The sequence below is a fragment of the Gasterosteus aculeatus genome, chromosome 2 (genome assembly GCF_964276395.1).
Source record: "Gasterosteus aculeatus chromosome 2, fGasAcu3.hap1.1, whole genome shotgun sequence".
Classification (NCBI taxonomy): Eukaryota; Metazoa; Chordata; class Actinopteri; order Perciformes; family Gasterosteidae; genus Gasterosteus; species Gasterosteus aculeatus.
Genome location: NC_135689.1, coordinates 20451260 through 20563564, shown reverse-complemented (window position 1 = coordinate 20563564; position 112305 = coordinate 20451260). Strand labels below are relative to the sequence as shown.

Sequence of the window (112305 nt, the reverse complement as noted above, 5' to 3'; positions counted from 1 at the left end):
ATATAAATAATGTTGCCACATTATTTAAATATACAAATAGATTTCTAATTTTGGAATCTGTATGTTTCTCCATTTATGACAGGAAATGCCTGTCCATGATGTCTGTATAGGATTATTAGGAACCGTTTAGGTAACAAAACCATGTAATTAGGTTCCGAATTTTTTATAAAATATTTGCACCATTTCTATGGAAAAGATTAGAAATTATTTAAAAACTTAAAAGCGTCATATGCATGAACCTTTCATTTTGCACATTTTTACTAGCTGTGTATCTATGGTGTGTCTCATTTCTCCTACTTTAATCAGGTCTCAAAATTTAGATCTCAACAAAATTACCTGACCAAAGGAGGGTAATCATGAAGATCCGATTTGAAGTAAAGTAAAGAAAACCCTTATAATTATCGACTTGACTTTATTCAAGTAATGCTACAATGTCCACAGATTGCAGTAATTAACTTCAAATGACACATAATACTGTATTACTACTAGACTAGTACTATACAGTAAGTATGGTATAGTAACTGCTTAGGCAACTGAGCCTTGATAATTTATTTGTTATGTTTTAAATGTATTAATGTCTGTGTGCTCTGCCTTTTTGAACTCATATCGGCCATATAATAAACAATGAACAAGACTACCTTTACATTCATAGAAATTTACTCAATAATGGAAAGAATACTGTGTATTGTGACTTGAAAGCACCAATTTGGGCTCTTCAATACTAGTTTATAAAACATTTGTTTTAGATGAGATGCTATTCAATAATAAATGTCTCATTTTGATTTGAAAGTCAAGATCTGTCATTTTCAGTATCAAAAACCTCAAATGGTAAGAGGAAGCATTAACAGCAGCCAGCGGGGGGAAGCCCGTTAACATGCTGGATGACATTCTAACGGCTGTAAACAGCTTGCTCTGAGGTTACTTTTTTGTGTTGTCAAAGGTCATCTCAGCTGAACACAACAGAGGAGCAGCGGAAGCCTGAGTCCTTTCAAACCCCAATTCTTTGTTATTATTAAGCTTGTCAGGCAACCTGTTTTGAAGGGACATACTCAGATGGTCTGTGTACTTTTTGCACCTGTTTTTTGAGTAAGACGTTTTGCAAATATGGCTACGGATTAAATTAAATTAAATAATGCATGTAAGATGCGGGTTAGAAACATAATGTGATGAAGGTTTGAGCTCTCCCAGTTCCTCACCCGGTATTTTCCGACTGCTTTGACTTTTCAAAGCAAAAGTTTAAATATGCAAAACTTATGATTGAACTAAATTCTTCCCTTTGAACACGAAATGAATCACATGCTTCGTTCTCAGAATGCCCACACTTCACATTTGCACAAGGTTGACGCATATTACAAAGCTTACATATAACTGAAGTATTGCATCGTGTGTTAGATGTCATTTTTTAATTTATCTGACAGTGATAATTAGGTCCCCTTCTCTCAAGTATGTGCTCAAGTCCTTTACATCACGTCCGATTTACCTTCACATAAAAAAATGTTGGATCTACTTACCTACATTATTTCAACCAGTTGCACACAACTGTGTTGTTTAGCTATAAAAGTAATGTAGTATTATTGTAAAAAACACATATTTAGTTAATCTCACTTAATCATTTTACTTTAGACTTGATATTGATTTTTTGTATGTATAACCATAATCACATTATGTTGGATTTACTGACACCACTTCACTTAATATAATTGAGTTCAGTTTACTCAACACAGATGGAAATTATTGATGTGTAAGGTTTGTGTTAGTGCAACACCTTAGATGTTCTGATAAATTAATCAAATACATACAATTAGCTAAAATTCACTTAAACATTTATTATAGACAAGTCTGGAAGCATTAGTTGGACTATTATAAATTATGTCACATGTGTATACTTTTGTATAATATGTATGTGTATCCACACACACACACAGATTCGCAAAAAACGGAAGAAAAAAAAATCTATGAATATCTATGTATGATAGTTTTATTGTATAATCTAATTGTACTGTTTTAACCCCACATGTGAATCAAGTAACAACATTCAAAATAGCGATAAAATGTTATCTCTATCAAAGGCTACTTAAACACTACCAAAATCATCAAACATCTGATGCCCAAAACCGCTTCCTCCATTTCTCCCACTGCAACAAAATCAACATCCTCAAAATGGCAGAAAGTAACTGTATTAAGCAAACATCTGTAGTGTCTTTAGAGAATCACACTGGTTAAAGTGTTTTACTTGTCAAGAAATCTGGAAAAAAAGCCCAAGGATTTATATTAGCAACTACTTGCTTGTGACACAAAACTTTATTTTGTGTAGAAACAAGCTTCAAAAACTAATAATAAAGGAAACACAGGGATTGTGGTACTATAGGTGAACTCTGCATTTAGCTGCAACAGATTGAAAGCAAATCTCACAGGAAACTCGTTCGATGCTCAAGCAATGCTAGGGCGATTTGGAGGCGTTGAAGCAGGTTATCTTATTGTGAAGGCCAAAATTGGGGTCCCGGATATGTTCACAGTATTGAATGTGATTTTGGCGACCCTTTAACCAATGTTTAATCTCTGCAAAAAACAATATTTACAATGATTGAGATTGACGTCTGCGCGGATTAGGGTCAAGTTGAGTCAATTTTAGCTTTCCTAATTAAAACAGTATTTGGCTCAAAAGGTAAGGAGCTAATGCTTATTTTAACACCGTTAAATCACCTGAATTACTAGATTTTATCAATAGTTTTACTGGATAGTTAGCTAAAAATTGCCAGATTTAGGACTTGCACCTTTTCTGGCATGGTGCTGATGCCTTCTAACCCAAGTTTGAGAAACAATATCTTTCCGTGCATCAGGTGGCATTAGTCTGAATTCAATTCAATTCATTTTATTTTGCATAGCCCAAAATCGCAAATTACAAATTTGCCTCAGAGGGCTTTACAGTCTGTACACATACAACATCCTCTGCCCCGAAACCCTTCCAAGAGGGAAAGAAAAGGGAAGAAACCTTAGGGAGAACGTCAGACGAGGGATCCCACTCCCGGGATGGACAGACTACAATGGATGCCATGTGTACAGAATGAACAATGTATAATACATGCAATTCCTATGACAGAAATGATTCACGTAATTGTGAGTAGTAAGCCAGGCGCACAGCAGGACCACTGCAGGGGAAACCATCAGATTTCACTTTTCTTTTTGAAAATGTGTTAATTAGTATTTGTTTGTTTTACGCTGCAGGTCGATCAAACGGGTGTTCGTGTTATTTATGAGAGGCAGTATTGACATTTCTTTTACACAACAGTCTAGTTTTACACACTTTAACACACGTTTGCGTGTTTCTTGCATTTGCCGACGGTTTTCATTTAACCCGTTTTTGTGCGTACGCATGGGTCCGAGCTTGCGTGAAGGACCGCACATTTTTCCGTCAAGTTTGCTTTTTATAAATACCAATTATTGTGTAGAGAGCGGCGTACACCTTCTTTTGTGCGTACGCAACGTTTATAAATGAGGCCCCAGGTCCAGAGACTCATCAATGCAGGGCATGAGTATGAATCCTTCATAGTGACTCCATTCAATGTTCGGAAGTTGGTTTAGGTGGCACTTGATGGGCCACACGTCATGCGGGACAAGATGAGGCCCCACTTCAACCTCGCTACTGGCAAAACTTCCCTCTTGGCAAAACTCTTGCAGGAGCGGCCACAGCTGTTCCTGCTGCTGGTGGTTTTTGCCCCATCAGTTCCTGCTGCACACCTCTTTTACAGCCGCTAGCTCCCCCTCCTCCCTCTCCTGATACAACATAGGCCGGGTTGGGGTTGTGAGTGTCATGCTGGGGACAGATGCCAGAAAAGTACGCCGGAAAAGTGTAACAATGAGCTTGACAGAAGGGGATGGTTGCAGTCTTTACTACACTTGCTGATGGTGCAAGAAGTTCGTCGGGAGGCACCGTCGGGGTGAGTATGGCCGTCATGGGAGAGCCTCCCCATGAATCAAAGGCAGCTGCCTTCAAGATTTCTAAACCCAGGACACATGAATTCTAAACTGCTGCTATCAACACCGGGTGAAGTAATGAAGGAAAACGGACACTGCCGGACGGACCCTGCCGACACTGCCAACATGCCTTTGCCTTTTATAGCTGAACTGATGTGGGGACTACTATGTTCCAGTCCAGGGCCATATCACGCCTCACCAATGTTACTGTGGACCTGTCCACCAATGCGGAGCATGGCACGGTCTCTGTTACTGATACGCCCCAGCGCGACAATAGGTTCCAGGCATTCAGTGTTCTGTGTGTACTCTGATCAGGTGCCCAAGTGGTGTCATGGATTGGGTGTTTTCTGTAGCGACACAGCCTAGTCATGTGTGAACTATCGCAGGGTGAAAGATGTGTCACCATTCAATGCGTACCCAATACTTTGGGTGGAAGAACTCCTGGGCCGACTGGAAACTGCACATTTCTATACGACACTGGATTTGACCATGGGAAGATTCCTCTGTTGTAAGAGTCCGCGGACACTGGCCAGCTACTGCCGGTGGACGCCGCGGATCATTTCCTGTTAAAAGACAGTAAGTCCGTCTGTCCAATCAGAAGGGTCCGTCCTCTGCTAGATAGGCCCTATCCTTTCCGTAAGAAGTTCATGTCGTTGTGTTTTCCAATTTGCCGTTGTGTTTTCCTATTTGCTGTTGTTTTCCTACACTGTAACAAATTGCTGTAAATTTACGGTGCATTTCTAACGATATCTTACAGTATGTCATAATAACTAACATACAGTTAAATTTCCATCCCTTGCTTTTAAATTAACGACCAATGTCATGAATAAACAGTTAAACCTGTCAATTTACAATAATAGCAGACTACCTTAATTCAACTGCATGTTACATATATTTTATGAAGTGGTGGAAATACACATACAAGTGCAGTGAATCACAATCCATCTACATCTGTTGTAGGTTAATGTATGGAAGCCCACGTCAGCCACTGAAAAACAGGTCCTGTAAGTCATCATAATGAGATATGAGTATCTTATGAGATACGATGATGACTTTGACTTACAGGACTTTGCTATACATCCAAAACGCCCATGGTTTGACATAATTTATGTGGACTAATTGGAGGTTAGGTGTCTTGCTCAGGGACACTTCGACTTGGCACAGGGAGCAGCCAGGATTCGAACCGCCAACCTTATGCTGCACAGCACACCCTCCCTATCCCATGCGCCGCCTTCGCTTTCATTTCAGCAGCCGGAATGTAAAGATTATAAATATTTGTATTATTCAAAGTGTTCATTGCCTAAAAGTGATTTGAGTGTTAATCGTGACAGACTGCTCCTGAACGCGACAGACGCGTAATCTCAGTTCATCCAGAACACCTGTGCAGTTCAACATTGGAAGAGTTTCTCATTGCCTTGTCTCTCCAAGTAACGTTGGTAAGTGTTATTTGCCTAGCATGATTGACATTCTCTTTCATTCTCTTTCCTTACATCTTGTTGTCTTCCTCATCTTTGTACTTTTAATATTTTACCAATGACAGTGTTTCTAAATATTTTATTTTGGTTTGTTTTACAGAGGCACTGGATTAAGGACGCCAGCCGTTTGCTGTGGTCAATTGAAAGTGTTCCATAGCGTATTGTTGCAGTTGGTTTACCTTGTTCCCAATGATTTTATGATTTTTTTTTTATTATTGTATACATGCGGCATATTTTATGTTTTTTTATTGGTTACAAATGTCTAACATTTTTGTCTTAAAGGCATTTAATAAACTCCAAGCACTATGACAGAAATGAGTTTGGTTGTCTTTCTTTAATTTGTGGGGAATGAAATGCAAAAGTATACGGTTATAAGTAAACTGTAACGTTCTGGTATTTATAACACAAAAACAGTAATCGTATGGTAACAAACTGTAATCCAATGTACGACAACATACCGTATATTACGGTAGGGCACTGTAAATAAAACAGTAAGTTACTCGCGTCGACTGCCAGTAAATTCACAGTAAAAATGGTTCAGGTTTACGGTAACATACAGTAATCCATTTTACGGTAACATAGTGTAAAAACCATTTACGGTATTATACCGTAAAATAATGGCAAATTCCTGGCGTCCTTGCTGCCTGTAAAATACCGTTAATTTACGGTGACATTTTTTAGAGTTTTGCCGTTGTGATTTGCACTTCAGAGCCACCGTAGCTTTGTGTCCGTAATAATTACCTTATAACAGACAACAAAGAGTTACAAAGATGTTTTTCAAAGAATCATTATTGAATCTTGGTCATGAGTGTATTCTTAAATTATTTGCATGCTATAATCCTATACATGTTTGGAATTTGTATGTGAGTTGTCAAATTATTTTTTTAGACAATAATTTTGAGGTTTTTGAAATTTGGTTAGCGTAAAAACATAAACCTCCTGATAGTCAAGTGTAATTTAGTACAGTAGCCGAGTAATAATTGTTGGTTGATTCAGTGTTTACACACATTTACATTGTACCCTCTACAATACAACAGTACCAAACTGTAAAATCTCCAGAGACAGATATAAGAAATCCACTCAACCTTTATCATAAGCTCCTGGCTTGATCCAAGTCAACTCCTCCCATTCATTTAAAAGTGTGTAAATGAACCCAGGAACTCACGGCACCCGACCCCACGTCCCGAATGGGTTGCAACTTCTTTGTTTTTAATTAATTATTCACGATACATCTATAACATTTATGTTTTTCTTCCTAAAAAAGACTGCCCCTTTTTGTGGATTTTGCTTGCTCCCGTTGGAGTTGTTTTGAGTTTCTTTTTGTTCACCAGTAAAGAACTTCTTTTCAAGTTAAATTTGGTCTCCAGTGTAAAATCTCTGCGTTTGAGTCCTCATCCAGCCATAAAACCTCACATTAACTTAAATTTTTCAAATATTACATTTGAAGTTAGGAGCATTGCAAAAACTTACATTCCCCCATTTAACAGGAGGTTTCCCAAAATGAATTAGTGCGCAGGAAAATAAGAATATCCTACATGTAGAATAATGATGAAATGTGCAAATTACACAGCGCTTTCTTCTCTGCATAAATCACATTCTTATTCCTACAGTATAATTGCTTTCTGACATATCCTTTTGTTAATTAAATGAAATAAATGTTTTTTAAGTGCTAACGTACTGTTCAGTTCCCGCATTTAGGTTCTCTCAGACAAGAAAAAAACATTAAGCAATGATTGATGTAGATTTACTTTGTTCTAATTTCATTCATTAAAAGCTTTTTGTGACATGCATGAGTGCCACGATTTAGTTTACCTCTTTAACTCTTGGTTTCTTAAAACTGAACGATAAACAAGATGTGCAATCTACTCAAATTTATCTGCATAGAACATATTCTTATTTATTTTAACCATATTCCCATTCGTACTTTCTTATTCCAACATATCAATCGGTGATTAGTGTGAGTTTGCTTTGTTTTACAAATTTTGTCAAAACAGTGTTGCTGGTTAGTGGGTTGGTGATGGAGCTGAATCCAAATTGTGTGAGCAAGGAGTGTGCCGGACACATTTGTTCATTCCAGGAGCGGAGGAGTTGTGGCATTTGTCAGTGCTCAGCCTCCAGCAGAGCAGACAGCTGTTGATGCAAAAAAGCCTACCACACATAAGCACCAGCGACTAGCAGCAGTGCGGAGGGCAGTGATCCAGGCCATACTGTGAGGTTTTTCCATGTCATCACTACTGCCATATGTTCCCGAGGCCTATGTTACATCCGGCCCTGTGTGCTGCAGACACTGATCTAAGTACCCTGCGTGATGGCCATTAGAATACATGCAACACCACTGCAGCTGGCACGCAGCACAACATTCATTATCATCATCATAATCAGGACTGTGTGGGTATTGCTTGTTGACTATTCTATTTTTTGGGGGGCCTTAAATAGATTTATTGCCTTTTTTTTTGTAGAGCCCAAAATCACTAATTTGCCTCAGGGGGCTTTACCTTTATTTTTTCTTGAAATAAAATGCTTTTTTTTGTATAGCACCTTGATTTACTAAATTTAGACACCAAGGTAATTCAAATTGCTAAACATCTTTAGAAAATGTGTCAATACTGTCCAAATGTGGTGGGGCTCTGAGGGTGGGGAAGGTCTGCCCACATCCCCAGAAAGCTTCGGGCCGCCCCTGACCATCAAACGGGATTAAAATCACTGGCACCAGCAGCAGATGACTGGATGCTGCGTTTATTCCCGACGCCTGCACAGCTTCGAACAAAGCCGCCAGTGACACCGACGGAGCCGGCGTCTCCCCGCGGGCTCGTCCCTAACCTTCTCCCGCTTGGAGCCGCTGATGGGCTGCGGGACAGACGAGCACTGGACTCGGTGTCATCCCGCAGCCCGCTCGGGCTCTCTGGCCTCACTGCGTTGGCGGGCTAACAGAGTCCTCGTCTCGGCATGCTAAAGGATTCCACGAACAACAAACGCGAGGCTTCTCTCGGCTCCGGGGGAGCAATGAGAAAGGAAGAGCGACGGCGGATCGAAGACGAGCAGGAGATGCTTCACGCGGCGTCCGCTGCGGGGAAAGAGGAGATCGGTAATGCTACTCGAGGACAATACCACACGTAAACCATGTCTGAATGGTGAAGAAGCCCCAGTCTGCGCTACCACGAGCACGGGGATCTAATGGTTACCGGCACGAGCTTCTGGGGGGGTTGACATGACATGCACAAGAAAAAAGAGGAAACGCAATCGGGGGTTCTTTAACAGCTTTGTTATTTAGGGGGAGTCTGCAACAGGCTTCCCGAAGCACCTTTTGCAAAGATTTGCAGCCCCGATCCTGTTGCCAACACCCCTCAGGGGTTCCTGCCTTGCTTCTATAGATTCCTCCGTGGGAAGGACCGGGTGGATCGCTTGAGCCCACATTAAATGAGGACTGCAACAGACGGCCCGCCTGCCACAGTGTTGAGGACAAGCAGCCCACAGCCGGTAAGCAGCACATTATGACTACCATTTTGTCTCCCAGTCACTGGTCTGCACAATAGCCTGCCTGTGCATTCCTGCATGCCATTCGTTTGGGTGGAGTGCAGGTTGCAGCCTCCTGAAGGCCCTGCTGCCTTTTGTCTGCCTGCACAGGGTGACCATTCGGCACTACGCCGGGCCGTTCCTCATGTCTGATGCATACAGCAGGATAGAGTGGTCAGGGTGGCACATGAGAAATGCTGCAGGTCCCCCCAGCGATAGGGCCTCACTCAGCACTGGGACAACCAAGGGATTTAATAGCGTTTGTTGTGATGTGCCTCCTGGAGAACACAGCACAGCGCCACCTCCTGAAGGAATACCGTGTGTGTGTGTGTGTGTGTGTGTGTGTGTGTGTGTGTGTGTGTGTGTGTGTGTGTGTGTGTGTGTGTGTCGTTTTAAGCCACCCAAACATCTTAATGCAGGACCGCAGCAGCTACTGGCTCTCCAGTTCTCATCAGACCTGTAGGCTCTGTATCAGGAGGCCTGATGCTGGGTCCCGCTGTCAGAGACCAACTCTGTCTACATTTCATCCAGTGAGCTTTGTCGCCTCCTCCCACCGATAACAAGCCAGAGGTATTGCTGTTGCTACCCAGTTCCTGACAGTAACTCTGCCCTCTGCCGCCAACCAACTTCCAGCTTCGTAAAGCTCCTCCTTCAAGACACAAAGTCCCTCTCACAGTTCCTCTGTGCTCGCAGCCTGTGGAGCTTTGGGGACTGCAACCTGATTCAAACAGTAGTGTGTAGTGTAATTTATTAATTCACTTTGTCACTTTAAGTCACTTTGATCTGGATTTGTGAAACATCTTTGTTGTTCATTCCACTGGTTTCCCTTTGTACTCAGCTCGTCCTTTAATGATGCAAAGTCTAATATTTAGCTATTTTCAAATAAATTTTTCTCAGAGGCTCCACTAATCCTCAAGAAGAGCTGATCTAAAAACATTCTTTGATTTATACTGACATAATAATCAAAGGGGTTAATTAAGTTGTGTTTTTTGGCGTGACCTTAATATAATGTAAAAGGGAAACCCTGCATGCTATTCAATTAAATTCATTTTATATAGCCCCAAATCCCAAAGTGGCCGCAGAGCGCTTTTCGATCTGTACATATACGACATTCCGGATTCCACAGTTGATGGCGTAGCACCCACCCGTTTGTTCCCCTACAGGTCAACACTGTTGGCTTTGTCAGCACAAAGTTTATAGTGTCAGCACTGAAAGGACCATTACCTATGAGCTGCTGGCGCATGTTGAGAGCCATTGAGAAGCAATTAAAGGCTCAAAATCACAATGCACACTTAACCATGGCTTTAGTACCATGGCTTGATGTACACTTATGGCGCGTTTCCACCGAGCAGTACGGTACGGGTCGGGTCGGTACCCTTTTATTTGTGTCTCCACTGGCAAAAGTTGACAATGGTACCAAAAATCCGAACCGTACCGTACCACCTTTTGGGTACCCTTCCGTTGGGGTACCTGGCACAGTTGTTTGGTGCTAAAGGGTGGAGCTAGACTCACTGCAGAACGTTTATTGGTTGAAAGAGTGTCGTCACTTGCCGCAAGTGTGTTTTTCCTTGCAGCATGTAGCCTTTGCTCAAACAAAGATTGTCGTCTCCTTGTGACAAACAGCAGAACATATCGAGAAGCAAGAACAGGATCGGCTGTACGTCCTCCATTGTTGTTTGCGGTTAGCTTTCAGTTTCCGCGCGATCGAATGACGCCAATCTACTTTCTGTCATATACCACGCCTATCAAGTGACGTTACCACTACTTTCTGGAATACACCACGCCTATCAAGTGACGTTATCACTACTTTCTGGAATACACCACGCCTATCAAGTAAGGGTACTGTTGGCGGTGGAAACGCTCGCCAAATCATGGTTAACAGAGCCGACCCGTACCATACCGCTCGGCGGAAACGCGCCAAAAGTGTTCTTTATTTTCTTCACTGAAACCTTCTTATGCCACAATCTTACTGATGCACAACGTTGCGGGTCTGAAGTGCTGTAGTTGTACCCTCAGCTTTCTGAAAAGTAAGAGTGACGTGCTCAGAACTTAATGTGAAGGAATGCCTGTAGATGAATTCCTTCCATTTTACACTTTATAGTCGGCTCAAGTAGGAATCACAAGATTTTGTCATGTGTAGAACCATCACATTAAAACAGTTTCCTGTATAGGCTTGCTCTAAATCCGGCGCATACTGACTTGGCCCCTGAGACATTAACCCAGTGAAGAAGTGCCGCCCAATCGCGGTCCCTACTGCAGCTCTGTGTTTAGACTCCAAAGCCCCAGTGTAACCCTTTACTGCACAAAATCCAGCTTTAGTTGCTGGTTTGACAAACGTACGTAGGGTTTACTTACCAACCTCTGTTACAGTGCAGCACTGTAGACGTTTTGCTTCCTAACCTTTTCATGGTCTATGACCGTCCCTATCAAATTAAAAAGTAAAGGTCAGCCTTCTTTAACAAAATGCTTGTGGATCATCAAAGTGAGTCTTGAAAGTCGTTTTGCTGTTTGCCTAGTGAAGCTTAGAGATTTCACTCATGCAAATATCTGAGTAACATCAGACAACATTATCCCCAATACATTACAAACATGGTGGTCAGTTAGACCCGATCAAGTAATTCTTCACAATTGTCCTTTCACAGACTACCAGTATGTTGTAAAAGGTTTCCACATCTCTTACCTAAATATCATTATTTGGATTTTAATTTCTTAATCGTGTTTCTGTTGTTCTAGTCATGTGATGGTATACAACACTTTTCATAAAACAACTAAATTGCCCTGGAAGTATCACTGATTGGTAGAGATAGGAGTGTTCTCAGAACATTGGTGTTGTACTACCCAAATGATTGAGATTACTTTGCAGACATTAAACTGAGATCCATCCAAACTCCTAATTCTTTGTCTTCAATTGTTTTCAGGAGGTGAGAGAGCATCGTATATCTACGAAGGGACCCTTTTCGAAATGGGGCGATATGGATGGAGGTTTCCCTATTCCTTGTGAACTGCAGAAAGGAGGCAACCACGAGGACGGCGAAAGGACCAGCAGGCGGAGGAGGTGGTGGAGAAGTGGTGGCTTTGGTGTTTGACAAAAAGCTGATATGGGTGGGGGGGCATTCGAAATGGCTAATAGAAACGAGAGCGGCGACGGGCCAGCCGGACCCATAGCAGCGGTGGTGGCTACGGCAGGAGGTATGGCAGCGGAGAGCCCGTCTCCGGCTGTCTCTACCTATATCAAACTGGTGCTGCTGGGGCTGATCATCTGCATCAGCGTGGTGGGCAACCTGCTGGTGTCTCTGCTCGTACTGCGGGACCGGGCCCTGCACAAAGCACCTTACTACTTCCTGCTTGACCTGTGCCTGGCCGACACCATTCGCTCAGCCATCTGCTTCCCCTTTGTGCTGGTATCTATAAAGAATGGCTCTGCCTGGACCTACAGCGTGCTGAGCTGCAAAGTGGTGGCCTTCATGGCGGTGCTTTTCTGCTTCCATGCCGCCTTCGTGCTGTTCTGCATCAGTGTAACACGCTACATGGCCATTGCACACCACCGCTTTTACTCGAAGCGCATGACGTTCTGGACATGTGTAGCGGTGGTGTGCATGGTGTGGACCCTGTCGGTGGCAATGGCTTTCCCGCCGGTTTTCGATGTGGGCACCTACAAATTCATTCGCGAGGAGGACCAGTGTATTTTTGAGCATCGCTACTTCAAGGCTAACGATACCCTGGGCTTCATGCTAATGCTGGCTGTGCTCATTCTAGCCACACACGTTGTCTACATGAAGTTACTCCTTTTTGAGTACAAGCACCGTAAGATGAAGCCAGTCCAGATGGTGCCGGCCATCAGTCAGAACTGGACCTTCCACGGGCCGGGGGCTACGGGCCAAGCAGCAGCAAACTGGATTGCGGGCTTTGGCAGGGGCCCGATGCCCCCGACTCTGCTGGGAATACGGCAGAACTCGCACAACCAGAACCGTCGCCTGTTGGGCATGGAGGAGTTTAAAACGGAGAAGCAGCTTGGCAGGATGTTCTACGTGATCACCTTGCTGTTCCTGGTGCTCTGGTCTCCCTACATAGTGGCTTGCTATTGGAGGGTTTTTGTCAAGGCTTGCACAATACCTCACCGGTACCTTTCCACCACCGTGTGGATGAGTTTTGCCCAAGCCGGGGTCAACCCTATTGTCTGTTTCTTCCTTAACAAAGACTTGAAGAAAGGGCTCCTTTCACACCTACCAGCCTGCTGCAGGACTAAACCTAATTTGCCACGCGAGCCTTATTGTGTCATGTAAGCAGAGATGATGTTCAAAACACGGGCTATCAACTGATATTATGGGAGTTTCAGCCTCAGTAAATGTGACGTTTGATTTGACACAAGGTAATTTTAAGAAGCGGTGCAAACTAATGAGGGTCATGGTTAGAACACTGGAATGGTAAGCATGCATTTCCATCTACCAACCCATTTTCACTCCAAAAGCATACATAATAACTAGAGAAAAATACTTAAATTGCAACACATGCAAGTGATAATGCAGTAATTGTGGAAACCAAGCCAGACAAAGAACAAAATGACATGAAATGTTTCATAAAGAATGCCAAAATGGCCAATTACAAAAGTCTCTGATTGACACAAAGGATATTTGAGTTGGTTTGGTGACAAAGAGATTCCTAGCGACAAAGCAGCAACTGTATTCTACATTTCCCCGGTGTGCTGTATTAGTTAGCAAAGGCAGATGACGACAGGAGGACAGGAGGGGTTTGTTGTTTTCGCTCACTTGTGCAACAGAAAATACTACAAGGACTTAAGTTGAGGCTTGGAATACACCTTGATACAAAACCTTATTTCCTAATGCTGTGTTCACACCAAAAGCAGAGCGAATTATTCTATGCAAAGTCAACGCACAGAAGCGAATGGTTGCAGATTTTTCAACGGACTGCGTGGAGGATGCGAAAGTCAATCGCCGTTGAGATGCTCCGCTCGTCATCACCGCCGACCTGCTGCCAAAGCGTGAATACACTTTATGAAAGTGCCGCTCCCGGAGACAGACAGACTGGCTCTCCACAGCTGAGATTGAACGCCCTTAAGTTAGTTGGTGTTTGACATTTGTGTAATTTCCGCAACAACTACGGAGCAGAAATATTTTTTATTTCCATGGTGGATAGCGGAAATGATAACGGTCATTACAAGCTACGCCCCCCTTTTGGCAGCGAATGAAAGCAAATTAACTAGTCGGATGAGTAAAGCAAGGCGAAAATTTCCTTTGCTTTTGGTGTGAACGCATTAGAATGCGCACTGAGGAAAAGTCAGAAGTAACAGAAGTAACACTACTTAAAAAGTGAAAAGAGCTGCTGTGGATGAGTGAAGTGGGCAATGAGAACTGCAGCCAGCACCACTGGTTGAAGGACAGTTTCTTTCAACATTAGGTATTAAGAGATCTAATACCGATATACAACCAGAACACAGGCCAGACTGATATCGAACCTCACACAGAGTTTTGAAGATATGAGGATATCTACTGCTATATTTTAGCACAAACCTAAAAATTGATAGTTGTCTATCTCTAAGAGAAGAACCGTAGTTTGAATTGGAGTTCAGGTTAAAGAAAGTGACATGGCACAAGGATTGTAATTTGTCAGTGAATGTGTGAAAGCATGACGCAGTCCTTAAGCTTTATACAGAAATTGTGTTTGGAGGTTTGAGATACCTCTTTGTCTCACACTGACACACCCGACAACCGCTAATCTCGTTTTTATTTCCAGAATTATGGCCTTACTTCATAAAAACATCCAACCAATGCAACAAAGCGTAGACACACGTTTCTTCTGTATGCACTGAAGTCATCCAAGGAGAAACAGAGCACTGTGTACCCTAGTGACATTTGGAAGACGTGTTGGTCTTCCCATTCAAACCTGGAGTTACTGCGGTCATGGACAGATGATATTAAACAGGGATGGAGGCGAATATTCAAAGTAGTAGAAGTGGAGCCCGTTCTGGAGGGGTTTTTTTCTCCTCTTGGACATCAACCTGAGGGAGGAAGAAACGACTGGTCTTTCCATTTTCATTTCTGAGACTAAGCCAGAGAAGCGTGTGGATGATGCTGGACAGGCCTGACAGTGCTTTTTAGTTGCCTAAGCCAGATTCTCTTTTGTAAATGTACTGTGACCTCTGTAATATTTAGTGTGTATTATATTGACAGCGAACCAACTTTGAAATGCAACTGAAAAGGTTCCTGTGTGTGTGTGTGTGTGTGTGTGTGTGTGTTTCTATTGGCAGGTATGACTGTGAATATGAGCTAGATGGTGTACATGGATGATACAGGAACATGAGAGGGAATTACTTATTTAGAAACATTCATTCTGAAGATATAATTCCAGCAAATGTTTCCTCAGTATTTCTCATGTGGACACAAGGACCTGAATGTGTTTCCAAACCAATGAAGTTTACTCAAAGTCCCCTTTGTAAAACGTGTAATAGATTAATATTAATTGGATTGTTTTGTGCAAATTTAGGGATAATGGTGGTAAAAGAGCTTGCAATACAGTCAGGCCAAATATGATTGCATAGAATCTTTCTGAATGTTTCATGGGAGAGTTGATGAGACCTACTAGCTATAATTTTCATGACGATAAATAACCAAGAATTGTACATTTAAAACACTTTCTAATCAAATCACCACTGAACAGTATTTTTCTTTAAACGATGACAGCTAATTATTCTCTTTGGGTCTTCTTCATCAGTGACGCGAACACTGAAATCTGTGAACGCATTGACGCAGTCACATGATCAGGCATCTAAGAAGTAACCAACAATAGTGAGTAAATATCACAACGAATCCAAACCCAAATTCTAATCAACTGGTATTATCATTTAATCCTAACATTTGGCCTGGTCACTTCAGTAAGAAGAGCCGCTACACAAGCTAAAGTTCACCAATGTTAAATCTGGTAGGAAAGAATAGAATGTGGTGGGACTAGGCTAAAGCTGTAAATGTGCCAAAAAACAGACTGACAAGTGAATGTCCAAACCAGTTTTTGTTACTGTTCCAGAAAAAATAAATCTCAATAAGATGTCTCAGCAGCTTTAGACAGCATTTCTTTGGAAATGACTAAATAAAACAATGTGATAGAGAGAGTGGGCCAAGCTTACAAATGATCCGCAAAATGCTTCTTTTTTACTTTAAAGTAAAACACAAAATGTAGAAGGTTAACCTCATCTCAGCGCAACCTGAAGCCACTATCATACAGAAAAAAGCCAGAAGGTTTGACGTATGTGAAAGGAATTTCTGACCAGCCGATCATAGAGGCAAGTCAGACGCTGCGGTTTCAGTTTGTTCTGTATTATTAAAAAAGAAAAGTTGAGCTATTACGCATGTCTCTGGCGATTGTTATTATGAGTTTCAATGTTGATTTTGTAATGAAAATAAATTTCATTTGAAATGATCAGAACATTATCATTATTATATCAGGGAGATACCATGATTTGTGTGTGTGAGGGTATCGACTTTATCGGCTGCAGGATGATGATACGGGTATGGTAGGGAATGATGGGTCAACACCACTTTTACAACTTGGCAGGTTGACCCAAACTACAAAACCTAATTTATGTCTAAAAAACATCTGATTGCAGAAAGAGTTGAGTGCTTCTCCGGGGAACGTAGACAACACACCGTCCAGAGTATAGCAACTATTTCAAAAAAAGGTGTTCAGTACTTTAATTTACATTTCTGTCCTCAGTGCTTCCATTCCAACAGTCACCCCAAGTATTTACAGTGCATGCAGTAAATTCCCATTTCAACTGCTTTCTTAGTTCAGACATCAAATGGCATTTCAGTGAATTCATATTAACCGTTTCCCACTCATATTAGCTCTTACACTTTAAGCCTTTAAGCCGTACTAGTCCCGTATTTGTAGCAACAACTCCAAAGTACAATGCACTCTATTTCTACAAAATGGTTATCTACGTGATCAATGAAATCGCAAACCAAAATGCAAATAGGACTTAAACGACGATCTTTTACTAAACATTGACAAAAAAAAATAGTTGCCTCTAACCTCCATGATTAAACTGGCGGTGGTTATACTGTTATTAGGATTGTCAATAAGTGAATTGAAATTAAGAAACATTATGGCATAAATGTTTTATAATAGGTTATGGTAATTAAGAGATTATTAATATTTCTTTAAATGCTTATAACTGTGATTATACAGTATTCTAAGCAGATTACGAGGTTTGTTACGCGTTATAAGCATGGGCTTTATAGAAAGTCATTTAACCTCTGTAGTAATACGATTATCGACAAGTAGCTACCAAACTTCTAAATAATTCTCCGGGTGAACTTGTTTTGTGCTTTTATTGTGAAAGGTAAGAATGAAAGGGGTGGATCCGGTCTGTGATGCCTTTATTTGATTTGAAAGAAGTGAGACATTATTTTGTCTTGGTTTGTACTTTGGAGCCTTTGTGTTATTGCACTGTATGATATGTATATGTTAATTTCACACGTGATTGGTCCACGCTTTATTCAGGGTGCAAAAGTTGGGGAAAGAAAATAACATTTTTACACCCAGTAATAATGACATTCAGTGGCAAAGTATTCATTACAAAAACACTGGTTCATAAAAATGCCTCAAAATAGAGTTTGTTATTTGAACGAATCTTAGAGGGATTCCTTGACAACTCAAGTAACTCAGTCCGTAATCTCCACATATTCTATGAAAGCCCCTGCTGGTAAGAAGTGTGTAACTCTTATACGGAGATGTGGTATGGGCTTGGATTTAGAAGAGAACTGACTGAAGGACTTGTTTTGTAGATCAGTTCTGTACAGACTTCTTAGGACTAAAGTCAACACAAGTTGAAGTTCAGTTGAAAGTAACTCAACTTTCTGAATGAAGCAGCAGTCTGCACGTTCGAGCCTTATGACATCCTTCTGATGGAGAAGGAGCATTTCTTTATGCTCCCCTTTGGTCTCCATTTAACACCACTCACCAGTTTGGGAGCTAATGTGGAACATGTGACCTGAAATCTTGAATGACCCAATGGACTTACATGGATTCTAGAGCAGATAGAGTCTAAAGAGTGACGGAGAATCTAGATGATTGTAATGGAGAAAACGATGCATACATTTTCATATAAGTAAAGAAAAAGGAAGTACAAGAGATAGTGTCTTCTAATTAATTAGTCACATACTGAATTTATTTTGTTCAGTTTAATCCAGCATGAAGCTGTCCCATGAGATTATATGCGTTTCATCTTTCAATCGTTTGCTTCTTGGAGGAAGTGATAGAAGGCAGAAAGATGTGGGGAGTGTTAGAACTGCCGATCAGACGATATGAAGAAAGAGCAACGTGTCAAACACGCTCTGTGTACCGTGCAGGTCAAAGCCCCATCTACTGGTAAAAAGAGAGGAACATCCTCTGAAAGGGAACTAAGCCTTTTTCAATTGGAGGCGGAACAGCGACAGGCAGCTGTGGCTTTCAAATCAAAAGGGAAACATCAGAAATGACAAGAAATCAGTTAAAGGGGGATTTAATATGTAAAATACACGACCAATGCCAAATGATCAGATCTTTTTTTTTTTTGAACTGTCCATTTAAAAAGAAAATCTGAACCTAATAAAAACACAAGGAGAAGATATCAGGTATATTTAAAAGTTACATTTCTCAATGCTCTCGCTCCATATAAAGCCATGGTACAAATGTTTTCTTCAAGAGTAAAAATAAAACAATTAAACACAAAGCATCCGTTTATTTACATTATTTCTGTTCACCTATAAGAAGTGAACTACTAATAGCTACAGCATTTAAATAGGACTTTAAGACTCATCTAGTGACCCCAAAAAAGATACTTATCACTTACAGGAGTGACAGATCAGAACGCAAAAACCTCATTAGGATTGCTATCATTTCAGCACAGTCAATAACACATTTGCAAACTTTTCCCTGGTGGCAATGCGGACGGACTTACCTGCGGAGTTAGAAGACAATCAACCCCAAGAACAGAGGGAGTTGAACAGTGAAGCTGGGAAGTAGTTTAAAATAGCACGTGTGTGATGCAACGGGGATCTCATTTGCTCACGTGTTTATTTATCATGTCTAGTAGTTATGACACTCAAGAGTTAAAAACTGAGATGTGTGAGCACAAACAGAACCCCAAGACATGAAGAAGACCGGACGTTAACTCTAATGTTTCCCTTCATTTGCTCTTTAATGAGACTTCTTAAAGTGACCTGTTTGTTTTCTCACATCTCAGCTTCTACCCTTATTTTGGTAGAATATATTTATAGAGCATTGAAAAAGGGGACGGACTAATAGACTGTATGTTTGTATAGAAAGAGGTTATAAAATGGAGGAATCAGGCCCGCCAGTAATCCAGCCATGTGCATCCAAGAGGCTCCACATTCAAGTAATGTGGATTGTGGTTTTCATCTAAGAAGGGTTTCCCACGTTCACATTTAAAAAGCTGTTTTCAGCTTTGATTAAATCATAACAATAAAAAAAAAGTACAATCTGTACAATTGTGTCCATCCTGTGCCGGATGCCGGTGGTGCGTTCCCAGCAGGCCTTTGTCAGAACAGGTATTTCCGACACGAGTCCGATCCACACCGGCACTCCACTCGAATCCTCTTCTTCGGCGAGCCGGCGAGCCCCGCCACACTGAAACTGGAGTCCATTTTGGTGCTTTCTGTGTCCACCGGATCAACTGGAAACAAACACAAAGGTGCTTGATGCATGAAGCCTTCACCCCGTATGGATCCATGTGTTACGGTGTAGTCAGCGGATATCCAGGCTGAGACTTCCTGTTGCATGTGCTGCTCACTGGAGGTAAAGTTAAACCTCATAAGCCCCAGAGGCCCCTTTGAGCCCCGACAACTCTGCCACACACCACCTCGTAAGCCATACTCATCACGAACAAATAGAATAATGCTGCACATCCTTCATAAACATTACAGTCTTGGCTTCAATCAAAAAAGGACCGTTTAAAAATGCTCCAATAGAAATTATTTGAAGCAAATGTGTCCAGAAATTGTGCACAATTGTGTGTCAGAAGGGATGATTGCGAGGATTTGTTTACAATGCAAAAGGTAAATGTTGGATATTGTATCTTGGATGTTAAAACTGCTCAATCAATGTCACTTACTTTGCATCTTGTAGTCAAAGGTGAGCTCCTCTCCCGCCCGAATAGACCGCGTTGAAAATAAGGCAATTCTTGGTAGCCTCTCATCAATGTTGTCAATGAACACATTAAATACCTGCAGGTTGGGGTTACACTGCAAAAACAACACAACGTGCGTCAGGGGCTTTTCACACTACGCTTGGATCTGCTCATTAATAAGCAAACCGATACCTCCAATGTGAGGAAAGGAGGAGCCGTGCACACAAGGTCAAAGCGTTTGGTCCTTTACCCACGTGCCGCTGCAGGGATCCCTCTCCAAAAGCATTCATTCACATAAAAACAAACATCTAAAAGGGTTCTACGAGTTACTCGACTTTCTCTTATTCATAAGAGGCCTTGTTTTACAGTAGACTCACGCTGTGGTTCACAAAGTGGGAGATGTTGCCTTGGTGAGCTGCATCCACTGTGTACACGTCCTCCACATAGTCCAGGTCAAATAGGTAAGTGGAGCCCTGGCGGTCGTACACATGACCCCTCCGCTCGGCCTCATCTGTTGTGATGATCTGAAGGAAACAAAGAAGGACACGGATCAGAAGCCTCACTCGCTTAAGGATGCATCACTACAGTTACTTAAAAAAAGCACAATACACACTTCAGACATTCACTGAATCACTTGTTCTGACTGGATATTGTATCTATTATTGAGATGAGTAGCTGAAGTAGAGATCTGTGTGGATTGAGATTAGTGAATCAGGTTTTTTGTGGGTTTGGCAGGTAAACGGCAGCATTCTTGCTCAGTGGCAGCTAGATAAGGCCGCCAGGACCACATGCGCCAGTCAGTCGCTGCCATGTGGATGAAGGTAATGGACTGTTGGTGAGATAAACACCTGGTTGGTTTACACCCAACCTGTCAGTCCAGCTGCTTCCATCGTGGCATCCACCTTAAGAAGCTCAGTCCACCTTAAGAGAGCCAACGGTCTTCACTTTATAGTGCGGATTTTTCTAATTTAAGACAGTTGTCCGTGACTTTGTCTAACAAGCAGAACCTTTTCAGTTTTTTTTCACCTGATGACGGTTTACTGTAACCTTTTAGGTTCAGGCTTCAGTTGCACTTCGATCCACACTGTAATGTCACTTCTGGATGCAGATCAGTTCGATGAGGACGGTGAAAAGGACAGATTGGTGACTTCTGTGGGACCACAAGCGTCTATGGTAGTGAGCAGTCCGATTTTGTGTCCGACCTGTGTCCAACTAGCATGTTTGATGTGGTAAGTATTTAGACAGAGTCAAGGATGTTAACTACAAAGTTGTATTGTATCATCAATTGAACATAATATGGTGTACACTAAACATTTGGCCCTTTAGTTCATGTTGAGATGTCTGACCCAGCATGAACAAAATACAGTTTATAAGATGACAGGAACCAGTGGTGGTGAGGTTCATATGTTAAGATCTGCTAAACATGCAGATAAAGTGATCTGTGATCCCCGGAGCAAATCTGTAATATCAATAAGTGTAATTGCCTCGCAGATGACAACGAAGCGCTGAAGTGGTCAGTGGATGTACAGCTTTATGCGCACGTGTCAGTGCGTGTTTGTGTTCGGTGATGCAGAGAGCGGAGGAAGGCCGTGTAGAGACGAGAGAATGATAAGGAAGTTCATTCGCACTCACTCAAGCGTGACGTTTCTGACGTACAAGAACCACAACAAATCGTGGGAGTTTTGGCGTCGGTAGACAAGCCAGATTAACGTTTAGAAGCACTAACAAAGTGGAACTTTCATATTATGTCCCCTCTAATAAAAGAAAATCTACCTGTTCTATGGGAAAGGGAACCTGTGCTGTGATCTGGCCTTGTGGTCTTCTGACATCAGGACAGTTAAGTCGGTTTTGTAACCCGAGTTGTTTTTCTATGATGTGTGAGCTGCATTAAGCCAAGAGGGAAAGCTGGCGGACTGGGGTCTTACCTCTCCCACGTACTCCATGATGAACGTGTTCTTCTTGATGCGCTGCAGCGTGCGGACGCCCCACCCGCGGCCGTTCTCCGTCTTAAAGATGCACAGGTCGAACTGGATGCCCTTCTGCACCACTCTGTTAGGACAGTCGGGGAAGCAGCTGCACCGGGAGTTACACTCGTATATGGGCTGTCCCGCCCGGAGCCGGACCTGCCCCCTGTCGTTGTAGGCCATGCGGTGCAGGGAGGCCCCCGGGCAGCAGCCGTTGATTGGCTCCTCCAAACAGCTCTTACACTCGCAGCCCACAGCCATCTCGTCCAACACGATGCCCTGGCCTACTTTGTAGTTGTTGATGTAGGTGAAGTTCTTTGGGGGGCCCTCAAGGTCCACTTCGTTCGTGACAAAAATGCGCCCCGGGTGGTTGCGTGTCCGATTCAAATGCGCCTCCCAGCGCTGCAGACGCTTGCGGACTTTGGCTTTTTGGACGAGGAATGAGGAGACTTCCTTGTCCAGTTTTTTAGGGATGCCACATTTTTTGTGACGCCTCAGCTTCTGATCGAGGTCCAGGTGGAACTGCTTCATCAGTTTGGGGCATTTGAGGTTCCTCTTGGGTTCCCAGGTGTTGTCAGACTCTGGGAATCCCTCCCACTTTACCAGGTAGAACTCCTCCTCCTGAAACACATCACTTCCATTAAATAAGGCAAAGGTTAAGTTCATTCACTCTTCTTAGGTATCATGCATCCTTTGCTGTGATCGCAGGCAACTCACAGCCCTAAAACAGCACATCCTGTTAAAGATATGACCAGGACGATTCAAACTATTCCTACCAAACTAATTCTTTGGCTTTCACACAGAGAATTTCAAGCGTTCCCCTCTGATGTCGATGAATACGGGACCTACTCTACCGTCCTGAAGCGTGCCCGCTAAGTCGCCGTTCCGTGCTGCAGCGGTTTTATTCCCTGAGATCAAATATCGACACGTTTTTGAAAGAAAAGGGGAGATGAGATCACTAACCCTTTATGGTTGCAGACCTGGCGTTTCTAGTTGATCTCACTGATCATCTCAACCTCCTGAACAAGAGACTACAAGGCAAAGAGACGCTGGTACCAGCAGACTGCAGTTCTATTTGCAGTCTGCAAATAGAACTGATGTAAATTCAGTGATGATTCTGTGACGAATCAGCATCATCTTCTCTCCCTACCTGACTCCTACCGGAGCTCGTTTCCTCTGATGAGACGCCACGCAAAACAAATGGTGAGTCTGTTGGGCTCAACATACATCTGTGAGCAGGCATTCTGTGTGTGAACGCTCAACAAAAGCAGAATGACCGACATCATCTCCGTGACGTCCTTCACATCTCAACCACAGAACGTACCCCTGACCAGCGCAGCATCACTGCTCCCAATGAGCGTGGCATTCTTCCCATTACAGGGGAGTTAAAAATATCCATACAGTTTTCATTTGTCGATAAGCCCAATTACGTAATAAATTCAGAGTGGCCCAGTCCTTCAAATATTGTCCTGTAAGTTTGGACACTCCTGAACTAGACTGACAATGCAAAAGCAGAACGACACAAAGAAAAAAAGAAGAAATCAGCTTTAAAAAGGAACAGCTTCCCGTTTGTCTTCTTTGTCCTGTGTGTTTGAGAGAGAGAGAGCGAACGAAAGGAAAAGGAGGACTCTTAAAATCATGCTGCTCTATAACTTTCTGACCCGCAACACATCCTGGTAAGCTCATCCAGACAACTGGTAACCAGTGAAGGGAGCGGATAAAAGTGGGTGGATTTAGGTTGAAGCCCGGTCCAGCTGCTGCAATCTGGGTGAGCTGCAGAGGTCGGGTGGCGCTGGCAGGTAGACGTACGAGGGGCGAGTTACAATGGTCCAGGTGTGAGCCGACTTGGTCCTGGACCAGGACCTGCCCTTCCTTCTGAGTGACGAGGAGACGTATTCTCCTGGAGTTGTGCAGCACGTAGATTACAGAAACGTGTTGTTGCTGTAATGTTGGCAGCGAGGGAAAGTGGACAGAGTGACACACACCTTGGCAGACAGGTTGGCGTACGGACAAAGTGTCAAAGGTAACGGTCAGGTTGACATTCCGGTGGCGGGCGGCCATCCACTGAGCGATGTCAGGCAAACGGGGAGAGATTTGTGCTGCTAAATGTACAGTTTGCCAATTACGGGTGATTGCGATTGTGTTGTCGGCAGAATAGACAAGTCATTATTTCTGTTAATAAAGAATATGACATTTTGGTTTCCCAAGCAGTTTAATGAATGGGGTTAGGAATGTGTGCACAGCACACGAAGGAGAAAACAACAGTTGCATAAATAAGGAAAAATCTCCTGGAGCAGAGAGGTCACACGCTCTCGTTTACGGTGGTTATTACTTTAACACCGCACAGTGTATCCCGCGTAAAAAGCAGTTGCTGCACGATGGGACACTTGTTATAAAGCAGAAGCCAGAGGCGCGTCTGCACCTGGACAGGTGAGGCGAGGCAGCACGTCCCTGCTTTCACAGTTTACCTTCGTCCTCTTGTAGTCGCACAGGAACTCCACGTCGAATTCGTTGCCGTTGGCTCTCTTCACGCCGAGTTGTTGACAGTAGAGGCGCTCTGTGCGGCACAGGGCCTCCAGCTGATCCCAGGACATCTTCCAGGGAACGCTGCAATCTGACAGATCAACTCCGGTTAGCTACGCGGGAAACGCACCAGGGCGGTTTAACGTGGCTATTTACACTTCTCATTCCGACAACACAGCACACAGCCACGAGCGTCTCACCCCGATTGAATCCCATAACTTTTTAGTTTTAGAACCGTTCGAGGGTGATATCGACTTAACGGTCACATCCATTCACCTCACGGCAACGTCAGACGTTGATTACGGCGTCAAGTATCTACAAGTATCATCCAAACACTTCTACGTGGCGCGATGCAAGAGCAAAACGAACTATTGAAGTGATTAAGTAACGTTATTATTTCCAAAGCTATATTCAGAGTTCATGTGAATTCACAAGCGTACAAAGCCCCCACAGTTAAACTGCATGAACTTCGTTAATGCAGTCCAGGGTAAAAAGACGTGCCTACTTGGGGTTTACGCTCATACATGACTGAAAAACAAAAGTAGTAGTAATAAGTAGTAGTGGTAGTAAAAAGTAGTATACCGGAATATGAAAAAAACAATATGTATTAGTTCTCATGAGTTACCTTTCAAATTTTCCACCATGTTTTCCACCCAGCCGCCAAAATAAAAAATAAAAAAACCTCGGTGGGGGATCCAGCCACGTGGTGTACTGTAGCGGCTGCTGATTGGAGGAGCATCCAATCCCAGCCCTCTCATTGGTCACTTTCGTAGGAGGGCCGGAAAAAGAGAGCTCTTTCGGCGCTAACGTTAGTGCAATTCACAAAGAAATGACAACGTACTGCCTGCGGTTTTTTGTTGATAAGCTGCATATTATAAACACAGCTAAACAGCATAGTTAGCAGAACTAGCAGAATCACGGCCTCGTTCAAACCCTGCATCCGGTTCAACGAGTTCCCTTTAAATGCCACAATTGCGTCACTGAATAAAAACGTAGGTTTCGAACTACACCCACGCTGAGCCCGTTTCCCCTGAAGACGCTGGTTCATGTCGCAAACCAGTGAGTCCGTAAACTATCGAGACATTTCAAAAGTTATATGGCCACAGTGAAATGTATACATGTAATGTGACGTTATGCCATTTGTATTATTCCCTTACACAATGATGCAAATACCTGCTGGGAAAAAACAACATGTGACACTTTATACAGCTACGAAAACGTCTCACCCTAAACTGCATTTAACGTTACATTTGAACGTAGAGTACTTTTCTAGTTCAGTAGGGTCCAGCTGGCCCCTCAGCAGCACCTCACACTGCACAGACCTCCTGCAAGGGTCACATGACTCATTACTTTACTCTGGGCCTGTTCCCGGCCTGGCCAAGTTACCGCAGCACAACATTTTTCTTGACCACAAAGTGACGGTTCTAACGTCCCGTCTCAGTGTCCCCAACCCTGACACCTGGTTCAGTGGAGTGCAGCGGGCTCACGCTGAACAGCTCATCATTCTAAAAGATTCCTGTTGACGAAGTGTTCAATTTATCCTGTGGATCAGTGGGAGATGAGGTCTATATGATCAAGACCTCGCTGTGTCAGTATCTGAATGAAATCCTCTTTGTGGAACAGAGCTTTAAACTCAGGTTTCCTAGAAGTATTGACAGGTAGGTTGATAGCGCTGCAATCTGCCCCCTCACCACTGGATGCTACCAGACCCCACACACTAGTATTCCAACTGTATATGCAGCAGTAGTAGTAGTAGTAGTATGTAGCACTGGCCCATGGTATGTGCTGCAGAAATACAATGACTTAACTTTATTAAGTGTACTTGAGGTAGGTGATTATAATTGATAGAAAAGATAGAATACTCAGAGCTCACGTTTACATCCTTGCTGGCCCAGTTTGTAACTACACTGTTTGGTTACATTTACAGAAACACACAAAAAATAGCAGCAGAACAAACAGATTCTGTTGTAACAGATCAAGAATGACAGTTATGGACCCTTTAAAAATCAACACGGATACTAAACAGCTCTGTTGGCAGCTCGCATGGTGTCCCTTTGTCCTTCTTTCAGTCACACAGTATTTTTTTCTGCAGGTCTTTGATGTACATGAAGGTATGTGCTACGTTCTCACTTTGGATCCAGGTCTGAAGATGTCGCTTAAGTAACTTCATCTTCACAGCCACAGCAGGATACATGCGTGTAAAACACCCCAGTACAGACGCCGTCCCCCACCCGTCCCACAGCCCTTCCCACTTCAGCAGGTCCTCGTCCCGCCAGACAACATCCCCCTGGCACCCATTGAATTAGGAAGTACTTGGTGTCAGTCAGCCTTTCATTCTGCTCCAACAACGTCACTGGATTAAACGGTAGAAGAGCCAGCAGGCGAACACAACCCAGTGGCTGGCCCAGTTCAGTTCGGACCACCTCTGGATGGTGTGGATGGCCGCGTAACCCTGCAAAACAAGTGATGGACAAGCACAGGTTGATGGAAAATGGAAACCATTATACCTTCTCAGTCTTCTGTGCCAGTCTGTGGAATAGTGAGACTTAAAATCAAACTCTTGTGCGTATTGTGAATTCTTTGATAGTTAACATCATTTTTTCCTGGGAGTCAGTCAAGTTGCTCTCACCTCCTCTACTTCCTGTTCATCAACTCCAGGATCGAACATGGAGCCAAGGTAGGTGAGGTGGAAGATGGCCAGTAAGCTGAAGACCAGGTTCAGCAACATCACCCAATACTCCTACAGAGCAGAAGAAGAAGAATTAACTGAGAAACACTCACAAGCACTTCTTCATAGAGACTCATTATTTTAAACCCCACTGCAGAGGAACTGGACAGGTTTGCTGACTTTCAGTGGTTTAACCTTTGACCTTGCTCCTGTGATGCAGCGCGTCAAGCGTTCGACACGAAGAACTGCTACAACAGCATCAAACTCACAAACCTTAAGCAAACAGAAAACTCGTGCCATGACTTTGGATTTACCTCGTGTTAACTGTGCTGGATGCCGAGCCGTCAGCTCTGACAGATGGCCACAGTTACCATTGATCGAGTCTTTTTTCCTTATAGGGGTGCAGACTTTAAGACTCCCTCCACAAAATACTGTATGTCTGAGAGAAACTTTGTATCCATGTAGATATCCATAAAGGTGTGGATCCATATGGAAAGAAGTTTCACCTCACGCTTCCCTACAGTGGCATGTAAAGTTTAAATACAAAGATAGCCCGTCAGTAGGTATGCTTCTAGCAGAGCTGCATGGAGCTGAAGCTGTACCTTCTTGTGCTGATGGCTGCAATCAGCGGGGCAGGGCCTGGACAGGACACAGGCGCTGAAGATGGACGCAAGCTTCTTTCTCAGGACTGAGGATGAGAAAGAAATCAACCATGACCATTCGGGTGTCAGATACATACTGATTAATTTACGACCTTTCGTGGTTCAGCTTCCATTGTGAATACAAGCCCATGTGTTCTTCATACCATGTTCAACATATGTGATGAAGCCCAAAGAGAGCAGGACAGCTCCAAGGTGAAAGCTTAGACCCTGAAGAAAACAAACACGAGATTAAGTTAAAGCAGTGACAGTAAATCCTTCAATATCGAAAGAAGCAGTTTTCATATGCCCTACTGGGTCCAGTGATCACAGACAAGTACAGATGGTCTACGTGTGTGTTAGGAAACAGCAGTCTCTCACATGTCATGCGCCTCATGTGTTCCCATACTCAAATGAAAGCAGATGAGTTTCAAACGAATAAATTGCATCGTAGAAGGAGAGAAGTGTGCAGCGTTACTAACATGCAGCAGGGCGCTGGTTGTGTACGTCACCAGGATGGCTGGAAACGTCCCCAGTTTCATGGCGTTTTTAAAGGCATCTGATGAACATGAAACAGAACACAGTAAACACGACATGATACCTACATGCAGAACACGTTGTAAAGGATATTCAGTCCACTGTCATGACAAACAAAAAAAGAAAATAGACACTGAACATTTCATTTTGTCCAGCAAGAGCGAATATTTGGTACTATTCAGAAAAAAACTAGACAAAGAGAAGATTCCGCTCACAGTTACCAAACAGTCATGAAAAACATGAAGAATGAAATCAATGAATGGAGATGTTTCACAATGAAACTGAATATTTGAGAGGTGTAAGGTCACAAGTCAATTTAAGTCAAATCCTTTGCATTTGATTGGAACACTAAAAAGGGGGGCGGGCGTCTAGGTCAGTGGTTCTCAACCGAACCCACCATCACAACTTAATGACAACCCAAATCAAGGAATGTGTATTTAATCTAAAGATGGTGCAGTATGATCATACAAGCAAACACAAGAAAACAATATGAATCTAAACCAAAACAACGATGCTAGAGAAAGAAATATTCTATTTTACGTTGGATTAGCTGTATTTTAAAGCCACCCACCACTGGTCTAGAGCAGGAGTCGACCACCCCGGCCTGTGGGCATTTGGTACCGGGCCGCAATTTTTTTGTCATTTGACTTTTATTCTGAAAATTGTCTGTATTCTCTCAAAATTACGTGCACTCCCTCTTGACTTATTTCCCAAGCATTTTGGTATCACCTTATACAATTGGCCGATACTCGCTGCGGCCGGCAGAGAGCGCTAATCCAGTTCATCCGCATGTTGTGCGACATTTCTCTTGGAAGAATCAGACGTCAAGCCCAACTGATATCCAAACACACATGTTGTCTTGTCTCCATATTGCTCCGTTAGCTACCAGGGTCAACAAACACACACACTGACCGCTGAGTCTAGCCACTCATCTCTGATTGGATAAATCTCTGTAAATACGCCTCAGTGATGGATGAGTCTTTTTTTAAAGAGTCTCACAGAACAGAGAAATTCATACTTACATGTTTTCAGCCATCGGGACATGGGAATGTTCCAGGACGTCACCACCAGCACCATGGAGCGAGGCATTTCCACACTGAGGGGCTTCACCACGCTCATATCCCTGCAATATAATACATGGATACATTGTATGGGGGAATATGGTGTAGACATGTTGCGTGTCCTAGATTAGTCAAGAGAAGCACATTTCTATTTTCTATTTCTTCTTTTCTATTTCTATGAAAACAGAATCTAAAGCAGCATGCAGATGCTGTGCCGTCATTGTTATTTCAGTGGGTTGATGATACGCTGATTAAGATGGATGATGAGTGAACAATACTTCAGAGATCGGATGAGGTGTTTGTGGCAATGCAGTAAGCTTCGGCTTAACCGGCCAGGCACATTTTGTAGTACGCCTCCCCCCCCCCAGCTCAGACTCAGCTCAACTTACCATCTGATGTTGTCCTTTTCTGCAGTGAAGCCTGCACCAGCCAGCATGCTGGTACCTTCGCTGAGGTGACCCACAAAGTAGTTACTGAAGTGGAAGGACACTGCATTCTCATAAGCATGCAGCCACCTGTGCAGCACAACACACAAGACAAGAATTTTACATTAGACATCACTACGAGTTAGGCACGTTAACGGGGGTCCCTCACCCAAAAATCAAATATACATATTTGCTTCTTACAGTGGTTCCCAAAATTTCTGTCGGGGCCCCCCTCTGAGGACATTGTAAGACCTCTCTCCCTCTTTCCATCGCCCCCTTTCTCGCCCTCTCTCTGCCTCTTTGCCACGCTCATCCACTTGTGACCTGAGCGACCCCCAGTTTGGGAACTACTGCCTTAAAACGAAATACAAATAAACAGTGTCTAAAATACGCCTTACGTAGTTACGTTAATTAATTATTTATTTAGATATTATCATGGACTGCCTCTTTTCACCTACGTAATATTGTAAAAAATCAGGCACATCCTGTCTAAAAGTGATGCAGAGAAATTAGTTAATGCAGTAGTTCCTTCTAGACTAGAATACAGCAATTCTTTATTATCAGGCTGCTCTCTTAAGCCTCTCCAGTTGATCCAGAATGCTGCAGCACGAGTATTAACAAGAAATAAGAAAAGGGCCCATATTACTCCTGTATTCACTTCTCTGCACTGGCTCCCTGTTAACTCAAGAATAGAATTCAAGGTACTTCTCCTCACCTACAAGGCGCTATAATCAAAAAGGGATCTGAATCTGTTGAATCTGATTAATGATCACCTTATTAGCGATCAAAGTTAAAAAACTACATTTGTTCCCTTTTGTCTCTTCTGCTGATCCGATTTTGGACACTGATCCCCAATACAATCTGAACTTTGACGTTCAAAATCCGTTGCACCTCAAGTACAGATACAGCAGAGCCATGTCTGAAGAAGCTTGATGTGCATAATTTAAGTTCCAAACTTAGGCCACAAGTTGAAAACATCTCCATCCACTAATGAAGACAAAGATGCCGCAAAATGTATTAAATGGAGTTCATGTTGTCAATGAACCCGAGAGTGGATTACTGTAGCATCATACTGATATTAGAATCAAACAGATGACCGCGTGCTTTCTAGCAACATGACAAATAAGAAATTCTTATAGTCACGGCAGTAGGCTTTTGGGAGTCAGTGGGCAAAAAGGGAAGTTCTAGCCCTGAGAAGAAGCCTTACCTTTCTCAAAATGTATCTTGGAAGCAGGGAAAGAAAGACAAAGAGTATGTATTGAACAGCTGTGTTGTTGGAAAACATCCTCAGCTGAAGGAGGAAACCCATTTCAATGAAGATAGGCCTTACTTCTGTGTGACTGTGTTTCCGTGGATGGGGATTAACAAAGGGAAGAGGTAAGGAGCGATGCAGGTGGAGACCAGCAGACACATCTGACTCTTCAGCAGGCTGAAGGAGGAGCTACGCAGCCACGACCAGCTCTGAGGAACAAACCGCCTCATCACCACCACATTTACGATACGTGAACAAGAGCAACCCCAGTGAAGCTGGAAACATGAACTACTCACCAGCTTTGTGCCCTCAACAGCGTTACTATACGTGGAGAAGCTGATCCAAGGGCCGAAGACTACAGTGCCAACAAAGAGGACATAACCCAGGTACTCAGCTGGGGAGGGCAGCCGGCCCACTGCTCCTCTGTCCAGGTCAAAGGCCAGAGAGATGGCCTTCATGGCCACCACCATCTGAGAGCCTGACACACACACACACACACACACAGAATCCTGATGAATATTTATGTTGGAGACAAAAGTTTAGTGATCCAGTTTTCTTGTTTTTGGATCTCAAGCAGTGTTGTCATAGTACAGCAAAAGCAGAGCGTTCATCATTCACCATTTTGTTACATGATTTAGCGATAGATGGTGACGTCCAGGTTAATATTTTTGAGATCATTACTTTAAAAAGGGGCCCTTTGCTCGTCATGGTTTGGTTGGCTCAGGCTGTTGTAAATTGGGTTGCTACTGTGGAAGAAACATTTTAAAATCCAAGAATAATGACCTTGTTTTTTTTAAATGGCGAAGAAACCTGTCAAATAACCTTTCTTAAATATATTGCTGTGGACAATGTCTATTATATTCTTTCCAAGAACTGAACTGCTTCAGACAATAAACTTCTTTTTCACCAACAAAGTAGTAGCTCCTAGAATACTGCATTATTTACGGTAAGTAATAATAATAGTAAAACATTTCATTCACGCTACTCTCAAACTAAAGGATGGAACACTTACCTCTTATTTTATGCCAGGTCACCATATCAATCAAATGTAACTCTCTGAAATGAAGAGAAAGAAAACTCATTTTCCACAAACGTGTCGATTGGCAGGACAACACACACACAAAACCACTGAGTAACTACAAAAAGGGACGATGACGTTGCGGATTCCATTACAAAGTTCAAACAGAAGCAATGATGCAGACCAAAGACAGTTTATGACAGCTGCAGTTTGCAACACTACATCAGAGCTGCACAATGTTTTGACAATGCATGTAGTCACCACAATGGAGGTTCTTTACAGTGTTTTCTCACCCAACAAGAAGGTAGAGGAGGATGACAACTGAGAGGAAGAGGCCTCTGCTGGAGGAGTGTTGGCTGAGAAGCAACACAAGGTAACAGAGCGCACAGAGCAACAGCACCCACAGCATGTGCAGCTCAAAGAACAGGAAGAGGCAATAGATCCCAGACAAAGCCGACACGCTGTGCTTCAGAGTGGACACAACTCCTAAGGAACAGCAGCAGGAAGACATTCGGGAATTACCATCAAATCCAACATTCTTGTTTTCTTAACGATCAAATGGGCAGAATTTGTGTTGAAGTCTAGCAACTTCCAGGTGCAATAAACAAGTGTGACATGGTAAATCTACCGATTATGAATGAAAAGAAAAATATCACAGTACAATTTTGGATTGCCTGATAGGATAGCAGAAGGTCATCCAGGAGCATTATCTCATTGGGTCAATACTGATCATGTCAAAGCGTGCAGCTATGGGTGTGAATGGGATGCTCCTATGAAGGCTCACCCAGTCTGAAGCAGAGTCTGCAGATCAGGCAGAGCAGCAGCAGCCTCCAGACCTGCTGGAATCCCTGCTGGACTGTGCTGACACCACAGCTCTCCGCCAGCTGCTGCAACACCAGCAGCCTGCTGGACATGTCCATCCTGCAGCCCAACACGTACACAAACAACTGCCATCATCTGGTAAACAGCACGTATTACAACCTCCATCAGGTGGACTAACGTTGGGTTGGTTAAACACTAAAGCTCCACGGAGGGAGGACCTCGTTAGTTTATGCCATTATTAACAAGTCTCCTCCACGTAGCCCGGCTGTGCAGTCAAACTGCGCCACCTTTGTCCTGTAAAACGTCACCTTGTCCAGCGACACTAACGTTAGCTTCGTATGCTAGCTTCGCAAGCTAACGTTACTTCGCCGGGTAAAGTAACGCCTCGTAAGCTAACGTTGGCTATAACTCGTCTAACGTTAACTTTGTAAACGCAAGAACACAAGTTAACTTACACCACAGGAGCCAGATGCGTTCAGGAAGGAGGATGCTAACGTTTCTGTTCCCTGGTTGACTGATTGGTGGTTACGTTAACTTTAGATCGATAGTTCTGCTAAATAAATCAGCGCATTTCAGTATAATGCGGCTGGGCTGGAAAAAATTCCTCTTAGCCGAGGCTTCTTCTTCTTTCTTTTTGGGAAGCAACTTTCTGGTGCGCATTACCGCCACCGTCTGAAAGGAGTGTGGACAGAGATGATTGAAGTAGTTGTGGGTAGTAAGTAAGCCAGGTGTACGGCAGGACCACTGCAGGGACGACCACCATCAGGTAGAAGCACCATCAGATAGAACCACCATCCACAGAAGCCTGTGGGAAGGTAAACGACAAAGAATAAAACAGGTAATGATGAGAGTAATAGTAAATGTGATTAATATTTAAAATAATAATGATGATATCCGCAGCAGGTGTCAGCAGGGTCATGGCAGGAGGCAGGAACAGGGTTCAGATAGAACCATGATCCATGGAAACCTGTGAGGCAAGGAAGCACAAATACTCGGTGTAAGAAACAAAGTTCGCGATGCGCATTCATGTGAAATGGGAATATCAATAGTATTAGCAGCGGTACGTGTCCGCGGGCCAGGCATCAGTCAGGACGAGGGTCCAAACGGAACTACAATCTACGGAGACCTGCGAGGCGAGAAAGCACAAAAAACTCCGGGGAAGAAACTGAATTACTGATGTGCATTAATAAAACGTGGATTATTATAGAAGGAGAGAGTGAGAGTGAGAGAGGAGCGCGGTGTGTCCTAAGAAATCCCGTGATGAGTAACAAGATGCTCTTGCATTACGAAGAGCCTTCTTATATGTTTTAAGGCTGTCTTGCCAAAATAGCCTAGATCCTTCTGATTTGGTGGGACGCCATAACCGTTCAAGTTATCTTGAGACAGGACACTGAACTTAGAGCACAAGGAATGACTTCTTTTAAATGAGGCTACAGTGGTATCCGATAAGCATCGACTGTAGAAACCAGGTTCGTGCAGTAGATTTTTGTTAAATTGTACATTAGTTAGACAAAGCGAAGATAGCCTTCTGTGTTAATTTATGAAGAGGTAAAACGGCCCAGTGGGCGACAGCGTTGTGGACTAGCCACTCTGCAGTTTTGAGTTCCCTATTTTTTTCAACGGAGCTACGTAAAGTTTTCGATCATCCCGTTAAAGGGCAAGAGGCCATGAGTTGGCTATTTTCGTTAAGACGAGGGTCAGTAGCAGACTTTTCCATTGAATTCCGGATTTTGGCTGCAGAATGTGGATGGGATGAGCCAGCACTAATGACCTTGTTCGCCAGGAATCTGTCTGAGGAACTAAAGGACGAGCTGGCCTCTCGAGACGTCTCTACCTCTCTCGAGCAATTGATTGCTTTAGCTATCAGGATAGACAATCGTCTCCAGGAACGGAGGAGAGAACGAGCCGACCGGACCCGTAACACAGTTTCATCTGCAGGCCTCAGGTTTAGCGTCCCGGCGCCCACCAGCGTCCCCGCCTCCCCATCTTGGAGTCCTGTCAGGCCATCTGCCCTCCCACCTCCCTCTGAAGAACCCATACAGCTAGGTCGAGCTCGCCTAACCCCCTCAGAATGCCAGCAACGGAGGCAACTAAGACTCTGCCTATACTGTGGACTCGCGGGCCATTATGCTGCCCCCTCCCAGGCCCCACCAAAAGATCTAGCTCATCAGTGACGGAGAGCACCACCTCGTCGTCTCGCTCTCCCGTCCGGATGTCCTTTCCGGCTACGCTCAGGAGCAACACCCAGTCCTACCCCCTACACGTATTTATCGATTTGGGTTCAGATGACAATTTCATTGATGAGAACTTTTTCCCACAGACAAACATCCCTCTCTTAGAAATCCCCAAATCAGTCAACGCACTGAATGGCCGGTTAATTTCAAAGGTTACCCATCGCACTGTTCCCCTCTCTCACTATTTCTGGCAACCATGGTGAGACAATACAGTTGTATGTGATACCTTCCCCCCTGTCACCACCTGTCCTTGGCATACCCTGGCTTAAACTGCACAACCCCCTTCTCGACTGGAAAACATCATCCATTTCCAGCTGGAGTGTCTCGTGTCACGCTCACTGTCTCAGGTCCGCTGTCCCGGAACCCCATCAGGTTGCGTCTCCTCTGTCACCCCCAGATCTTTCCTCCGTGCCGTATCTGGATTTCCTGGTGTTCAATAAGGATTTAGCATGCACCGTACCCCCCCCACCGCCCGTATGACTGCGTCATCGATCTTCTCCCTGGAGCCCCTCTCCCCACCAGCAGGCTGTTCAACCTGTCCCGTCCGGAGAGAGTGGCCATGGAGACCTAGATCAACGAGAGTCTATTTTCTGGTTTGATCCGTCCCTCCTCATCACCTCTGGGAGTGGGCTTCTTTTTTGTAGAGAAGAAGGATGCTTCCTTACGCCTCTGTATAGACTACCAGGGCTTAAATCATATCACCGTAAAGAACAAGACTCCCCTGCCACTCATCGACCACTCTTTCAAGCGGTTATGTCACGCCCAGATATTTTCCAGGTTGGATCTCCGGAATGCCTACAGTATCACCTCGTCAGGATCCGAGAAGGAGATGGATGGACAACAGCATTCAACACACCCCTGGGTCAGTTCGAATACCTAGTCATGCCTTTTGGTCTCACCAATGCCCCCGCCGTTTTCCAGACCCTCACGAACGACCTCTTCCGGGATTTTTTGAACCGCTTTGTTTACATCTACTTAGATGACATCCTCATCTTTTCCCGGTCTCTCAAGGAGCATTGCCAGCATGTGAGGTTAGTTCTCCAGCGTCTGCTTCAGAATAGATTTTATGTTAAACCAGAGAAATGTGAGTTCCACGCCCCTTCCGTCAGCTTCCTTGGCTACATCATCGCTCAAGGCCAGCTGGAGCCAGACCCCGTCAAAATAAGAGCAGTCGCCGACTGGCCACCTCCCGACAACCGCAAGGAACTACAACGTTTCCTGGGCTTTGCCAATGTCTACTGCCGCTTCATCAGGGATTACAGTAAAGTAGCCGCCCCCCCTTACCAGTCTTACCTCCACCAAGATCACCTTCAAATGGACCCCTGAGTTCTCCAAGCTCAAGTCTCTGTTCACAAGTGCTCCCATGCTTAAGAATCCCGACTCTTCCTTCCAGTTTGTGGTGGAGGTTGACACCTCGGACACCGAAGTGGGAGTGGTGCTGTCGCAACGAGATCCCCACACTCAGAAGCTGCATCCTTGTGCCTTCTTTTCCCGTCGACTCAGTCCAGCTGAAAGAAATTATGACGTGGGTAACCGCCAGTTGCTGGCAGTGGTTCTGGCTCTTCAGGAGTGGAGGCACTGGCTTGAAGGCTCCCAGCAAGCGTTTCTTATATGGACGGATCACAAGAACCTTGCTTACTTCCGCTCTGCTTGCTGGCTCAATCCTCGTCAAGCCCACTGGTGTTCCTCAGCAGGTTCCATTACACCCTGTCCTATCGTCCCGGAAGCCGTAATTGGAAACCGGCCTCACTCTCACGCATCTACTCACCCTCGAGTCCCCTGGATACGGATCCCATTGTTCCCTCCAACTGTGTGGTGGGGGCAGCATCGTGGGAGATGGAGTCGGTGGTTAAGGAGACCCAGAAGGACGTTCCGGATCCTGCCGGTGGTCCTCCTGCTCGTTTGTTCGTCCCTCCTGCAGTCCGGTCATAGGTCCTTCAGTGGGGACATTCGTCTAAATTGACATGTCATCCGGTAGCCCACCGTACACTCATCTTTCTCCGCCATTGCTTCTGGTGGCCGGGAATGGCGAAGGATGTTCGTGAGTTTGTGGCTGCCTGCTCTGTCTGTGCCAGGAGCAAAGCTTCCCATCGGCCTCCTGCTGGTCTGCTGCGTCCTTTACCCATCCCTAGCCGTCCTTGGTCACATGTTGCCGTGAATTTCATCACCGGGTTATCCCCATCCGAAGGTAACACAGTCATACTCCCCACCATTGATCGTTTCACCAAGGCTTTGCATTATGTTCCCCTTCCCCACTTCAAACAGAGTCACGTAAGCTGGCGTCCCGTTATGTGGGGCCTTTTACCATTTCCAGAATAATTAACCCTTCCTCTGTCCGTCTAATCCTCCCTGATTCGATGAAGATACATCCCACGTTCCGTGTTTCCCTCCTTAAGCCTGTTTCCACCAGTGACCTCAGCTCTCCGCCCGTTCCCCCTCCACCCCCCCGGCTCGTCGATGATCACCCTGTTCCCAGGATACTGGACGTCAGGCCCCGAAGACGGGGTTTCCAGTACCTGGTTGATTGGGAGGGATACGCTCCTGGATCTCCCGCCGTTAGATCCTGGACCCGACGCTCCTCTGGGATTTCTATGAGGCTAACCCTGGCAGACCCGGGAGAACGCCAAGAGGCGTTCGTTGAGAGGGGGGGTACTGTGGTGATTATGATTTCTTGGCCTTCACTCATTTTGTATATTTTGATCCTGGGTGCTGGCTGGCGCTCCTGTGTTTTCAGGCTAGGCGGGACGGCCGAGAGGAGCACTCTCTCACTACCCTCACCTGTGGCCAATCACCAATCTGGCACGAGTTATAGCCTGCTGTCTCCTGGGCCTCCTTGTCGGATCATTATCTCCTGGCGACGCGACACGACTCGCCAGCACGCTTACGCAGCCTTCGCTCAGTATCCTGCACGGCCTTCCACCGTACCTGACCGCGGCCCACTGCCGCCTCCCTCTTCACGAGCCTCACAAAAAATAAATAGTTCTGACCTCAAAACTGTGTCTCCGGTTCTGCATTTGGATCCAGTCCTCATCAACCCTAACACACACCATGCATGGCATTATATCTGTACCCCATTTTGTATGCAGATTCAGCATAAGAACTGCAATCTTTTTCTATTGTTCATTCTTAGCAATTGCAGTACCCAAACAAGTAGGTGCAAACAAGTAGGTGCAAATAGAGATTCAATCAATCAACTTTATTCCAGACACAGAGGTCCATAGAGAATACATACACATAAAAAAAACAATAAAAAAAACAATACAAACAACATTTAAGAATGATTCACATCATGGACATAGTCATTCTACCCTGGTCTTACAATATATTGTTCACCCATCCCACTTCTTAGTGGTTCACTCCCATCAACTAAACAGTTCAGAATTCTGTCATACATTGCAAATAGTTCATTTTTGTAGCTTACACTCTTACAGCTGCTATCCACACACATAATTGCATCAACAGGTAACTCAATGTTTCTCAAGTGCACATCAGTCAGTAACTTGTAATATTGCAGATTATCTTCTGAGAGTTTAGTCCAGTCCAGCATCTCACCTTGTTTATGGCTGTCGCTACAAACAAGCTCAGGTAGACCCTTAATATTTATCAACATAGAGACGGGAATATGGTCTGCTATGGCCAGACCATATAGGATCTCAACCTCCTTTATACAACCATGTGCATCAGCTGTAGATATACAATGGTCCAACCAAGATGTAGTATGCCAAGCTTCACTCACATATGTAAAGCCCGCAGTAATTCCTTAGTGGACAAAATAACCTTATGGTGCATGCAGAATTGTGTCAAGTGTTGACCAAAAAGTGAGGTTGTATCTGATATATCTGCATTCAGATCTCCCAAGACAAAAATGGATGTATATTCACTTTCCCTTATATAAGACCCTATAGAAGCAAGTTTATTCAAATACTCATTCTCATTCTTGTGACATTCATATGGAGTCTATACATTTAATATTATAAAAACATTCTTATTATGGACCACCTTAATTCCTATGCACCAGTCCACATCTAACCTGATCACAGTGACCATAGGGTCAAGTTTCTTGTGCCAGAATATGGCAACACCTCCTGGGATCCTACCACGCAGAATTCTGGTGTTTAAGTCTGTCGTGGATTCTCCTGCCCCATGGAAATCATTATGTACAATGTTCAGGTTGTCCAGATCTTGAATCGCTAAAAGAGTCTCTTGCAGACACACCACATCAGCATTCTCAAAGAGCTTGTCAATAACAGTGCGTTGGGCTCTCGCTCCAGCATCCTGTCCATAATGCAGACCACGGGAGTGGTTGTCTTGTCTGTCTACTGTCGCGCACTAACCGCCAAGACAAATTCCTTGTATGTTTGACATTTTGGCCAATAAATGTTTCCTGATTCCTGATCCTGATTCCTGATTCCTGAATAAGACACAACTCTCATAGCAGTTTATCAATGTTTTAACAAGCATGTGACGCCCTTGGCTCAGGCGCCCTCATCTCTGTGTCAAGTGATGCTTTAACACATGCCCCAACCGCAGCCCCAGGCTTGCGATTCTCATAAAACGTCTTAAATAGGTCCCCTTTGGCCACAGCTCCGGCGCATACATTTCAGCTACTTCCTTGCATTCAGCAGTAACTTTGAAAGAGCTGTAGCGAGTATACTCAGTGCCAATCTTCTGAAAAGTCACATCTCTGGAAAGTTGTTCTTTTAAACGATTAACCAAGGTCTCTGAATCTAGGTCAGGAGCAAGCTTTGTCACAAACACGCTCACCCGCTTAGTTGTCACTGCATGTATGTTCTCCACGGCATCTGTTCCAATTATTCCGTAGGTCTTTTTTGCTCTCGGGGGATTCATAGTTCTGTACTGCAGCAGCAGATCCTTTTCCAGTCCGTTGCTTGCGCTTGCCATACTTTAATACACGACTCCATGCCGGGGACATTGCAACCTCAATCTCCCCGCCAGCTGTGTCCTCAGAGATGGGCAACGCCGAGGGTCCGGGTGCCGGTTCCTTGTGACTTGGTCCATGGAACTGGCCATAGTTGTGGCTGCATTCCCCTTGCTGGAACTGGGTAGCTCAATCACATTCAGTCGTTTGCTAATGTCTGTAGCTATACCACGAAGGTTCTCACATTCAGTCGACTGCTTACTCACAGTATTTTTCATGGAGGCCGACTCCACACTTATGCGATCAATCTTACTAACCAGACAAGAGACATCGAGGCTATTAAAAGTCACTGATGGTAAGTCATCCAGGTAATAGGACACAAAGCGAGGAGCATTCTCACCAACCTCATTCAGTAGTTTTAGACAACTCTTGACGTTGTTGACATCTTTCAGTTGTCCTTTGTGAGCTATACAACGCTGCCTTGTGCCAGGACACAGATCAAACAGGACCTTTTTTGGAGTTTTCAATCCACTCAGATCCAATTATACGTGTATGTATCTTAGAGAGGATTGGACAAGTGCTGCTAGGCGACAGTCCCTGTCACACACCAGTTATTTTTAATAATTGAAACTTAGTTTCAAGATGTTACTTCGCAGAAGAAACAAATTAGCACGCAGAAACTGTAGACAACACTAACTTAGCTTATGGAGCTACAAGATAAATAAGAAGTTGCAAATAATTCACGGAATTTACATTACATTACAGGTCATTTAGCCGACGCTTTTATCCAAAGCGACTTACATTACACTTTAAACCCATGGCTTTTTCACATTTTTGCCCGGGGAGCAATTAGGGGTTAGGTGTCTTGCTCAGGGACACAGCCTGGACTCGAACCAACAACCTTGTGCTTCCCAGCACATTTTACCCCAATTTATCCCGCTAACATAACGTTAACATAAGAAAACTAATAATTAATGGTTCAAGAACATGTTATGTCTTACAACAGGGGGGGTTACATTAATCATGTTTCACTTACACTAGAAGCGGCGCGTCGTCACTACCAGACACCATTGTTTGCTGACTTCGGACGCGTCGCTTCGCAAGTTGCGTTGCGATATCGCTGGAAGGCTCGTGGGGAGGAGAAGGGGGAGCTGCGCTCATGTGATTGGTTGAAAATTAGGGCGACATCTGATTGACTACAGATAGGTCCATGTTAAAAAAAAACACATTTGTAGATCTGTGACGTGAGACGAGTCTCAAAAAACCCCACACACAAAGGTGAAGCGATCCGCAAATAAATGCAGTGTGATCCGCAAATATGAAATGGCCTTTTATTAATGTGTGCATTGAATATATATTTGTAAATCATTTTGTGTGCATCTGTAAATCGAATATATTTGTGAATTGTTTAGTGCGCATTTGTGAATCTTCCGGTTTACATTTGCAATTATTGAGACTGATCCGACCCCACAGCAAAGTGCTGTCCCGTTCAAATGTATACAATTTAAAGCCATCGCAGACTGTCACACTGAGCCACTTACCAGGTGGTGTCAGTTAAGTCCCTGAGGGCTCAGGGTTTAGGGTGTACAGGGACTAGGATTAGGCCTCCTTCTCATTTACTCTTCTTCTTTACTGGTGGTTTAGTGGGTGGTGGAGAAGCTTAACGGAGCCTAACTGCCACCTGCTGGACTGAAGTGATTAGCAGCACGAGTACTGTCCACTGAGGGCATTGGTGAAATATCAGGCTGCAACTGTCCGTTTTGTGTATGTATAGGCAACATTTGGGGATCTCAGTGTACTTGGTGAATTTGCTTACTATTCGGCCTTATTTCACTGTGATTTTCACTCACAGAATAACATGTTAAGGAGCATGGCTTCCTTTGCATACTGATACTACACCAGAGTACTTTCAATGACAAAAGCGAGCGCTACGTTCCCCAACAAGCTCAAACCCTGTGGCTATGCTATTTCCCCACAGAAAAAAGGTTCTGCTCTCTGATTGGCGGATATCACGGCAGCAATGAATGACTATTGGGACTGGCTGATGTTTGGTTGAAGATGTCAAGTACAGTAACGTGCACAGTATCATTTAGTTGATTTAGCTCACCCTTGCTACATCGTTTAGTCTGTCGGTATTGTGCCTCTATGTGTCTCAGCTGGTTTGAGTGACTGGGTGTTGGATTGACCTCCATAGTCCGTCCTCCAGATGCCCAGCCGCCGTTGATATATTCTACCGTCTCCACCTCCATCAGCCCAGACCGAGCCGGGCGGGGCGGGCCCTGAGTGAGCTGCAGCCGGTTGCAGCTCTCCTGCGCTCCTGCAGGAGGCAGTGCAGCGGGGGCTCCTGTCCATGGTGCTGAAGATTCGGCTGGCTCTGTCCGGGGTGCTGAACATCTCGGGGCCGCTGGGTTCAGTGTGAGGCTGCTGTCCTCCCGATCGAGTCCCACCCGCAGCGTTTCGTTGATGAGCGGTGGTCGCAGTTCCCGTAGAACTGAAGATCTCTCCGTGCGGACATGTAGAAGCGGAGGGGGAGGGGAGCGCGAGGTAAGGCTTTATGTCTCCCTGACAAAGAGCGTGAAGCGCTTTCATTTGTCGGTATTTTCTGGGCCTTTGGGCCTCACTATGGATTCCACACCAGGCAGGGAGGACGTGATGAAGTGGTTTGAAGCCCCCCCGCCCCCCATCCCCCCGCTCCCCGTAAATTGCTTTCCGCTGTTTTTTCTTTCGCGGAGAATAATTTCTGCCCGCTCCGAATCTGCACGGTCGGGCTTTATAACAGATTATTGTCGGTGATGATGCCCGGGCCCTACAATGGCGCCCCGGTTTCGCCGTCAATCCAGTTAAAAGTGTATACCGCGGAACGCTGGCGGCCTTTGTGTGTTTGGTCGTGTTTGATCGTGTTTTGTAAGTGGGCGAGTTTAGGAGAGGAGCGAGGCCTCGTTCCGGTTCTCAGCCCGGCCTTCGTCTCTCATTGCACCGAAGCCCACTAAAGTTGGTGTTTGCATTTTGGATGGTGGGAGAAACGCTCCGCCAGTAGTAGCGGTCCATCACCATCGAAAGTGACGCCATGCTGAGTCCCAGTGCGCCGAAGCCTCCAGCAGGCGACCACTGCCGTCTGCTGTCAACACGCTGCACATTCCACGTCCTCTACATGGGATATTCCCAAGCTGTGTATATAATTCAGTATTTTACTAACTAGTATTTAATGTGTATATATATATATATATATATATATATATATATATATATATATATATATATATATATATATATATATATATATAAATATGTCAATCATTTTTATATATATATATATATATATATATAAAGATATGGGGAGAGAGATTTATTAAAAATTGTAGGATACTTTTCAACTTCTTAATTTGACCCAACACACTGCCAGTATCATATATCCTTTAGCTCTCTGTTATATGATGAAAACTTTTCTCCAATGAATACAATAATTGCTTTTCATCAATAGCTCACAGTAAAGGCGTCACTTCTGTGTTTCATCCAATAGAAAATGAGTTCAACGGTGAGATATATCTGAGCCAGTGGTGACCAGGGGAGAGCCAATCAACCAGCATCAAAGTAACTAGTAATCTATCTATCTCTGTATGTAGCATACTATCTATCCATCCATCCATTAATTGACCCCCCCCCCGTTTTCAGATGAGCCAAGATACTGCAGAGACACGAACGCGAACCCGCTCCAAAGGAAGCCGGGGTCAGTATAGACAAACACACACTACCACACAGGTGCAGGTGGTTCTGAACCAATGAAGACTGTTGGAAGGTTTGCTGTGTGTAAAATTAGTTTCAAGTTACAGTAATTACAGTAAAGTTAAGAACATTTGACTCCCAACATACTTAAATAATTAGTACACTTTAGTATCACAAAAGTTTCATTGGATTCACAACTCTAATTGCTAAAGTTAGTAATGCACACAAAACATTTCGTTCATGCTTTTTACTAGATTTTGTCTCAGTGATGATAAAACATGTTTTGCCGTTGGGTAAGCCGTACTAGTCCATTCATGTTTTATTCAGGCCGTCTTCTATACAGGTCTCTGTGTTCTCTGACAGCTTACTGTTATACACTAGCATGTCAGTGTTGTTCAACTGAACACCAGTGCATTTCACACTGTGATCCTTACATTCGGATTTCAACATGTTCACCGTACAATACCATAAAAAACATACACATTTTTTGCATATATTGGGCTACATTATAGGTAGGATTCACAAAAAGCCACTACAGAGCAAAAGCACCACTGTATTTTACTCTTCGACCTCTCACTTCAGTTTTATTTCTGTGTCCACTGGCTCTCCTGTCACTTTACACTTAGTGTCGTCAGACCTTGTGGGACAAGAGACGAAGCAGGAGTTAAAGTGAGTGATTATTTGCTTCACTTAACACTATCATGATGGATAAAGTGTGTTGTGTGGATGAAGTGTGATTATTTGTCTCGCTGTGGGTCAGTAGCAGCTGTCCCACCCCTGGATGCGACGGCAAAGGTCACGTGAGTGGAAGATACTCTCGACATAGAAGGTAAGAACCATACTGTATTCTATGAAGCTTCTTGCAACATACAAATGAAACAACACATTTTATACTTTGTTATCATCCTAAAACAAGTATACAATATTCATCTCACAATGTAAAGCAAGCTTTATGTTGTCATGTTGGCTGTTAGCATTTACATTAGATTCATGCTGTCCTCAGCATACTGGGATGTCCAATAGTGAAGAAAAGGAAACTGGAGGAGGCTGAAGCTGAGGAGAACCAGTCTGCTCCCAAGAGGAGGAACCAGCCGGCCACAGAAGCAGGAGATGAAGGCTTCAATGCTGACAGTGACGCCGCAGAAGAGGAGGAAGTACAGAAGGAGGAAGAAGACGACTACAATCTCAAAGAGAAGAAGAAAAACAAAACAAAGGGCAGCCCAGAGTCAACACAAAGTGAGTGAAACCTGAGCAGAGAAAACAGCTCATAATTAGTGGTAAGACAGCACTCACTGATCAAATTCATCTCAACTGTGACACAATTAATCAGAACCCAATAACTCACCAAAGGATCCTATAAAAACATTATAGAAACATCTGAATATTTTAGATCCATTTGGTTATCAGAACAATGTTGATGACATGACCATATCTGAGATGACCATACCCAAAGGCCGGGGCAGGAGACTCATTCCGTTACCTCATTTCTAGGCTGGCTGAGTCCAGAATAACCCTTTCAGTGTGAAGCTGTACTGTCACAATAGGTTTGCGCCTGAAAGCTAGCATCAGCATGCTAACATGCTAACAATGACAATTCTGACATGCTGAAAGAAGCCATGTTTGGCACAATGTTATAGTTTTGCCTGTCAGGACAAATACAAATGCAATAATGGTGCTAGATGAAAAATATCATCATTGGTCAACAACTGCATTGCTGCTTGTAAAAAAAAGAAACTAGGTTTATGACATGTGCTGTCATACATTGTAAGTCACTTTCAACCACCCTATTACACAGATTAGGCAGTTAGAGGCTTGTGTGCTTTTCATTGCAATAAAGTGCAGGGTAGAACAAACTAATATTTTGTTCATTGCTCATGTTGAGTTTAAAATGACTGAGCACTGACATCTTAAGTGCACACAGCTATAGGAAGATTTTGCAGATCTGCATGTTGCTGGGAGAATTGCCTAAACATGCTCACAATCCAGATGAAGGGAACTGATGGATCCGCCAAAATGTGATCATATAGGGAGGACTAAGACAGAGCCACAGTGACAGTAACATTCCTCTATACTTTGAATCCACAGCAGATGCTGTGGACTGCTCACTTGAGACAACAGAGGACATAGTGGGTCCTCCGGCTGAAGTTGGAGACAACGAAAGCTTCACTTTGGAGACCGAGAACGAAACAGTAACAGAGACAACTACCGAGGAAGTGAAGCCGGCGACAGACAGCGAGCAGCATCAGCAGAATGAAACAGAGGAGGAGCAGGAAGAGGAAGGCCAGCTGCTGATCAAGGACCAGTCATCAGAGCTACCTGAAGAAGCAAGAGGACTTGCAGGGACAAAAGAAGAGGAGGAAGAGGAAGTAGATGAAGAAAAGGAAGCGGTTGAGCAGCAGAAAAGGCAAGAGGGTATCGTACAAGAAAAAGTGACAGAAAGACATATGATGAGTCAGGAAAACTCTGATCACCAGTACTCCAGTGGGGATTATAACCACCAGGCCAAAGAATCAGCAAAGGACCAGAGTGTGAGGGAGGAACCGGAGGAGGACGAAAATGAGGACAAAGAGGACGAGGAGGAGGAGGAGGAGGAGGTGGGAGAGGAAGAGGAGAGGGAGGTCCACCAAGAGATTCACAGTCCTTCCACATTGAGTCCACAAACTCAGGGATCTGAGGCTGAGATGTCACTCAGGGAAGAAAAAATCTGCACTCCTATGATTGAGGAGGAGGACGATGAAGATGAAAGAGAGGAAGAGGAGGAGGAGGGGCTGGGGAAGGACGTAGAGGAGGTGGTGGAGGAGGAAGAGGAGGACCGAGACTCTAGCAAAGCCTCTCCGACAACAGTGGTTATAGAAGTCCGCTCAGAGGAGGAGGATGACCAGGACGATGAAGAGGAGGAAGAGGAAGAGGAAGAGGACGATGACGTGGACGAGGACGAGGACGAGGAGGAGGAGTATGAAGGAGAGGAGCAGGATCGTGTCTCAGAGGGCTCAGGAATCACAGACGACTCAGAGAACTGGGATATGACTCGAGGGAACCTGGGGCTGCTGGAGCAGGCCATCGCCCTGAAGGCGGAGGAGGTGAAGGGGGGGCAGGAGGCCGGGAGCTCCCCGGACTACCAACCATACAGCACTTCCAGCAAGGGCTCCGAGCCTGCTTCTCTAGCCCGCCGCACTGCTCACTACAGCAAAGGTACTTCCTGTTACTACTGCCAAACACTTGGATGGAACAGTGGATTCCCATGTTCGGTGAACACCATCCATTAAGTCTAATATTATATTCATAACCCAAATCCATTTAGTTTCCGTAGAATTGTTGTTGATTTGATTGGCATTCCCTTTATCAGCGGCTACCAGTCTTATCAGTCTTGCCACTATTGTTAGTACTTAGGTGTGGACTTAAGTATTAATCCCAAGTATCGATCCTTTGGATTGATAGTTCAGCTAGCTGAAAGGTACTGACCAAAGAAGAAGGTATCGTACAAGAAAGAAGTTTGTCAGAGCCAAATTGGGCCCCCAGGCTGGGGTAGATTTTGGCGAGGCAAAAACTGAGGGAGATTTGTGAAGCGGCCCCTTGACCTCTCACCTCCTAGTATGTAATAATCAAAAATAGAAATGGGTTCAATGGGTACCCAGGAGCCTCCCCTTCACAGACACGGACACTTTATAATATTCCCAATCTTTTTTAACTAAATAGCAAGAGTTTTTTGCATGCAATATAGAGTAAAACTAACACAAGGAATAGAATATTGACGGACAGGAATTAATTAACTTCGTATGAGTTACCTGAGACCTTATGGATCCAATTCCAATTCCATTCCTTTTGTTTTAAATAACCTATAATCATGAATTACAAATTGGCCTCAGAGGTCTAACAGTCTAAACACATGAGACATCCTCTGAAACCCTCACATCGGCACAGGGAGAACTTTCCCAAAAATGATAAAACCCTTCAACGGGGAGGAAAAAGAAGAAACATTAGAGAGAACTATTTGAAGAACGGGAGTGGAGGATCCCTCTCCCAGGACGGACAGAATTCATGTGTACAGAATGAACAACGTAAAAGATGTACAGTATAATAGATAGATAGAACCACAATCTTTGCAAAAGTGCGAGGCAAGAAAGCACTAAAACTCTGGGGAAGAAGATGAATTAGTGATGTAATGAGAATTCTTATAGAAGGGGAAAAAGAGGAGTTCAGTGTCATATGAAATCCTCCGGCAGTCTAGACCTATAGCAGCTCCACTAAAGGCTGGTTCAGACCAACCTGAGCCAGCCCTAACTATAAGCATTATCAAAGAGGAAAGCATTGAGCTTTATTGTAAATGAGCTGACTGTGTCTGCCCCCCGGACTGAAAGTGGAAGCTGGTTCCACTAAAGAGGAGCTTGATAACTGAAGGCTCTGACTCACATCCTTCTTTTTAAAACTCTAGGAACAACAAGTAACCCAGAATTTATGGAGCGCAGCTCTTTAGTAGGGCAGTATGGTATTATAAGCTCCTTGAAATAAGACGGGGTCTCACCTAAGTGCCTTGTAGGTGAGGAGAAGTACTTTAAAATTCTATCCTTGAATTAACAGAAATGAGCCTAATTGCATTCATGTGTGATGATGTCACTCCAAAAAGAGTTTTCACATAGGGAGACTGAGATTGTACCATAACGTCAATGTATAAAACTCCTTGGTGTGGCCTCTATGATAATCACAGTGCCATGAAACCCTACAACTACAAACCAGACCGAATGCTATCCGAGGATGTTTGACGTGTTTACTAGCTAAAAGCTAATTTTGCAGTATTGTAACACCATGGATTTTTATGTGGTGTTCCTTTAGTCTCAATGTGTTATTAAGAAATACTTTTTACAGATGGTCATGACGCCAGAATAGAAACTTAGGAGAAATAGAAGAGCATCCAGAGCATAGCTATCATATACTTTTATCATAATACCGTAAGCCCACAATACACATTTTCACAATTTATTTCAATAAATAAATGTGAATAATGACTAGATGAACTTTACACACAGTGCTGACCTTCATGTCAAATGAATCTTTAAAGATCGTGATGACACATAACATGTCTATAATAGGTTAACCTTTTCAGCCCCCATTAAAACCCATCTTGACCATCTGGGCTGATGAACACTCTGCTGCTGCTAGTTTGTTGCAGTGATAATAATTTGAGTTCTGTGTGTTCAGGCACACGCATAAATTTACCTTTAAATTTGCCCATGAAATACAGAGAATAGTAAAACAAAATGTCTCATGTTTGGTGAATTACTAATTCAAATGTATCCAGAAGCCTCTAAATGATGCACAAAAGGCATCGATAGAGATAGCAGCCAGTGTGACTCTAGGTCTCTATTATTTGGTAATAGGTCAGAACTAAATGTTGAGGTATATCCACCCATTGTTACTACTTATTCATTGCTGCCGCCATCTAAATCACACCATCCTCTATCCAGAGAAGAAGGAGGTGAAGTGTCCAACCCCAGGGTGTGACGGGACAGGTCATGTGACTGGGCTGTACCCTCACCATCGCAGTCTATCTGGATGTCCACACAAAGACCGAATCCCTCCGGAAAGTGAGTATGCGCCACCTCTCCCAACACGCAGACCACCCGTACAAATGTGATGCTCGGATGCATCTTGTGTCACTTTCAGGGATACAGCAAATGTTATTCAGCTCAAACACGGTCCTTAGATCTCTATTGAATGTGATATGACATAGCTAGTGTGTTCTCACCCTTACTACCAGCTTAGTAGTATCTCCACCACTACTACCTCCTTCACTTTTAGAAGAAATACTGTACTATTGCTAATACCTTTCTTAACACCGCTTTTTTTCTAATGCTTTTGTTACTACTGCTAACGTATGAAACCAAACAGACTGACCTGAGTGTGTGTCTGCTGTGTGTCGGTAGTCCTGGCCATGCATGAGAACGTCTTGAAGTGTCCGACTCCTGGGTGCACAGGCCAAGGCCATGTCAACAGTAACCGCAACACACACCGCAGGTTGAGAAAACACACAACGACAAGCATACACATACACAGAATACACATGACAGCATAATAACTGTGGCCATGGAAATGATGGCAGAGTTTTCTGTGTGTCAGGCAAAAACTAGTCACTTCAGAAAAAGTTAAAGTTAGTGTTTTTTAGTTTAAAGATAAATATTTTGATTCAGTTGTCCAAGTCAAAGTCATCAATGTTCCTATACGCAGTCTATGGTCTGGCAGAGGTTTAGTTTTTAATTATGGCCTAATGGTAGTTTTGAAGCCCTTTGGGGTCAAAGTGCAACTAAATATTGAGTGAATTCCAGACGAGAAGAAATCTTTCCTAATACTACTAACACATACTTACACTCTATTTAGAAGGCTTATTAATATTTCAAAAACCTGTCTGCACATTAAATGTCTACCTACTCATGACCCATTGCATATGTCCCCCGTCAGTCTGTCCGGCTGTCCCATCGCAGCAGCAACTAAGCTGAACAAGGGCCAAGACAAACAGGTTATTTTACAGGCTTCCCCCAGCGAACCCTCTTCCAACTCTGACAGAGTGCTCAGGTGATTGTCTTTCTTCAATTTAGTGTTTTAAAGCATGGATACATTTATTGTCAGAGAAACGCGATTTGGATCTCCGGTAACGTCTTTCTCACCGTCGCAGTAATGCTTAACTAAGGCCCTCTCCTCCAGGCCCATGTGTTTTGTGAAACAGCTGGAGATCCCTCAGTACGGCAGCTACAGGCCCAACACAGTGACCACCACGCCGAGAGCTAACCTAGCCAAGGAGCTGGAGAAATACTCCAAGGTGTCTTTTGACTATGCAAGCTTTGATGTCCAGGTGTTTGGAAAGCGTATGCTCATTCCAAAGACACCCAGCAGCGCTGAAACATCACCCAAAGCCTTCAAATGTAAGAGCCACACAAATCACCTCCATGCACCACCTCCAGGGTTCATTTCGGAATGCCACTAGTTTAACTTAAAAATGAAGCGTAACAATTGTGTTTTAATTGCACAGGAATTTGTTGAGGTTGTAAGAACAGAGCAGTCTGCTCTTGAATTTGTCTTTCGAACACATACTAAATAATGCTAAATGTTGTTACATTACTATGCTTTCAGGTTGATACGGTTAGCAGTATTTAAGCGTTGAATAATCTGACAATGCAATACACCAAAATCCATTTTTCTAATTGGATAATCCTAATCTTAAACTGAATCTCTTATTTTGATGATACTTGGTTCTTCAGACAGGAGGAGAGACAGTATCTTTCCACATTTCTCTGTCCTCCCTTATCTTCCTCTTTATTGTCTCAATGTATTCTTAAAAGTATTTATCCAGATGAATAAAAGTAGGAAACTGAATCATAGGAAATAGACAGTAAAGACGCATAAAAGGCAGATGCTATCGACGGGTATAGGCTATAGAGAGAATTTTGAGTTTAAGAAAATGATCCTATTGGATCTTAAACAGGTGTGTTGTGATTTCCAAAGGAACTTGTGGATATTCCTCAGTCACTGGCCACAAAACAATGCAGTGATTTTTAAAGTTAATTTTGAGTTACACATTGCTGTCATTTGAGGGCAAAAATGATGCTGTGTTTACAAATTAGTTTTTTACTTCTCCACCTACTTGGATATGTGTGTAAATTATCAACCCAGTCTCACAGCAAAACGTGTAACAGCTACGTTGTGGACCAACGTGGTATTGTCACGCTTTTTGGGGAGAAAGCGTGACAATACAACGTTTGATTTGAAACTAGGTCTCGTGACTTTCAACTTTCCTCAGCTCCAAAAAAAGAAAATGGCGGACTGGCGGTCTATTATCTGTGAAAAACACAATATTTTAAGAAAGCATAACCAGTATGCGTTATATTTTCATAATCTTCTATCAGAGAATGTAGAAGACCTTCCGTTTATTAGTTTCTAGTGACGTAGTACAAGGCAATGTCAATGAATAGGCCACAATAAAACGTAGTATTGTCACGATTTTGGGGAGAAAGCGTGAGAATACCACGTTCCACAACGTAGCTATTACACGTTTTGCTGTGAGACTGGGTTGAAATTATTGTGCATTTACACAATAATGCAAGACTCCTTTGCTGCCAGCTACCAGTCAATGAATGAAAACACATCCGGTATTACTGTAACTACCAACAGCAGCAGATCCGTCATGTTTAGCTATGGTGTTACTCTCCTGTGCTGGTTCCAACGTGTTCATTCTGCTCCTTCCCCACACAGCTAAATCATTCCCTAAGGCCTCCTCCCCCAGTCACAGTGTGTCAGGAGGCTTTTCTATGAGCGCCTCGTCCTCCAGTAGTTATGACTACAGCCAAGATGCTGAGGCAGCCCACATGGCAGCAACAGCCATCCTTAACCTGTCCACCCGCTGCTGGGAGAGACCAGAGACCATCAGCACCAAGCCCAGGGAACCGTGCTCCAAGGTACACTATGCAGCCCGGCTAAGCAGTGCAGGGCGCTCTAATGCTCCTGGCTATTTATTTGTACTGACGGCGAATCTGGACCCTCTAGGAGTCGGACATTGAAGTGGATGAAAACGGCACCTTGGACCTCAGCATGAAGAAGACCAAGAGGGAGGGCGCGCAACCTCCAGAGCCTTCGTCCTCCTCCTCGTCATCCTCTCAACACATCGGAGCCACCCTGTCTCAGAGCCACACTCAGCCTGAGTGGGAGGGGCCGCTGGACTTCACCAAGTCCAGTGGAGTCAAAGAGGAAGACCATGAAGAGGTACGCCCTTGCAGAAATCCTATCGTGAGAGAAGGAGTCCCCATACAAGAGGAGCGAATGACAATGTTTCCCTCCAATGTGACCCGTGTTTCACCTTTCTCCAGGTGGAATATACAGCTCCCTCATACACCTCCTCTGATGGTGAGGAAGGGGACCAGGAGAATCTGGAGGAAAGGAAGTACCCGGGTGAGGTCACCACCGGTAGCTTCAAGGTCAAGTTTCCGCCCAAAGAAAGCAAAAAGGAGATTCTTATGTAAGTCACAACTCTTACCACATGTCCCATCAACACATTGCATGCCACCGCTTAACAACAGGCGCGCTGGCAGTAAGTTCCTCCCGAAATGTTATAAAGTTTCAAGTGCTCGATCACCTGTATGACAAACAATTGCAGTTGACAGTTGCACAGCCAATTCACAGTAGTTTTTTTCCCCCACTCACATTCTAAGAAGACCCACCCTACTCTGCCTCGGATTGGCTATTCGATGCTGCCGCAGGCTGGTTGATGCAACTGCTTTGATGTAGGATTACAACATACTTATTTTGGGAGAGAAATGTTGCTTTGCACATTGCCAGTCAGTTGGATATTTGAATTTAAATGTGTTGAAGATCACAAAAATACCATCTCATAACAAAATGGTTGCTCACCACTGTAAGCTAAGTCACAGTTATGTGGGACAAGCATTCAACCACCACAATGATGTGATTGTCTGAGGGACCAGTTATTGTCACAATAGGTCCCAGAGACATGGGACACGGAGGACTCAAACGCAGATTTGCAGGTTTCCAAAACAAAAACCACTTGATTAAAGCAGTATATCAAAAATGCCAAGGGGCTAAAACAGGAACCAAGACAAACCAAAACACAGTCTGCAACACAACCCTAACATCCACAAAGACGAGATAATGAACCAACCAGGAGACAAGGGACACACGTGGTGGAGGTGCAGGTGATTGGACACAGCAGAAAACAATCAGGACACGGCAGACAAACACACTCACAGGGGAAAATACACCAGGGCAGGACGTTATTTATTGGTTTGTTTGATAAGGGACAGTGCACATTGCTGTAAATGTGTCAGAGTTAGCCAAAAGGCTATTTCTCATCAGTACTCCACAATGGCAGACTTACAAAATAAACCTGAAACAGAAGATAGAATTACATTTCAAATGTTAAACAATATTGACAACGGCTCTCCAACGGCCCTCCCACTGTGCTCAGCAGGGTCTTTGGATTGATGCCGCTCACAAGGGCCTTTCAGGCTGTGACAGCGACTCTCCCGCCATTCCTTCTGTATTATGGATATTTGGTTTTCCACCTTCAACATCTCCCCAGCGGGGTGCTACAGTGGTGTGGTGGGCCGCACTGGTCTTGGGTTTGGAACCACAGTGTGGAGTCTGCATGTTCTCCTTGTGTCTGGGTGGGTTCTCCCCGGGTGCTCTGGTTCATTGGTGAATCTAAAATTGCCCGTAGGTGTGTGGGTATGACAGTGAATGGTTGTGTGTCTCTGTCAGCCCTGCGATTGACTCACGACCAGTCCAAGGTCCGCCGTCTCTCCCCCGATGTTAGCTGGGATTGACTCCAAGATAAGCGGCATAGATGACTGACAACTCCCCAGCACAAATACCTTACACATCAATCAACATTATTAATTTAATATTTAACTCATAGATCAATTGTCAGCATACATTTTAAAGGGAAATGCTGCACTTTGAGAAAAGATATCTAGATGTTTTAAGCTTTAGTATACAATTTCATCAGGAACAAAATGGTGGAAAGACACAAATGGGATGATCCATCAAAAAGGGGTTGTTGTTGTTGAACAAAAACAGGTCCACAAATATAGTATAGTGGGGGTTTTCTGGCGTGTCAGTATAAGCATCCTCTTGAAAGGCAATGGACTGATGTGTGAGTATGTATCTTGGCCACAGATGTCCCACCCCAGGCTGTGATGGCAGTGGACACATTACTGGCAACTACGCATCACACCGAAGGTAAGATCTGCACTCTGACTTGGAAATGATCAGCAAAGTATGTTTGCTTTACAAATCTATGGTGTGATCACACGGATTTGGTGATTCTGATCAGAATCATTTTAGAAGGAAAAGGGGAGTGACTCCATCAAATCTCCCTGTGCTAAAAAAGCATGAAGCAGGGCTTCAGAGTCCTTCCCCAAATCTCTCAAAACAAATACTACTGCTAATCATTCAGTACAGACACTTTGTAACGAATGTACTAATGTAACACTATAGTCGCTGTAAGTGTTGGATCGAAATAGATCCCTCTTCTGCTCAAACAAGCCACAAGGAGGCCAAATGTGCAGCTGTGTTTAGTACAATATGTTGGAAGTTGGAAAGCTGGTGGATAAGAGCATAGACGTCTGCATGAGCCTGTAAAAGCCTCTCTCCGTAAGTCATGGCCTAAACAGAGGCTGGCAGGTAGCAGAGATATGTCTAAATATCACTTATGCCCGTCACATCTACTTGTATTTCATATCACCAATGAATCTGTCAAATTAATAATTATTGCACTTGCTCAGGCCCCAAAATTGTGCACGATATGTAGGCTGGGAGTCGAGAAGAGCTCCAGCATTGGCATTGTTTATTCAACCTCCACAAGGAATACACAAGGAACATTCATTCAAAATATATGTTTTCATTCAAAAAGAGCCAAAATATTTAATATTATTTGATGCGACTGGTGTTCAGATGACATGGGTCCAAGTGAAAAAAAAACAAAAACTGAAAGGAAGTTGATGATGTTTTGCCATTCAAATGTGGCATCTTCAGTGCTAATGAGAGGGCTAGTGTCCGCCTGGAGAAGGATCACGAGTTTAAGAAGCGTCTGACCTGCTGAAACGCAGTCATTGGAATTAAAGAGACCTTTTAAATCAGCAGCAAACATAAGCAGTGGATGGTTTCATTTCCACCTGATAACATTCTGCCTGGATGAAAGAGTCAGTCATCTATACACATGCACACGCAAGTTCATCGCTCACTATTTCTCCTATCCAACTACTCCACCACTGTAGAGATCAGTTAATAAAATAACTCCTGTCCTCCCTGTGTGTGTGCTGCCCAGTCCTGTCCTGGTTCTGTAGTCCAGTTCAGGTTCTGGCTCTTTCTTTCACTCATACTCAGACATCCTGTTCTCAGTCTGGTTTTCTGACACTCTCTCTCTAACCTATCTTCCAGTCTGTCAGGCTGTCCTCTTGCTGATAAATCACTTCGGACCCTCATGGCTGCCCACACAGCTGAACTAAAGTATGTCTGCTTTCTCCTGTCTCTCACCTCCAACATGTTAACTGAGCACTCAGTCTGCAGCTACAGCTCTATCCCTGCTCTCCTTTTAACACTAATATAAAATAGTCACAATCAATTATAATTTAGTTCAATATTGAAAAATCAAAACCCAAAACAATGAGCCCTAATGATTTAGTAAGAGAAGCTGGTCCTGCCTGCAGCTGGCTAATATTGAAAGCCTGTGGAGTGAAAGACCGTCTGTGTGTGTCTCAGGTGTCCTACTCCAGGTTGTGATGGATCAGGCCACATCACAGGAAACTACGCCTCACACAGAAGGTATAGTTCTCCTCCCCTTCTGTACTATCAGTCGCCGTGTGCAGATGGATAATGTGATCGGTCTTCTTTGTGTCTCCCTGCCAGTCTGTCCGGATGCCCTAGAGCCAAGAAAGGAGGGGTCAAATCAACCCCCACCAAGGACGACAAGGAAGACTCGGAGCTCTTGAGGTGGGCAACAAGGCACATCTAACGTTAGACTGTCACCGCACCACCACTGCAAGATGCTGTTCATGAAACTAAAGTGGATATTCATACACAAACAGGAATCCTAGTGTTATATGTGATACCCTCATCTTTTAGATCGCCATCTGGATTAAATGTTGACTCATACACAAGAAATACACCTAACAGGCAGGTTCTCATGACTTAAAGCCCCCTTCAGAATAAAGGCAGGTGACCATGCACTATTCTGAGCATTTTTATGGTCCGTTTTATGGTTTAAGTTCAATTACCTGTTCTCTTTTACTACTCCATAGGAAATGGAAACTAATAGATTAGCGCTAATGACAAAATAGGAAATGTTAGGTCATTCAAAAGTAAGTGAGAGTCAAAAAGACTTAACTTTAATTAACCGAGAAGTATAAACGTTTATTCATTTTCCATTTAAAATATACAATTTATTTTTATTTGTGTAATATATCTTACATATATTTGATGACATTGGTCTAATATTGAACCTTCTGGAACGTCCCAATTGACTCCAGCACTGTTTTAAGTTACAAATCTAAAACTAGATCATCACATTTGGACTGATTTGTCGGTCCTGTCCTCTTTACATCTCCACTTTCCATTGTTTCCATTGTTCATTGTTGTCTGCCTGTGTCCAGGTGTCCGGTTCCCGGCTGTGACAGTCTGGGCCACATCAGCGGGAAATACGCCACCCACCGCAGTGCCTACGGCTGCCCGCTGGCAGCCCGCCGGCAGAAGGAGGGTCTCCTGAACGGCACCCCCTTCTCCTGGAAGGCCTTCAAGACCGAGGGCCCAACTTGCCCGACGCCAGGCTGCGACGGCTCGGGCCACGCCAACGGCAGTTTCCTGACGCACCGCAGGTATCCTCATATATGAGGGTCTTAGCACACACAGAACAGTGTCATCCTGAATCTAGCTTAGTTTCATCTTAGTCGAATGCTCTTAATAGAATGTCATGGCTCTTGATCTGCTGCCCCTCTCAGTCTCTCAGGTTGTCCCAGAGCGACAGCCAACAAGAAGAGAGCCAAATTTCCTGGAGACGAGTACATCACTGCAAAGTTCAGAGCCAGCGATGGTAAGAGACATAACTTTCCACTCTGCCTAGTAGGTTGTCCCAGACGTCCCAAAAACGTGTAGTAACAAGACACGGAGACACAAAGACATAGACACAAAGACATAGTCACAAAGACAAGTCCCTTTGGTTTGTCGGGGAGAACGACAGGAAACATGAACAGACTCCGAGACAAACGTGTTGCCCAGTCTTAATGTCCGGTACACTTTGCATGCAGGACCTCTCTGGGTGTGCAAATACAAGTGATGCCTGTGATAAACATGTCTTACAACTGTCCTGATGCTCTGTTTACTAACTGTGTAGTTCTGGACAACGATGAGGACATCAAGCAGCTGAACAAGGAGATCAATGAGCTGAGCGAGTCCAACTCAGAGATGGAGGCGGACATGATGAATCTGCACACTCAGGTGAGCCAGCAGGAAGAGGATGAGACACCCAATAGCACATGAAGGAGACACTGCCATGTGATGAGTGCCTGTGGGCTTTTGGTTTGAGATTTATCAAAGACGATACTTCCTGTAGAGACGGATGGATGGTGCACAGACCGGCTTTGTTGATGCATTATTAGAGCTGGTATCTCTGTCTGCAGGTTTGTCACTAATACTAAAACTGAAAACCCTCTGCTGCCCAAAACCATGTTTTTGTTGTCAAGCTCTTTGCTTTGCTGCTGAGTTGAGTTCTGTGTGTGCCTCTGCTTCAGATCTCTTCGATGGAGAATAACCTGAAGAGCATGGAGGAGGAGAACAAACATATCGAGGAGAGGAATGAGGCCTTATTCCTGGAGCTATCCGGCCTGAGTCAGGCCTTGATCCGCAGCTTGACCAACATCCGCCTGCCCGCCCTGGTGAGAACATGCAATGTCTTTTGGTCTGGTTCAAAGAGGACCTTTGGGTCTCTCTCCCCACTGTGTATATATCATAGTCTATGCCCAGGTGGGCATGCATTCACTGATTAACCTGGAGGGATAGTAGCTGGTTAGAATGTAACAACAAGCATTACGTTACAGTTTCTCCCATTTTAGAATAGAAGTGTATGATATCAATACCATAAATATGAATAATACTCATTTTACTAACAGTAACAATTTACATATGGAAAAATACCTAAATTAGGCATTAAACAATATATAACCAATAATAATGCTGAAATATTGAGAGATAAGATTCTGTGAGTAAAAATGCAAGAACAGAATAATTAAATAAGCATATTAGTTTAAACAAACACTAACACATAAACAGTGTGAAAAACACTGCCTTTTAGTGGAGTATCCAAAAAGAGCATTTTATATATATATATATATATATATATATATATATATATATATATATATATATATATAATGCTCTTTTTTATTCTTTGGGTCTGTAATTGGTAGCAATGTACCATTACTCCTAAAAGACTTTCTGACCTCTGAACTTGTGTGTGTTCAGCAGGAGCCACCGTCAGAGCAGAACTTTGACAGCTATGTGGACACCCTGACTCACATGTTTACCAACAAAGACTGCTACCAGAACCCGGAGAACCGGGCTCTGCTCGAGTCCATCAACCAGGCGGTGAAGGGCATCGAGGTGTGACAGACAGGAGGAGGACAGGGGGCGGGGCATCACAGTGACTATACCAATCTTTCTTTCCAAACCCTTTAGATACTGTATGTAATTAATTATTCTCATTTGGAACTCTGTCATCTGTTCTTTGCATTAGTTTTCCATTTGCATGTTGCTTTATGATGGTATGAGCGTGAACAGTGTGGCGTGGCGGCACACTAAGATGAAATTGATCCTGCAAGCAAGGGCATCTCAAGGTATTCTGGCAGGCGAGCAGAACAAAGTCGGAGAGCAGTGTACAGCCTGAGCTGAGCAGATCCTCTTAGTTAGTGAACATCCCATCTCCAGTTAATAATGTTGATAGTATTCTATATGAGCATAGTGATGTTTCACCTCCAGGACTAGTTTGTAGATTCATTCTTACTATTGCTGTGTAACTATTTAATAACTTATTCATTCATGTCTGCTGTATTCTTTTTTTATGTATGCCTATTTATTACTCATTATATATTTATTTATTTTTTATTTCAAAATGCTACCAGAGGAGATTATAAATGGTAACCGAAAGAAGGAAATCATTTCCTCTGCATTGTTGAACAAAGAGGAAATATTTTAAGATATCAACTATAAATTGTTTTATATAACTTATTATTTATTTAAAATACTGGGATCTTTTTAAGTGCAAATATTTTGTAACTGAAAGTTTTTTAATCATTTTCTAAAGATTTCTTTTCTTTTTGGTGCTTCTGTTTATATCATTTCCCTTTTTATTTTCACAAACTATTTTGAGTACACTGCAATACACTGGGAATATTGAGCTCCACATATTTGGTATTTATTTGGTGATGAAGAACAAAGTGATGGTGAATATTTATTTTGTATTGTCTTTGTGTTAATGATGGCTGTGTATGGATTAGTATTTAAGTTGCTCTTGAAATAAAGGTAAACCCACAGTATGTGTGTAGTGGACTGATTACATTCATTTTTAGATTCAGTTCTGTTTTATACAGTAAACACTCACTAAAGTAGTTCAAGTGTAAGGTTTTAATATGAATACTAAGAAACCGGGGGAGCTACAGTATTTCCTGATGACTCACCACTTAAGATCATATCGGTGTTGGTGAAAGTTCTAGTTGGGAACGGAACCAGAACCCACTTCGAACAGGATTATCCTCCACTCATCACCAACGCTTCACACCGTTAAGAGTCTAAGCTACAATCTCCACTTACCGTTTGAAAAGGCTCAACACTCCAAAAGGTTATGTAAATTAGTCCAGAACATTTGTACGTACACTTTCTTCATCCATTCTAGACGCTAACAAAGAAAATCAGACACCGCTGTGTTATCCGTAGAATTTCTCAGACAAACCACCAAGCATATGGATCATAAATGCCCCGTTATAAACGAGATACGTGCACAAGCAATTCCAGCACCTTCCACGCAGGTTTTGGGGTTTAGGGGGTCCTGAGCCTCCAGCCCAGACTGTACAGATGTTTTGATACCAAATCCGTCCAGCTGTGCGGTGCTGTACCCGTGTGTGCTGTTCCAGTCTCCCGTTAGCATACATCCTTCAATTAGAAGTGTGTAAATCACCAATACTACAGAGTGTTACAGTGTACAGTATCAACACCAAGAGGGCAGAAAACCAACTCTGAGTCCATAGATCACAAAATACCATGCACGTGATTAAGCAAACAACACTTACACCCCCCCCAAAATGAAGATATACTCAATGTTTGGAAGATGATGCATCAATCATGCATCCTTCTACAAAATGACAAACTGCTTCCCTTTCAAATTGTGCATTAGGTGCCTTTAGCAGTACAAATGTCCATGGGAATCTGCCATGGTGTTACACAGCTACCTTTGATTTAGAGTCTGAGCTCATCAGAGGCTTCATAGAACCTGCAATGATCACTTTATTTGGTCATGGCAGCTTAAGGGAACCAAAAGTCAAAACAAAAAACAGTGGAACAACATCATTTACTCATTTTAATGGTTAAAAAAATACTTCTTTGGGCAAAGAGACAACAGTAGGTCCCAGTTTAGTGAGGAAACAAGGGACCTAAACAATGACACCCACCAAATGATGACTGGTGGAGCAAGATAAGATGAGGTAAATGTTTTTGAGGAAATAAAACAAAAAAGGCACAATTTACAATCAACCATGCCCTAAATTCACAATAATAATTATGATAATAATATTAATAACAATAATATACAAACAAAGTACAGCTAAAAAAAAAAATCAGAAAATTTGCACCAACAAAAATACAGACCACTTATATTATACAAGGCAAATCCTGCCTGTGGGGCTCCTTGCGTGTACCCTAAATCAGGTTTCTATACACCCCGGAGCCTTTCGGTCCTGCTGCTGATGCTCTACGGATAGCAGTTCTGAAGTTACAGGTCCTCCGACAAACTATCTCACCACCAGACATGACACGCACAGTTTGGAGGGCCCGATGCAATCGTCGTGGCAGAAGGCACCGCAGCCTTGGCACATGATCATGGCTTTGAGGCGGCACGAACACTTGAGCGCCACCTCATCCGCCGTACTGTCAGTAAAGGCCTGAATACTAAGGGTGGTCTGGCTGGAGGACAAGCAGGGGCGCAGCTGGAGCACACTGTCTGCCATGCTCCGGGAGAAACCGCCATTGTCCATCACTGACACATTGGCCGTGTAGCTTACTCCTCCAACACCACTGTGCTTGGGGAACTTTCCATATAGCTGGAAGGGAAGGGCGGAGGGGGAGGAGGAGGGAGAGCCGCAGGAGTAGGTAGCTTTGCCGTGTTCTTTCTTTGCCATCCTGGCTAAAGTCATCTCCATGTTGAGGAGTCCCTCCATCGCCCCTCCACTCAGGTAGCCGTCCACAGCGCCCCCCGGCTCCTTTTTAGTGACACTCATGGTTTTAATGGGGGCCGATTTGGCAAGAGCCTGGCAAGGGGGCCGTGCACCTACTTCATTTTTTACTGTGGGCGTAGGAGACAGCTGCAGCTGGTGTGATGGATGGGGCTGAATATGTGAGGGTCGCCAGTTGGTCTTAACAGTAGGCGCCACCTCTGTGGGACAGGGGTCTGCATGGGGAGGAAGGGGTCCATTAGGCATGGTTCGGTGGGCTGTCTGGGGCCTGTCTTCATCAACCCCCTTCGAGGGCTGATGACCATGTGAGTCTTTTATAACTGCAGACTCCAATGCGGTCTGAGAGCTAAGGTCAGACTTTCTTCTGGAGGATGAGGAGGGTGGCAGAGAGGTGATGACCGGGACAGCCCCGGGAGCCTGCTGAGACTGAGACTGATACTGCGGTGCAGCTGGGGCCTCCATCAAACAGGACACTGGGCATCCTGTGGGAAACTGGTTAGGTATCTGAGAGGCTGCGCCCTGTTCTGGGCCAGAAGACTGGGCTGAGACCTCTGGCCTGTTGCGAGGCCCTGGGGTCCGTGCCATTGGTGGTCTGGGTTGGGGTCCTGGCAATCGGCTGATCTCCAGCCTGTTGGCGGAGTGCGACGGTAGAACTTTCTCCAGGGACAGGCTGCCTTGTAGTAGCTGAGTGACCAAAGGGTTGTTGGCTTCTACACTGGATACTAGTCGAAGTGAGCTGGCCAGTCTCTTGGATGCCGTGGTAGCAGTTGGCTGAGTGACAGAGGCCTTTAAACATCCATGATACTCCTCTTCAGCAGGGCTCTCTCTGGAAGCTCCGCAATCTTCGCCTGGCTCCATCTTGACCACAACATTGGTGTCCCTCAGCCCCTGTGGGTGGGATGTGGGGAGAGACTGGTGGCCCTGGTAATGACCACTGTGCTGCGGGTTGTGCAGTCCATTGGGAAAGCAGGGCTGAATGACCGTCTGACCGTGACGGCTGGAAACGTAGGCCTGGATTACTGGATGCTGGTTCTGAGGAGGAGGGCTGCAGATGACCAGTGGGCCGTTTCTCTTAATGCTCACCTGGGGGCACCAATCTTGTTCAGGCTGCTGCTGCTGCCCCTCATCCTCCTGGATGTCATTCTCACAATCTGAAGCCGTTTCCGTGGAGTCACTATGTGTCCCAGCGTCGTTGTCTTTCTCGCCACCAGAGTCTGCATGTTGGGGAGAGGATGTCTCTGTTTGCAGTCTCTTTGCGGCTGAGTGAGAGATTACGTCCTGGGATTCCACGTGGTAGGAACCATGATGGATAACGCCCCCCAGCCCAGCCTCCCTCCCATGTACCTGCTCTTTGGAGTGACAGGAGCTTGCCAGTGTCTGAATCACATCCACACCCTGAGCCCCAAACCTAGGTAGAGAATCTGGGATGGAGGTTGGGGCCAGAGAGGGTTTTAAATAACCATGGGCAGTCATCTCTACAGGGGAGGCAGCAGACTCAGGCACCTCGGGCTTTGGAGAGGGTGAGTCAGCTGCCTGGTCTGTGAGCCCATTGGAGGAGCTCTGAACACCGGCTAACGTTGTTCCTACTTCCTCTAGAACCTCTGACCGCGCGGCGGCTTCCTCTTGAGGAGGGCTTGAGATCTGCGGCAGCTCCAAGGACATGGAGGTTGAGGTAGTGGAAAGGGAGGAGGATGGCTCAGGTGTCGGCTCTACGTTGAAAAGCTGTAGTTGTGTTCCAGACGAATTTGTGCCTGAAGACGATCCCTGCTCCTCCATGCCACCACTTCCCCTTCTTCCTCTTCCTCCTCCTCCCCCCCCTCCTCCTCCTGGCTCGATAGGTCCTGGATGCTCTCGCGCTCTTCGTCCATTGCTGCTATCCGATAACCCAGAAGCAGGCCGCAGCCGGACCCCGACCGTCCCTGCCCCGTCGCCAGAGGCTGCAACAGCAGCAGCGGCCTCGCGCTGGGCCCGGGCTTGCTGAGCCCGGGCTTTGATGTCCGCCAAGGTGCGCGCCCCCCCCGTCCCCGCCCGCCGCGAGCCCTCCCCCGGGGGCACGATTCGGGGACAGATCTGGTAGGTGGGGTGGCCTTTGACCCAGGGGGGTTTGATTCTGGACAGTTGAATCTGGGGCAGAGACACAATAACAGTGAGTTAAACTCTATCTGGACAACAACTCATTGCTGAACAAGAAGATTGTTTTTGTGCACAGTCTTACCCGGATAGGCGGCACCTTGGGCTCCTCTGTTGTCGGCTGCGGCTTCTCCGAGCGGACACTGTCAATTGTGGTACGAAAGGACTGACGGTCGTCAAGTCGCGGCCTTTTTTCGGGAAAGCTGGAGATGGCCTGAGTCTCATCTGGCCTTCTCTTCTGCTCCTTGAGCTGAGCATTGGGCACAGAGGTGGTGGCTGGGCTAGCGGAGGGGCTACTGTCGCGGCTGCTGGTGGTGGTACCTCCTGTAACGGAGGTGACCACAGAGGCTGTGTCATCCAGTGGATCGGCAACGACGGCGACACTGGAGGATGCGGAGGAGGATGAAGAAGAGTCCAGGCCTGCAGCAAAGACTCCCTGTCTATCAGAAGGTGAGGAGGGTGAGGAAACAGGCGAGGAGGCAGACGAAGAAGAAGATGACGAGGAGGAGGAAGAGGAAGAGGAGGAGGAGGAAGAAGATGGGGAGGAGGTGGACGCCAGTACGGGTAGAGTCTCCTCTGGTAGCAGGCGGGCTGCTGCTGCGGCTGCTTCTGCTTCAGGCTCCTCATTTGCGCTTGGGGACTCTGGGCTGGGAGTTGGAGTTGGAGTGGTAGTCGGAGTGGGAGTTGAAGCAGGAGTAGGAGTTGGTTCAGGAGTTGGTTCGGGGGTTGGTTCGGGGGTTGGTTCGGGAGTAGCAGTTGGAGTAAGAGTGTCAGTTGGAGTGGGAGTTGGAGTGGGAGTGGCAGTTGGAGTTGGTGCGGGAGTGGCAGTTGGAGTTGGTGCGGGAGTGGCAGTTGGAGTTGGTGCGGGAGTGGCATTTGGTGCTGGATGGGCAGTTGGGGCTGGCAATGTGATTGGCTCCGGGGTGGAAGAGGCCTTTAGCTCTATGGAGGGACTCTCAGTTGGGAGCTCCACACCACACTCAGCCTGCAGCACCACCTCCCCTTGAACAATCGTGTTGTCAGACATGGGAGAGCCAATAGAAACTGCCGGGCTGTCCAGTGCAGCACTGGCCTCAGCTGCTTCTGCAGACTGCAGGGCCGGAGGAGTGGGCTTGCAAAGGGTCCGACGGGCCCGCCGACGCAGGTCAGCTCTCGTGCGTCTCCTCATCCTGCCATCTCTCCTCCGTCGACCAACGCTGCGTCTCTTGGGCGCACCTGTTGCCACCGCAGCCACATCAGTGTCCAGCACACTGGCTGCAACTTCACTGGCTTCACTCATGGTGAGCTTTAGAGACTCTTCTTGTGTCAGACCAGACCTACAGGTACACAAACAACATTTTAGAAATGCATACATTTGTCTGCATAATGCAAAAACCCTGTAACCGAGTTATCTAAATGACATGGCAGCAAAGAAGATGGAAAAACAGACTGACATATGGGGGCAAAATGATTATCAATATCTCAGTGTTTCTAAATGATACCGTTGACCCATATCTGACAAATTAATATGGCTGTTGTATGAACAGTGGATATAAACTTGGATGAAATGGGTTGGCTCTTACTTTTGCCCATGGTACTCTTCAAAAAACTTTTCCTTCCACGCCTCTACCTTCTTCTCTTTCTCCATTTCCTGCCGGAAACGCACCTGCATCTCGTGGGTGAACTCACCTAAATGTGTCAAACACGTGAAGATTCAAATAAATAAGTGTATAACCTCAATAAGTCTTGGTAGAAACCTAACTTGGCCACCATTGCGCTATTAAAATAAGCAGCTCATATTCATTTGCAGTAATGTTCCAGGACAGTGCTAACAGAAGCAGTATAAAGACAGGATGTTCCCCAAATCAGATCCCTGACTCATTCACCAAGATCATGCAGCGGTGCTTGTTATTGTACACACTTACACGGTATGGCCTATTACTCATTCACAACACGGCTCTCTGCTTGCATTTGTGTATTTATTATTTTGTTGTCTCTATCCCACAATTAAATACCGGAACTTGTTCATGATTGGCTGATCACATACCCTCCGCCAGCCTCTCTTTCCAGCTCTGGGAGGCGTGGGTGAAGAACTCATTGTTGAGAGCTGAGCTGCTCAGTCTAGCCATACCATCTGGTCCAATCTGTAAGAGCACAATGTATCAACGGCAATAAACACCAGAGGAACCGGGTGGCCTGGAGCTCACATGCGTCTTATTGAGAAACACAATTCTAAAAAATAAAAAGGCTGGCGCAGTCCAACAGTAATAGTTGTTGCCTTGCCCAATACGTCACAGATTGCAGGTCACTATTCTGTCAACACAACAGACTAATGTGTGTTAATTACACGTCAAAGGCGTATATACAAGCAAGCTTTGTGTTTGAACTTTTTTCTCTTTTTATCAACAATTGCTACCTATTTAAGTTTTCAAAAACCCAATTGTTAATGAATCTTTGGAGGTAAGAAGCATATAGCAATGGCTATGATAATGAAAGTTGGGGATTAACTGAAAGGACAGAAAGAAAACATACCTGGCGGTCCACCTCTGGCAGCAGCTGCAGCAGCTGCTGCTGCGAGTGGGCGGGGAAGGCGGAGAAGGTCCGCACGTTGATGAGGGCTCTGATGTTGGTGTTGACAAGGATTGAGCCTGGTGTTTCAAAGTCTACGTCCACCCCGCCTCGATTCCTCTTCATGGGGCCTGACACAGGAAAAAAAACACATGATTAACTTAGCATCTCAGCCGGATGCTAAAGCTAAATGCAGGTCAATGCAGCAAAGCACAGAGGGACATGTTTCCATCCCATAATGGGCATCTCTACAGGGCTGTGCTCTTACTGCTGGTCGGATTTATCAATTATGATATTGAAGAGATATTGACGGTTGGGTCCATCCGCATTTTGAATGATTGCTTTCATTACACGTGTGTTGTCAATGCAGACGTTTTCATGACTAAATGATGCTTCTTACCTGAGGGGACATGCTCTCCATTCACTTTAAGAGGGGTGAGAACAACGCGAGGCATCATGACGGCTTTCTTCCTCTGCCTCCCTGACTGTAGCACAATGGACAGGGGGACAACGGAGACATTATGTTAAGCAGCACTGCCATCCTGTCCCGCTACAAATCAAGTCCAAACGCATTTGCATGACAGGGACACATGGCTGATATTGTCAGATTGGACCTCCTGCGGGGTGCTGACCTGTCTTGAGCGGCTCAGTCTGGTCTGAGTGTGTTGAGCGTGTTGGGTCTGCTGGGTGTCTGTGCGTCCTTGCTGTCCTGCTGCCCTGCTGAGGCGTGTCTGGGGCTGGTTGCTGGGAGCCGGCACTTCAGCGGAGCAGGATGCGCTTGACGAGCTCTCGTCCACCGAGGCTTCAGGTCAGAGAAAAACATCCACTCAGTCACAAATTATGACCTACATTGGCATTCAAATACTATTGGCATTGTAACTGATGGAATCATCAGGCTGATTTTATGCTATATACCTGTCCAAGTTCAAAAGCATTTTGAAATAGTGTTTTATTATAATGGCACCCCACCCTCCCCCCTCGAAGGGGAGGCATCTGGTGTTTGGTGTAAGTTTTACCGTCATTGTCTCCGCTGGCAGCAGCCGTGGTCTCCGTGGAGTCGCAGCTTTCCTGCTCAGGAGACTGTGTGGGGCCGGCAGAGGACCCGCCGCCTGCGGCCGCTGTGCTGCTGCTGGATGCCGGGGCTGCGGTGCTGCTGGCCGGCTCCGCTGCAGTGTCGGACTCGGATGTCGTCTTTGTCCATTGGAGGGCGTTCTTCTGCAGTGCGGGAACAACAACAGTCTTCTCTGCATGTGTGATACATATCAGACATTTTCCTTCAAACTGATTTTAGTGGCTGTGAATCAACTATACGAACCAATATGTGATGGAACAGATTGGACGTACTCTGTGGTGTATTTATGCCATTACGCCAAACAATGTAATCAGATTACCTGACTAGTCCTACAAAAACAGAGACTGTCTGTATCCTCTTCAGGAGTCTTAGGAACTAGAGCATTACATCAATGCGTCAGTCCGCTGGCGGACCAAAGATATCTCGCGTGGAATGGTGTACTATATGGAACTTTTTGAATCCATATAGCACTGCCACAACTGATGATGGTAATGCAACGTAAGCAAAAAGCATTCAGAGTGAAGACGATCACGTTTGTGTACCTTGAGAGTGAACAGGCTCATCCGCCCAGGCAGCTTGAAGAAGATGCTGTTCTTGACTCGGTCTCCCCTCACCTGGGAGTGCAGCATGGTGACCAGGCAGGCCAACGGTGCTGTGCCACTGCACACAGTTACAAGTCATGTGATCAGATGAATCAAAATGAATATCTGAAAACATTCTACTAGATCTACCTGGTTTTCATGCCTGGATTAAAATTAAGGTCGGTTGCCATAATCATTGAAAAATAATGTTTGGCGATTTGACAATACACTGCACAGGGATACAAACATCTTGTCAGAAATATTGCCACATTGTTTATTGTTTTGTTAGCCGTGAAATGGTGACTATGACATTCCCAGAATTAGCGATGAGCGCATTGTGTTTGCCTCCATCATGAAAGCGCACCGTGCCGAGAGCAAGCATAGGCCTCAGGGAAAAAGAGAGAGCATGACCAATGGAGAACGTTCTTTGTAACACATGTAATAAAACCTCTCAGAGCCTCCAACCTACCTCCTGTTTTGGCCAGCAGCAGCACAGGTGCATGTGGGAGGCAATAAGAAACAGCAATTAGAACCACACATTCAGTTGATACGCGATTATGACATCAGTACAACGGCCGCTGAAAAGACTGGACAAATAAATGATGAATGGACTTTTGTTGTACTTCTCTTTTCTAGTCTCCTGACCACTCAAAGCACTTTAAGACTTCACGTCATCATTGATGACCTCAGTGCCACCTGCCCATCAGTAACTAGCATTCACACACTGTAGTTACAGCTGCAGGAGCAACTTGGGGTCAAGTGTTTTGCCCAAGGACACGTCAACAATGGACACTAGTGGAGCCAGGAATCAAACCGCAAATCCTCTTCTTTAAGGACGGCCCTGCTCTCCACTAGGTCATAGCCGCCCTGTGGTTACAAAAGATAATCAATGATATTCTTTATGATACCTTTTTAAATTTGATATTCAATCAAACGTAATGATCCACTCTGGACTGGGATGGACCCAAGCCTCACTGTCACTGTGACGGGCTTAGAGTTCTAACCTTGCGCTACACCGTGGCCATAAAAGACTCCTTATTAGTTTACAGCAGTATGGATCTTAAGGTACATTAACATTACTACGATGATTATGTGTGCGTTTGTATCTGACCGCATTTCCTTGAGGCCCTTGGTCTGGATGACATGGAGGATCTGCTTCGGAGTCATGGGTGCATCCGAGAAGTTCTCCAAAACCTGGAACACAAAGAAAAAGATAATCAGCAAGAAGCAGCGTTTAGTGGAATGATATACAAACCGCTTTACAACCTGATCAGATTAAAGTAGTATTTGAAAAAGTTAAAAATGTATAAACATTTAAACAAAAGAATCAAAAGGTGTTCTTAAGTGAGGAGCTGTAAAGGAAACTGTTCATAACCCCTATAAGATTATAGAGATTACATTTTTATTAGTACATGAACATTAAGGGACTAAAGATAAATACACTTCATTTGCCTGAACTCCTGTTTTCAGCCCATTGCATGAGTGAAAAAAGGTAAATCAGGAGAAAATCAAGTCATGTCCCGTTTAAAAAAGGAACCGAGTGTAGGATTTAGGGTCGTCGTGCTGTGAGGTTGAAGACTACAACCAACTGAACATCCCCTTGCTCACTGTTACTTTTCCAAGCACGTCTGAGAGCGCAAGTGGCCTTTGTGTGACGCCACCACGTGAAAACCCCTCTCTTGGGTTTCTGTTCTGTGCTGCTGCAGACAGTTGACAGGACCAGCTTCCTGTGAAGGTCTGAAGTGCTTCTTCTAAGCTCATGAAAGCAAAAGGATTGTACACGAGTGAAAAAGTACTTATGAATATTATATACATCATATTATGACATGCCTACTTAATCATAGCTTATAGCGCATTGCTCTTGATCTGTTTGAGGGTTTGTTTTTTAAACTTTATTAAGTGAAGCTTAATTAACATTACTATGGAATGAAATAGGATGCAATCTGCAATGTAGAAGATTATATTCAAAAAGAGTCTTGGTATCGGTATGAATATGTCAAGATATCAGTTACTGAAACAGAAAAATGGACAGGACGTCGCCTCAGAAGTGATTCCTACCAACGACGTCAGAAATTCTTCTCCACATCAACTTTTCCTACACCCGCTATCTGATGGAACAGCAATGTGCTTTCACCTGATGCTGCAAAGAGATATGTTAATCTGTGCTGCTCATGGATCCATAATGGTCTGTTACTGCGTCATTCTCCAGGCTTCTGACGACTCAAAGCGCTTCAACACAGACGTCATCATTCAAACGGTTGACATTTCATGTAGAGAGGTTAAGAGGAGAGCAAACGTATTTTCTTGAATATGCATTATTGAGGGTAAAAACTGTTGGAGTCCCTCGATCAAAAAAGACTTAATGGTTAGTGCAAGCCCCCAAAACAGATCATCTGTATGCCGTTAACTGAAAGTGTTTTCATACATTTACCACAGCAGAGTGAAATCCGGTTAGATAAGAGGGCAAACACAATACCATTACCTAAAATTAAATAAATAATAACAGCTCCATGTCTCAGTTGATCACATTTAAACGTTGCTGTAATCAGAGAGACTGTAAGGTTCATTGTGACACTAGTAACCCACCTATCCATCTTCCACCGTGGCCACACAGAACACCGACTGACTACTGTATACATACTCTTATTGGTAACAAAAAATACAAATAGATTCAATAGACGCTTGAATGTTGAAGTGTTCTGGTTTATGTTGGAAAAACTCTACAAGTTTGAAAGATTTGCAAATCTGAACATAAAACTGCATAACGCACACAAAACGTGTATGGTGCGTTTGATTGTCATTACGCTCTACTAGTTGGACTGCATGTAGATAGTAGGCACCCAGGGATCGGCTTGGCCCAGGACAATTAATTAAAAAAAGAAATAGAAACCAGCAGTGGCTTTCTGTCCCCTGTGGCATAATGCTAAAGGCTGCAGCCACCGTGCTGTCAGACAATGAGACTACCGGGGCTGCGCAGCTTCGTATTGGACTCTCAACACAGTTAAGCCATAAGGTCGAAACTGAACTCTGTTTAAAATGCATTTCACTTGGAGGATGCAGGAGTTGTGTCTTTTGTACCACAATATTTGTATTTTAATATGAGTCTTTGTTCTTTTGTTTCTGGTGACCGTAGTGCAGTGTTTACATCCACCAGCATTAAATTGAGATGTGAACGGATGTGAACATGGACCATGTACTTAATCCGGTCAGTATAACACAGGGATGGGCTTTAAAAACAACAAACTACTCATTTAAATTAGTTTCCTACACACAGGAGTGAATGGAAGACGTTTGATTCTATGCAGGAACCTTTTGAGTGTTACAGCCAGGAGACAGAGTGGGGTTCTCTTCTCCACCAGCTGTAGGAGCAGAAAGGGCCTCTCCGCCCAAAACAGAGCCAGGTAGCTAACGCAGTGCACCCAGTACTCGGACATCGGCGAATTAAACCGAACCAGCATGTCACACGAGCTCAGATGGAACGGTACTAATCCAAGAAGCTCCTTCAGCCAATTGCCCCCAAATCATTTACGTTAAGTAGAATAGATTTACGTTGGGGAAATAATTCCACCGGTTTTCTAGTGGTTAGCGTTCGGCTTTAACTGTTCATGTGACAGCATAAATGTCCTTAATACCCGACTGCTTTCTTGCTGATCCTTCGCAGAAGCTTCGTCGCTTTAACGTTATCTGACGTTGATGTGGCTTCTGATATTCCCCTGCAGCATTCCGTGCTCATCTGTATTCACAATACAGCCGAGTTGGCTAACGTTAGCCGTTAGCTTCGCTAACGTTAGCGTGCTTTATGGTCAGCAGACTCATCTCCGTTATCTCTAATGAAGACTATTGAACAACGTTAGATGTCCCAGCCATGTTAGTTTAACAATGTCAGGTTTTATTGACGGGCTGGTTCACAATAAGTACATAGAATGGTCGCGGATCTCTATTTGTTCAGATGATAACTAGCGGAGGGTTAGCTAGCCTGCTGCCTAGCAAACAAAGAGCACAGAACAGGAGAGGTGGATGTTAGCGTGCTACCCAGCGTTAGCATGTTGCGTTACGTAGCTCCTCAGGACAGCAGCCACACAGACTTGCAGCACACTTAAAATGTACCCCCAAGTGCCTTCAATCTAAACATAGCCTTCGTTCTGGATGGGCTAGCACTGCTAATAGCGAACCGATCCGATTTCACAGCACATCCTAAGCGGTGGTCGAGAGAAGAATGAACACAACAACACACATGGATCCATCACTTCACATCAATTTATACACAATTTACATGCATCTAGTCAAACAGACGGTTTACCATGCGAGCTGCCTCAGCCCAGGTCCGCTCCTTCTTTCTCTTTTGTTTGTCCTTCATTTCCTCTGCGCTGGTGTCTGCGGCTATCCTGCTGTGTTTCTACAAAGCAATGCGATGGCGGTTTAGCTGCTTAGCAAAATGGCTAACTAATGCTACGTTCTAGGTTAACTGCGAAGAGCCAGAACAAGGCGATCTTTTTTTCCTCGGGACGATGCGATGTTGTCTGCTAGTTGTGCTCTGATAATTATCGCAGTGCCTCGTCTAAACTGGCTCAACACACATCGTCTCTCTCTCTCTCTCTCTAGCACAGGAGCAGTGTGAGTGCAGGGCTGGTGCTGCTGCAGGACAAGCCTCTTTGGAATGCAACAACCAGGTCAAAGGTCAAACACTCCGCAGGAATGCAACAAAACAACGTCCAGCCCTCAGCATGCAAATAGTACATTTGAACAGATGCTGCATACTCGTCATCATATTGTATTGTTTCAGATTGAGCCCACCATTATCCAGCACGCACATATTATATATTAGCCACATGCTGTATAAAAATAGAGTGCATCTGTTCGAGCCCCAAAATGTCGTTTGATTCATAATAACAAAACTAATACACCGGGAAGCCACAACAATTATATATTTTTAGTCAAGAAAACAAAGAATTTTTAATTGTTTTATTACTTTCAAACAATATTTAATCTAAACTAAGATGAATGTGATAACTGGTGGAAAAATTACCTTTGTAGTTAGATACAATTAAGTCTTAGATTAGGTTAGGGTTATGCCATTTCATTGCACATAGGAAAGAGCCTTTCACTTAGCTGAACACCATTAGCCAGTTAGTTGGTTGGAAACACAGAGTCATTGACAGAAATTTGACAACATGATGTGGGCTTTTGGAAATTGAGATGGAATCGGCCCACTGGTCCAAACATGTTTAAATGTATATAGAACCCATCCAGACCTTGATGTGTCCAATACCCAACACAATCAAACAAACGGCTATGGATGATGATTGATTCCAAAGTCAATTTAGAATGTTATAATAGAAAATCTATTTACATTACCTTGGACAGACCCCACCATCATTTTACTTTACTTTTGTGTCCTTTATTCTCTTATGTTAGTTTTTTTTTATGAATCACTTTTCTCTCTTGATACTGATAAAGGCTGTGTACAGTCAATAATTTAGGTTTAATGTAGTTTTTATATATATCATGGCCTTTGTGTTTGCTTAATACCTCATGAATATATACGTTATTATATATATAAAATAACGTATATATTGAATTATGTGCACCTTTCAAAGACAGACCAAATCTTTTAGTTTTCACAGCTAACAGTATTATGCAGGGAGATGCTACAGAACTACTGCTCAATGAAGGACGTGTCAATACTGCATAAACCTGCAAAGGATGTCAAGGGTCTTCGGACTCAATTTCTTCATAAATCATAGAATATCTAACATCGTTTCATTTGGCTTTTACATTTGGAGGTTTATTTTGGTATGTTTCTTTATACTTCTTCTGTTAGATACTATGGTGTGCGTGTGCGCGCGTGCGGAGTGATGGATCGGGTGTGACGTCACTCTCCCAGAATGCATGGCTTCCAACGCGGCGCCCAGCAGTCCAGGCCCGAACTCTTAACAAACATCGTTTAAACTTGTTCTAAAATGTCCACATCGAGCGGGGACGGAGGCTGGAGGGGGAGCTGGGCTGAGGTTCCGTCGGTAAGTCGCGTTGTGTCCGTGTCTGTTGCGCTGAGCGAAGTTTTACCCCGCTCGGTAACATCTACCGGAGTTAGCTCCCGTAAGAACAACTCCGAAACAACTTGGTGAGCCGCTCACCTTTTGTTTTTTACCCCGCACGCTGCTTCAGCGAGCCCGTTACACTCCACTCACAGGCACGCTGGCGCTGCTGCGTGGCTTCTGTCCACGTTAAACTCGCGCCTTATATGTTCCCATCCGAGCGTTAGACCTGCTTTGCCTCCGCTGCCGAGTTTAGTGAGCCGAGCCGGGCTAGCAGTGAAATGTAGCCCTGTCCGGTAATGACCCCGTCCCACCACTCCAAGGCTGCCTGCCAACGCTGCATCATTCCCGGGGAGCTCCTATCAGCCCGCCTGGGCGCGTTTCCGCTCTTTACTCTTCTACAACGGGACACGTATGTTCGCGTTTGGTGAAACTCGAAGGCAGAGGGCTGAAACGCGAAAGGTGCGCGGATTAAAGCCGTTTGCCGTCTGCATGCTGAGGACCCACAAGATGGCACTACCAGCTCCACAGGCGGTGATCTGCGTACAATAGCACGGAGATATCTATTCAGATAGAATATATACGCCAATGATCTGTAACAGAACATGTCCATTTGAACGTACAGCCCTCCACCGTGGTCTGTTCCAGGTAACGTTAGCGATGCCAAACCGAGTTGGATCAGACCAACAGGCTGAAGATGAAGCATGACCACTCCGCTGATTATCGCGCGAACTAACTTCTATTTGAAGGATTTGTGACGGTTAATAAAAAAAAATTGTCTTAAGTGATGACTATTGATGAGGAAAGAAACCGATGAGCTGTATTAATAATGGTACAAGTATCGATAACATCCGTGTGATGCCTATCCCAGTGGAACGGTGCAATTCAGTCTATGGGTTATTAGTTGGTTCCACTGCTGATGGGTGTCCACCAGAGTAATGCATGACCCTGGTTCTGGGTGACAGTTACTCACGGTTCTGACCCGGTATCCCAAATGACCCGACTTGACACATGGAACCGGTTTCCTTTTACCATGTTTTTTGGTTGTACATCTTTTGCTGACATGACACCTAATTACTTTTATGATTGCGTTATTTATAGATCTACTTTAAGATGTACACAATTAGGCTGGAATTTGACCTATTTTTAATACAACAGAATAGATTATTATTATTTTAAATTTTCCATCTGTAATTAATGATGCCAAACTCATCCCAAAAGTGGACACTGGGATGGATTTTAGAGCCTAACCAACCCTGGATTTTTGGGGCCGACACTACGGCGTAAAACATTTAGATATCATGATATTGGGTGATGGGTGGAACTCCCCCGTCCACAGAGAGCAGTGGAGAATTGGAACCGGGGGGGTCAGAGTTATTTCACAATGAATTTTCCAAAAAGAGAAATACTCTGTTATCTATATTTTTCTTAGTGGCAATTAAAAAACAGTGTTTCTCATGTGTTTGGGGACCTTGATAAATATTAAAAGCAACTTTTATCCTTATTTAACTATAAATGTAAGAAAATTCATTTATATAACAGTATCTCCTATTTATAGTTCATCCAGTTCCCGTTTTGAAATCTGTAATAATAAATATCATTGTGATTCTGCTCAATGCAACTTTACCGAACGTGCTCAACTGCTATGAACGTCATGTTGTGCAAAAATGTAACTGGGAAAAATGGAAAGAGGTTTCATAGTAAAATATGACCAGATATAGCTGAGTGAATAGAATATAAAAATGGCCTCAAATAAACGTCTTGCTCGATAGCACAACGATTTATGTTAAAAAACGTCTTCCAAAGCGGTCGTGTAGGACAACGTGATTCAAGAAGTTTCATTAATCTAGAAGGAGTTAATGTGCAATCTGGAAGTGCTTCCATTCGACAGACCAAATTTGGCCTAACTTCCATATCTGGAATCTTGCATCATTTCTTTTGATAGAAAAAATGATGATGTGGCAATTAGCTGTTAGATCAGAGTACTTTGCTCAGCCCTTCTAACCCTTTTTAATTTACTGGAATGAAGCAGAAAGAGAGCCTGTCCCATCACAAGAGGAGCCCCTTTCGGTTTCGGCTCTGGGACCACCTTGCATTGGGAAGCCAGAAGTCTAGTCGAGGAGCTGAGGAAAGTTCCTACCCAATAGCAGGAGGGTATACACCGCCAAGCTCTTTCACCTGGACACTGGAGCCTTTTCTCAGATACACCATCTATTTGCCCCACTTAACTCATATTGCACGATTGGAGGTGATTAGGGCTGCAAAGGGGCGCCAAGTTATCAGTAAATCTCCGGGGAAAGTTTCCATGGGGAATTAAGCGTGGGAATTTGGGGAATTTTTACCTTATTTTGCAAACATCCTCTTGCATCTTCTCAACATATCCCGCGAAATTTGAAAAAAATGTCCAGGGGAAGGAGGGGACATTCAGAATCTGTGTAGAAACTGTGAAAGGAAGATCATCCTTTTCTCCAAATGTTACACTATTAATTGCATATTTCACTTTAACTGTATTTGTTCTGTTAAGTACTTTTTCATTTTTTAATTCAAGCCAGTGGATTCCTTTGACTTCTCCCACCACCGGGGTGGAGGCGAAATCCTGGAGAGGTTTTTACTGCACGCTGCTATCTAAGGGTTCGTTAGGGAGAGTAGCTCCCTGCTGTCCGTGGCTGATACCTTGCTGATCATTTCCAGATCTGTTTCCATTGTCAAATCAGCGGGTATATTTTGTAGAGTCAAATGTGGGAATTGTGTGTCATTTTATAATTATTTTAAGGTCTGCACATTTACACAAAGTGACACTTTTTTCCCTTCTGTTTTCAGGTCTGTAAAGATATCAAGCTGCCTCTGTGATTCAGCTCGTGCTGGCATTCGGGGCTGCTGAATACTCAAATAGACGGTGCACCAACACAAGCGCTCTTCTCAGGAAGCACACAGACCCAGTCAGCTTCCACAACTCCTCATCACCGCAACCCTTTTGGGGTTGCTATGGCAGCTGCTGTCACAGAAACCAAGTGCTGGACACAGGCTTGCCCCAGTGAGGCAGGACAGACCACTAGTCATTGCCACAAGAGACCATCAAACAGTCAACAAACAGCTCTTAGCATCAATTCTAGCACTCTAAGTTAACAAAACGACAAGAGGTCTGTAGGCTGATGGTCAGCTCTCTGGAGGATCCTCATGAGTCTGGCCTGTGTCTGCCCCGGCTCTTGGCCAGAGTCCATGTGCAGCAGCACCAGAGCCAATACTGTTCCTTCTGTTAGACCATGTTTCACCAGCAGGACCATCTGAAGAGCCAGCTGCAGGAGAGCCACCCAGCTAGCAGGCATCTCTTCCACTGCCAGGAGTGTGGAAAGCAGTACAACACCCAGCTGGGTTATAGACGCCACCTGGTGGCAGCCCACAGCGCGGCATCAGGCCTTCCCTGTGCAGAGGGGCCGCAGTCCCTGCTGGAGCACCTGGGCAGCCACACTGACAGGCCTCCACCCTTAGATGACAACTCTACCGCTACTGTGCCAGTGAGAGAGAGAAAGTACTCGTGTGAGCGATGCGACCGGCGGTTCTATACTCGTAAGGACGTGCGGCGTCACGCCGTGGTGCACACTGGGCGCCGGGACTTTTTGTGCCCACGATGTGCACAGCGCTTTGGCCGCAGAGACCATTTGACTCGCCATTTGAAGAAGAGCCATGCCCAGGAGTCAGGGTTGATGCCACCCTGCACACCTGGCTGCACTCCTGTGGCTGAACCGACCGCTGGCACTCAGTGCTCGGTGAAGGAGGAGCCGAGCCCTGTGGCGTCCGATGTAGGCCTGGGCTCCAAGGAGCCCATGGAGACATTCTCCAGGGACATGTACAACTCCTACCCCATGGCCAATCCGGTCCCTGGGATGGGCCACCCTCACAGCCTCATGCAGGGCTCCTTGTCCTCGAGTATGGGTGTGGCCCGCCACATGCCCCCCCAATCTTCTCATCCCCACCACCATCACCTGCAGCCCCCGGTGGCTCCACAGCAGCAACCCTACAGCAACATGGCCAGATACCAGCATGGATCTACCTCATACCCTCGCACCGATGTGGACAGTTTCCTGCTGGACCTGCAGAGTGCCCCCCCACCTCACCTGAGTGCAGTCAATTCCTCTACCTCTACATCTGCCTCCCCTCAGAGAGAGGTGCTGGGTGAAGGCGTGGGTGCCGGCGGTGACCCCCACCTCCTGTCCAGGAGCCCTGCTATCTCTTCATCCGAGCTGTCCTGCACCACTAACATGGACCTCGGGCCTCTGCTGGGCTTCCTGCCTTTCGGCCTGCCACCCTACAGCCCTCACATGGGGATGGGAGGGTTAATGATGAGCTATCCACCTGCAACCACCACCACTTCCCCCACCGCCTCCTCCTCCGGGCTGTCTTCCCAGGCACCAGGGCCTTTCTTCTTCCAGCCGCCACAAGCTCATGTACCACAAGGCCCTGGAGCCCATAACCACAGCCAGCTACCTCAGGCATACAGCAGTCCTGCTATGAGCACTTCCAGCTCCCTACCTCACTACTACCAGGCCTTTCAGCAGTAAGCAGCTCAGTCCCGACAAATGTTGCCTTTGAACCCTGCAACAAATGTGACTTTAGCCTGTCAGTGCTAATTATGCTAATCTTAGTTTTTTTTGTTTTTTTTTGTTGAACACAACAAATCACCTCATCAGTATTACCTCATTATTTAAAAAGGAAGTTTGAAAATTTGAGAAAAAGTAGACTGTCTCACTTCAACCAAAGTAGAGAACTACTAACTTTGCCAGACCTGTTGTCAACAGCGGATGCACTCAACACACTCGCCACCGGTGCTGCACCGTGCTGTGAGGCATCTGGTTTTAGGTTCTCATGAAAGATGTTACTGTTTTTAAGGAATGTCACTTTCCTTATGGAAGCTGACGCTCAATGTTCTTGTTTTTAGAATTTTTGTTTATGAGTATCCTTAGAGTTGGAGAGAGGTTGGTGAACGATGTACTCTGTTTCTTTTAGTGACACTTTAATGACACTGCAAACTGCACCGTTTGGGTTTGATATCCGGAGGTTAACTCACTAAAATGTGCAGGTATGAGTTCACCATCCAGCATTACACCCACTATTGTGTATATCATTAGATGGAGAATGACCATTGATGAAATAACCAAATGTTATCATCAACCATTGTTTCAAGGGATGTAAATCTAACATTGTTCTTTCGAAATTAGACCGTGTTAGAATTTGGCCGTTTTTAGTTACAGTTAACAAAAACTGTAAAGCACTTACTATTAGAACTAGTAAATCAAGTGTTACTGAAAGTGCACTGCATAAGTGAGTAATGGAGTGTGGGTAAACCTTTAAAAGAAATGAAAACACAGAAGCGTGTTGCTTAGAAACTGTTTTGCCTGTATTTAATATACTGCAGTTTTTGTGACACTTCATGGATCACCAGCTAGCTGCAAGTGGCAACCACACAGAGTACCGATGAGGGCTGCACGATATCTCTGCACCGATATAGGGATGTTTGCAACACGTCATGCCACAACTTCTTTGCTTAATACAGAAAGACTTTCCCGGGACTGCGTTTCCCCTTTAATAAGCGACAGGTCACGTAGGCTCGCCACAGTTTGGTTATGAACTGTGTTTTTACACTAGGGGTGTCGCACTTTTGATTTTAAATCAAACGTAGATCGAAATGAGCTCTCCCAATGCAGGATTTGCGATTGTCCCAGTATTATGTTACCTCCATCCCTACCTACTTGGCACGTACAAAGAAAAAGAAAGGGTAAAACACTTCATACAGACAACGTGGCGTAGCCCAGCGGTTGCCTGCCCTGCAGCTGCACTTGACATGACACACCGGTTACTCATGGCCAGAGATGACAGTGAAGCAACAGAGGTGTAAAATTCTGCTTCCCTGAAGTCACTTCTTGCAGTTTTGCCTCCTCTGTGAGTTATGTTAAGTTTATGGATTTAGGGCTGCAGCATCCAGTCTAGTCTTCCCGACTCACCTGTCAAAAAAAGTCAAAGCAAACTGGATTTTGAGAATGGCCATGGCCCCCTATTCTTAAAAAGGGGGATGCGGAGTGTGAGAATCCTCCTCTCCAGTGGCCCCCCCATGGTGCTGCACCACCATGTCAGGCTATACTCTATTGGCTTTGAATGGCCTGGGTCGAGGCGACTGGTGGCTTAAGAGCCGCTTCCCGAGCTGTGTCCCCTCTGCTTGCGTGGTCTCCGTGCAGCTGTCCACAGCCTGAGGGGTCCGCGGTGATCTCGGCAACCCACCTGACCTGTCTTGAAACGTGAAGCCTGCCTTTTTTGCTTTGGCATCACATTTATATCTCAACCAATTTGTTTTGTAATTAAATTCTTAGGCTTTTAGAGTACTAAATTGTTTATCTAGCCTCTTTAAAATGCACCAAATTGGTGCATTACTTTTAAAATGCTCAAAATTTCAGGCAAATGTTTTTTTTTCTTTTTATATAAAATGGCTCTTGAATTGTGAGATTTTTCCACTATATTACAGGCCTGGTACATCTGAGATTCCTTCTATCTTTTGGATTGTTTAAAGTCACATCTCCTGTGATGCTGCGAGCATCCTCCGTGTGTCTCGCGCCTCTGACTGAATGTGGCCTCAGAGAGCACTGCAGCAGCTGTTCTCCTTTAATCCATTGAATCCGCTGTGTTAAAAGCGCCAACTGTGAACCCCCGAAAAGTACATTTGAATTTTGGACTTTTGGATAGATTATGAATGATTCTACAAAGGCCTTCAAGAGCACTTGTTTGTTTTTGTAGCTTTTACTATGTATTTACACTTATTTTTTTCCCCACGGTGGTGGTCTTGGATCTCAAGAGAATCTAATTAGGACTAAAAGGTGACTACCCCCTCCCCCCCCCCCCCTCCCCTCTCCTGCAAAGGCTCAGGAAAGCCACAGAAGGGAAGCAGCTGAGGAAGTGGTCTGTTGAGATCACGCTTCCTCTGCCAGAGTTACAGTGCAGCACAGCAGGAGTAATTCATCCGAACAAGCAGCCTTATACTTATGGATGCTCCACTCATGCCATTGGTTGGGTAGTGGAGATGGAGAAGTCCTCCAGCTGGAAGTTCTGGGTAATAGATATGATATTGGAAACAAGATCTTTCATGGAGAGATTCAGACGCTTTTCTCTTTTCTGCCTTAATTCCACCAACTGTATTTTGAAGGACTTCCATTGTAACCAGCCTCCATGTCTTAAAATACTACTGCTGTGCCTCTCTAAGAGTGCCTAATCTCCTGACTGGGTTTAAGCACTTAATAACATTTCTTAAAAAAAAAAAAAGGACGAGTTTGATCTGTACCTCAAACACAGAACAGTGGGTTTGTTTTATTTGTATTTGATTTGCAGTTATTTTGGCTCTTACCTGTGCCATTAGATACAAACTATAAAGGTAGATTTTTCAAACCTAAACTCTTTATCTAGCGACAATTTACATTATAATTTGGTCAAATGTTCTACTTTCATCATGTCATATATTTTTGCGAAAACCATTAGAAATAGTTCTAGCCTGTAACTGTTTTTACCACTGTTGAGGATGGCTGCATACTCCAAATTCAACTTTTTAATACAGGGTACACACAAGTTCTGGTGGTGTATTCCAGAGTCAAACATTGTCCTCAATACTTGCCTTTAATGATATTTCTACTTATTTACTACCTCAAAGAACAGATGGGTAACTGTCCATCTAACTGCAGAGAAAATGTCTGTGTAGAGTTTTATTTTTGTCAGAACAAGCACATGTACTTTGTAGCTCTGTAGTTTTTTACCGAGGTTAACTCACTGCTGGATGATGTTTAGTGCAACAAGTACCACACTGCATCAGTCCTGTTGTCGATGTCTCTGCCTCTTCAGTCTGGAATGGTTTACTCCATTTATGAATCTGTGCCTCAGTCTAAAGGATTTCTCGTTGCTTGTTGGAATGTACCTGACAACCCTTTGAGACGCGGGCTAGCTAGGTGAGGCTTGTGTGAAGAATGAAAGGGAGCTCCACACAGCTGGCCGATGTTTTGTGACATTGGATTGTTTTTCGTTTAGAAAATATCAAATATTGACTGACTCCCCCATCCAGTGTTCCAGTTCTGAAGTACAGGGGTTTCCAGATGTGCTTGCATGATCCAACAAGTATTCATTCAGAAGCATCCTTTTAACCCACCAACCACTTGAGTCATTCACGTGTTCTAGTATGTGGTGAATGTCACTTCCGGCCTGGCTTAGGACATGTAAAACAACACTTGAAGCATTCCAGACTGAACTTAAGAGGCGGTGCGGAAGGTTCATTTCAGTAAATGATCATCCAGTGCTGTTGTGTTGCTTGCATTTAGATCGGCTCTGAGAACGACTACAATGCAAGTTGACACCTTTTAACTTAGATTTATTTTTCATTAGGTGTTTTGTATTATCACTTAATAGATTTTAGAAGGCAGTGAAAAGCAATTGTCTTTTTCTGATTGTCTGAACATAATAGAAAATAAATGAATCTTTTGATTTCCACTGTGTCTGTTTACTGAAATGTTATACATTTGGAAGGTAGTTTCCTAACAAATGAGAAGTATACATTTTAAAAGAAACCTGTCACATTAGACCTCCATATACTGCCCATATTATATATTATGATGTCAGCGTGGACCAATTTGTCAATACAAATTGAGAAAAAACGCTTTGAAGAGAAATTGTGGAGCGGAACTGATATTGTTAAAGCCATATGTTTAATATGTTTGTGTTATTCAGTCTGGGAGATATTAAGCTACTGATTGAACCGACTGGGCAGACTTCATGCTAAATAAAGGTCACGTGGAAGAGTGATGTCATCTCAGAACATTACAATGACAGGTCATGTTAGACCTTTACCGAAAAAGATGTCCCATTACACTGCTGCAAAGAAGGTCATAATAGACCACTGCAAAGAGAGGCCATTTTTTAACATTACAATGACTCACAATGAAGAGTCACGTCATACCACCAAGGAGTGACTGCTATCTCAGAACGTTACAATTAGGGAGATCACGTAACATCATTTAAACTAGTAATGTCATGTGCGAGGACCGTCCTCCTGTGTCAGCTGTCCTTGTGGTTTTGGTTGTTTGTTGCAGATGCTGATTGGAGGGTCATGAGCTGGATGAGCCACACCTGACAGGTGACACGGTCTTAAATATCTTCTCCATTTGGCAACCAGGGGGACTGAAAGGAGACCCGGTGTCTCTGGCGTGACACTACTGCTGTGTAGGTCTGTCTTGTGCTCACTGCCATACACAACTACACTACTGATGATAACTGATACCTCAACCTTACAGTGCTTGATTGATTTTCATAAACAAACTTGTTCCTTCTTAGTAGCTCACTTATTTGTGTCTGCAGTCAGGTTGTCACATATAAGGGCACGTCCATTCCTTGTAGATCCGGTGGGTTTTTCAATCTTTTTGTTTAGGGAGTGATTTGTGTCTGTAGGTTTGCTGTTCAGTTGTGTTATGAATAATGTGTCCTGTACATTGTGAGTTAAGGGCTGTTCAATTCATTTTATTTTGTATAGCCCAAAACCGCAAATTACAAATTTGCCTCAGAGGGCGTTAGTCTGTACACATCCTCTGTCCCAAAACCCACATCAGCACAGGAAAAACTCCCTAAAAAACGAAAAAACCTTCCAAGAGGGAAAAAAGGGAAGAAACTTTAGGGAGAACGTCAGAGGAAGGATCCCACTCCCGGGATGGACAGACTACAATGAAAACGGAAATGTGAGACTCCGTAAAGGATGTAGTTAGCAGACCAATCACAGCCTTGTGCGCTGCGGGAGGCTTGCGTAGCTTTAGACCCTAGTCTAGAAAAATGGGTCGACGCATTCAAGCACGCAAGAAGGGGTGAAAACGCAGAAGCATAATCTAGGCTTAATTTATGACATGCACTTTTCCATATGCAACCAACCCACGGTTAAATCTACTCTTCCCGGCACAGTGGATGATCCCTGATCATCTGTTTTTATGACCACCGAACTTTTCAGTTAAGGTGCGTTCACAAAGACACGGTGTGAATTATTCGCGCTGCGAGTATGAGATCGTCCTGCTTGTATTTTGAGTGTCTCTTTAAAACATCAATTATATGAATTATTTCAAACGTATCTTAAATGAACAACATGAACATATAGTATAACAAATTTCCATGACTTTTCTAATTCTTTTCCCATGACTTTTCCAGGCCTGGAAATGACAATACGAACCCCTGTTCATTTTTCATCTGATGCCATGTACATATTTTGTCTCCCATATCAGTTATTCTTGACAAACAATAACTATTTGAATGTGTTGTACTTTTTAATGCTGTCATACACGGTAGTCTAGTGCGCTTGCCCATATACTGTGTATTATACGGTAGTTGACACGGTGAGCCATTAAACCAGTGCGGCTAACTAGGAAGCCTCTAATGCTTTTATTTACAAATGCCATTTTAAATTAATCTCATAGCACTTGATTATTTTTTTTGCTGTACTTAGATGTGGTGTTTAGTATTTACTTGCACTACAATAATAATATTTCTCAAAAATTACTATTATCTTCAAGGTTGTACAAGTTGCTACTTGTACTTAGTAATTTGCAGTTCTGTTTCTTATCAGATTCTCAAATTATTATCAAAATAATCGTTAGTTGCAGCCCGAATTGATACATTAACACATGTTCATGCATTAACATGCCCAGCCCTATTTATAACATCATCTGTAGTTAGCAGATAATGACTTGCCATTGCTGAAATTCTTCATCAATTTGTAATGGAATGATATGTTATATATGTAATTACATGTAATACAGGTGTGTATATGTTATTATATTTTATGATAGCATTTCCTGGAATTAAAATATTTCAATAAGTTTGTTCTGTAAAAATATTTACAAATATACATACAAATATAAATTTGTAATGGAATATTAAAAGTTGTCCTGAACACATATACATCAAGTATTGTTTGGACTTATTGATTCTTTATTTGGTCTCTTTATTTTGCAATTTAAAATCCAAAAATCTTTTTGGAGTCACAAAAATAGGACTTTTACCTTGGAAAATTCTAAATTTCTACAGTAAAGTTAAATTTTTGTACAAGAGTGGTCAGAGATGTCCTTAACACATGTATATTAGTCTTTGTTTGGAATTATTGAGAAAAGTATTTTTATTGCAGTTCAAACGTTGAGAAAAAATCAGTTTGAACAGCAAGCAATTATAGGGCTATAACTTTGTGACTTTGTACAGTTAAAAATATTTTATTTTGTGAAAAAGAATAGTCAGAGAGGTCAGGAGACACCTACTTCTATCATTGTCCGAAATTTGATATTTAAATAGCCTTTATTTGGGTTACATGTTTAATACCGTAAATGTCAGCATATACGTGTGCTAATATTCATGTGTCTGGTGACCACGCAAATCCGAGCGTCTGCTGAGTCGACCGCAGTCCTCAAACTCTATCATTTCTGGTCCATTTGCATGAAAGGCATCATTCTGGCTAGATGCGACTGAGAGGGGGAATGGCTTATCACCGGAATGTTTTATACAGCTCGAGGTAACCACACACAGCTAACGTTACAATTAATTAACGTTAGTAATAATTAAAGTTAGCTAACTTAACGTTAACAATCAATATTATTGTTTCACAGGACATTTAGAAAAATATAATTTAATCAAGCCAACGCTCATGGAACCCATTGTTGTAGGAGTTCGTTGGTAGAAGCAAGCGACCGGCTCTATGGGATAGTCAATGGGCTGGCCTCTTGATTGCAGAGACCAGCGGCTCCGCAGCTGATATGTTCCCATTAGCACAACACCTTTTCTTTTATTAAATACTTTTGATTTAAATTTTCATTAGAAGATGCCTTCTGTCCGTCCGGAGTTTCTTCATTTTTAGAACATAACAGCAGCTAATGCTAGTTTGGGACCTAACATTAAATGTTTTTCCTAATATCTTTCTTAGACGGTATGGAGCAGGAGGAAATCCCCTATCGGAGGGACACCTGCTATGACTACTTGTCCGCTTTCCTGACCTCAATCTACGCTCACTGGCCGGGCGCATACGCCAAAACATGCGGCCTTGAGGCCACGGCTCACTCCTGCACCATCCCCGCCACGCCCGAGGGTGTTGTCTCGGTAGGTGTACACTACAAAAATTCCCCATACAACTGCGTTGACCTCCGATCCGAAACAGGGCGGCTGTTACGAGGCCAGCTGGACGCAGTCGTGATGACCTGGTCCCAAGGGTGCTAGAGGTCTACAAAGCTTCAGACACTAAATACATTTTGAACTGCCTCGAGAAAGCTGTATGGAGTTGCTCATCATCTCTAAATGGATGAAGTCCATTTTCATGGTTTACATGATTTTTCTGTCTGAACTTTTTGTGGATATTCTGTTAACTACACTGAATATGTTGTTTAAATAATGTACAGAAGTTGTTAGATATCTGCATGTTATAATGTAAAATATTTATTTTCATGTGAGAAATAAATATCATTTTTGCAACAAGACATAGTGTTTCTCATAACTATAAATTATCATTTGAAACAATGCATACTTTTAAGTAAAGTGAACTAGGAAAGTAATTTTAACATTTCCTACAAATAAAAAAACTAAATAATAATAATAAACCTAGTTAACATGAAGTTAACTGAACTAGAAACTAGATGAACTAGAAAGCATGATAATAAGTTGTACATCTTTTATACTTGCGTTGCTGAGTTGAAAGTACTACTTTGTACAATAGATGATAATAAGTTTCTTTTAAACATACGCTGCTAATTGAATATGTACTATACAGTCATGAGAAATTACACAAGGAGAGCAATCTATAGCTAAACACAAAATTATGAGTTGTACCAAATTGTAAATCCAATTTGACTACTCAAAAGTGTAAGGCATCAATTGAACGTTTTTAAGATGAACCCCCTTGATTTTTACAGTGTATTTTAAGGCTTTTGCTTCTCGGTTCTCTTGAAGTAGAGGTGCTGGGTAGCATCAGGGTACATCTGAAGTACTCCGCAGTACCACATCTTGTATTTCTTTAATCCTCAGTTTAATAAGACCATAACCAATTGTCTGAGACATTTTTGGTGGATACCTCGACAATAGTCTTCATGAGGTGTGATAGTTTATCATAGAGAATAAAGTCTACTCAAGGATGGATTGAGTCCTCTCTTTCTTCATGGATACTTTACTGATGCTAATCAATTTTAGACAGGAGATGGCTAGGTTTTGAATCAGCTCTTGGAAAGCAAACTATGATGATCATAATCATGTGAGCAGATTTACTGCAGACTATTGAATCAGAAGAATTGAGATACAGCAATAAAATTGCAATACAGGAATGTCATCATGCTGCAATGCCACCACTAATTCTCAAGGTTTCTGAGTATTTCACTTGCTAAAGTATGACACTCGTGTTAATGAGCACACCTCTTGTTGGTACCACTCTCCAGCTACTGATGCATCGGCTAAAGGTCTGTGGACAGCTTCTTTGGCCATCCTTCGCTGGCCGAGTGACTAGGGATACCCTTCCTTATAATAATACTTTTTTCCAAATAGTAACAAATCTGACGGCAATACAACTGAAGTCCTTTTTTTGGAATGCAGCCTTTGACCAACATTACATTTTCTCATCCTTTGACCTCATCGGTTTAACCATTCAATTCAAGATTTAGAGTGTGACAAATAATGATGTAGGTTAAATAGTTAATTTTATTAAAAATGAACCAAACGGTCTGTTAATTTTAATTATGTATTACATCGTGACCCAGAAATAAGTATAAGGTATGTTTGGTTCTTAAATTAAATAAATATAACAAGTAATTCTATGATGTATCTACAATTGCAAATTAATTCAAAAAATGACATAATTAAATGCATCTGTAATAACCTTGATAAATAACAAAAACACAGTTAAATATAATTAAACATATGGTTTACATGCACGTTTTCTGACACCTACTGGTAAAGGCTCTGTTCACTGAAGCAACAGCTTAATACTTGGAAAATGAATTGACTGAGAGGGTCTTGCACTAAATGTTATGGAAGCCCATTTCCGCCCTAAAAAAGAAGGGTTAGAAAGTTGAAATTATTACCTAAGATATGCGCATGCGCAGGCTCCTTGCAGCGGGTTGTTGACGTCACTACGGTCACAGTCGTTTGTGTTTTAACAACGTCTCGGTGATGGGCTATTGACCCGGGAAGTCCGAACCTGTGAATATCTTGCCAACTTTACCAAACTGTAAACATTCTAAGGACACTGACTCACTCTACCCTTATAACAAACAGGGAGGGACAGGGACATCTGATGTACAGTGGTCCGCTTTTGGCGGAGTCTGAATTATCTTCCGAGATCAATCAAACTTATTGGGAGATAAAATACGTTCCTGGTGGTATTATTATTATGTAAAGTACATGTACAACTACCAACACAACTTTATGGGTGAGCGAGCTGCCCGTACCAAGATGGCCACCATGTGCGGACGTTCTATACTCTGCCGTAAGACATCTAGCTTCTAGATATATCTATGAGTGGAATACACGAAGAAGTCATTTGAATCACAAACTTTTAAAACAAATGTCGGCCAGTGGCTCGTTTTAAGATTTGTTTTTTTGTTCTTGGTTTCTCAATTGAATAATAGAAAAACAAATTGGTTTTGGTTTTCGGTTTATCAATTGAAAAACGAAAGCACGAATGATACGCGGATTCACTTCCGTTTTACATCTTTTGATTTAAAACGAGAAGACAGTGTTTTCGCTTTATGTTTTTTACGGTAAAACGGAATTTCAAAAGGTACACAGACTTTACATGTACCAAAAAGCTTCCCTGTAATGCGCTGGAACAACGGACTGTATGGGAAATGACGAGTTTGGAATACTTCAATGTCCGGAATCAGCACTGCAGCCTGTTAACAAGCCGGAAAACATTTAGCGACGCCCCCTACAAGTTGCCGCTGGCGTATTTGGGAAGGCTGAAGGGGTGTGCTGAAAGCCACACGGCGGTTGTGGCAACTAGGGAGTGTTGGGAGAGGGACAAGAGTAATTTGAGGATGTATGGTGGATAATTGGGCAGAAAGTGATAGAGTATGGCTTGGAGGGGATAGAGATGAGGCCGGCGACTGCATTAGGGCCCATCCCTCCGTGGATGTTCCAGATGCCAAGAGTGGATGGAGGAGAGGAGGGACTGGGGCAAGGGGGACGTGAGTGTGTGTGTGGAGAGCTATGTCTGTAAACGGTGCATGTTCCTGAGTTCAGTGTGAGTATCTGTCAAAGAGTCACTGATAATGTGTCGGTGTACACAGCAGAGATGGTGGCTATGATCATTGGGTTGAGATGGGTGGAGGATGTGACACCATGTAGCGTGCTGATATGTTCAGACTCAGCAGCAGTGTTATGGATGGTAGGTCTGACAGGGAAGACCTATTGAGAGAATGGGGATATTGCAGGGGTTGGAGAGACAGGGAGTAGAGGTGAGGTTCTGCTGGGTTCCTGCGCATGCTGGAGTGGAGGGTAATGAGGTGGCTGACATGGTGGCAAAGAGTGCTGTAAGGAGGACTGATGGTGTAAGGGTGTCGTTAGGGCGCAGGGAGGTTAAGTCGTTAATACGGGGAGCAGGGATTGCGGAGTGGGAGAGACAGTGGGGTGAAGGTGGTAAAGGGAGGCACTTCCGGGGTATAAATAGGTCAGTGAGGGAGGTTGTGGGAATGATGGGGTGTAGGAGGGAAGAGGTAGTGTGGAGTCGGTTAAGGGGCACACAGGGTTGAATGGCACGCTGAGAGTGGTAGAAAAACATGACACAGGTTTGTGTGATAGATGTGAGGTGGTGGAAACGGGAGAGAGACGAAGCGGGGCTGGGACTTAGGTGGGGTGCTTGGGGGTGGAAAGGGGAAGGAGGCAGTAATGAAGGCAGTATTTCTTTTTCTCAGGAACACGGGGCTTTACAGCAGGATATAGAAGGGAGGCCGTAACCGGCCTCACACTCCAGTGCAGTAGGTGGCGGTATATGCACCTTTAAGTTGGTTGCGATCTGCCAGTAAACGAGAAGAAGAAGAAGCGACGCCCCCTTAGCCTAGCATGGCTAACGTTAGCTACTGACGTCCAGCCGCGCACTGACGATAGCAGCTAAGTAGTTAGCTTGTAGAGATTCGGAAAGCCAAGGGGCAAGGATGCTAGAAGATTATTTGTGAGGAACGACTCACTCCACGGTAAGTCGCTACCTGAGACCGTTGTCAGTCTGTTCGAGGGTTTCTGGAGTAATGTTACACTGACATTAGCTAAGGTTAGCTGCTGTTTGAAATGGACTTATCTGGCAGGCTAGGATCCGACCCCATTGCAATGCATTGTAGTGCCAGTCAGGACCATTACCTAACCGTTACTACCTATTGACGCCAACACAAAACAACGATTGTTGGTAATTTGGCTGATATTGGATTCATACGCTACATTAGTTAGATACGTTTTAAGCTTGACTTCAGACAGCTTGATGACTTGGACCTTGACAGGCTAGCTTGCGCTGACTGCAATTACCACTCGCGTCGATTTCTGCTCAATGTGTCCGTCCCGCGTTTCCACTTTAGTTTGTGTGTTTAGTCAGTTACGTTTTTAAAGTAAAGTAAAACGAGTGCCCCACACCATGAATACAGGTACATTCCAACTGAAAGGTCACAGCTGAGTAATGGCCCTCAGACAGCCTCGCCATATGCACACATACAGTTGGACCAACGTTAAAAAACTGCTAGTGTAATGAAACTGAGGTACCGGTAACGTTAGTTAACGTTACATTAATAACGTTACTGCTCTCGACAAGATTCATCTATTCGGTTTTGGGTTTATTGACACTGTCCGAGAGCCGACTGCGGTCAACTCAGCAGACACTTGAATTTCAGTGCACCGAAGTTAATGATATGCTGACATTCACGGTAAACGCATTCAAACGGCCTGAGCGCAGAAAGACTAACGTAAAAACAAGATGTGCATAATGTGGAAATATGATTTAAAACATGTTAACCTCCTAGTAGTGTGAGAGGTCGTGAACACGTGTATATCAGTCATTGTGTGGAATTATTGAGAAAACTTTTTATTTCAACTCCAATACTGCAAAATTAGCATTTGAACGGAGAAAATCGTTTACTGTACATTTCAGCAAATAGTTTGGCTAAAATCGCTAATATTCAAGTGTCTGCTGAATCGTGTCTGACAGCTGTTAGCCTAAATAGTCATTTCTGAGGTTTGTGTTTGATTGTACCGTAAAGCGTTCCTTTTTTTTGTTGTTCATTCTGTAAGTCCAGTTTAAGATTCAATGTATTCGTTTATGAAGAATGCAGGTTACAATGTTGAGTGATCAGGAGTTATGGGCCATTTAAATGTGGGGAGTATGGAGCCAAATCCAGGTCAAAAGTTGTGTGTTGTTGAACATTGAAGAAAAAAAAAAGAGTAGTTGTATTTTTCAATCTTCACTTACATATATATATATATATATATATATAATATATTATTATTATTATTTTTTTATATTGACTATTATATTCTTTGGTTGCAGATTTTATATTTTCAGATGCAAAACTTATATTTTCACTTTCAGATCTTTTTTTCTCGTTCTCTTTTTTTCTCTCGTTCTCAGATTTTTGACCCTGATGTGGCATAGGTGGCGGGGCATGTAATCATGAGTGACGCTTAACAAATAAGGCTGAGGACAGATTCGGACGTCCCGCTTCAATAGCTCGTCAGCGAAGCCTTGTTAAAACACAAACAACACCTCCCTGTAACCGTAGTGATGTAGACAACCAGATACAACCACAGCTATTTTAGGAATACAGACTGGTCTGCGAGCTGGACGAATCACATTGACCTTAATGTGCAGCCGGGGCCGTCTGCGAAGCGACATCACCATGGTTACCGAGGGGTGTCGGTTGTGTTTCAATAACACTTCGCTGACCAGCTATTAAACAGGAAGTCCGAATCGTGAATATCTTTCCAACTCTACTGAACTCAGAGGCCATCGCACGGATGCTGCGCTGAATTCACAGCTGTTTGTGGAAGTGGGAAACTTCAGAGATTCACTTGTGGTTGATGAATGGTTCATTCTGAGACAGTTAACTGGTCTTATTCAACCGTTGTCAGTCCTATCTACATGTTGAAGGTGTTTTCCATAGAAATCTCGTTGGCCCTACTCCTGCGGTTATGGTTTAATTGTCTTTCACTATCCGGATTTCTGTCTCACTGATGTTTTATCCCCTGTTCAGTGCCATGTCTTTGGTTTTCCCACGACCCAACACCAACGCAGTCCACGGCAAGAAGGATAAGAGACTGATGGCGGAAGTGAACGCATCGCCACTCAAGCACTTTGTCACAGCAAAGAAGAAGATCAACGGGATCTTTGAACAGTTGGGGGTATACATTAAGGAGAGCGCTTCCTTTCTAGATGGTAAGCTGCTTTCTGCATTTACCCTCTAACCTTGTCACACGTTATGTACAACGACAATGTAAATAATGCATTATTATCTCAATTCGGGTCTTTTACTTGTAATAAACCATAAAAAAACTAGTACAAAATAGGGCTGCACAATTATGAGCCAATATCATAATCACAATTATTTTGATCAATGTTGAGATCACAATTATTTATCACAAGTATTCATTTATTTTAGGGGCAACTTATTTTAATTGCACTTAAATGAACAGGGACACTGCTTCCACTTCCATTATTGTGCTACATTCTGGATAAAGTACACATCTTTGCAGCGCACAGATTCTTATTACAGAACATCTCGTAGAACGAAAATAGGAATGAAATAGTATCAACGTGTTTTTTTACCCCAAATTAAATCAACAGAGCACTGCTTTCAGTTGTTGTTACATTCCCGATCGTGTACACGTTTTTTTTGGTAGTGGAACAAGTTAGTTGTATAGCTATTTGTTGTATAGACACAATTCTAACGCGCTCTGCATATGCTTTGTTCTTGGTTAACACCACTTGCCCTAAAAATCTCCAGACAACAGAAAATGGTCCTTTCAGGTACTAGCTCCTCTCCTGCTCCTGAATTTACCTTTCACACCGTGTAGTCTGCTCCCTGTTCTGATGTCTGTCTCTACTCTTCTACTAATACCGGAGTCTACTGCAGACAGAACTTTCTTTGAGGCTGCAGAGCGCGTGACTCCTCCCACCTTGTTCTCTGCCTGCTGGTTGGCTGACGCTCGATTTGATATGTAGCAGAGCACACATTTTATACCTCAATATCGCTGACGATCTTGCTCATTTAATTGAGGGCAGCTAAAATTGTGATCGCGAAAACATAATATAAAGAGATCAAAATTTGATTTAATTGTGCAGCCCAACGGGATCTTTATCTCACTCACTACTATGTAAGTACCAATAACATGCTGCGGGGATAACTGGTTCTGGGGAACGCTAGTACGAGACACAACTGGGTTGGTAAAAGTTAACAGCCTGCATTGCCATTGGTTTCTCTGTGTGCATTAACACAGAGAAAAATCAGTGATTTAGGACTCCTAACAGCTCGGCTGCTTACTGCCATGCATAGTTTTACTTCACGTTACTGTACAGGGAAAGTCAGCGCAAATTGTTGTGACTCTTTAAAATGCTTGAATTATTTATCCCATGAATTAAATTAATACATGTTCTCCTTCAGAGGCTTGCTGTAATTATCACATTTGAATGTAATCTTCCACGTGTTAAGATACTCACAAAAATGAAGAGCTGGATCCAGTCACCACAGAGGAGCAGGTCCAGGAGGTCCGGGGTTACCTCGCCAAGGTGGCAGGGATTGGAGAAGTGCTGGCACGCAGGCATATGAAAGTGGTCTTCTTTGGAAGGTTTGTAAAACTGCTTTCCTGCTTCCATTTAGAACTGTATTGAATAAAAATGACTTGGTTTTATTGTAGCCACTTTTGGTTTAATGATTTGTACATTTTTTTTTAAATCACATAATGCAAAATGCATTTTTTATGGCTTTCGAACATAAGTATGTGTCAAAGAGCAAAAAAAGACCATGCATCCATTTTCCATCAGAAAATCTGTGGGAAAAAATGCTAAAATCCAGCAGATCCGTTTCCAGCTGGATCACTAGAACCACCTCCAGCCAGTTGACCCTGTCCACAACCGGTAGAGAAGAATGAAGTGGCTTATTTGACAGCATGTCAACATAGTCTACTGCAGTTGTAGAAACTGCAGGTACATTGATGAACCTTAAAATAGGCAAAACTATAACTTTTCAATGTAGCTTTGTTAAAAAGCAACTTGAAGGAAAGCTGTAGAAACACTGTAGCCATTGCTGAGAGTTGTGCTGTTTTCTCTCTATAGGACCAGTAATGGGAAGAGCTCGGTGATCAATGCCATGCTGTGTGACAAGGTGCTGCCATCTGGAATAGGACACACTACCAATTGCTTCCTGAGGGTAGAGGGCACCGATGGCAACGAGGCTTTCCTCCTCACTGAAGGCTCTGAGGAGAGAAAGAGCATAAAGGTTAGCAAGGCTCACACAACTCCAGTGTGTGGGAGTCGAGTGTACGTTAACCTCTCTGATGCTGCTGATGTGTTTACAGACTGTGAACCAGCTGGCCCACGCGCTCCACCAGGACGAGGACCTGGACGCCGGCAGCTTGGTCTGTGTCATGTGGCCTAAAGCCAAGTGTGCTTTGCTCAGGGATGATCTGGTGTTGGTGGACAGGTTAGATACAAGTTAATAATCTTTAATCAACAAATCCTCACCACTTTGTAACATAAACTTTTACAAATGGTAAATTAGCTGGATAGCACTTTTCTAGTCTCAAAGCACTTTAACACTTCATGTCATCATTTACACACTGATGACAGGAGCTACCATAGTGACCACCAGTAAGCAGCATTCACAGACTGTAGTCACAGCTACAGGAGCACTGTTGGGGTTAAGTGTCTTGCCCAACGACACATCAGCAACAGGGCCCGGGATCAAACTGCCAATCCTCTGATTGGAGGACGACCGTGCTCTCCACTCACCCAGAGTTGCCCCGTTGAATGTGAAAGTGTCTCCTAGCTAGCTAGTTTATGTATGCTGTTAATTATTACGCTCTTATTATGCTTATAAGCTGTACAAACTTTTTGTATATTTCATTTCACTTTTCTCTTGCTTAATTAAGAGCCACCATGCTTTATTGTCTGTTTTCCCCTCCAGCCCAGGTATCGATGTTACCACAGAACTGGACAGCTGGATCGACAAATTTTGCCTGGATGCCGATGTATTTGTTCTTGTGGCGAACTCTGAGTCCACACTGATGCAGACGGTGAGACATGAAGGCTTTTTGAGCGTCTCTGAAAAGTCTGATTTGCGACGTACGCATCAGAACTGTTATATGATAAGATAGTGGAATAATGTAACCGTTGTAAATGATTTTTTCCTACAGGAGAAGTCCTTCTTTCACAAGGTCAATGAGCGTCTCTCCAGTCCCAACATTTTCATCCTTAACAACCGCTGGGACGCCTCAGCCTCAGAGCCTGAATACATGGAGGAGGTTAGTCAGCTGACAAAACACCTACAAGTGGAATTACACAAAGAAATAAAAAAACACATCGTATTTAACATTTTGTAGGTTGAATGCATAAACCAACCACTTTGACCACACAACATGCAAGTTGATCATGGCTTCAAACTAAGACAACCCACAAAAGGTTCACCCAGTATGTATTTACCGCTGAACTGCATGCTGGGTACACAACAAGAAGAAACTCTGTCACTACAAAAGAGCGAGGAACAACGAGAGACCAGAGATGCACCAACACAATTAGAGAGGAGCTGTGTCGGTTTGGAGCGTTTTCGGTTTTGATCAGAAAACAATTTTTTTACAGTTTGTCGACCCGCAGGTATTTTCTCTGGTGGCAACACTAGCAGCCACAACAGCTAACACACTAACAAGTGATCTCTCAGCTAACACACTAACAAGTGATCTCTCAGCTAACACACTAACAAGTGATCTCTCAGCTAACACACTAACAAGTGATCTCTCAGATAACACACTAACAAGTGATCTCTCAGCTAACACACTAACAAGTGATCTCTCAGCTAACACACTAACAAGTGATCTCTCAGCTAACACACTAACAAGTGATCTCGGGCCAGTTGAAAGCAGAGAACAGCTGGTCAGGTGGCCGGCAGTCCTATCTTAGTGCATCACGGCTGAATGGTGAATGGACTGTACTTGTATTTTTTCTTCTCTACTCTTCTGATCAATACAATATTAAGACAATATTAGTACTGCGATATATTACCCTTTTTCAACTGAAATGTACATATTTTAGCAGTTTATTTAAGTTTTCAGCCTGTTTATCTCCCATTGCAGCAAAATGGGATTATTAAGCAGAACAACTTTCCATTCAATTCATTTTATTTTCTATACCCCAAAATTACAAATTTGCCTCCGAGGGCTTTACAGCCTGTACACATGCAAAATCCCCTGTTCCAAAACCCTCACATCAGCACAGCCTTTTATTGGGAGACAAAAGGGGAGATCATTTTCTCCATCCACGTTTGAAGCCTTTGCAGTGACCCCAGTCTGATCTAGCCATATTCATATGGGAATCGACAGGCCCTTTTTGCACAGATTAGGAAATATATGCTGTCAAAATAATACTCAAACCCAGTTCAGTTGTGTGTTGTTGTGTCAGGTCCGCAGGCAGCATATGGACCGATGCACCAATTTCCTGGTGGACGAGCTTGGCGTGGTGGACCGAGCCCAGGCTAGTGACCGGATCTTCTTTGTCTCCGCCAAAGAAGTGCTTCAGGCTCGTGTACAGAAGGCGCAAGGAATGCCTGAAGCAGGTGGGGATGTTAGTCATAGTCCACCCTGATGGTCATGAAAGGTTTGGTTTCATAGATATGTTCATGTTATTTATTGATCAGCTTTCAACATGAATCTTGTAATAACCATACAATAGTATAGTACACAAACCATCTCGCAGTTTAGTTATTCTCTTGTACTAAGCCCACAAGGACATTGTCTGGAGTGATTTATGCATAGATTATGAAAAATAACGCGATCAAATTTGGAGGCCCGGTTGGGGAAATCTGGATGAATTCCGCCAAACAACTTCTCTCGTTCTGGTAGATTAATTTTTCAGACCACAAGTCAAGTATCAGCGCTGCGTGAGCAGTTCTGTCGGCCCGCTGGCCAGAAGAACAACGGACTAACATCAGGAATAACATTATGTTTTGTACTTGTTGTTGGATATAGAAGAATAGATTTCTATTGGCCCTAAACTGGCGTCGAGGAGGAGCAGGTCCTCTCGACTCAATATTAGATCCAATCACATACAATGTGTGGTCGCCTGACATTGATGTAACTGTAACAAACATAGCGTGAGTGTTGAATTGGTGTGTCTCTAACTTTCCGCTTTTGGATTATCAATTATACCTACCGTTGATTTAATAACACACAAAAAAGAAAGATGGAAAAAGATTCTCCTGTTTTCTCCAGTGTTGCATAATATTGTCCTGTTTCAGGTGGAGCGCTTGCTGAGGGATTTCAAGCCCGAATGTTTGAGTTCCAGAACTTCGAGAGGCGATTTGAGGTAAGACCCTTGTGTCTGTACCAATTCTGAATGCGATTCATAATGGGTCATTGATTTGAATACAGTACTGCATATTCCCATAGTCTCATCACTGTGACATCCATGACACTGCAGCATCGTGCTAAAGTAGGCTCAACAGGTCCTGTGCCTCTGTCTGTAATTGGACTTTGCTGGGATGGCAAACCAACATATTGTCCTACATTTGTCCTAATATTTCCCAACACTTTCTAAATGATCAATTGTTGTATGTTATTTATTGCGTAAAGTTAAAAAAAAGAATCCAGATATCTAACGTTGACTTCAGTTGGAGTTAAACAACCCGTTCATTGGTTTTAAGTCTGTCTGCATTGTTGGCTTCCCTGGTGCCGTGTGTAGGAGTGCATCTCCCAGTCAGCGGTGAAGACAAAGTTTGAGCAGCACACAGTGAGGGCCAAACAGATCTCCGAAGCCCTGCGCCGCATTATGGATTCTGTACACATTGCTGCACAAGAGCAGAGGTGAGTTTGCTATTAAAAAGTATATTAGACAAGAAGGCTACATGGATTGAGACACATGTACTCTGCCCTCAGAATTCATACTTTAAACACTCTCAACCCATAGATGGGATAATTGGAGAAATTATTCAAAACGGTTTTGTAACAAAGACACTTTATGTGCAGTGTTGTCAAATAGCAATTGGCTGTCTCTGTGTTGGTAGGATCTACTGCCTTGAGACCAAAGAGGACCGTCAGGACCGATTGGAGTTCATAGACAAGCAGCTGGACTTGTTGAGCATGGACTGTAAAGCCAAGATCAAGAAGATTACTGAGGAGGTGGAGAGACAGGTAAACACCAAGAGCACATTATCGTTCACTGGCCTTTTTAGTAGCTCCATTAAAACAGCTGGGCTTTAGTTCCTGAATCTTAATGGTGATTTCAAAATAATCAAATTATTTCCTCACTTAAGAAATAAAAGTAAAAGCGTATTTAGTCGAGAAAAAACAACAACCTTAAATGTCATGTTTGTTTTGAAGTTCAGTTTCACTTGGTTCCAACAGACTGCTTCTGTCTGCTCATATGCAGGTGTCCAATGCCATGTCAGAGGAGATCAGGAAGCTGCATGTGCTGGTGGATGACTACCACATGGACTTCCACCCATCACCAGTGGTGCTTAAGGTCTACAAAAATGTGAGTTTAAAAAAAGATTCTACAGGAATCTTTTTGCTTAATGTGAGCTTCACATGGTTGGCTGAAACTGAGGCCGGACACAAACACTTGATCAAGGTGTCAATATAACAACTAAACAATTACTTTGAACTCAATATTGGAACATTTCTTTTCAAGACAATTCTTTCTTTATAATGATGATTATAAGTACAGATTTTGTCAAGCAGGGTCAAAAAATGTAATCCAGTGGTGACTGGACTTTAGGTGCTTGTCAGTCACAGGTCCAGCACCTGTGCTCTTCTCTGTATTTGGACCCGGAGCCGGTTGCTACTTGCAAGAGAGAAAGTGTTTCTCTCTTCACTGAGCATTTAAAATTCAATTTGAATTTTCAATTAATTTTATTTTGTATAGCCCAAAATTACAAATTTGCACAATAGGTATTTACAGTCTGTACACATACCAAAACTCTCGCATCTGCACAGGAAAAACTCAAAAAAATGAAAAACGATCTGATGGGAAAAAAAGAAACTTCAGGGGAGGATCCCTCTCCCAAAATGCAGAGTTCGCACACAAAATACTTTAATAGTCCAAAAGGCAACAAAACAAAAGGCCAAGGGGCAAAAACACACACAGGAACAGGGGGGGCAAAAGGCGGGCAGGAACTCGGAACATCCAGGACGATAGACAATGATGCGACAAGTGACAGGAGACACGGCTTAAATACACTAGGGAGGTGCAGGTGATTGGACACAGGTGGAAACAATCGGACAATCAAAGACGATGACAGGACAAGGCAGGAAGTGAAGTTACCCAGGGAGACAAGAAGCTGAAAACTACAAAATAAGACAGAAAATAAAACCACACCGTGACAAAGTCAGGTGTACGGAAGGACCAGTGCAGGGACAAACACCATCAGATGTGACCGCTGTCGGATGTGATCCCATCCACAGAATCCTGTGGGGAGGGAAAGCACAAAGACTAAAAATATGTTTCATTGTGATACTGTGGAGAAACCAAAATACTTTTGTAGGTGTTCGTCCCCCCCCGCTTTACACTACACCCATAAACTGATGGCAAGAGCCACCATGCAATGTCCTTCAGGCCCAAACTAATTCTCACACACAGCCTTTGGGGGCCATTTGAAGATGTTGAGCCCACATCTTGCCAATCGACATGGACCGGAGGAACTGGGGGCTGAACTGCTGATCCTTTTATTTTATTTATCTCTTCTTTGAGTTTGATTCATTTGATTCTCACACACACACACGTACATCTCTCTTATTTAAGTTTGAGCCATTTGATTCATTTGATTCTCACACACACACGTAAATCATAAAGTAATCAGTAATCATTTAATGGCACAAAGTAAAAAATTCTGCACCTGCTGAATCCTTCCTTCACGAAAAAAACAAACAGCAGGACTGACTGAAACACTTTAATTGAGGACAGTCTGCCCCTCCCACAAGGGATCCATGACCTGCTGATTTGGGTGCAAACGAACCACTTATAAGGAAATTAGTTCACTGATTTATTGATTTAGTGTTATTGGAAAACTATTGTGGCATTTTATGTCACATTCCGTTTGTTTTAATAATTTTTGGAAGCCAAAATATATAGCACACAATACAGGTTCAGGTGATGGTCGCCATCATTTTTGTGGTCCAGCACTTCTGAATGAGCAGGTGTGTTGATGACATGTAAGGAAACCAAACGGCAGCAGTTGATGTTACAGTTTTGGTTGTTTGCTTCAGGAGCTCCATCGGCACATAGAGGTGGGTCTGGGCAAAAACATGTCGGAGAGATGTTCCACTTCCATCACCAGCGCTCTGCAGGCCACACAGACCGACATGATCGGTATGACAACCACAAACATTCCCCTGTGCTTACTGCACAGTATGACATAATGCATGTTACACAGTTTACCATGACTCCCTACAACTAGATGGCACTAAGATCTGTGTTAAGTTGTAACTGAATTGAATCTCTGGATTCTTCTGTGCAGATGGTCTGAAGCCGCTGCTGCCCAACCCGGTCAGAGAGCAGGTGGACAAGCTGGTTCCTCGTCAGTGCTTCAACCTCAGTTATGACCTAGCCTGTGACAAGCTCTGCAGTGACTTTCAGGAGGACATCAGCTTCCACTTCTCTTTGGGCTGGACCATGCTGGTCAACCGCTTCCTTGGTCCCAAGAACACGCGGCGGGCCCTAATGGGCTATAGCGACCAGGTAAGACCTGCAGGCATGTAAACGCTCTCTCCCAGATGCACTGGATATCCTTGTTGGACTCAATCAGTTGAGTCTCTAGAAAGCCAGTATTCTTACACATTGTTTTGCATGTGGCGTTCATAATGTTTTCCACATCCGCTTACACAAGAGCCTTTTATATTCTTCTCCTGTACTATTTTCTATAAGGTTTACTTTTTCTGGTCATTGAAGGCCACTTGTTTATACGTTTCATAAGCTGGTCAAGATTCTAAGTGAAACGACATTCCAGCCAAAAAAAAGTGAAGCAATGAAGGAGATGTGGGCTCATTTTCAAAATGACCATGGACTCAGAAGATGGGTGTCAAGTGTTTTTGCAAACATCAAGATAATCATCTATCCCTTGATGCCAAAGTTGAAGAGAAAAAAACCAAACTTTTACCAGCTACCACAGCAAACTGAACCCAAGCCGTTTAAAGCTCGGCTGTGACTATATTTCACAACTCCTTTTCCGCCTTATGGAAATGTTTGGTGATGATAAATACTACTACTTTAGTTCATTAGAAAAATTCAGATTAGTATTTCCTGGGAAAATAATTATCATAAGACTATTCATGTTGACATTAGTTAAATCTAAAAATGTATTATTTATTTGTATGTATTATGTTCAAACTTACGGACGGCACGGTGGCGTGGTGGTTAGCACTGTCGCCTCACAGCAAGAAGGTCCTGGGTTCGATTCCGCCCAGTGACCTTTCTGTGTGGAGTCTGCATGTTCTCCCTGTGTCTGCGTGGGTTCTCTCCGGGTTCTCCGGCTTCCTCCCACAGTCCAAAGACATGCTCTGGGGATCAGGTTGATTGGGGACTTTAAATTGCCCGTAGTTGTGTGAGTGTGAGTGTGAATGTGAGTGTGAATGGTTGTGTGTCTCTGTGTTGCCCTGCGATTGGCTGGCGACCAATCCAGGGTGTACCCTGTCTATCGCCCAAAAGTTGGCTGGGATGGACTCCAGCCCCCCCGCGACCCTGTGTGCAGGATAAGCGGTCTGACAATGGATGGATGGATGTTCAAACTTACGGACGGTATGGTGGTGTGGTGGTTAGCACTGTTTCCTCACAGCAAGAAGGTCCTGGGTTCCACTCCGCCCACCCCACCCTTTCTGTGTGGAGTCTCCATGTTCTTCCATGTGTGGGTTATCGCCGGGTACTCTGGCTTCTTTCCAAAGTCCAAAGACATGTTCTGGGGATTAGGTTGATTGGGGACTCAAAATTGCCCATAGGAGTGTGAATTGGCTGGCGACCAGTCCAGGGTGTACTTTGTCTCTCTGTTGGCTGGGATTAACTCCAGCCCCCCCTGCGACCCTGTGTGCAGGATAAGCGTTTGAAGATGGATGGATGGATGGATGTTCAAACGTAAAAACTTTAAAACGTTTTGGATAATGCTGTGCCTGACAAATTGCCTCCTTATTCATAAAAGCATTAAAGGCCTGTCAGTAGCACGCTGTGCTCTACACACCTGTGTTCTCCCTACAGGTCCCTCGACCAATGGCCCTGACTCCAGTCAGCACCAGCATGCCTCCATTCCCTCAAAGCTCCGTGACCCAGGAGGAGCTAATGGTCTCCATGGTGACTGGTCTTGCTTCCCTTACTTCCCGTACCTCCATGGGTGTCCTGGTGGTTGGCGGCGTGGTAAGGACACACACACTAAAACACTAACTGCCTTTGTAAAAAAAAAAAAAAATATATATATATATATATATATATATATATATATATATATATATTATATATAATACACACATTTCATTTCATAAAACAGAACCTATAACTTTTATTATGATTACTCAAGAAATCGACCTGTTTCTCTATGCTTGGTCGTTTTCAAGTCATTACTCTCGGATAGCTTTTGTACACCCGGTCAACCCGTCAACCAACAGTGATCTTAACGGAGCTGGATCAGCTTCAGCGTGTGTAGACATCAGAGGTATGAAGGTACCTACAGCTCTGTGGACGTGTGCAGGTCTGGAAGGCAGTGGGCTGGCGTCTGATCGCCCTGTCAGTGGGTCTGTACGGACTCCTCTACATCTACGAGCGGCTCACCTGGACCACCAGGGCCAAGGAGAGAGCCTTCAAGAGACAGTTTGTGGACTACGCTAGCGAGAAGCTTCAGCTCATCGTCAGTTACACTGGATCCAACTGCAGCCACCAAGTCCAGCAGTGAGCAATGATAATGCTTCCAATCTATTTAATGCTTTGCAAAAAAGTTCCGATGAAAACTCTTAAATACAGACGGAAAAAGGCGTCTTGTAGGAAAAACCGATTTTGGAAGTTGAGAGTGAAGAGTTTCTTTATTAGAATGCTGTCCCACCTTGTGTCCCTTCTCTCTCTGGTTAAAGGGAGTTGGCAGGTGTTTTTGCGCAGCTATGCCAGCAGGTAGATGTCACCCGTCAGAACCTGGAGGATGAGATCACTGACATGAACAGCAAGATCGAGCTCCTGGACGGCCTACAGAGCAAGGCTAAGCTGCTGCGGTAAGAACCTCACATCAATCAATCTGAAAATGTTTGCCTCATATTTTACTGTGGAGTACGAACACCAAGGTTCTGAAAGGTTGTATATCAAATGTGTACCCACTAAGAAACCGTTCAGAAGAACCTTTCGTTGCCTCATTGTCTCTCTGGCCTCACTTGTTTAATTGCACGTATTCACTTGTTTAAATACATGAACTTGTATTTACAGCCCTTTTAGACGGACTCGTTGTTTCATAAGTGGAGATATTAATGTATTTGTGTTGTTGTGTTAGGAACAAAGCGGGCTGGCTGGACAGCGAGCTCAACATGTTCACGCAGCAGTACCTCCACCACAGCAAGTGAGCCGCGCTGACAAACCACTGCTGACGTTTCCCTTCCCGCTGACACACTTGTGTTCGGTGAAATCATCAACACGAGGAAATCTTCCACAATTTTGTGTATGGTTTGGTTATCTGGCTGGAGGGAAGGAGTTACCAACATGTTCTGGAGTCGGAGTCATGTGGTCTGCTGGCCACATAGTGACACAATAAAGACTGAATTAGCTATTTGATAACAACAAAGGATTTAACCATGGACTCCAGAACTAAACATTCCCTTAGTGTATTTCCTGATGCGCTTCATCGTTTTCAGTTGGGGTGATAACAAAAACCTCCAGTCACCAGAACGCTAGTTGATCTGATGCCAGGGCAGTAGTACAGTCCCAGCTCCCCTTGCAGCTTTGTTATAGCCAGCATCTGTCACAACTCCCACCCCGTCCTTTAAATCTGACGCCAATTAACTCTTCCATCTCAACTCGTGTCGATTTGTTATTTATACTCTTTGAACCCTGGCAGTGCCATGCTAAAGTAAAAGCTATTCACCATGAGGCAATCAAAGAAATGATCTCATGCTAGCTGGACAATGCAACATTATTTATTTCTCCAGCCGTGTATACACATTTTTCCTTTGTAAGCGTTGTGAAGGAAAGCTGCTTGTTGTTTTACGCTTAGTTCTTTGAGCACTTGGAACTGATCCAGATACCTTAACTGTAGGCGATTTGTGAAGTGCATTTCCTTTATTGTTCTCGGAGAATAAACCTACATCTTCATTTTTACAAGGGTACATTTTTGGGCATTGAAGTAGTTGAATAGATTTTAGCTTGACAGTTGTAGTATCTTGAATGGTAACTTAAAGGGTAATGGTAGACAATGGGACACTGGCACAGAGGAGTGAGATACAACACAACTCTTTCAGCATTGGTTTGGTCCACTCAGACTGCGCTTCTGTGATAGATGAGATTAATGAGTTGCAACATTTAGCTACAGAAGAAAGGGAACTGACTTCAACATCAGAAGTCCAACATCTTCCTGGATTGCTGTTTTAAAACGTTAGCGCCTATGAGGTGTATCTGCATAAACCATCCAAGTAACAGTACAGCAATTTCAGTTATTTGGACACTGTCTCCATTAGAGTCAGTCCCTCAGAAAGCTCTGGAATTAAGAGTGAAGAGAAATGTGTTTATGTAAAACACGGGCTCAGGAATCAGATTTCATATCCTTATGACATCAAATCTGAATCAATCTGAATACGTCGGTCTCTGCTCTGACGACAGTGCTCTCACTGACCACAAATGATCTTGGGCCCCAAGACGTATCTTGTATGTTATATGGCCCTGAGTGTCTCATACATATCTAATAAAGCCTCTCTTTCTAAACCACACGTTTGGATGTGGTGTGGAAGCGTCTGGGGACTCAGCACTATTTGTTTCTCTTGCACTGAATGCAGATGTGGACCAGGCGGCATGGCCTTCTTGCTCTCCGTCTCTTTCCATATAGATTTCACTTTAAAGCCAAGAACTATTCACTTGAATACATGTGTCTAGTGTTTTGATTGGGCCATCCTGTAAATTATATCCATACACTGTCCTGCCACACCTTTTGTTAGAGCTAAAATATGCACTTTATCAATTTGCTGCTTTTTGAATTTGTTTTCCTTCCATAAAGTAGTTGTGATTGGCTTGAGGAAGTGTAGGCACCTGCATGCAGTGGCTATTGTAGTTTGTCGTCCAGTTAAATCCAAATGTATGTATGTATGTATGTAAAAATAAAGACATCGTGCAAGAGTGCAGACTATTGATCATTTTTTTAATAGTTTGGCCTGGAGTCGCAAATCAAGTTCTAATGTTCTAATAGTTCTAAAGATGTAAACCCACCGTATTGATATGCGTATAATACTACATGGTATCCACCCATCACACACAGCAAGACTCTTCACGCTAAAGTAATAAGTTATGAAACTTATTATTTTAGCGTGAAGAGTCTTGCTTGACGACACATTGGCATGGACCCTAGTGGAGCTGGGGATCAAACCATTGATTCATTGAAGGACAACCAGGCTCCCCACTAAGCCACAGTCACCCATCTGAGTGCCTCTACCTTTACAGGGGGTGAGTGTGTTACTGTGGTATCAGTATCAGGTGAGAGGTGTTCAGTTCAGGTGACAATAACAATTGATGACAGACTTTTTTTTTTAAACCCACAACCACCATCAGATAGAACCATGATCAAATTTAATCCGTAATAAATCTTAAATTAAAGTCAGATGTAACCACTATGCACAGAAACCTGTGGGGGGGAAGCAGAAACGCAGCAGGAGAGATGCGAAGTCGGTAATGTTTATGATGACAATAGTAATGATATTGATAATGATAGTGATAGCAGCAGTGGGTCCAGATAGAACCACATTCTATGAAAAATACTCCATGGAAGAAACAAAGTTAGTGATGTGGATTAGTGAGATGTGAATTCATCGACATACTACAGGATGCAGCGTTTCTAAAAAAGGTTCAGTATATTTATGCCAGCAGGTGGCGTTATGACATCACTGATCACATGAGTAAAACCCATGTGGTTGGATTATAGCAAACTTAAATTGACCCAAATTGACCACATGTCAGAGCCCCTTTCTGTTGATGATGGAAGGTTTATTTGTACCGTCATCCTCATTTTTTGGGTTTCTAAGCATTAAATAAATAAAGATGTGAAAGAAACACCTTCAGTTCAAGCTGTTCATTCCCTAAACGAATTAACTGGAAATGTATTTATATCCCATATTTATAAATGTTCATTTACAATGGAACTGAGGAACGTAGTTCAATATATTTCGCTCAGTTTAGACATGCACAACAATTGGTGACTGTATACTGACTCAGTACATTTAAGTAGTACAGCTCCTTGAGTATTTTCCTGACATAGAACTTTGTACCTCAAACTGAACTGCTTGTTTTTTGCAAATGAATAGTTTTCTTGCAAATCAGATGATCGCCTCATATTATGAAGTATTGGTTCGCTGTAACAATCTGCTTGTAAAGTAATTTCGGTCAATATTTTAGTACAAATATTTAGTACAATCCACCAGTGCAGTAAAAATATTTCGGACTGTCTTCATTTTGCATTTTTTTTTTTTGTTCAGCAACATGCCTCAGTTGTAATTAGTTAATTTAGTTAAGTAAAATAAAAAGTAAATGTACATTATTCGCTAGTTTTACAAAAATAAGGAATCTCTTATAGCTGTTTATCTTCAGGTCTACATTTTTCTGACATTTCTTGTAAGATTTTTATTGTAGCACTTTCAGTTGTTTTTCTATTGTTTTATTATTAACGGTAAAGGTCTAAAGATAAAGTCTATGTACAGTTCATCCAACTTACTGCTTTATAAAATGTGTAGTAGAGTGAGTGTAAAAACGATGAGATCAAATCTGAGTTATCAATTGTAAAATGAAGACTGAAATGCTGTTCAGAGCTCAGAAAACTGCTAAATGGGCTTTTAAGTTTATGTGATTTTGCCACCTGAACACTGATTCAGCTTGTCTTTCACTTTTGCTTCTGTTGTATTTTATTTTAAATCATTACTTATTTCTGGTCAACAATATATAATCAAAGTAAGAGTATTTACATGAGGAAGATATGTTTCGCAATGTGGTTTTCTAATGATTGATATTAATTGATTGCATTTTACATGTTCTGTTCTCAAAACGATGATGGTGTTCAATCTGAGAAGACAAAATGGTCTCTGGCTCCTTTCTTCCCATTCATATCTTCACAAAGAACCTCATTCACAGACATACGGGAGGATTTGGGGATCCGAATACATTGTGATGACTTGGGTCAGTAACATTACAAGCTTTTTCACGGCACTCACTCAGTTTAACTTATCGTGTCATTTGTTTTCAGGACTGATACTTCTTGATAAATCAGAATGATATATGATTTAATAGTTTGATCAGTAGATGGTCCGATAGATGTAACACAAATATATGTCATGTCAAGTCTGAAAGCTGACAAATCTGTCCTTTGTGATGAAGTTATATGAATAAGACTGAGCTTTACATTTGAAATAAAGATATTTGAGTAGCAGCGTGTAGTGCGACTGTGTGATTGACCACCTACAATATACTACTAATATATAATATATATACATTTTCCCAGTCAATTCAATGAGTGTGTGTCCAAACTTTTGACTGGTACTGCATATTACAACATTTCCAGTAAAACAAGTTTAGAAATCTATCCAAATATAGATTATTTATAATGCAACAACTTGACATCCACAAAAGTGGTTATTGCCACGTTTATTAGTAAATGTAGACTGTAGATTTACTTTTTGTACTTCACCAATCGGATTGTATTGTGGGTCAATAGCCCTTTTCAAGTCATCTTTTCCCCCTTATTGTGAAATATAATATTGATGCACACAAACACATTTAGGAGATTTCTGAAAAAGAGGATTCATCTTGAAAAGCCTTGGTCATCATTCAATTAAAACAACAAAATAAGAGACAGCACTCTGATGACAGTGAAAGATTTAAACGCTTTAAGGAAATGACATAAGGGCAAAACAGGGTCCATGGAATGATAGCTAGCTCTAAGCTAAGCTCATCGCCAACATCCAAGAGAAAAGGTAAAGACCACACTGGGTGCAAATGAATCACACTGCGTAGACTATTTAAATCGTTGCAGTTTTTATCTTAATATCCTCTTTTATTTTCCTGTTCATCTAGCCATGTTGATTTGTTGCTTACCTTTTCTGTCAGCTGTTTGTGTTTCATTTTTGTGTCTACTTCAAACAAACCGTAGACCTTTTGTTCTTACTATTAATAATAATGCTTATTTTAAGACAACATGACCACAGCTACAACATAGTCACATATAAATGTAAAACCTTTAAGTTAATTCATATAATGCAAACACTATACCAAATGTAGCCGTTGGATCTCGTGCAGACTGGAGATGTTATTCAACCACTCCGCATCGTCACGATATCCACTTTTACTCCTGTGAAGAATTGCTCAATGAATGGCCAGTTCAGACGGCTATTTACAAAAATAAATGCATCTTGCATGGTGGATCTGTGCTGCTTAATCAACAAAATGGAAACATTGATCCCAGAGGTGGCTCTCAGCCTCATGAAGGTCCCATGCTCTGCTGGCCTGTGAGCCCGTCTTGTTCTCGCTGTAATCGCCTGTGAAAAAACAAGTTAGCGATGCTCTCGACAGAGCCGTAACATAACAGCAAACAGTGAAAAATATCTGACCATAAGAAATTAGCTATGTTTCCAGTGGCGTCTTCAACATTTGGAAATCTTTGACTTTATTTTTGTATTAGTCACTGGGCAGTCTGAATGATCTGTATCTCTCGCTTTGGTAAAACCATCCACTAGAATTGCTGATTTGACCGCTTGGAACATTTACAATTAACCAGAAGTCTCAGTGTTTCCTCAGAAACCTCAGTGCTGTCATCTGTATGGTCATGTTGCTGGGCCCTTCAGTTGCGAGACACTGCACATAAACTCAGTTTGGAATGTCAGCCACACACATCAGGCCTGGTTTGAAAAACTCTTGTGGAACTGTGAAACCCAAAACCCTGCAAACGGAACGTTTCTACACCATGTCTCTGTATCTAAATGTCCACTCATAGTCTTTAATACTGATGTTTGGCTGTGGTGGAAGAAGTATGGGGAAATTGGAAATGGAAATAATTCCTGTCATTTTAAATTGTATTAGCGTTTAAGCAAACATTTGGGTTTCTGATGGCAAAGGGAAAGCCACGGCTTCAGCAGCATAATGCTGAATGGCTGTTGTACATCCGCTCAAACATTGGAACGTAAATACAAGGGAGAAAAGAAAAAGAATAACAGGGAGAAGAGAGTGAGACCCTGGTTTTACAGTGCAAGTGCAAAAATTGTCCAAAAAGTGGGTCCATGGGTCACAATTTTTGTTATTTCCCTTTTGCACCAATATGTTACCTATTCCGGAATAAATGCATCTCGTCAAAGGACTAGACAGAAGGTAAGCGTCCCACTGAACAGAAAGGGGAGGGTTGTGGCGTTAGTCGGGACCAACAGCTCATTGAGCCGTGACAACCTCTGCTGGACTGGCCTTTCCCAGCCATTCAAATCCTGCTTTGTTGGAAGATAAACACTTGAAAATAAAATAGTTTGATGAAAGTAGGAACCAGCGCTTTCAGGGCCCACATTTCTCCTTACCCTGAGTGAGGTTGTGTGGATATGAATATATAAGAAAGCATAATTATAAAGTATTAATACGTTTATAAAGAACATACTATATTTGTATGTTTAATTTCATTTCAATGGAATTGTTTTACTTTAGGCCAAAATCACAATTTGCCTTAAAGTATTAATTGGTACTCTTTCTTCAGGGCAAACACCTTGTTGTGTGGAGCAGGCCGGCCTGGCTTTTGCTGTGCGGTGAACTGGTGACACGTGGGGCATCAGACGATCACTTCATGGCTTAGTCCTCAAGATCGATTAAGTGAAACCAATTGTCACACTGCGTGGTAAATGGGGGGCTGCTGCTTTCATGTGGCTCACACAGACTCTTTCTTTTTGCCATTGGTGCAACCAGCCTATCACATGATATACAGGCTGCAGTGCATGTCAGTGTAGGACATGTGGACAGACGAAACACAAACCAGTTTGTGAAGCACCCGATGTCACGCTAAGATTATTACTATTCTAGAGACCTGCGGAGGTCAGAGAAAATGATATCATTTCTTGGATTAAACTATTTTTGTTGATGTTTCATTATCCTGTAAATCATCTGGCAACCCGTCAGAAATCACCTTACCATCTCTTCTTGTTGCCCATATCCAAATTGTATTTTTGTAAAGAAGTAAGTCTATTAAATCATTGGCTGTGTAATCTCCATGTCAAACATTAGGATAATGAATGTCCCAACCTGTTGAGGAATGTCACACCAGTGTTAAGGGACACAACTTTTAAAAGGATTTAGACTCCAGCTGAGATAAAACCTGAATTGCCAAGAGCAGCCTTGATAATGCATCTGTGTAATCCTAAGATTATAATCACACATCCAAACTCAAATGATGAATGGACTGTACTTGTATCTCTCTTCTCTACTCTTCTGACCTCTCAAAGCGCTTTAACACCTACATGTCATCATTCACCCATTCACACACTAGCTACCATGCAAGGTGCCTCGTGCCAATCCGGATTATGTTACATTCATACACATTCACACAACGCTGGTTGAGCCTCCTGCAGATGTTTGGACTTAAGTGTCATGCCCAAGGACACACAGACACGGAGGAGCCCATTGATGGTAGTGAGATGTTGCTAAAAGCTCCAAACAACAGAACTAAAACAAGTGGAACTTGTGATATGATTTTTAATTCAAACTACTATTGCCAAGTTTCAGTATGAACCTTCAAGCGCAGGTTGCTGTTAATGCTTATTTAGGGGAACAGGGAAGTCCTGGAGTTTACCTCTTGCACACTTGCCTGTTTTAAGCTCTAAACAGGAGAACATCGAACAGTCTCAAACCCACACAGGGTGCTCCTCGGGACATGGCTCCTAAGAGTCCCCCCGAGTGGAATGTTGGGATTCAATAAGCAGACACTTCGTGGCCATGATGCTGCCAATGCTTATCTCCATTATAGCTTTTTATAGCTTTTCAATATTGGGCGACAAATTGCATGTTGAAATTTAAAATAGAAGCAAATGGCTGCAGTTCCGAAGAAGAAATATGGAATAGCCCTCATATAGAAGCTTGTCATGGATGGCCATAAGGGCCATATGGGAATTTTGTGAAGCGGTAAAAAACACTAATATTCATGCAGATGGGACGCCAGTAAATTACAGGTAAATTACAAGTAAGTTATAGTAAAATGGAGTCTCTTAAAAATACTGTAGTTTTCCATTTTTAAATAAAGTTTTTACTTTTCTATTTTCATAACATCTCCAGTATCAGTCGAAGGTTTGGACACACTTTCTCATGAATGAGAAAATGTGTCCAAGCCTTTGACTGTGTATATATGTTGCTTTTTTCTTGCTTTTCTCCCCTTTAATTAAGGAAATTACAACACTCAAACACAATTAACTTACCTATGTGGTAGAGCACATGCTAATAATACAAAGAATCGGCCATTTTTTTACAAGAACACTTGTAGATTTTTGTCATATTTAATGCAATACGATAGTTCATGAAATGTATTTACTTTTAGGGAAATGTCAAATTTCTGTTTGTAAAATTTGTACTCAACGTTATAATTACAATAATATTAATTTAAGGTCATAGCCAGTGTAGAATGAGTTTTTACATGCAAGTCTACACAAAAATCATGTTTAAATATTAAAAAGCTT

The 112305-nt window shown here is 43.5% G+C and overlaps 7 protein-coding genes across 14 annotated transcripts; 4 read left to right on the top strand and 3 right to left on the bottom strand.

Annotated features, from left to right (window-relative positions):
- The first annotated feature begins 8104 nt into the window (after positions 1-8104).
- On the top strand, positions 8105-16394 carry LOC120829226 (putative G-protein coupled receptor 173). Its single transcript, XM_040193189.2, has 2 exons — positions 8105-8927; positions 11882-16394. The coding sequence occupies exon 2, from the start codon at positions 12062-12064 to the stop codon at positions 13244-13246; it is 1185 nt and encodes a 394-aa protein (XP_040049123.2). The 5' UTR covers positions 8105-8927; positions 11882-12061; the 3' UTR covers positions 13247-16394.
- A 2067-nt stretch (positions 16395-18461) lies between these two features.
- On the bottom strand, positions 18462-25906 carry LOC120829224 (histone-lysine N-methyltransferase SUV39H1). The gene is made up of 6 exons (XM_040193187.2): positions 25216-25906; positions 24536-24681; positions 22029-22688; positions 20481-20627; positions 20089-20218; positions 18462-19650 (listed from the first exon to the last, which is right to left on the bottom strand). Exons 1-6 carry the CDS (start codon positions 25346-25348, stop codon positions 19517-19519), a joined length of 1350 nt encoding a protein of 449 aa, XP_040049121.1. The 5' UTR covers positions 25349-25906; the 3' UTR covers positions 18462-19516.
- Positions 25907-26384: 478 nt separating this feature from the next.
- Positions 26385-33987, bottom strand: LOC120829223 (protein-serine O-palmitoleoyltransferase porcupine). The gene is made up of 13 exons (XM_040193186.2): positions 33467-33987; positions 32974-33110; positions 32483-32675; positions 32184-32227; positions 31468-31649; positions 31250-31380; positions 29884-30009; positions 29456-29556; positions 28379-28455; positions 28064-28127; positions 27861-27946; positions 27220-27330; positions 26385-27042 (listed from the first exon to the last, which is right to left on the bottom strand). Exons 2-13 carry the CDS (start codon positions 33107-33109, stop codon positions 26941-26943), a joined length of 1353 nt encoding a protein of 450 aa, XP_040049120.1. The 5' UTR covers position 33110; positions 33467-33987; the 3' UTR covers positions 26385-26940.
- Positions 33988-42378: 8391 nt separating this feature from the next.
- On the top strand, positions 42379-59932 carry myt1a (myelin transcription factor 1a). 7 transcript variants are annotated; one of them, XM_040193121.2, is made up of 23 exons: positions 42379-42668; positions 43645-43715; positions 43797-43851; positions 44474-44516; positions 44611-44676; positions 44851-45083; positions 45933-47039; positions 49310-49429; positions 49769-49859; positions 50301-50414; positions 50544-50761; positions 52089-52291; positions 52380-52595; positions 52700-52848; positions 54525-54587; positions 55788-55856; positions 56109-56171; positions 56256-56339; positions 56999-57220; positions 57344-57435; positions 57736-57839; positions 58133-58276; positions 58863-59932. In XM_040193121.2, exons 3-23 carry the CDS (start codon positions 43797-43799, stop codon positions 59004-59006), a joined length of 3600 nt encoding a protein of 1199 aa, XP_040049055.2. In that variant the 5' UTR covers positions 42379-42668; positions 43645-43715; the 3' UTR covers positions 59007-59932. The 7 variants fall into 7 exon arrangements, with proteins under 7 accessions (XP_040049055.2, XP_040049058.2, XP_040049057.2 ...); XM_040193124.2 differs by having other exon boundaries at positions 42380-42668; positions 44483-44516; XM_040193123.2 differs by having other exon boundaries at positions 42380-42668; positions 44483-44516; positions 44608-44676.
- Positions 59933-60956: 1024 nt separating this feature from the next.
- On the bottom strand, positions 60957-72851 carry asxl1 (ASXL transcriptional regulator 1). Of its 2 annotated transcripts, none has more exons than XM_078094487.1 (11): positions 72471-72851; positions 69282-69364; positions 68132-68249; positions 67534-67732; positions 67150-67319; positions 66918-67002; positions 66482-66648; positions 65997-66093; positions 65533-65638; positions 64056-65286; positions 60957-63964 (listed from the first exon to the last, which is right to left on the bottom strand). In XM_078094487.1, exons 1-11 carry the CDS (start codon positions 72525-72527, stop codon positions 61400-61402), a joined length of 4878 nt encoding a protein of 1625 aa, XP_077950613.1. In that variant the 5' UTR covers positions 72528-72851; the 3' UTR covers positions 60957-61399. The 2 variants fall into 2 exon arrangements, with proteins under 2 accessions (XP_077950613.1, XP_077950615.1); XM_078094489.1 differs by having other exon boundaries at positions 68640-69364; positions 72471-72829.
- A 1139-nt stretch (positions 72852-73990) lies between these two features.
- LOC120829221 (zinc finger protein PLAGL2) lies at positions 73991-82719 on the top strand. Its single transcript, XM_040193184.2, has 2 exons — positions 73991-74187; positions 77026-82719. Exon 2 carries the CDS (start codon positions 77469-77471, stop codon positions 78762-78764), a length of 1296 nt encoding a protein of 431 aa, XP_040049118.1. The 5' UTR covers positions 73991-74187; positions 77026-77468; the 3' UTR covers positions 78765-82719.
- Positions 82720-90098: 7379 nt separating this feature from the next.
- On the top strand, positions 90099-105748 carry mfn2 (mitofusin 2). Its single transcript, XM_040193137.2, has 18 exons — positions 90099-90419; positions 92457-92638; positions 93912-94047; positions 94535-94697; positions 94777-94901; positions 95385-95493; positions 95614-95721; positions 96872-97025; positions 97707-97774; positions 98150-98271; positions 98472-98598; positions 98837-98941; positions 100672-100774; positions 100923-101143; positions 102650-102805; positions 103137-103333; positions 103513-103647; positions 103920-105748. The coding sequence occupies exons 2-18, from the start codon at positions 92461-92463 to the stop codon at positions 103987-103989; spliced, it is 2277 nt and encodes a 758-aa protein (XP_040049071.2). The 5' UTR covers positions 90099-90419; positions 92457-92460; the 3' UTR covers positions 103990-105748.
- Positions 105749-112305: the final 6557 nt, after the last annotated feature.

Excerpts from the sequence above, each read along its gene's own strand:
- LOC120829226 (XM_040193189.2), top strand. The coding sequence starts at position 12,062 with ATGGGTGGGGGGGCATTCGAAATGGCTAATAGAAACGAGAGCGGCGAC.
- LOC120829224 (XM_040193187.2), bottom strand. The coding sequence starts at position 25,348 with ATGAGAGGGCTGGGATTGGATGCTCCTCCAATCAGCAGCCGCTACAGT. Across the intron at positions 24,682-25,215 it reads CATGGTGGAAAATTTGAAAG|ATTGCAGCGTTCCCTGGAAG; the intron begins GTAACTCATGAG and ends TTGATCTGTCAG. Across the intron at positions 20,628-22,028 it reads TCATGGAGTACGTGGGAGAG|ATCATCACAACAGATGAGGC; the intron begins GTAAGACCCCAG and ends TGTTTCCTTCAG.
- LOC120829223 (XM_040193186.2), bottom strand. The coding sequence starts at position 33,109 with ATGGACATGTCCAGCAGGCTGCTGGTGTTGCAGCAGCTGGCGGAGAGC. Across the intron at positions 32,228-32,482 it reads CTCCTCTACCTTCTTGTTGG|AGAGTTACATTTGATTGATA; the intron begins GTGAGAAAACAC and ends TCTTCATTTCAG. Across the intron at positions 27,331-27,860 it reads GCAGCCATCAGCACAAGAAG|GAGTATTGGGTGATGTTGCT; the intron begins GTACAGCTTCAG and ends TCTGCTCTGTAG.
- myt1a (XM_040193120.2), top strand. The coding sequence starts at position 43,797 with ATGAGCCAAGATACTGCAGAGACACGAACGCGAACCCGCTCCAAAGGA. Across the intron at positions 47,040-49,309 it reads CACTGCTCACTACAGCAAAG|AGAAGAAGGAGGTGAAGTGT; the intron begins GTACTTCCTGTT and ends TCCTCTATCCAG. Across the intron at positions 57,840-58,132 it reads TGATGAATCTGCACACTCAG|ATCTCTTCGATGGAGAATAA; the intron begins GTGAGCCAGCAG and ends CCTCTGCTTCAG.
- asxl1 (XM_078094487.1), bottom strand. The coding sequence starts at position 72,527 with ATGAAGGACAAACAAAAGAGAAAGAAGGAGCGGACCTGGGCTGAGGCA. Across the intron at positions 67,733-68,131 it reads TGAGCCTGTTCACTCTCAAG|AAGAACGCCCTCCAATGGAC; the intron begins GTACACAAACGT and ends CCCGCACTGCAG. Across the intron at positions 65,639-65,996 it reads GAAAGAGAGGCTGGCGGAGG|GTGAGTTCACCCACGAGATG; the intron begins GTATGTGATCAG and ends TGACACATTTAG.
- LOC120829221 (XM_040193184.2), top strand. The coding sequence starts at position 77,469 with ATGTTTCACCAGCAGGACCATCTGAAGAGCCAGCTGCAGGAGAGCCAC.
- mfn2 (XM_040193137.2), top strand. The coding sequence starts at position 92,461 with ATGTCTTTGGTTTTCCCACGACCCAACACCAACGCAGTCCACGGCAAG. Across the intron at positions 92,639-93,911 it reads GAGCGCTTCCTTTCTAGATG|ATACTCACAAAAATGAAGAG; the intron begins GTAAGCTGCTTT and ends CCACGTGTTAAG. Across the intron at positions 103,334-103,512 it reads TGCAGCCACCAAGTCCAGCA|GGAGTTGGCAGGTGTTTTTG; the intron begins GTGAGCAATGAT and ends CTCTGGTTAAAG.